Raw genomic sequence first — 129,791 nt, 5'->3', positions numbered from 1 at the left:
TTGAGATCAGACAGAATGGATGGTGCACTGGCATACCAGTAGGGAGTATCTCACAGCCTAGTGGGTTAGGTAAATGTCTATCTCCAGTCCTTCCCTGGGAAAGAGTCCTATGCCTCCTGTAAAATGGCAAATTAATCATAAGACTTCCCATAAAAGATGGGAGTGGCTGAAATAATCTTTTGGTGAAAAGCAAAGTTTTTTATGGTATAGGTTGTTCCGCATTTTGCTTTTATTAAAATTTATATTAATATTGTATTGTATCCTGTTGTATTTAATGTACCCCCCCCCCCTCCCGAACACCATCCCATATAAAAGGTTAATCTCCTTCCAGTCAGGCTAATCAGGTTTGGTCCACCTCTGTGCACTCATGATATATTTGGTCAGTGCCACATATCCTGATACCATTTAGTAAAGAGGTAAGATGACTTCTTTTCTTCGCTTCCCCTGCAAAACCATTAGTTTTACAGCAGCACCACTGAGAACACTTCCCCCTTTCCCCTTAATCTTGCCATCTCCTGCCATTCTCCTTTTCTTAGTCTCTGCCAGGTTCTCCAAGAAGCAGCTGAAAAAGACAGGCTGCCATGTCAGAAGGGGACCTCAGAGCTCCCCTACTGCAGACAATAGTTACACTCAGTCCCTTCCACTGCTCTTTCTCTCCAAGCAATTGCAGGACCTGCACTCACACCACCTTCCCTCTATTTTCTGCACTGTCTCATTTGCCCTTATTTTTTCCTGTTTTCACTGCAGTTTTCCTTGCAGGCTCTCCCAGGAACCCTGTTCATTGGTAAACCATCAGAAGGTATTTCAGGATTTATTCACATCCTCTTGATTTTCACGAACTGGCAGTTATATTTTTTAATCTTCATTTTCTGGAGTTCACACATCACAAGTTTTCAGTATCTGTAGCCATAAACATTCTTCTCTTTTTGTGGCTGAGCATTCCTCTTCCTGCAGAAACACTCTTGCTCAGTCTCCTTACAAAGACAGACCTTCCCCTTTGGTGATTTAGTATGAAGTGCACTGGTATTATGGCAGGTGCATTTGCTACTTGAAAGCCTTCCAAAGAAGGACTGGGCAAGAGGCACTGTGCCAGGTAGGTGCTTTCTTCAGGCCAGTGCCATAAGGATCATACTAAACTGGAATTCATATGGCTGCAGACTTTTTCCCTGCTAACAGTATGACTGAAAGATCAGAAGCATATGTGAAGTGTGGCCTGTGTGCTAAGGACAGGTTTCGAAATGTTGCTGATAGTGGTCAACACATCTCGCAAAATGTTGCTGCTGATAGGAAATCATTCCTTAGCCGAACAGAGTTCTTACAGGGTCTGAGAGATATAATATCTGGATTCAGTTCTATTCACCTCTTCATCTGGAAATCAAGAAAAATCGCCACTGATGAAATTCAAAGAAGATACCGGGTTTGATAGAGCTGAAAATAATGAGTGGGACAAGATAAGCATGCAGATGCATGGTGGTTTATTGGGGAGAAAAAAATTACAGCCAGAACTAAGAAACATCAATGCCTAAGAGAGCATTGTCAAGAGCAAGAGGTGTTTTTTCCTGAAAAGCATCTACTTAAAGAAATGTCATTGTTATTGTGGGTAAAAAGCTGAACTTGTGGGCCTAGTGCAACAAGATGTCAAAGAAGAGATTAATGGGGCCCTTACACAGACAAAAGAACATCAGGAGGAACAGCTTGAGTTTCTGTGAGCAGAGCTGATGAAACAGGTACAACACTGTTGTCTGCTTATCTGATGTCCACATCCTTTAAGGACTGCTAGTAAGCTGAAGAGAAAATGTAGATGATCTGCAGAGCAATAACTTGCACTGGAGGAACATCTCCCACAGACTGATTTAAAAATTTCCACAGATGCATCTTGTGAAAGATGACTGACAGGGTCCTTCCCATACAATTGTTTTACTCTGGCAAAACCTGAAACCAGTAGATCCCACATGTCCCGCTGTCTTCACATCAAGCTTTTCAGCCAAACATAAGTTATTGGGCAGTGTAACAGTGCCTCTGACATGATGAGACATGAGATAGCAGCAAATAGCATAACTGAACAAAAGCTATACCTGTGTATGGAAAAACACCAGAGAGTAAACAAGAAAACATACAATTTCTTGCGGACAGAGATGTCTGAATCTTCCTGTTCTCACTACCATCTTCTGTAGATTTCTTGTTTCTGCTTCTTGTCCTGTCTCGTCAGTTTCTCCTGATCACAAGAAAGCAGGCTTCTCTGTTGAGAAATGGCTTGTACTTCTGCTTGGCTGGCCTTTTTTGGGAAACAGAGGAGACCAGCACCTGCCAGCTGCCAGCACAGCTGTTGTGCTGGCAGGACTCACAACCATCCCACTTGACTAGCACATGTTCTTTGTGCTCTCTTCTCCCTTCTCAGGATCCCGCAAAAGACAAATAAGGCCCACCTCACTCTCAAGAGAAATTCATAGAAGCTGTTGAGCTTCCTGATGTGACAGCCACGGTAAACCTCAGCACGTTGCATGCTCTGCCCTTAGACCACACGCGTGTGCGCACATCCTACTTCTTATTCGATGTTCTGACCACTGTTACATTCTGTGCTGGTCAGTGGTAGGAGGTGGATTTTCTGCATATAAAACCTGCCATGGAAAACATCAAGCAAAAAGGTAGTGTGAATGAACATGCCTTCATTTCTTTTTTTAGTAAGGGAAGTAGGAGTTAGGATGATCAAACAACAGTGAGCCTTCCCTACACTAAATCTATAGTTTTTTCTTCTACAATTACATAGTGCAACTTGCAAAATCAGTTATCTGTCAGAGAAGGACTAGAAACACACTTCCCACACACCTACCAAGTGCTTGCCTCCTCTCTGCTCACTACAGATGATTCTTTGAATATTTTTTTCTGAGATTAAGAAAAGTACGAGGTTTCAGTTGAATGAGAGATGAGTGACATCTATGCTTAGTGACATCAGTTTTAATGATTGTTGGATGAGATGAAGCTGCTTTAACTCAGTAATCAGTCTCCCAGTGGAAACTGTGTTTTTTTTAAACATTATAAGACGTGTTTAATTCTATTTCTGACTTAAAGGGACTGTCTCTGATGAGCACTGAGGAGAGAAGTACTTGTGATATAATCTAAGGAAGTCGAAGCTTCCGCTAAGAGACACAGCTACCTAGTGGCATCTGCTTTTTGCAGCTGGTGGATATTGCTGTGTGGATAGCACATCTCTGGCAGAGCTACCTGATGAGAAGCAAGTGATTCTGCACCTTTAGAGCAAAGAAGCTTCTTCACATCATCTGGGAAGAAAGGAGGAGAAAAGGTAAAATTCTTAAAATGCAATTCCTCAGACATTTGTGTATCATGTACACTCATGATATGTGTGAATGTAACGCTTTTTCATTTACCTTTTATAGCTGCTCAGGTAATTTTTTAGGCAGTTTTTAAGAATTCTTGCATCATCAGAAGTGGGTATATTCTGTGAGCATATGCTTTTAAGAATTCAAAGATATGCTGAACCTAGATTAGATTCAGGTATGTCTGGGTGCAGTTGCCTCAAAGCTGTCATTTCTACACCATTGGTGTCAAATGGTTTTGTCCTTGTAGCTTGTAAATAATATTAAATTCCTCTCTCTGTAGAATGGAACAGAACTGTGGGCTGGAAAGGTGTCATGCTTGGGACTACATACAGTAGGTCTCAGATTAATGATAGTCTATTTTTGCTGTTATGTAGCAGCAACACACATGGCAAAGACAAGTAAAGCAATGAAACTCACTTCTCTTCTGCTTTCCATTCACAAAATAAAGACAAAGGGGAAGAACATAGCTCAGGCTTAGAGTTCTGGTATGCTAGGCTAAAAAAATGCCACTTGTTATGTGAGCAACACACACAAGTAAGAACAGAACTCAGAATTTCTGGTATGTTAGGCTAAAAGAATGATGTTGTGATGTGAATAACACACAGATTCATAAGTCAGCAATATATTTTCCCTGTGTCCAGCTTACATCACTTAAAACTCTGTATCTGCCTGTTAGAAAAGAACATACATATGAAGATGAAAAATTCCTGTTATTCATTTAGCCACCGAAAATAGCACTTACTGAAACCTCATGGCAGCTTTCAGTAAATGCAATTTCATAAGAAAAGTCTGATGCATGTTTATCACTGTCTTCTTATGGTGCGTGGCATATGCCTGATGGGAAAGGTGGATGAGTGAAAGTCTGAACTGCTATGAACAGTGGCTTTGCTTTTTACTTTGCTCTATACAGGGCTTAACCCTCTCTGATTTGACACCTGTGGCCCACATCTTTCATTCCTGTTTGCTTTCCTCTCATCCACTTGAACATCCATTTGTGCTTGACGTGCAAGTTGCACCATAGTGCAAGGACTAAGTACATGCATGCTAAGGACAGTACTTTGTTCAAGTGTGCACATGCACCCATCCCATAATGCTTACATAATGTCTGAGAACCTGCAGTGAGTAGTGTGCTGAGCTGCCAGTCAGTCACTCGTGATTCAGGTCTGTGGAGTAACCACATGGTCTTCACGCACTGAAAGTCACTGACATTTTTATACTCTTCTCTTCTCAGAACTGGGGAAAAAAACATGAGTTCTTCAAGTACAGAGTCCCTTGAACTCTCAACCTTTTACGACTATTATGATAATTACAACGATGCTCCAAAACCATGCAGTAAGGAAAGTGTCAGGAAGTTTGCAGCCTCCTTCCTACCTGTTCTGTATTCCCTGGTATTCCTGGTCGGGCTCGTTGGAAACATTCTGGTCATCGTGGTCCTCTTCAAATACAAGAGGCTGAAGAGCATGACTGATGTGTACCTGCTAAACCTCGCCATCTCAGATTTGCTCTTCGTTTTATCCTTGCCGTTCTGGTCTTATTTCACACTAGACCAATGGGTTTTTGGAACTCCCTGGTGTAAAATCATTTCATGGATCTACCTGGTTGGGTTTTACAGCGGGATATTTTTCATTATGCTTATGAGCATAGACAGATACCTGGCAATTGTTCGTGCAGTGTTTTCCCTGAAAGCAAGGACTGCCTTCCATGGCTTGATTACTAGCCTTGTTGTATGGCTAGTAGCTCTTTCAGCCTCAGTTCCCGAGCTTGTATTTAGAGAGTCTTTTAATGAACATAATTATACAACCTGCAAGCCAAGATTTCCAGGCAATTTCACAACATGGAAGCTTTTTTCCACTTTGGAAATCAACATTTTAGGGCTCCTAATCCCTTTTATAATTATGACATTTTGCTACTCCATGATCATTAAAACATTAGTTCACTGTAGAAATGACAAAAAGAATAAGGCTGTGAAGATGATCTTTGCTGTCATGATTGTGTTTTTCTTTTTTTGGACCCCCTACAACATTGTTATTTTCCTACAACTGCTGGAGTTTATGGGAGTCATTAGAGACTGTCAAGTGAGCAGGAGTCTGGACTATGCTTTCCAGGTAACAGAAATCCTCGGCCTTTTTCACTGTTGCCTCAATCCAGTCATCTACTTCTTCATGGGGGAAAAATTTAAGAAGTACCTGAAGATGCTCTTTAAGAACTGGCAGTTACCTGGGTATTTTTGCAAGTGGTGTGGAGTTCACATCACCTACCACACTGAATCTACCAGTTCATTCCACACACAGTCGACAGGAGACCAAGACGCTCTGTAAAGTGTTTCAGACCTGCCACTGAACTCAGCAGCAAGCAAAATGACAACAGCAGGAACTTTGAAAAGCTAAGCAAATGCAGATACATTTAACAATAAGCTAGTGCCAGATAATTACCCACTTCAGCTTTATTTGTGCCCCTAGACTTTCTGAGTGTTATGACAGAAGGTGTCCCAAATGTGGAACATGGGAGATGGACACGCAAGGTTTCTCTGCTGTGATTACAAATCACTGCTCAGCTCTGTGTAAAGCACTGCACTGCGTGGCTTCTTTTTCACCAGCATCAAGACATTGGCCTGCATGGAGGGGCAGAGCTGAGACAGCAGCTTGTCATCAGCACATGCACTTGGAAAACATACTCATGTATTCAAGAAGGATGGTTATTACTGTATTTTTTTTACTCTGCAGTTGATCTGTGTAGGACTTGTTCACTCGTAACTGAGGTAGCTATCAGCAGTACTTGCTACTGTTAAATGTTTCCTTTCAAGGGGGATGACATACCCTCTGTCATTAAGAAAAAGGAGAAAATATATTCTCTCTGTGCACAAAGACACAAGGAAAAGCCATTACTTTGAGTTGTAGGTGCGTTTTCTCTCAGGTTGACATATATACCTATATGTAGGTGTATATATAGGCATTTTGAATTACTTTATCACTGTAATTCAGGATAGCAATTCTGTATTTTAATTAACATAGAAAATGTTTTAAATATTTTTGAATAAAAGTGTTTAAAAAAACCCTTATTTTCCAGCATGTGTGAATAAATTTGAAGCATCTTGGTTAAAAGCATGTATTTTAAAGTGAATGTTCTTTGTTCCAAAAGTACTTAACTCCAAGACTCAATTTTCATTCATTGAAGATGTATCTGGCAAAACAAAAGAAAGTAAAAACAGAGATTGTGTAGAAAGGGTCTGTCATAACTTAGAAACCACACAAAGAATCCCTGCATTTGATAACAGCAAAATGCAAGCAGTGCAACCCCAGTAGTTGCTCACAGGATATTAATTACTCAGAGATCTGTAACAGGAAGGAAACTCACATAGCAGTGTTTAGATTTTGGCTCAAGAATAATTTTAAAAGAGGAAAAAATCAGTAACGTGGCAGCAGACAAATTAGGAGTTGAAAAATATGTATTAGAAGATATTTCTGGTGTGTCTTTTTGCTGGACAACAACCATTCGGTTTACTTATTATAAGCCAGATGACTTATTTTCTTACACTGTGAGTAATAAAGTGCCTGCTCAACATTCAGCCAAGGCTCCAAAGAGCAAACAAGGTGTTAAAACACATCAGGAAAAGGCTGAAGAAGAAAAGTAAAAATATTGTAGTGCCATTGTATTCACCACTAAATAAGAGACTTAAGTGGAAGCTCATCTCCATGTGACCTCTCTCATGATACAAGGCTGAAAATGAAATGCAGTACACTTAAATCTCACACACACATGTATCAATCATAATTAAATTTGTGAATGCACTACCATTAGCATTTTGCTGAGGATGACAAGCAAGGATCTGCATTAATGCAGATAATAGGAATAGCTGTGGAAGACATTACTTGAAGTAAGAAAGAGCCTTCATTTCCAAGAAAAAGACTGTAAATTCTTGGTACTCAAAACCTTAGAAGCCACTGCATAAATCACTTGGGAAAAACTGATGGAAAGAGTGGGTTAAGCTATCCATCACCTATTTTGAAGAGGAAAAGGAAGACAAATTTCAAATGTGAGGTGCTTCAAATTCTCACTGAAGCTATCATAATGTCCCAAGGTGGCACAGCATATCATCCTCACAGATGGTGATGCTGATAGCAGAGGCGCTGTGAACTGCTGAGCTATGACTTGTCTGGGGCACAGACTAGCCTGGAAGCCAGACAGCTTCCACTGCAGCTACTTTTTTCTTGGTCCTGCTCTGTGATCCCTCTAGTCATCAAGAATAAATTGGTCCTTGATTTCCAGACTAAGGGAAAGGCTACCTGTGCTGGCCTGGCAAAAATGATGCTCAGCAAGGAACAAGCAAGCTGTAGGCTCTTGACAGCCATGATGTTAAGAGAGGTCCAGGGCTAAGAGTGGTGTCAGGGAATGGCTTCCAGGCCGGTCCAGGTCTGGGCACACTCTGTGGTGAGGGAGGATGCTGAATCTGTCCACGTGTGGAATTAATGGGGTGCACGCAGCGGCTGTGCAGCAATGACACAAACAGAGCCAGTGTAAAGCTGCTCTCCCACACAAAACTCAAATGTGCCTCATGTCACTGCTCAGCTTTGTGCCCCACAGCCTGTACATGGTTGCCCTTGGTGCAGAGGGTGCCTGGTGCTGCCAAAGCTCCTCCCTGATGAATGTCATCTTGTTCCTCTGCGCGAAATAACCTCTTCCAGCTCTCCCAGTAATATTCACACCTACTCAATGCAAGTGCTGGATGAGCAACTGAGCTGAAAGTTGTGCCCTAAGCAGCTTTGCTGAGTTGGGTGCAAAGAGGAGCTCATATTAAATTGATGGGCTCAGGAGCTCAGGTCCTGGAGCTGGAGCTCATCGAACCTGGGTTGCTTCCCTCTCTGTCACCAGAACGAAACCCCCTCCCCCATGCACCAAGCTGCAGTGGACAATGCCAGTCTTCTTTTGAGAGAGGGTTTTGAAATCTGCTGATGAGAAAGGATGAGATAATAGTATTAATACAGACAAAAATAAAGTAGGGATTTTCAAAATGTCAGCTGACAAAGGTGTTATTTTAGCTGAACAAGAGTTTCCAGTGATGAAGAATATTCATACAAACCCACTGAACCATGAAAGAGAATGGATAGACATTTGAGTGAAGCAAAGTTGACTCATTCTTAAACCCACATTTTTGCATCAAGGTTCCACAGAAGGCCAGCCTGCATCCTCTCTTCAGTTATGCTAAGTAGCCATAGAAAGGTAGACGAAGGGGGAAATCAGCTAATTAGATCAAAACCAAATAATGATAAAAAGATAACAAGTTGATTGGTCAGTTTTCATAGTGTGCTTAGGCCACACTACAGTCACTCCCTAAACAACACTTGAGTTACACATTTACTCTGGAGGACAGCTTCCCCCCTTTTAATTGTGCAGAAGCAGCATCATGGTCAGCAGCCTGCCCCAGTCAACCTGCTCCTTTCAGTCTGAGAGCCAGTGAGGAATTGCAATTCTCCTTCCTAGACTGCAACTGCTTGTCACTGTCCCAGCAGCAGCTCTGCACACCCACTCTGAAGGGGAGTACAATTCCACAGGCACCACAGTGCTCCTCTGTTACCAGGATGCTTCTAAACTGCCAGCAGGGATCTACATCACACATTTTCCTCCAGGAGCTCTTAAATCTTTGCAGTTTTAGCCAACATCTCTTTCTTAACACAGCCAGAAACCAACTTCATCACATCCTGCCTCTTATGCCAATATCTCCATCTGACTTGCTTTACAGCTAGAAATCAAGGACCATTTAGTAATGTCAAACAAAACGATCATTAAAATAGTGCCTAAGGCAATGCCTCCTGAAAGTTCAACTTTGCTACTCCAGTCATGAAAGGAGGAGACTGGAAATGATCTAATAGTGGTGAGATTTGTAGCATTTGTATAACTGATAAGACCAAACAAAGGAGAAGTAGTGGTGGTTATATCTGCAACCATCTTGCTGTGACACAGCAGTGACTTATGTAGGTGCCAAAGGCAACCATGGAGAAGTCGCTCTTACAGCAGCAAGCACTACCACTGAGGAGACACCAAGTTAGAAGCTCCCAGGATGATTTTTTTTTCACAGTCACCCAGCAGCAACATCCATCACACAAACTAACAAAATGCCATCTAATGGGACAATCATTGAGTCAAAGCCACTTCTCACAGAAATGAAGCTCAAAAATGAAGAAGCTCTTTATCTGTTCCAGGCCAACAAAATCAAGTCCTCTGTGTAAATGCAGCCCAAATACATGATTGATCAATGGATCACACTCCTTTCGTTTTTGTGCTGGTTTTTGGTTTTTTTTTTTTCTTTTAATTTTCAAGTCATCTTTGAAGGATTGAAGTTTTTTTCTGGCTTTTAATTTCTTGTTTCAAAACAAGTAACAGAACACATCCAGTATGACTGCACATTGCAAGCTTTTTGTGAATTCAAGTGTTGCAAAATAAAACTACTAAGGCACTAAGAATTTTTTTAATTTCCCAGAAGATGTTTGTTTGCTTGCATTTAACAAAAATGGGAAGTAATCAAGAATCTGATCTGCAAGAATCTGATCTTTTTCCACAGATATGAGACACTCATAAAAAATACTCTTAGTGATGCTAGGAACATGTAAGAAAACAGAAACTGAATGAAGATTGACGTTACTAGATGCCCTCTTCTTCTCAAGAGAGACCAGTGGCATTTAATCTGCATTTTCCAAGAAGGTCCAAGCAGCCAAGTTCAGGAAGAGACTTTTGTACCTGGGACAGTGATTGGAACAACGGGTGGACATCCCTGCATGAAAAGTGTATTTGTCTCTTTTGCACAGGAACTTTGCACTCCTTAAAGTACCTCCATAGAAGTACTGTGGTTTGGGCAGGACAATGGAAGAGAGGGGCCTTCCCTAGCATTTAACCTCTCACAATTACTCACAAAGAGAGCAGTACTGGCTTGTAGTAACCTTAACCGAGTGAGGGAAGACCACAACACTCTTGCTCATAATTGTTAAACTGAAATTTGACCACAAGCAAGACCATGACTGCAGACTGAGTGACTTCCTTTTCTGCTATCAAAGTATGTGGAAAGCTGCAAAAAGCTCATAGAAGGAAGATAAGGATGGATTTTGCTGTTGCTTATGCCCTTTTTGCTCATTTACAAGCACTGGGAATGGAAAGAAAATCTGTCCAGTTGATTGCAGGGAGCAATGACATGTTCTGCAGGTCCTGCAGACAAACAGCACTGAGAAGCTGCAGAGAACCTGTCTCCCCTTGCTATCAAGAATCTTGTTTACGCTTTCTACAACAGTGAAACCCATAGTATGAGGTGTCACACAAAACTCTGCAGTCCTACAGAGAAGAGGCTGAAGAGTTTACAAAAGGAAAGAAAAGGCAACTTTGGATTCTGGCTGTTTTCTCCTCAGTTCTGCTTTATCAGCCCATCCTTGCATAATGCAGATCACTACTTGCTTCCTTTCCTCAGAAGTACTAGGGAACTTCCAAAATCTCCCATGGGGAGGTTGGTGCCTGTCTGCTCCTGCTCTGGCTTTTTGCATGAATGTGTATGCAACCACCCTCTCTCCACAGTCACACAGAGTCAATCCATTCACTTCCTCACTTGCTTAAGCTCACGTTCTCCACATGCAGAGGTCACGCAGTGGGATGCCTGTCTTGTCACAGCACTGCAGAATGTTTTGCTTTTGACAAGGCAGTTTCAAGAAGTTGTCCCTGCTCATTGCAGGGGAGTTTGACTGGATGACCTTTAAAGGTCCCTTCCAACGCAAACACTTCTATGATTCTATGAAAATCTGGAAAGAGCAGATTTTTGGCAGCAGGTTTGTTGGCTAACGATCAACACCTTTTAACCCAATGCTTTCATCTGCATTTTCATTTCATCTTCAGATTAAAACTATTTTAGAGTAAGCCAAGCCTATTTGTCAACATTACTCAAATAAAGTATTTCATTAATACTGCTCTGAATTCTTACTATAATTTTATTCTGATGGGGGAAATAATTTCAGAAGTCATCATGTAACCAAAAACTGTAGAAAAAATTAGAGGATTTGTCTTATTTAGAACACTTAAATAGCTTTAATAATCTACCACATTGCTCAATAAATAGCTTATTACACATATCCATAGGAATTTAGCAGAATTTAGGAAAAAAGCTAGCATTAGAAGCAAAATTTCAGTGAAGTGGTGAGTGCTAAAGACTACTAGACAAAGATAGGATTTTTTTTCCGGCTTTTTTTTATACATCTACTGCCTCTAGTGAATAGACTACGGCATTTTATAGACTCTATCAACATGAAACTGTGAATAAAATTTAAACAATCAAACATCATATCAGTATTTATGAAAGGTCAATTCTTAAGTGATAATTATTTAACAATTTGCATCAGAGACTGAAAAAGCAAGGTTAGTACTTGATACACAAGATTCTGCCAAATTATAGTTTGCCTTTTTTTTTTAATTCCAGGAATGGGTTTGCACAGAGGCTGAACAACTACTAATAGTGTCATAAACGGGGGGGAAAAAAAATAAGCCCACCTTTTCTCTAAGGTAATTCACAAAGAAGACCCCAGTCATAATATGACACAACTGAATGTGGCCTGAATTTTCAGGAGGGCGCATGCCAAATTCTTGAATTGTCATACCAACGTAATTCAGTGGGTATATATAGGCTTCCAGGTTCCTGGAAAAATGTAAAAAAAGCTCTAGAATTGTCAACTAATTGTACAGAAATAGCTGCAGAAGAGCTGATACTGCCCAACAGTGGAGCAAACAGGTAGCTAGTATCAATGTTAATTTTAGAGACCCCTAAAAAAGTCTGCCATGTTTCTAGACCTGAGGCCATACGATTCCACAAAGTTACTGCTCTGGCAAAAGCAAAATGAAACACAGTAAAAAAAAAAATTTAAAAAAAATCAGTGATATCCTTCATAGCAAAACCCACAGCTGCCTGGTCAGGGAATGGCACGAGCTGTGAGTGCACTCCAACAAGAACAGCAGCTGAGGAGCTGGTAGGCGAGACCTCGAGACCTTGTCTGGACTCACCAGCCAGATGTGATATTTGAATGAAAGTGTGTTGTTTCTCCTTTGTGACTGCAAATGCAGAGAGTCCCTCACAGACAGACTGTGGTGCATGGGGGCAGAATGTAACCGGACCCAGTTGCGTTTGTACAGATAATGGTCGTGTTTAGAAAAAACTTCATGTTTTACTAACACTGCCTTACTAAATGGCCTCCACTGTCTGCACTGGCTTCCTTATTGTAGTGGTGCAGACTTAAACCAGGCAGAAGTATCCCAACCACGCCCATCAGTACCTATCAATCTGAGTCAATAAACCCAAACCAGACTGTAATACGCTTGTCCTCTACTTCTCCCTGTAAACAAACAAACAAAAGCTGTTTTTAAACAGCTTCGACCTTTAGCTTTGACAGGGATGTCGGTCAATTTGACTCCTGCATTTGCCACATAGAAATCAAAACTCTGCCCTCCTTTGTAAAACAAGGCATTTTGCAGATGAAAAGTACTACAATTAAATAGTAGTATAGAAACAAAAATCTGTGTATTAATGGCTAGATTCCTTGCTTTGTCTCAAGACATCAAGAACCATGCACTCTCATTTACTCATAGCTGAGGAAGTTTTATCTCCGTCCACAGAAGATGAAAACAACTTCATAATGCATTATTCTAAACACAAGTCTTTGGTTTTCATCCCAAAAAGGGGTCTTCATCCCCTTCTCAGTCAATGGGTGATTTTCCTGAATCGTGAAGGTTTGAAGACCGAACCCCTACCCCTTTTAAACTTGTTTGCCCGATTTACTTGAGGTTTTGGCATTTGTAATCTGCAGGGGGTTTCACAAATTTGCATGAACACACTAAAACAGGTAACAGGAAAAAACAAAGTACTTCACAAGAAAGAACAGGAACATTCTTTCCAAGCCAGCATCACAATTTCACATCAAAAGGTCTACAGCCTGAAAATAAATGAGCAGTCTCCCAAATCAGAATACACTATGGAGTACCAACCAAGGCTGTTGAACAGAGCTTATACTTTTAAATTATTTCAATTGCTGTATTCCAGTTTGTCTTGCAGAGTGTGACCTTCAGAGTTTTGGGGTATTATTTTTGCAAACTGAGTCATGGCAAGCGAGCAGCTGAATCAGCAGTCAAAGCTGAGTCTCTTCTACTGAAAAGAGCTTAAAAGCACTGAAATTTGTACCAAAAAAAAGGGTTCACCTTAAAGTTTCAGGTGCTGAAACTCAAAAAGAGATGATCAGATATGCTCTACTTCAAAAGAAGACACAGGGCTAGATGGACCTTAGGCAAGCTCACTGCTGTTATTCTTACATGAAAAAGTAAAGTTCCATTAAATGAGAAAAAAAGAACAAAAATTATGAGCTGAGCCCTCAAGCTGGGCCCTTTCAAAGCCCTCAGCCTCTGAGACAAGAGTACTCATGTGCTGTGCCAAATCTTTAACAAACTCAGAGAGGAGAAACCTTGGGAATCTCTGAATGATCTTTCCTTGTTCTGTCCTTGCAGGACAAGTACAACAGCATGGTACCTACAGTAACAGGAGAAATAACTTTCATGCAAGTCAAATATGCTACTACTGTGATCTCTTTTCAGCATGTTTGAAGAGACTGAGTTTTTCAGAATTTTGAAAAAAAAACCAAAACCACAACAAAAAGCCTTCTGGCTGATTTCAGCATAGGTAGCTTCTACTCTTGCATCTAAATTAGTGGCATCTGTCCAAGTCCTCCTTATTTCCTAGGACTGGTGAACAAGCTTAATTTTGGGTTGGTAAGGGTATGTGGTCCCTCCTATCACAATAAAAGACATTAAGAGGAGCACAAAATTTGGCTAATCCATACCTTTTTATTTTGTTTCCATCACCTCTGAAGCCTTTGAATCAAAGCAAACAGATCTGAGAGGTTAGGCTAGAAAAAGTTAAAAAGGGGCAGCTTGCTGCTAGTTGTTTCTGCTAAATTTTCTTCTATTTCAGCACGAGCTAGATGGACTCAGTGCTTCAAAAAAAGTCATGTCTGAAAGTGTCTCTGTTTGGCTGCAGTCAAAAGACTCACATTGTCTTAACTTCAGCTTTTGAAGTAGATACTGCTCTGGGTCAAAGGACCAGCAAAGCAACACAGATGGGGACACAGGGTAGCAGAAGGCACCGCTTAGACAATATTTTGCAGGAAATCATGCTAACACTTCATGAGTTCAGTATCAGGTTCTTGGGTTCTTCAGCACACCGGATCTACCTATTCATTATTAGTACAGACCACATCCTAAAACTGAGGGGAAAAAAGCAAAACAGCTTAAAAGAACATATGTAAAGTGTATGCAGGATCCAAACTCATCTCATAGAGTTTAAAGTTGCATTGGTTTGTCACTGCCTGGTTTTTTGTAGCGAGGGGGCCACAGAGGTGGCTCCTGTGAGAAGCTGCTGAAAGCTTCCATCATGTCCAATCCCTGAAAGATGGACATGCTGCTGGCCAAGGCTGGGCCAATTAGAGATGTTGGTAACAGCTCTGTGATGACATATTTAAGAAGAAAATCAAAACAAAGTGAGGTGCACTGTTACTTCCAGCTAGAGAAGAGGAGGAGGTGAGAACATGTGAGGGAAAACAACATGGAGACACCAAGGTCAGTGGAGAAGGAGGGGCAAGGAGGTGCTCCAGGTGCCAGAGCTGAGGTTCCTCTGCAGGCCGTGGTGCAGCCCATGGTGAAGCTGCTGTGCCCCTGCAGCGCGTGGGGATCCACGGGGGATGCAGAGATCCACCCACAGCCCGTGGGGATCCACGGGGGATGCAGAGATCCACCCACAGCCCGTGGGGATCCACGGGGGATGCAGAGATCCACCCACAGCCCGTGGGGATCCACGGGGGATGCAGAGATCCACCCACAGCCCGTGGGGATCCACGGGGGATGCAGAGATCCACCCGCAGCCCGTGGGGATCCACGGGGGATGCAGAGATCCACCCGCAGCCCGTGGGGATCCACGGGGGATGCAGAGATTCACCCGCAGCCCATGGGGATCCATGGGGGATGCAGAGATCCACCCACAGCCCGTGGGGGAGGTGCCCGTGCCAGAGCAGGTGGATGCCTGGAGGAAGCTGTGATCCAGTGGGAGACCCAGTGGAGAGAGAGGGCCCCGCTTCCAGGCTGGAGCAGCCTGTCCTTGGAGGGCTGCACCCTGTGGAAAGAGAGAGCCCCAGTGCAGCAGTTTTGGGAGGACTGTGTGCCTGTGGGAGGGGCTCAGGCTGCAGCAGTTTTTGCAGGACTGCTGCTCATGAGATTTGGAGCCACACTGGAGAAGCTCATGGAGAACTGTCTTGCGTGGGAGGGACCCCATGGCCTCACAGGGGAAGGACTCCTCTCCCTGAGCAGTGGAAGAAGAACTCAGGTGATGAACTGACCAAAACCCCCATGCCCTGTCTCCCTGTGCTGTTGGTGGGAAGGAAGGAGAGGTTGGGGGGAAAAAGGTGTTTTTAAGGGCTTATTTCACTTCTCATTATCCTCCTCTGATTTTGTTAGTAATAAACTCACTTTGTACCTCTAAGCTAGCCTGTTTTGCCCTTGGAGTGTTTTCTTCTGGTCCTTACCTCAACTCATGAAGCCTTCGCTAAATTTTTCTCTCCACTGTCCAGCTGTGGCAGGGGGGGGGGTGAACGAGTGACTTTTGTGCCTGGCATTTGGCCAGTGTCAAACCACGACAAAAGTCTTCCAGGAAGCCTTGATGGTACAGCAGAGTGTTTCAACATCCAGAAATAGAACTTAACATGGAGGAGACAAGAAAAGAGGGCAAATTTTTCTTCTGCACAGTTTCTATCTTATTCCATTTCTGTTTGCTGTGAAAAGAGCAACCAACATTTTCAGCAAACAGGAGAAAGGTCTAAAGCTCAGCAACAGGCACAGCATGAGGAAGGTTAGGAGCCAGCTATCGGTTTCTTTTTCCTCCTTTTCCCCAACAGTTCTACCTGTGCTTTGGACAGCCCCTTCACCCATAGCACAGGAACAAGACCAGATCCTGCAGCCACAAGACACATGAGCAGTTCACCTTCTCTCAAGGCAAATGCTTTGGACAGTGCTACTGGACAAGTCTGCAGCCAGGGCAGACTTCTGGCCAAATTTAGACTAGAGATCCATAAAGAGTGTTCACTCTGTACACCTGACCAAGGCTGGTGGAACTTGAGAAAAGGAATCTCTGAATGAAATTGGAAAGGCAGGAGACACGCAAAAGCAAGCTGGAAGTGCAGGCATCTTCATCTTGCAAACTAGCAACAGATAGGTGGAAGAGTTGGAAATCCACTCCATTTTAGACAAACAAAGACATATTTTGGAAGGAAATTTTTTTAGTTTCTCTACACATAAGACTTCCGTACTGTGAGAGGAAGAACCAGCAAGAGTTCAGGAAGAATGAAACAGGAAATAGGTAAGAATTTCTTAGCTACAGCATCAGAGGGATGAGTTGCTAGGCATCTGCCCACACTGTGCCCAGATGCATCCTCTGACCCACAACTACAAACTCTGAAAATGCTCAGTCACTATTAGTATAGAAGCATGAGCCCTACAGAAGCACCAAGTTTAATAAAAATAGTGCATATACTTACAGTGAATAAGAAAACTTAAAACAGGAAAAGCCTTTCAGACTGTAATTGTGGCTGCAATTTCCTACTGAATTTGCACTGGTATTCAACAGATCCACTCTACTTAACAAAGGTACCTCCAGACGGAGTTTCAAACTCAATTCTCAATTTCATTAGAGAGCTGTTTTTTTCCCCTCTCTTGTCTACCAAAAGATTTTAAAAGGCTAAATTAGGGTCATGCAGCTGTAAGCACACCACCAAAGCGCAAGACAGTGATCTTATTGTTATGCTGGCACAGGGTCAGCTACCAACGTGTGCTGGGGAGTCTCAGGAACAAGACTGTGCTTCCCATTCCAACTCTAGGGAGTTAAATGTGGCACCTTCCTAAGACCCTGGCTTTGGAGTTCTGTATATAGTTGCCTCCTGAGAGACAGGTGTATGTGCTAAAGCCCAAAACAGGAGCTCTTAAATACATCCCCAGTTCCTTGGCTACACTATATATCCTAGTCAAAGGGGATTGCATTACCTGAAATAAGCCCTGGTTCTGTGAAACTTTTTGAGGTGACACAGAGATTCAAGATTTCCCCCAAAGCAGGGGAATTCCAGTCGCTACTTCCATATTTGATAACCTAACAAGCAACAGGGAATATCTTCTGAAAAGGGATTTTTAAACATACACACTTTATTCAGCAAAAGCATAACAAAGATCTCTGTGATGGACTTTTCCAACATTTTTCCATTCAGCCCATAGCACCAAGGTCCAGGATAATCTATTTGCCCAGTTTTGTGTTCTCGTTGAAGGAGAACCATTAAAACAGACCCCATTCTTCTGAGGTTTCCAGTTTCTTCTGTCACACGATCTCGCAGCCAGGACTTTGAAGTTCACTGCTATGCCTTTAAGTCCCAGCCTGCAACACAGCTGCCTTGCAACTCAGTAATTTCTAGCAAAAAAAGATGCTGTAGCACCTGGACCAAGTCATTCAGGAAGCTGATTGACCTTTCACATCCTTGCCAAGTCTTGTCTGTGTTACCCTGCACCTCTTAAAATTTCTCTAAATCCAGTTCACAGAGATAAGAAAGTAACAGGGCACAAAACAGCCCCGGAGCACAAATACACACTTTGTGTTGGCTGTGGACAGTGAAAGTGATAACTGGCTGACATAGAGCAATGAAGACTTCAGTTCCTGTTGACAAGTCTCCCAATAGTAAACACTGGAATAACTTGCCTAGGAAAGACTGGAGTCTTCATCACAAGAAAACTTGAAGGCTAGCTTAAAGAAACACACTGAGAATATTTAAGATACAAATGATGTTGCCTTAGGGTAGAGAGACATAGGGCTAGATCATCTCTCACAAAACTTTCATCCTGCATTATCTGTTAACGTGCTATTTGCAGTCTGGAAAAGATACACCCCAGAACAGGTTAAAGAGAAAGTATGGGGACTGCACATCAACCACCAGCACCTTTGGAAAGTCATGTTAGAGCATCTGCAAGCAAAAAAAGGAAAACAATGAGCGACTGCAAAGTCATGTAACAGAAAAACATTCTGAAGTAGCTTCCTGCTGGTGCAGACAAAAATGGTCAGTAAATAACCAAGCTGCTGCTCAGGTTAGGATCTGTCAGCACTGTGAGCTATTGGCTCAAATATGGGGAGATTTCCAGGAAAAGTGTCTTAGGAAAAGTGTCAGCATATCCGTTTTGCACATACAGAGATACTGTTGCTCCAGTGGTTTCAGTGTATCTGAAATGTGAACACAAGGGGACTATAACAGGTTGTCATCCATTTGATCATAGCAAAGGGACCAAGTTCCAAAGAAAATAGATTCCTTCTCCTTGTCCTCCTCTTAGAGTTTGGTTAACATGTCACCTTCTCAAGCTTGTACAGTAACACCATCACCTCCTTCAGAGCACACTGCAAACCACAGGATTACCCCTCTTCTGTAATTACCATTTCTGAACAACTCACACATATCTCTCAGGTGGATAGTGCTTGCTGTCCAGTCAGAAGGATTATTTCTAGTCACTCCTGCAAGTATCCAAACCGCAAACAAATGAGTATTTAATCAAAAATACTGCAAAAGAAAACAACAGGCACTGTGGAGCTCCCAAGGAGATTGGAAAGCAGGAGACTGGAGACTGCACCAGAGAACTACAAAAGGCATGGAGAGTCCAAAGGAGGACAAAGTCAAGTCTCAATTCCTGTCATTCAGGGACTAGAAAATGTTGATCAACACTTAGTAAGATAGTTATATTATGAATATAAGGGAAAGAGTAGTCTCATACATAGGTTAGGAGATAGAATTCAGCTGTATAATGCGTGCTACCAGTTCTTGCTTTTCTGTTTGCTCATTCATTCCAAATAATCACATTTAAAATTCTTCATTCATGCATAGGCAGGATTAAAGACTAATCTTACAAACCCTACTCCAGAGCTGAAAAAAACCCGTATCCGCGCTAATATGAGCCCCTACAACTACTTTATGTGTGGCTTTCAAAGGGCATCCCCTTATGGAATTGCAAGGATCCATCTACCTTCCATATGGAACCAGTGTAATACCTCTGTTTTTCATAGACTGATTCTGACCAAATACCATGCTTGCACTGTCTCCCAAAATCAGAGAACTTTGTGCTCATTTCTCAGCTCCTGTGTAAGTAAAGCACTTGCAAATTCCCAAGGAGACACACCAGGAAAGATTTGAGGACCCACAGTTTTAGCATTAGGAATATTCTTTCTTGCCAGGCCTTCAGGAGGCAGCAGACTCCTCCAGAGAGACCACCCTGCTGAACTCCAGCAGCTGGTTCATTCACACCACAGATACTAGCCAGGGGTCTGACAATGCTTTCACACCTTGGCTTTCAAAAAAAAATTGACACTAGACCCACCAGTGCCTTGCCCACTGGGTCAAGGTGAGCCAGGTAACTCCCCATGGCCCCTCTTCTCTCACTCGTTTGCCCACAGTCAGAAAGTTTCATTCTGATTACATTTCCACCTCAGACATGGCTGAACTACATTTGAGGATAGGTTAAAATAACTGACCCACCTGAGGCTGCAAAGGAGCAAATGCCATGCTGTCCTGTTTTGTATCACACTCAGTCCCAGCAGGACTACATGCCAGGGTTAGGAAACCTAGGATGAGACCCAGGCATGTAGTAGCAGCAGTGGTGTGGGCACAGTGCCCCAGTGTGGGCACAGGCAGGGCAGAACACTCGGCACCTGCAGACACATCCTTGGGTAAAGCGGCAGCAACTGGCAACTGGTGCCTCTTGCTAGTGCTGTACTCTGAAGGTCCCTTGTCACAGGGACCTTCCTTCTGCATACTCAAATACCATCTCCAGCAGTGTTTCCATATAGGTAGAACAGGATTAGGAATCAGGGCCACAACTTTCAGCTCTTTTCTGTAGACAGGAGACTTCACTGAAAGCACTAAATAGGCAGGTGTGTTAAAGAAGCTATCTAGAGCCCTACTTGAAAAACTTTAAACCCATTCTTTCCATGTTATTATTATTCTTAGAACTAATCAGATGCATGTTTATAATTCTTGATGCAAAGCCTTTCTACTGGCAATATTACAGTTATGGTGGAAAGTGATGTCTCATGGATTATACTATGTTTTCACTATTACAATGTAAACTGAAATTAGAGTGAGAGCCAAGAGTTCCACTCCCCTCACAGCACTGACATAAAAATAAAAATACTCCCAGCTGTTAAAGCACTGAGCTTAAATAATACGTGAATAGTTCTGTCATTCTGCACACTCCAAGACACAAATCCCATAATTAGTTAAAAACTAATTCTGTTTCATCCCTTATTTTCAAGGCCTGGCTCTGAGGTAATTAATACTTCATAATTAACTGCATGCAGAGCACATTCCAGGTTCTCCATAGGGATGGTGCCAAGAAAGAAAAAAATCTGGGGTCAGAGCAGACCACTTCATTCCAAGAATCAAGCATGTCTGGGTACTGAACACACAGCTCTCTGTCCCTGGAATTGGCATTTGTGGTGAGAACTTAAGAGTAGAACCTCTTGGTCTCAGATGAGCCACATTTGTCTCCTTTGAAAGCCCATCAAACATGTCAAATATGTAGTAGGCATGAAGTGAGTGGTGCTCTTTTTCACTCTCTTCTCCAGTGACAGTACTGGTCCTCACTAGCTGAGAAGAAATAGTCAGGTGTTTGCACTGGCCATTTCAGAATAGGGTGGCACCTGCAGTGTCTGCTCAGCCCATCACAGCTATTTCATTTTGCTTTACTTTGTATACTTCTTCATATATCTTCACAGAAAATAAACCACACATCAACAAGAAAAACTCCTCATCCACAGAGACTTTATAATCTCATATCTCCCTTAATACTGCTCACAATTCTTTCTCATCCCTTTTTCCTTCTCAAACACACAGAGGAGGAATTTAATCTTTAAGGAACCATTTTAATAATGTCAGACAAAAATCAAAGGAAGCAGTCACAGATTATAAAAATACTTGATTCCATCATCTTCTGTTGTTTAAATATCACCATGGAATTTGTGTGACTGACATCAAAATCACAAGAATCAAAAAGAAGAGTCTGTCCGTTGTAGAAACTCAGATGTACTGATGGAGTTTGTGCATCTTTGCAAATATCAGGCACTTACAAAGACCATCAGTTTACTGGAACAAAACAGGTGATGAGAATTAATGACTAAAAGAGAAATAAAATTTTTTAACTTAAAGGATTCCACTTTCAAGGTGCTGGCCTAGGAAAAGCAGATACTCCATGCCCACTAGGGAAAAAAAAAGAAATAAAACAAAACAAATAAACAAAACAAAAACCCCCAAACCAAACAAAAAAAAATCAAAGGAAAAATTGATCATTTAAAAACCACATTCTGCAGGCAGGTTAGTCAGAGGCTATGGTTCCACCAAAGCAGCCTAAATTTTGCATATATCATTGTACTAATCAATTTACTTTAAGTCTTTAGAGATAGCAGTAGGGAAGCAGAAAACTGGCTTTCTAAGAGGGGACAGATGCAGACCACAAGGTCCCTCTCCATGTTACTGCTGTTTGGACCAGCTGGCATTTGAGTGCTCTCTTCCACAGTCTTTCTCACTGCTCCTCTAAGAAATCAACTGAAATTTCCCCAAAGTCACTTGCATTAAAAAAGTGAGGTCCACTCAATGCTGGTAGTAAACCCAGTAAGACTAAAAAGATGTGGATACTCTAACCAGGTGATTAAGGAAGCTGAAAGCTGCTTGTCTATTGGCAGCTCTGACTTACTAGTCCACTTAAGTGAAACCAGCAAGGTAGTGGGGGGCTGTACACCCCCTTTGTAGGCCCCTCTCCAGTTGCAAAACATGGTAAAAAATAAAAGCATAAGAAGGTTACTGTAGTGTAAGCAGTGTACAAAGACTACACTTTTACAAGACTGATGGAAACATTAACTTCCAGTTGAGTTCAATTTCACAGTCCAAGGCAAATTTCAAAGCTCCAGCTTTTATTTTTAAAAAGAAATTCAATATTTAACTGAGAGATTTAAAAAAAAAAAGTCTTTGAATAATTTAAGAAGTTGCCTCACCGAAACAACTTCCCTTTTTCGAAGACTCAGTGTTAATCAGTATAGTCTGAGGGAAAGGGAAGCAAAGGGGGGTGGGAAGATAAAGAAATACTCAAATCATTATAGATGGTGTATCCATAGTTCTCTAACAAAGAGTGGGGGTTTCTCAGTTTCATGCTTAAGGGTTGCATTGATATTAGGTTCATCTACAAATTCTATTTCACACTCCTGGCTGCTGCAAGGAGAATGCTCCAGCTCCAACACTGTTATGTTGTTTGGCACTGATGCAACAAGTATGTTACTTGGAACATAAAGGGTCAGCTGAGGACCACGGGCTGGCCAGTAGCGACCAAGATTAAAGCCATTGATCCAAATTTGCCCCTGTTAAGAGAGAAAGAAAAAATAACAACATTTTAATCATCTGTTAGAGCTGAAATGACAAAATAGATTTAAGCATAACACTCAATACAGTAACAACTCCCTTCATTTTTCAGTTTGATTGAACACACAGATAGAAAATCCGTACAAGAAAATGCTAATGACAGTCAAAAGAACCTAAATTCCCTGAGCAGTTAAGCCATCGCTAATATTTAAAAAGAAAGTGGTAGAATACTGCAATAATTCCAAATATGACAATAATTAGAGAAACAACTGCAGGCTCCTTGCACTGATTTTTTGCCCCAAGTTTAAGACCAAAACAAATCTGAAAACTGTATTTGCTTGAAGCTAATTGTTAAAATGAGAATGAATGCACAGAAGAAAAAAGCAGATTCTAATGCTGTTATGGTTCTCTGTACAAGACTACACTACCTTGGTAGCCGCTGTTCTGAGATTTCAAGGGCAAGATACAGATTGTCTAGACACATGAAATTCAGATTTCTCTTTTACTTGTAATAGTTTAGTCGACAAAAGTAGTTGTGAAGCCACACTGAAAGAAAGTACTGCTGCACTTACATAAAACCATTAAAAGCCTTGGGGACCTGCTAGTATTATTTTAAGTTCAATGAAATTGTGGCATACAAACTCTTAAAATTGCTTTTTATAGTTAAGGTGGTCAGAACCCCTTGTTCAAAATACTGTCCTAACATCATAAATACCTTAAGTTCAAGAGATTAAAAAAAAAAAAAGGGGCAAGGAGAAAAAGGAAAAAAGTCAAAACACTAATTTATCTACCACAAAATAGACACACTGAAGTGACATAAATGAAGATTTTTCCAGAAGTCTATAAATTGGCAAGCTGCAGAAGGTTTAGTAAATTGTAAACTGACTCCTCCTGAGTCACGCTGAGTCTTGGTTCTTAATACAGAAGGGAGGATATACAACTGATTTGGATGAATAATTTGCTTTTATTCCTCCAAAGTGCCCTTTCACTGTATATCAAACAAGAGTTCAGTGTCAAGAAAAGGGATGGGAACAGATAACTGCATCTGTGTTTTTCTCTCTTGCTTTAGTCTCTGGTGATCAGAATACAGAAGACAATCAGACTCATGGCATGGATGTACACTGATAAACATAATAAAATTGACTGAATCAGTGGAAAGAAAGAATTTTACTACATTCAGTGATTCCTGAAGTTGTCTAGGATAGCTGAAATTAGAATATTTTAACACAATTTACAGAAGCACAATTGTAATATAGTAAGTATTGCCATTCAAACTGCTTTAGTGGTATTTTTCTAGTGTTTCCTTTTTCACGTATTTATGAAAAAAATTTTATGAAACTCACAAGAGAAACTTTTTGAGGAGTTAGTAATGTACAGACACAGCTGAGTTATTTCGCCTCTGTATCCACTTCCGTGGTACAAGATCCTATCTTGCACTGCTCTGCCAAGGTGTTAATAAACCTTGACCTCAAACATTTTTTTTCTTAAATCAGGTTTATCTTTATCCAAGCTCACTACTTCCTGTAGTAGGTTTAGAAGAAAACATGGTATGAATGCGAACTCGCTTCAAGCAAGACGGATGAGTGAATGTACCAACTAGACAGTAGCCCTCCTCTCACAGAGAATGACAATAACCTGTGGAAAGTAGGTGTTTACTGTAGGAATCAACTGCATTAGAGTTCTGATGCAGGAGATATCATCTGACAGGTCTCTGTTCCTGATCTGAATCAGTCAGTGGTTTTAAGTCCTTTTTCCAGTAAAGCTAAGAACTCAAGTTTCTCAACTCCAAACTGTCTCTGTTAACACTGCAGTTTCTAAAGACTGCACACTCAAGAATTTGTTTGCCCTAAACCAACAAATTATGACACTATATGCACTACTAATAAATATGCCCTAGACAAAATAAAAGGGGGAGAACTTCATCTTCACTAGCAAGACTTCCTTTAGCAGGGACAGCAACTACAGAAAACAAGAACAATCCTGACTCCAAATCCTCTTTTCTGTTGAAGAAAAAAAAGGTCCAATAAATCTAAGAATTCACTCAGTGCCACGTATGCTTAAGGGCATCGTGATTCTTCATGTGAGGGTGAAGTAGGTTTTATTACTAGCAAAGGGTTTAAAAAGCACTGAAGGGAAGCAAGTTACAACATTGGTCATGACTGTTAATGCTGCACCTTTCCTTCCTGGCTGTCCATCACGCTATATTCCTTGCCTTCACAAAGGCAGAACCATCATTAGGACTTTTAAATTTTCTTGCTAAGTGCTGCTTCTGTGGTTTTTCAACTACTCAAATAGGCGAGTTTTAACCCTTGTTAACAATCCCACTCCACACTTAGGCAATTTACACAGTGCCACTCAAGGAACTAAGGACCACACACAGCAAGAGCCAAGTGGAATTTACACCCTTTAAGGCCCTCTGCCTTAAAGGCATTTGCTGATTTGTGAAGTTATCTGAAAGTCTCAGTTTCTAGGCATCTTATTTAAAACTCCTGTCCAATCCATACAAAGCTTGGAGGATCAATTGAACAGTCATACTTAAGTTCACCTGGAATCTCTTACCAGGACTCTTACCAGGACAGGGTATACAAACGATGTAAAACAGAGGTTTCCATAGATCAGAGGAAAAGATTTCCACCTATACTTAAGAATTCTTGGACTACCTTGCCATTTTAAATATGAGTTTGCCAAATGGCAGGTATGGCCACCTTGCTTCCTGAAGAAGATTTATGACTGATGGGATCACAGAATTTACTAAAAATGACTCAGATTACAGTTGCCACGAAAAAAAAGCTATTTATGAATTTTATTCAGTGATTGTGTGACATGCACATATATGGGAACAGGGACTGTGTCAGACTTCCTCATCCAAGCTCAGTGTCTGCAACACCAAGTGCATGCAATGTATCACAGCCTCCTATATATTGTGAAATGCTTTAACTACAATACTAGCAGTGGAGACAGATCAACAGCAACTCCTTTTCCCACTTTATTTTAACAGCAGCAAATTAATTGTTTCAGAAAAGAACGATTTTGCTACCTAACACTGTCACAGGCACTTCCCTAAAGCCTGGACTTAAATGCTCAGGCTTCCAAGAGGAAGTGCACCCACTCTGTTCCCTGTGCCTCCCACCAGAGAGTTCAGTTGCTCCTCACCCATCCTGCACTGCTGGCGGTTTCAAACATGGCACTGTGAAAACACACTCCTTCCTTCTCTAGCTATGCTCCAGCCCTGTGAGAAGTTCCCATTGGCACAGATCTGCCCACAGGCTTCCCACAGCAGTGCCCTCTGATCCATTCAGTCCAGGCGCAGGTAACCTTCTCCATGCACTGTATCTGTATCTGGGGGCACACCACCAGCCATTGAGTCCAACACTCTTTATGCTTTGCAACAGGATCCGTAACTCCCTACTCAGCAACTCAAATATTTTCCAAAAAAACCCCTCACAACTAAATGCAACATTTCTAAACAGCCTGACAGTTACTCTTTCTCACTCTTGAAAAACTAGGGTGGGTTGGTTGGGTTGCTTTGGTTTGGGGCTTTTTTGTGATGCTCCACTTTCTAGATCAATACCATGTATCTTTTGAATGTGTTTCCCTTCTCTTAATGTTTCATCTCTAGATTTACTTAAAGCAAAGCATCAATTTCTTACCCACCACTATGACCAACTTCTACCCACGTAAGAGAGGTGGACTTTGACTGTCCATAGAAGTTTCAGTACCTTTCTAAGTGGACTTAGAGGTTTTTACAGCAAAAACTTGTACCTTTGTCCAGCCAGGAAAATTGACATAGGTGTCTTGCGGCAAGTCTGGGATCCCTCCAGGAATTGAAAGAGTACCAGTGTAAAATGTAGGTACTTCGTAACTCAGTGATTTGATAGCAGATGTCTTCGGATGATCATAGAGATAAATAATGCCAGAGTTCACTGCTCCATCTATGTCCAGAGGATAGATTTCCCATCCAACAAGTATATCTTGAGCAAGAGTTACATTTGAAACTAGACCCTAGGAGGAAGGAAAAAAACCAACACAAAAATATAATTACCTCATGTTATTGAAGTTATTTGGGTGCAACTATAAATCAGTCACGAATAAACACTGAATCAAAATAACAGCTGGCTGCCAATCTGTGTATGAAAAAACAAGCATCTGGTGTTCACCAAGTTGTAAGCTTTGCTTAAGAATGAAGGGCTTCACTTATTCTCTGTGAAAGATCTGTTCCTCTTCAAAGTTTTAGGTTTTTGTTGATACACAAGGGGGTTTTTTTTCAAATTCTTTTCCTGTAACTGGGAGAACTTCTGTTTTGCTTTAACATGAACATGATTCCAAAACCTGATGCTTAATAAAAGGAGGAGCAACATTAAATATCATTAAGCCTGAGGTACCATCACTTGGTAACACTGAGTCACTAATCCAAGACATTAACTTGTGCAATCAGAGAAAGTGGTATTTACTTCCTACAAATCTTTTCCAGATAAGATACAGTATCATGAAATCAATGCATATGCCCAATTTAGTGAAATACTTTCAGCTTACAGTCAGCTTCAAGCCCATGGAATCCCATCTCATTTCTATGGGACCGTGTACACAGTGGCTCACAGCACACCAGGGTACTTGCACACCAAATGCCAAAGCAAGGCAAGGTCATAATTTAAGAAGAATGAAAAGAACATCAAGTTACCCCTGCACACACCCTAATTTTGTTACGGCAAGAGTCCCTAAAGTGGTGTTTCAGTGCAGTGCAAAGGCTTGAATAGACCCTGCATAGAAGCTGCTTTTCAGTGCAACACAAGTTATGCTGCAAACACCACACATCAAACAGGAACAAGCAAAACCACAGCTGCTGTGGCTTTGGAGAGCTGATACTATGTTGTGTGTATGCCATGATATCTCATAAGCATTGCACTGTCTCCACAAGGCTGACCATCTGTACGAGCACTAAGTGGTTTTCTCTTCCTGTACCTAATGTCCACTTTACAGAACAGGAGCTTATTTCTCTTATGTCAAAATAAAATATCTGCAAGTGTCAAAAGTTAAGAGACAAAACTTTTCTATACAACCTAGACTCTACTCTGTCTAGCAATCAAATGAAGTAACGCAATGTAACTTTTAGGCTGAACCTTCTAACCTGCCTCCCTAAGCTCATCTGTAGGCACTATGAAGTGTGATTTTTTCAAATTATATGAAGTGCCTACTAAACATTCTTACTTAGGTCTGCATAAGAATACACATTCAACAATCCATAACTGGAGAAGATTTGTTGGAAGTAAATACCACTTTCTCTGCTACAGTGCAAGATAATGTCTTGGGTTAGTGACTCAGTGTTACCAAGATGCAGATATAAATTTTCCAAGTAAAACTGAGATATAGGTGGCAGGGTGCATGTGAGAAGACACATAAAAAACCAGAAACCACACTCTTCCTTCGTATCCTTTAACAACATGACTTAGATCAATAGGATGTTTTAAAAATTCCTTCCCAAAAGCTAGATGCCTAGTTCCATTTCAAGCTCAAAAAAGTGGTAAAACTCCAGTCAAGCAAAACCCTGAAAACCTATCCTCTTTGCTTAAAAATTCAAGGCTTCACAAGGCAGGAACCTCTTCCCCTAACTTGATTTTCAAAAGCACATGAATTTTTAAAACCCAAGGTATCATTACACCCAGTTTTCAAAACCAACACAATGGAGAGTATGAGGGATGGATTCTATGGGAAGAAGCAATGCACACAGTGCAAAGCTATTCAAGGAAGGTTGCCTTTTCTACACAGAAACATCCTGCTTTTAGAGGATTACTGTCACCATGGACATGTCTCTTAAACCTGATTTCGCTCTTAAATTATTATAAGGTTACATGTGAATTTCAGCTCAACCACAGCAACTGAGCACCTCCCTAATCCAACCTCTAAACCTTTATTCTGTTACCTTAATTTGGCACTAAGTATATAGGTTTCCTATCATCTGGCCTGTTAATAAATAAATAAATAAATAAATAAAAGCAGCTGTTTCTGCTGCCTCAACATAAAGGCAAAACTCTGGGGTACTAGCTTCCTTCCCCTGCCACTCAGATAAAGGCAAAGTACCTTGAAGAGATAGTATAATAGTTGGCACTACTGCTACCTACTGTGTCCCACTAATACAAAAAAACAAAAAAAAAGGCATGCTGTGAACTGTACACAGCCCAAACACAATACAAGACTGACCTTTACAGCAATCCTGTCTTTTATTGACTATCACGCAGCAGTCTAAAATCAGAAAAGTTTACTTTTTACCCCTGCCCTTCCTAGTGCTACACTAGTGGCACCTCCATGGTATAGAGTTTACATGGCAAGGGTTTCTTAGCAAGGGGAGCTGCAGTGGGGGCTCTTCCAAGAAGATACCAAAAGCTGCCCCATGCTAGACAAAGACAGCTCCAGCTGACTCCAAAACAGACCCACTGCTGAGCCCAACAGTGATTCTGGGAGCATCTCTATGATGACATATTTAAGAATAAATTGAGTTCCCCAAGTTGAATCTGTTTTGTCCATGACGGTAATTTCTGAGTGATCCCCTTCTCCTCATGTTGAGCCACAAACCCCTCATTGTATCTTCTACCCTTCCCCTGTTGGCGGAGCAGGAGTAACACAATGGGCACGTGGCTTTGTAGGTACATGGCTGCCAGCCAGTGTCAACCCACCACAGCCACTCACCCATGGAGGTGACAGTCCCAAAGTGCAGCACACACCCAGAAGCACAGGGAAGTTCTGATAATTCTAACACCTGGTCAGTCCAGGTGAACTGGCACTTTTGCATGCTGAAGTGCTCGTGGACAGCCTTCCCAGCCACACTGAAAATACTGCAAGGGTACACTGCTGACAAATTAAATGGGACAAGGAGGATACAAAGGTGTATTCATGTACATATACATACATACATCCCCCCAGCCCCCCAAAAGCAATCCCAGGATTCACAAGCCTCAAAGTGCAATCAAGTTCTGGACCAATATCCAACCGATTTTTGGAGTTTATAGAAACAATTTTAAAATTGTTATCTACAAACTCAACTAAACCAGAAAATCCTGTGTGTGACACTTTGGCTGACAGTCTAAGTGAACAAAGTTTAAAAGGTGTCTAGCACCTTTTAATTTCACATTGATTTTGGTGACTGGAAAAACTCAGATGGAAACTAGTGAGTAGTTATATTTAAGGTAAAAGTCACATCCTGACCTTTTTGCTCTTTCTAATTTACTACTTTCTTTTTAACCTGCAGAAAAGAGAAAAAGCCATTAGAATCCAATAACTCATTACATTTTACTTACCTTAAAGTCATTATTGTATCTACCAAAGTTGACTCGGCCCATATTCTCTACCAAGATGTCCAGATTTGCTCCAGCCTGCCCAGTTATATTTATCTTCAGAGATTTGTCCCTTTCAAGGACACCCTGAGGTACCTATATGAATTACAACAAGAGGAAGAAAACAATAACCACTGAAAACAAAAAATACCCTGTTATTTGTTTTTTCAACTTGCACAAAGAAACTAAAAGTGACAAGGGAAAAAAAAAGAGTAAAAAAAGCCCTTTCCTTTCCCCCTCTTGCATGTGAGCACACGCACACACAAAGAGCTTCTACAACAACATTCACATTTCAGTACACCAACTGGATGTGCTAGTGGGTTTTGATGCACCTGATTTACAAAAACCAAATTCCCAAATTTGGTCCAGTGACTGAAAAGATTTCAGCAATATCAGTGATTTAAACGGGCTTATCTTCCAATTAAGTGCGCATCAATATTTAGTTTTATTAATTCCTATTCCCACAACACATGGAAAGAAGAGATTGACCCAGACACAAATGTGATGAGAGTTAATACAAGTCAAATATTCATTAAAAACGTGACTGTAAAATCTATAAATTTATATTAATTGTCATTAAGCAGGGCCAAAACCCTGCTTATAGCAAGAAAGACTAAGTTCACTTCCTGTAAAATAAACTTCTTTTTTTTTTTTTGAAAATGTGGTTTGGAGCCAGTTTCATAAGGTAAGACGCAGGCTCAGGCTTCCTCCTCCTTCCATGCTCAAAGAAAGAAAAAAGGGAATAATAACAAAAAATCTTTGCAAATACTGCAGAAAGCCACCAAGCATATATATCAGTAACATATTCCATAAAACTGCAAGTAAATCTATTCTCCAGGTCTTTTATTCACCTAAGTAATGAATCTGTATCAACATTCAAATATGTCAAAAATGGCAAGACAATATATAGTCATGTTTTCTGAAACACAAAATTGAACATCTGGTATGAATTAGCTAGATACTTTCTTATTTTCTTTACATGATTAAATAAGATCAGGATTGCTTTGGTAATCTGAAGAAAGGAGTTTATAAAAACCCCAGACTGCATCCATGACTTTCATGAAGGCCAGTGATGGCAGACATTAATACCAGCAAACAGTATTTTTACCCCATCCACAGAGACATAGGCACGATCATGGACTCCATTTAAAGGTGAAGACAGCGGTGTTGGCTCCATGCAGTTCTTTGGAAGTGTAGTTCTGTACAGTACAAACCCAAAATACTAGGAAAAGAAAAGGAAAGAGAAAAACCCCAACAAGTTAATGAACCAAGTCATTCTGTCATTTCAATTCAGGTCATGAATTAAAAACATCCCACATTTCTGCCTACACGCTTGGACTGAAATGTTAACTTTCATTCACTTCAGATAGCAATGATCACAGACACCATTTCAGATCAGAGTTTACTTTGACCTTTAAGTAATGGGTGACCTTTAGGTAAACTGGTGAAAATCCCTTTATAACTGAGTTTATATAAAAAACTTGCAAGTTCACTTCTCACCTAGTGCCCATAAATTGCTATATTCATCAAGTCAACATCATCTAATTATCTTTAAATACTACATGGTTTATATCAGGAACATTTTGAAATATTTTTCACTAAGTTGCCCATCAGGAATGGAAAAAAAAAGTCATAGCCATTGCTGAGACCTTAACAGGATGGAGAGTTGGGTGGAGAGGTAACTAATGAACTTCAAAAAAAGGCAAGTGCGGGGTCTACGCACCAGCACAGGCTGGGGGCTGATCTGATGGAAAGCAGCTCTGTGGAGAAGGACCTGGGCGTCCTGGTGGACAACAAGACATCCCTGAGCCAGCAGGGCCCTTGTAGCCAAGAATGCCAATGGCATCCTGGGGGAATCAGGAAGAGCACTGCCAGCAAGTCAAGGGAGGTGACCCTGCCGCTCTACTCAGCCCTGGTGAGGCCACATCTGGAGTGCTGTGTCCAGTTCTGGACTCCTCAGGAAAAGAGGACATAGAACTACTGGAGCAGATCCAGCAGAGTGCTATGAAGATGATTTTTTAAAAAAGTGTCTTAAAAACCTGAAAATTAATACTTCAGAGAGGAGAGAAATCAAGGTGAAAGCATAGACAGCACAGACACCTACATCCAGGGGAAGAAGAAAATCCCAGGTGCAAACAGGAGCACTGTAGAATATGGAAAGGCCTCCAATGCAAAAATCCCGGATACCTTTATAATACTACTACTTCTGTGCTAGGTAAAGTGTAAGACATGACATAAGAAGAGTAATACCATAGAGGGTTGTTCAAATAAACTTTACAAAATTACTGCAAAGTGCCTACTGAAGGAACCCTCACCTGCTTTAGCTCAACGAAGGTCAATGGGTAAGTGCTTCTCACCGGTCCAGAAGGTGACAGTCCATCAAGAACCTCCAACACAGTGCCTGCCTGCAGCACAGAAAAGGCAGATACATAAAGGTCAGTAAGTTTCAGTCCATAACAGCTTGCACATCCAGCCACCAAGCCAGCTAGCTGCATGTGTCCAGAAAGTTAACAAATCTTTACACCATCTTTGCAGACACATTTAAAATACAATACAGCAGAGACAACCGACAAACTCTGAAAGAAATATGCTACATGTAGAGCAGTGTTTTAAAAAAGCCAGATGTTCTAATTTTGCTATGCATTCATAAATATAAAAGCGACCCTTTATTATTTAACTAGAACTCACCCAGGAGCTTCTCACAAAAGTTCTATTAACAAACGCAACTGTTCTGGAAAATTAATACAAAGCAATATATTATCTAAATTTTGCTCAATTATACTCAGAATCAAGCTAGGGAAAATGTCACTGATTCCCACTGGAATGATTCTGAGCTAAGTAGGGATACAGTTTAATTCCATCAAGAGCCATCCAAGATGAATTTACCCTATTTAGTCTTAAATTATTTTAGAAACTCTAAGGCTGTAATTCAGTTGTCACATCTAAGTAGCTGGACTAATTTTAATGAGACTGGGAGCAAGGTTTAGGCTAGTCACACACGTGAATACCTTGCTGAATAAGGACTTAGATGTGTACAATTAAATTGCCTTTTTTTGCCATCTGTAATTTCCTTTTGTGATTATGGAATTTTCTACCCATCTACAATTCTCTCTCAAAGACCACCATCACTTTTAGGTTGGTCAAAATACACATAATATGCCTAGTGTCTTACAAGCTTAAAAAATCAATAGCATGCAATTTTTCATGGAAGATGTCAGTCTGTTTCACCAGAATTATTATCACTGTTCAGCGGTAACTACACATTAGACATTCACATACCTCTCACATATCAGATTTACATTCAAATGCTTACTAAAAAAACGGTGTTTAAAATAATGTAAAACTGTATAATGTAAGAGCACTCACAGCAATACAAACTTCTGAAGGTACTTCAATAACAGAAATTTTGAATTTTTTCAGAACTTACATGAAAGTTGTACTGAAATATTAAAATGCACATACAGTATTTCACAGTGATGCAACAGAAGCCAGCATGAATTTTCTATGTACCCACAATTAAGTCTGCAGCTTTGGCTGGGATACAGTTAATTCTCTTCATGGTAGTTATTATGGGGCTGTATTTTGGATTCTTGCTAAGACTGTTAATAACACAGGGATATTTTGGGCATTGCTGAGCATGGCTTACACAGAGTCAAGAACTTTTCTGCTTCTCTCACCAGAGAGTAGGCTGGGGATGCACAAGAAGATGGGAGGGAACACAGGTCAGCCAGGACAGCTGACCCCCACTGACCAAAGGGATATCCTGTACCATATGGTGCCATGCTCAGCAATAAAAACTGGGGGAAAAAGGAGGAAGGGGAGATGCCTGGAGTGACAAGTGTTTATCTTGCCAAGTAACCAAAACACATGAATTGTTCAAAAGGTCTGTGATGTGGCACTCTGGAACATGGTTTATTGAAGAAGACAGTAGTGGCTGGGTTAATGCTTGGACTCAACCTTAGAAGTCTTTTCCAACATTAATGATTCTGTGATGGAGCCCTGCTTCCCTGGGGAAGGCCAAATGCCTCCCTCCACGAAGGTAGTAGCAAATGAGCTCCTTATGTTGCTGTACTTATGCATGCAGTTTTTGCATTACCTACTAAGCTGTCTTTATTGCGGCCCACAAGCTTTCACACCTCTACCTTTCCGATTCTCTCCACCCTACTGGGGCAGAGAATGAGTGGCTGCCTGGTGCTTAGCTGCCTACCAGGATTAAACCACAACAACCACGTAGACAGACAACCAACAGACCTAAACAGACTTGAAATGAGCTTATCTTAACTCTTGCCAGGAACAACCAAGCAAAAGGAAGCCAAGTATATAAAAGATAACACCAACACTGCTTGGAGGTTGGGTCACCCTCACTAGCCCACAGCTAAGCATGTTCGCTTGGGCTAAAAGACTGCTGGTCAAACATGATTTGCAAAATTTTGATGAAAGTAGTTTGCTCGTATGTTTTCAGTTTAAACGTTGTACCTGAAATAGCAATCATCTTTCCTAGAGTAAAATTTCCCAAACATTCCAGACTGCATACATGGTCCATTCCTTATCTTGTGCTCCTCCAAGGGAGCCAGTAATGTTACAGCAATATGCAGGATTTGCCAGGCCACAGGAAACACTGAACTACCAGGTCTTCATCAAGAGCTGTGAAGCAAGAGATGCACAGACACTGACAGAGGTAATCTATAGAATTTAACAATCCTATGGGGATTAATAGTCTAAGCCTCAACTGGACAGTGAAACCAGAAATGAATACAAGCACCATTAAGACATAGTCACTTGAATGAGCTACTAAGCAGCAATGAATGCTGCTTTGTGCCTTGCTGACCTGAGTATTAGCAGCTTGTACATTTGTCTGTTTGACTTTTTTTTTTAAGTCCCTGCTACCAAAGGGGCTTCTATTCTGAATATGGGTCAACCATATATGATTCACTTAAGAGATTGGTAGAAGCTTGTTTCTTTGAAACTTCAGTAGGTTTTTTTTGTTCAGCTTTTCAGTCTTCCATGGTACATACAAGAAAACCTTCAATACAAGATTTGGTCTTGCTGCAAATTCCTGTTGACTGCTACTTAGTGGACAATCAGTATCACAAGAGAAATTTAACAGTAAACTTAAAAATTACAAATATTGTCAGGAATTTTTAAAAGCAGCCTGTAAAACAACAAATGACTACTAATAGAAATAGCAATGCTTTTCTAAACCTCCAAAGCAAAGTCCTCAAAACCCAAGTGTAAGGTCAACCATCAAAGAAAAAGGAAACAAAATACCTCCAACAGGAATACCAACTACTGGCAGCATCCTGTTTCCTTAATCCCTTTCTAGCCCCAACACACACCAGCACTGCCTGCTACTTGCTATTGCTTGAGCTCTCCACATCCTAAGAACTGAGTACACCTCCAGAATCTGTGAGTCTGCAGGCTGCTGTGCTAGGGCAAGCACTCCCTTGTGACCAAGCATTTCTCAGGGCTCTCCAAGCGGTGACCAGAAACTACCACCTGCTCACAAGCCCGCACAGCCATGTGGACACATTGCAGGCACTAAGAGTCATTTATTTTCCTCCGGAAAGAATGCTTCCCAAGTTCTGGGTCTTAAATCTTTAAAACCTATCATCTTGTTCACACTTCTGGAGCCCATCTACTGCAGTTCTGCCTTTGCTTGCCCTCATTCCCCATCTTCAACACTTCTCTTTTGCATCTATGCAACAGGATTTTTTCCTTATCACCTGCTTTCCTGCCTTCTCTCTTATACAACAATGTCAGTGTTTCCAGCATCTTTTAATAAACTGTATTTTTCCCACCCAGAAGGATTTTTAAAAAGAAATCAATAACTCAAAATGAACAGTTGCCTGATCAGGGGAGTTGGTACTTAAAGACTGAACTGCCAAAGAATATCTTGTGAATAAAAAAGACAGAGAACAGTCTGCTCTGGTTACATGTACCTCTGGTAAAGTACAACATATGATGCCCGAAAATACTCCAGAATCTCCTTTCTCTCTTCCTTTCTGCAAAAGTGTCAAGGGAGTTGGTTCACTGGAGTAGATCCAATAGTCTCTATGGCAGACTGACTGATGGACCTCAGCTGCAGAGTGAAGATCCACACAGTACCTGTGTTAGCACTGACTGTCATGCAAATGATGTAGCTAGGAAGTTTACTGTTACCAAAGCTAAATGCTATTATTTAGAATATTCCCTCTCCGATATACACCAAAACACATTCAGGCTTCTCCACACAAGAAGATGCTTGGACCTGGTTCCAGCTGGGGCTAGAATGGAGTTGGGAAGGCAGCTTTGGGCTGACACAATACAAGCACTCTGTGATTGGAGACTTGTCTTGTGTTGCAGGGAAACCCAGAAGAATAAACTGCTGGTGAAGTTAAGCAGTGGGTCCCACAGCAAAAGGTCGCCTTCTTCACAGCAAACAGTTCCACAGGGTCTCAGTGCAGATGGCAGTATATATACAGGCATGACAGGAACTTTACATCTGGCAGTTTAGACATGCCATCTGGATTCCTAAAACTGCTGCCTGGAGAGTGAAAAAATCAGAAAGTGTAGAAGGTGCAGGTCAGGTCAAAGATGTGATACTTGAGCAAGTTCGGTCATCTGACTCCTTTGTGAGAGTCCAGCAGCATTCATTTCTTGAAGGCATGAAAGAGAAAGTTCCTCATTCTAGTAAAACCGGACAGCCTTATCTGAGAGCCATGAACCATGACAAGATGGGAGAGTCAAAATCTGATAACTGGGCTGCCAAGTGCTTGCAACCTAAGACAGCAGCCAGAGTGGTGGGTGTAGCAATAAGAGCCTATAATTAGTCACCACTGCCAGTTCAGTGAAACCTCACACGGTAAGAACTCAAAGGTTGTTGAAAGTGATATGATCTATTTCAACTTCACAGGTGAACCACTTTCATGCAAAAAGTACCCCTGCCTACCACTTGAGCAGAATGACTTGAAAGTGCCTGCAAAGCCTTATCACTACTAAATTTTGCAATGCTTCAGCTGCAGAAGGTAACATATCACATACATCACTAATTGGAAAATAACTGTCAAACTGAAATTACAAAGTATAAAGTCAAAGCATTAGGAGCTACAGTATCCAGCACATCAACCACAGTAATACTCCATCTCAAAACTTGAGTGAGCCCAGCAGAGAGAGTATTGCCAAATTCATACCTGCTGTCTCTTCTGTTGCCCACTAAACCATCCACTTCACTCACTGCAGGAACCTAGCTCTCAACCATATCTCAGAGAAAATTGTCCTTGGTCCTAAAATGATGGTGCTATGGTCAAACCCCAGATACTTGTGAGCTGACCAGCTATACCACTGCTGTCAGACACTACATAGCAAGTCTGGGTTCTGAATGCTTAGTTCTGTGTGCTTTTCCCTCAGCAGGGAACTGATTTAATTTCTCTCATCAGCTACAGATTTGCACAAATCTTGTCGTAAAATTTATCAATAAAACTTTCAGATTGATCCAAAATGTTCCACATTAAAAAATTTAAACACCCAGAAGTATTTAAAATATGTATATCCTACTTTTCCTTCCACTTTAGAGGCATCATCAGCTACAAAACCACTCTTTCCTTTTAAGTCTCATGGTAACATTCCTCCCAGCTACATTACTGATACATGAGTTATCTTTAACAACTATGCTTCTGTTGTGTTAATAATACATTAGTTTCAGTTTAGTAAAGCTTCAGGCACATACTGCATATTGTAAACACTATCTTTTTACATCCATGTAAGATGCATTTGATCATTTTCTAATATGGGCATGATTCCTAACTCCCAAGCTCTGCTCCCTCATTTCTCAAAGTTTGCTTTCAAGGTTTTTGTCTTTATTTTGTAGGATATCTAGACCCTGTTGTGACACCCTTACAAATATTTTTTGTAAAAAGCAAACAGAGAGCATTATGAAAAGATACATGGTGTATTACAGATGTTAATTTACCTTCTGCAAGAGAACTTTCCCGTATGCAAATTTGGGTGTTGTTGGAGGGATAAGACCTTCTGGTAACTGCTTATACTAGAAAGAGAAGGAGAAAAAAAAAAGACACACACACACAAAAGTTAAATACAAACACACTTTAACTGAATTCTCACTTTATACTTCACAACTTGTAAAATTAGAACTTTGGCTTAAAATAAATAACCTCCCTAAAGGTTACAGCTGCATCTAGTCTTAAGACGAAGATTTTTTTTTTTTTAAAGAAAAAATCTGACTTGATCACACATGGCAAAAAATTTTTAATAACTATTCAACTCTAGGTAAAGGTAAAAAGCATAACGAGCAAAGTGAGCTGCCAAAAAATCCCAGCGCCCTTGGAGCCCTCCTGTGGCTACAGCCTGAGTTACTGTCCTCCACAGCTTTTCTGCAGTCCTCTCCCCAGTTCATGGGAGCTTGAATAAACCTTTCCAAATCTGTAGGACAGCATTTCCACCAGACTCTTGGTCAGCAATACTTCCTTATAGAAAGTATTAGCCTCTTGTGCCTTTCCTTTCAGAGTTAAAATATCCCACCACCACCACCTGTTAATCCATTACTGTCAGGACTGGGGTCTTTGAGAAGCAGGCCTTGAGACCACAGCTCCATGAACCCCTTAGGTCCCATCTTTGGGTTCCCTCTGGTCTTGTTCCAGACAACTGTCCAATCAGTCATAGGGAAACATGACAAGGAAACACTCTTACCACCCATCTACTTCTGGTTACGTCTTGTCCTATACTTTTAAGAAGAATCACCTGAAATCAGCAGAGGGAAGAGATGAAGGGCCTCCACTCACTACTTTCCTGGACACCTTTGAGGCATGGCAGACCAGACAGTGGCTTTCTGCCCAATAACTGGGCCTTCTCCTTTCTGAGCCTATAACCTTCTTTTCTCCTTGTCATCATCCCCTTCTCCCTCTCCTGCCATTAGTTTATATCCACTCTTCCCATCTCTTCTTCCATTAACTAGACATGGCCTGTCTGCATAGTAGAGAAAAAACTGCTGCAGATGAGATACCCACGTGAAAAAGCAATCCAAGCCTACATTTTAACAAACATGCACAAAAGCCCACCCTTGTGAAGTGTCTCCATCTGCAAATTTCGTGACGTCAGAGTGCTTACCTTGTCAGGTTTTTCTAAAATACATATGGCTAGGGGCTGAAAGGGAATTTTTCTGAAGATATTTGATTTACTTTGATTTCCACTTGAAATGCAAGAGGAAATCATGCACAAGGCATGGTTTTCTAAGGCTTACACATGGTATAAGCAGCGTAAAACTCATGCTGCTCAAAAGCTGCCTCCGCGCCAAGACAAAGGTTGTTTGTTTAGTTGGGGTGGTGTTTTTTTTGTTCTTTCAGTTTGGCTTTTGTTTTGACTTTAACAGACCACAGCATATATAATCCCCAATGCCATCCTGTCAAGTGTCAATTACAGATGGATGAAAGCCTAATTTACATTTCCAGCTAAAAGTTCATTTCTTCTCCTCTGCATTTGAAAATAATCTAGATATCTAGACTTAAAGTAAACAAAAACTGTATTCACCCAAGAAAAGAAGTCAAGAGTAAAAAATGTCACCCCAAATAGTAAAAATTAAGAGAATGCTGTCAGCAGTTGGAAGAAGCTGTAGACTGAAATTATTCTTCTTTATTACATTTTTAACTAATGGCAAATGTAAAGGAAGACTTTAAAGTTATCCTGGTAGCACAGCTAACGTACTGAACACAGACATTTGTTACAGGCAACTTTCTTTTCTTTCATCATCTTTACCTCAAACCGCAACAGAGTAGATAAATTGTTACATGTTTAGAATCCACAGCAGTGACAGGAAAGCTTTACTGAAAATCTATGGATATGCAAAGTAAGAAAGAAACCAACCACACCAAAAAATGACCCAAAACACCTGAGGTTATAGTGAACATTTCACATCTTATTAAGGCTCTCTCAGTGCACTAGAATACTACTTACATCTCAGAGAGGGATCTTGCACTTTGAAGAAAACAACTCAAAACCAGGAAGTTGATGGATTTCTCTGGTGGGAAAAGCTGTATCAAGACAGGAAACTCCCCTTGGGAAGGCCGTCAAAATTATCCCATCAATTTATCCATCAGGATTAGGGATAATGACAAAATTGAAGAAAAAAATCCACAGCAGGCCTTCCACAGTTACAGGGATAAGGGCATGCTCAACACTAGAGAAAGTGTAGTACAGTTTTGGGAGATCTACTCCCAGAATAAAAATGTCCTCTAGTGAACAGGAGTGTTGCTGGTATGCAACAGGATAGCGACTACAAGCCTGAGCCTTGGCATTCACATGGAACCTGTTTTTAAGCCTCATCTGAACGGCCTCCAGTGCAAGGCTACTCAAAACCCAGACACAGGTTCCACGTTTCCCTTCAGCCTCCAGTTTGTGGAGATACTGTGCATTTTCACAGCAAGGCAAACCTGGTCCCACCCACTAGGTGCAGTTTGTGAAAACACAAAACGAAGACGTGTCCTTTTGAGTAAGCCTGGCCTTTCTCACAGAGGCCCAAAACCTCAACATGAAGCTTGGGTTAGACAGCCAAAGCACTAAGCTGCAGCATACATTGGGCTGACGTCAGGTCACAAGCCTAAGCTGACTGGATGGCTGATTGATGCTGCAAGGAAAAGGCTCTGTACACTTCTCCTCCACCTCTACTGCCAGCCAAACCCTTCCCACCTCCCTCTGCTCCCCTTGTGGCAGCACTGGCTCTCATCCAACTGAGTGAGCTGATTCACCTTACTGACCTTCAGTTGAGAGAAAACAAATACAGCAAAAGAGGAGAGGTGAATCATGTCAGTGTCAGGCCTACAGCAGTATTCTCTCCTCTAAAAGGAAGGAGGAAGCCATTGGGACAGAAAGAACAGCTAGAGAGGTGCAAGATTTTTTCCCTTTTGTAACAAGAAGCAGTTAGGTTGGCCTAATTGTCTTGGTCCATTTCACTTTCCCCAGCTGTAGAAAATAGTAAATTGAGGAGTAATTTACACCAACACAAGAACAAGAGAGTCTAGCATACACTGGGGATGTTTCAAAGAACCATTCCAAAAATGCCCTGGGGACACTCACCATACCAATGATTTTTCTCAAGGCAAAATACTTTTCTGTCAGATCTCCCGCTTCGCTCAGTGGAGCATCATAGTCATAACTAGTGGGCTGAGGCATATAAGGCATATTAGCACCTAGGGGAAGAGGAAAAAAGAAAAAGCAATACAAACAGTAGAAGAAATGCTTTTTCCAAAGGTATCTACTTTCAGAATTCTTTCTGATTACAGCCAGACTGCTACATTTTTAGATTCAGTGTAGGCCTTGATGTTTGGGATTTGGCATAAAAAAACTATTCCTGATGGAGGACAACATCATTGTGAGCTTACACTGCTCTGTGAAATATTCTGAAGAGAAAAACATTTATCTGTGTCTCAATTGTTTCCCAGGACTGAGTGAAGCAGAAGTAGCCTTGGCAAAGATAAACATCATGTGGGTTGAGTACAGCGTGCTGGCAATAAACAAAGAACAGCTAGTGCAGTCATCTTTAGCCATGTGGAAGTAGGCACACCTTTTTCGTTCACAGAATACATTACTACCTAATTCATAAACAGCTCCCCTCCACCACTACTATCATTTAAATAATTTCTTACCATTCCAATAGGCAAAGTTAGTCCCACCTATAAACATGTACCTAAAAAGAAAAAAAATCAGGTTTTGCTGAACTGGGAAAATAAATCCCCCCAAAATTAAGCTCTGCTGAACACACACTTACAGGTTAACATTAGCACCACGTGCCAGGATTTCATCAAGTGTTTTAGTTATAGTTTGTGCGGGCACAACAGAATGACGGTGCCCCCAGTGATCCAACCATCCAGTATAAAACTCAGAATTAACCTGAAAGGAGGAAGGGCAAAAGAGGAAGGGAAAACATCAAGAGGGAACAAGAACAGAATGCAATGTGATTTAAAGTTCCTAACTGTAAGAGGGAAGGAGAAAAAGGCACCTTGACTAATTTGAGCCATTTTTCAACTACAATAAATACAGCAAGGTCTATACTAAATCAGTCCTTTGCAGCAGACTACAGGTCAAAGAAATTAAGGGATTGTTTTAGTCATTTTATAGGGACACTTTGAAAACAATTGCTTAGGCACCAAGGACCATGGATTTCCTGGGAACCTGTCAACAAGGGCATGTTTCAGATGCTTGGAATTCAAATAAATGATGCTATTCTCTGCAAAATAACATACACAGACTGGATGTAATGAAAAATAAATATTTCGAATTGCTTTCTAAACAACTCCATAGCACAGAGATAATCTTGTACCCTCAATGGGCCCTCTCCCTTTGTCAAAATGGCTTCCAGTGTTCTCACACCCCATTATAGCTTTATAGTTTTACACACATATATATATGTGTAAAACCTCCAGGGTAGCTGAAAACAGGAAGCAACTTCTAACCTGCCCTTTTAATTTTGCTTTTAACTTCCACCTACACACATATCTCACTAACTCATCTAACCATCCTTAGTGTTTCCACTGCTTTGTAAACATTTGTCTTAGCAAGGAAAACTACTGAAACAAAATCAATACTTTTTGAGATTAAAACAGCATTTGCAGAGCAGCAGTTAACATGGGTTTGACAAACACACACAGAAGCTCCTCTGTTCTGACTTGGAAATTATGACTTCGTCAACAGGTCCCTAAAATTGTTCAGTGCATTGCTGTCAACCCCTCTCTGATTAACAACCTCAAGATTAGAAATTACACAAAAAATTTAAGTGATAAGACATACCAAAGGGCCCTTAGGTTCACTGCTCCTTTGAGCTAAGAATGCTGCTGTGACATTGCCACCTACAAACAGAAAGAAATAAAATTGAGTTGCTATAACCATGACTTTCTGGGTCCTTCACTTTACTGAAATTGGTGTCTTATCTCCCTTCCAGCCTAGGAAAATACATGAAAAGAAAGTTACTCCAGCAAACACACAAATCGATACTCTTGATTCCAATGTTTAATTTGCAAAACTTACTTAAAATATATACGTGCACGTATGCATGCTCGTGTACATGTCTTTGATTTTGAGATACATTTTTTGAAAACCCAGCTTTTCTCAGAAATGACATCCTGGCACAAAGTAGTCTGAGATGTGTCAGAATTGCTACTTGATCACTGGAAAGTCTAAGTCTGGAGTTATGTCACCAAGGCTACGGGGAAGAACAGAAGCCAGGCAATCTTTAAAGAGGTGTTTCACTTTTGATCACTCCTAGTGGCTCAAGCCACAGTGGCTGGAAATAATCACTCTAGTGAGTAGCTCACCATTGCATAAAGGATACACATGAAGGAGTTCACAGTATCATTCAACTTGCAAGAAAACAGATCCCTGCTAAGCACATGTGTTTGGCTGTAGAGAGAATAATGTGCAGAAGCCGCCTCACATTAAAAAAAATTAAAACATCTGTCTTGGAGTTTGTTTCTTGTGCTTTAAGCCTGTTTTGTCAAGTCCATGCAGTATATGAACATTTAAATCCTTAACTCTACTATCAAAAGGGTACTCTCTGATCACACTACTGATGTTTAGCCATTCTTCAGGCCTATATCACAGCAAATTGTAGCAGTGTGCACACTCCTAATGATGATCTTCAACAGTAATTTTTTTTCTAATAACCTCTGGCTTAAAAAGAAATGTATTTGGATGGCTGGATTCTAAGACAGACAGAGGACATTAAAAAACCCCAACACCAAAAAAGAAAATTAAAAAAATACATGGAATCAATGCCAACTATTATTGCTAATTTTTAGGAGATGAGCCATGTAAATTGGTTATTTATGATTTCAAGAATCAAGGAAGTGATTATGACTTTCTAACTGGGAGCTCATGGGTGATTCTTGTATGTTTAAGCATACATCAGATATACATAAACACCTATTACCCCATTTAAACAAAGCAGGTAGGTTTGGCAAGCAGTCAAGTCAGTTTGTTCTGCCACAAACACACACAACTCAGAATTTCTGGAATCAAACAGCACTTCCAACCTGGAGCAAAGTCCACTGTTGCATAAAGACCCTGGAGAGCCCCACACTTCAAGTGAAACTGGCTTGCACCATCAGTTGTGAAGAGCACCACCTCATCCCCAAGATGCAGGCGAAAGAGTTTCAGAAGGAAACGCAGATAGTTGTAGTCGCAAGCGAAGTAGCTTCCATACTCGTTCTCTACCTGCAGAGTAAAAGCAAGTCAGTAAAGCCATAACCAATTCAGTCTGCATCTGATAACAAAACCAGAAAGCACAAGTCCAACCCTCTGCGTCCTTTGAGAGCAATGTTGAAAATGTCATTTTAACTCCAGATGGGAGGAGTAAGAGAAGACAAGACTCATTCCTCTCACCTGTATCTTACAGTGGAGTAATCATTGTGCAGAGCTAAGACATTTTCCTGCAAAATTCCTCCCCCTCCCCAAAGTATCTAATTAGCTACAGTGATCATAATACAGTCTCTATTAAAAATTGAGATCTATAACTCACCTCCCAAGCAGAACAACAAAACCACGTTGTGAAATGATCAAAACTGCAACTAAACTGGGCATCCAGAACAGAGACATCTACAAAGGGCTCACATGAACCACAAAGCCCTGCAATGGACTCAAAATTACTTAAGGGAGGACATCTCTGCTATTACTGAGAGGTACGCATCTTGCCCCTTTTCCAAGGAGATGAACTTTTCAGCTCCAGAACCAATAGGTTCCAGTCCTGAAGGTTATTTCTGAAAATCCTGTTATAATCATCCTATTTCTGCCAAAGAACAATTTTTCCCAGTGCTTTTGCTCAACAGACAAAACACACTGTTCAACAAAATTATCTTGGGCATATTACAAGAAGTTTCTCTTATCCCACACTGTGCCAGTCAGGGAATTTAAAAAAATTGAAAAAAAGCTTTGTTATGATCAAATACTACAAATATAGAACAATCACTCCTGCACATCTAGAAGGAGTTTAGGACAGAAGCTACTCACCATGAACATAAAATATTGTGTCCTGAAACATTTACATCTTAAGTTAGGCTTACTCCATACTGCTTTTCCTTCTATCTAAGGGTATTCTTATTCCCCTTTTTCCTGTCAGATTGTTCCAGGCAATTGTAATGTATTTTGGCTTTATGTGAGAATTGCCATGAACCTCAGATCTAAAAAGCCATACAAGTTCCCTCTATTGCTTTATATGACTGTGGGAAACAACTTTGACAGAGCAGATGAATGCTCTCTGACTTCTAGAAACAGTGGATTCAGTTCTTTAGGACAAGGTATTTCATCAGAATCTTTCAGCTACCTGAAACTTAAGAAACACCTGTGACACCACCACCCAAGACCCATGGAGTGTCTGCAAGGGCAGTATAAGCATTCGTGCTGCTTGGGTTCATCTGATTTTCAGAAAGTTACCTGCACCATGATGACTGGACCCCCATTTTGATAGAGGTAAGGCCTCATCTTTGGCAAAAGGACACTCATCCATCTCTCTACTGCTTCCAGGTAATCTGTGACACACAAAGTATAAACATTTCTCAACTTTTCTGCTTTTTTCTATTTTTGTTTTAAATTACATATGGGTCACTTTTACATAGTGTTCTAATTATGTAAATTATGAACAGCATTTAATGAACAGATTGGTCTTATACTTGAACAAATGTGCTCTTACACTTGTTCATAAATGCTTCCAGTACAGTTTACTAAAAAATAAAACATTTAAATACCGATGAACTTGGAAAATTATCAAAGGGACTTCACTATGTCTCACAGGTTGCCCTAATACATTTCAACAAGAAGACAAATTCAAATGTTGATCTATGTACTATTTTTTAAAATAGATAATTTAACCCACAATCAGCAGAACTGAAGTTGGATATGACATATTCATCCCCTACATTCACCTCAATAAACACATTAATCTCCTGTCTCATCTCATTCTTTCATGTCTGGTCCATTAACAGGAGCACATGAGAATCCTGTAACTACTTCTGGATTGCACACTGACCAGCCAAGAAGGATCCCCATTATGAATGGCTGTGGCAAAACCAAAAACCTCAAAGACTGTCTTTTCCTCAACAGTGACAATGATTCCCCTCTTGGCACCAACTTGACAGTACCTTGGAAACTTTCTCCCCTACTTTGTTTGTTCTATATACTTTTTGAATGCACATTTCTAACTAAAAGTATTGAAGATTTTACTCCTAAGAAAACTTGAGCTGAAATATGAATTATCTAGTAATGGTCTCACACAGCAAGTTGCCTTGCTGCTACAGTGTATTTTTTATAGCCTTTTTCTATGCCTCTACCTGAATCAGAAGACCTGAGAACAATAGATTTCTTTTCCAACAGCCATGCAGGAAGACCTCCCTGGGAAAAGAAAGTGAAACACTTCAGTGACATTTTTAGGAAAACTAAGAAGAATTTAGCATTTTATCAAGACATATACTGAGACAGGAAAACTGATTTTCTTAAGACGTATACTGAGACAGGAAAACTGATTTTCTACAAGAAAGTAGTAATTCCTAATTAAAAAAAAAAATACAGAGTAAGTTTGTACTGTAAGAAGTCACTTAGGATGCATGGATTTTAATACACTAAACCAAGACTCTTGTCCAAGGACACACCAAGTAAGTCTGTCTACTTTAAGAAATACTTGCACTAGATTTACCCTAGAAATGAGCTGTTACAAAAGGTTGTATACCATGTCCCATTCTGCACAGATGTAAGGTCCAGCTCTCAGGATAACAAGCAATCCAGTGTCATTGGCAAGCTGCAGGAAAGACTCTAGATCTTTGCCACCAGAAAAGTCATACGTGCCCATCTGGGGCTCGTGGTAGTTCCATGGGACATACCTATTAAGAGAGAAAATCACCTTCCATTAGGAAACTGAGACTAAACCAGAATTCCGAATAGCAACTATCTGCACTACATACCCCAGAGATCAGTAATGTTGCTCATCCTTCAGATCAGTAAAAGACAAGAGTAACTCTACAGCCTTTCTTTTGTGAGGTATTTCATATGGCAGAAGGCATTGAAATTAATACTGAAACTAGGGTTATGTCTGCAGGAGTCCCTATCAGGGTAAGAACAGGTTCTGGGAGTGCCATTTTGAAACCACGATGTCTGCTCCTAAATTTAAGTAAACAGTTACAGCTGCATAGTGGTGGGAGGCTGATGAGGAGATGAATGTGGTAAACCACTCGTGAAGGAGGAGGCCAAAAACGAGCTTGCCCAAAACAGCACATGACCCTTCATGAATGGATCACCCAGCTTGCACAGGGAACACCAACCTGGCTGACAGGTCTAGGCCGCTGCCACTGCAAGGAACTTGAAAAACACCTAAGCCTCAAATGATATTGCATCTAGGTCCTGAAAGTTTTCATGGACCAGGAACAATGCAAGTTCTGGAAAACCACCATAGGAAGAATGGTCAAGTTAAGAGATGCTAAGGTGTCCAAGAGCTTGGACAAAGTAAAGCTTAATTTCAGCTAAGTAATAAAGGTGCCAAACGTGCAGATCACCATTTGAAAGAACACCTCTCTCCTACCTCCAGGACTTAGGAGACCACAACCTCAGCCCAGAACATCTCACAGAAATAAAAAAAAACACACTTTGGTTGCAAGACAATAAAGAAACTAATCTACCAACTACCACGAGTAGTGTTGTAGCTGATGGCCCCTGCTTGACAATCACGAATGTTTTGTTTGCCATACTACTAAGTGGCAGTCTAGCTCAGACAGAGTAAAATTAGGGATGAGTACAACCTGAGCAAGGATTCAAGGGAATGGGAAAATTTATTCTTCATACATTTACTGTTTTGCACATGGGTTTGTAATCCTTTTAGGAACACTGCTGCCACTGTTCCAGAGAGAACTAATTTGAGAAAAATTTCTAAAATTCACAAAACTGTTCCTAGTCAAGAAAACATCCTCTCAGGCAACACTTCTCTTACTGCCTGGGTTTGTTAGTATGTTCCACATTTAATTTTGTAAAAACTACCCAAGAGGGAAAGAAAAATCCTAAAACAATGTTTTCTATAAGGAAGAAAAACAAGCTTCACATGAGTACAGTAATGAAATGGCCATACACAGACAAATATGCACATGAACATCAAATACAAAAATTATAATCTTTCAACCTTAATATTATATCTCAAATGCCAAAATTTTAAGCCTCTGTTTGAAAAGATAAAGCTTAAAATTTGAGTGCCAGGATGGAGTCAAAGCAATACACTCAGGCATCAAAGAGCAAATTTTTTCCTCTATGTGGTATATTTTATTTCTGAGTCAAGCTGCTCTACTTGTTTCTGAAACATGATTAACTCACTTGTAAAAAAAACTACAAGTGCATTTAAAGAATATATGAACCATGTGAAAATATACTCATTGAAGAGTTTTATGAACTTGTTTAAATACGCTTAATATGGTCTGAGGTGAGGACAAAAGGGTTTCTCCAGCTCCCTTATGCTCAAGATGGAAGAACATAGAAAAATTCTTCCAAAACCAGTTTTCATTTATGTCACATGCTTGACCACAACACTGGAAAAAAAACAGATTCTGGTGGAGAAAAAGGGAAGAAGACTAAGAAAAAAACTTATTTGAAACCGTTTTTTTACATAATGAATCATGATAAAAATTTATTTTTAACACTGGTCTAAAAATTGTTATTAAGACACTTTAATCCTCCAATGTATTTTCTACAGCTAGTGATGGTCTAAAATGAAATAATTTTGCTTTGAAATTGTTATCTTTAATGAGCATAATTGTTACATACCAGTGTAGAAATTTATAGTCAGTTGTTAATCTTGTACTGCTTTAGTTACAGAACAATGAATTTATAAAGGAAACTCACATCCTTTTTCAAACTTGAAACATGGTACTTCTTCTGTATTTGAGTTTACTTTCCATTTACACACAATTTCTAAGCTTCATGCTATAACCCTCCTTTCTTTAGAAGTCACAGCTTTCCCCTCCTATTTCAGAGATCATCAATAGACAAAAAACCACACTTCAAATTCCTTAATGTACAAGATAATTCTCTCTGTAATACCAGGGTGGGATTTTTTGTAATAGTGTAAAGTTAAATAAATTGTACTACTTTCATAAATGAGCATGCTAGTTAAATTACTCATATATGAGTCTTTAGAAACAGTAATTTGTATTTAAATTTTAAATATTAGATATGCTAAACAGTAGCTCTTTCTTAGAAGGAGTTTGTACAGGTTTACAGCTTTCTGTTCATTAGTCAACAAACAGAGTGAAACAAAGAAAATGCTCAACATTCTTTAACTTTCTATGAGCCTGTAAAGGTAACTGTGGATTCTTGCAGGAAGCATCTCCACCGATCAGCAAATCCTGTTTATCTTCAGCCCCATCTAGTGGCTGTTTATCTGCTCCGTGCAAAAGAAACTCCAAACTTCGGCGCTTTCCAGATGCCTTTATCAGCCAGCACCCATTTCCAGCTGGCAGACACAGTCCAGGAACTAAAAACAAGGACAGTTACCTGTGTGACCAGACAGCTCTGTGTGCTGCCTGCTGAGGTGGGGAGTGAGCTCCTCAGCATCCTCCTCCACCATCTTCTGGGACATCACACTGACCACAACATTAAATTTCAATCTGCTCTTTAGAAGGAGTAGGCCTTGATCTCTTAAGCTTTAATGCAAGATGAAGCTTTCTGTCACCTGTTTTCTCCTGTTCTGTTATTGTTTAAGATGCTACCAGGTGCGGACAGTTATATTCGTGTACTGACTTCACCCATTCCAGAGTCTGGCATGAGCTGCTGACTCGGTCATGAGCAGAATGATGCATCAAGGCATAGTGAGCCTTTTGGAAAAGAAGCTGCAGAGAACAGGAAGAAGAACATGTCTGGTTGGCTTTGACCACAAGGTATTTACAAGGACAATCCCATAATAAAAGGATCCTGTTTCCCTTGAAGTGGTAAACCTCACTAGGAACGCCTTGATAAGAACAAGGAATGCTCCCATACTTCAAGTTATAGCAGGACCGCTCCCTATCTTACGGGAAAAATTCCAAGCAGCAAAATCACAGTCTTCAGAGGTTGCCTCAAGATTGGGAGTCCAACTACCACATTCTGCCAGAAAGTCTGGCAGTGTTGCTGCCCATTCTTTCCAGAACAACTTCACACAATTTGTATCTCAGTCCCTTACTAGCAGTATTACTGATCCAGAAAAAAGTGCGCAGAAGAGAAAACAAAAACCCAACCACATAGACCAATTTCTTTTTTTACCAAAATCACAGAAGATTTCTTTGGGGTAATATGAATATTTATAGCTTTATCTCAAATTATCAAGAGCAGTAAGACTTGATTATTGGCAAACTTCAAAGAAAAACAAAAGGGGATTTTGATTAGTGAGGAGCTTTTTCAGCATCAGGAGAGAGAAAGAGATTAGTGTCAAATGAAAAGACACATGGATTTGATTCCTGTAGAAAATGCAAGGCACAGGAGTATTTTCTGCTTCTAAGGTACACTTTTAGATTTATCTTTCACCATAGTAGAAAAGATCCAAAGGTGAGCAATAATGGGAGAGAAAGTTAAAGAAACTCAGTCTGCTCTTAGAAAAACAAAACAGGCTGTAACAAAGCTGTTGTGATGTGATCCAGCAACAACACCTAAAGCCACAGGTGCCATAACCACTTGCCAGCTGCACAGCACCTTTTGTGCCAAAACAGACACAGCTCAGCTCTCCTAAGACCAACAGAGATCAGTTGGCACCAGCAAAACAACACAAATCTTCACTCCTTCCTGCACAGCGGAAAGACGCTAATGCAAAACAGTAAAGCAGAGCACAAGATATCAACAAGGGAAAAAAGCAGAAAAGAAAGAAGGAAAAAACACACCTTGTTGCTGGGAGATTACAAATGAAGAGGAGTAAGCAACAGGAAAAAAATCCCAAACCAGCCCCACAGCAATTTTGCCATTGAACAATAGTGATGGGGGAAATGGAAAAAGAAATTCCTGTCTCAAAAGGCCAGTGATGCAGCAGAGGCACGAAAAGGCAATTTGAAAAAAAAAAATAAATAAAAAAAGGAAGGGATTGTTTGAAAAAGCTGGAAATTAAGAGAAGGCACTGAAAACCCATGGGTGTTGGGAGGAGGAGGAAAATCACTCAGACACATAAGGGAAGTATGAGGCACTATGGATCATGGGAGCCACAGAGCCACTGTCTGGACCCAGGCTGACCTTCAAGCCAGACACCAAAAGGTATAATTTTCAGGTCCACTTTAAATTACTTTTATTTCAGCAAGAAGTAATTACTTGGGCAAATCAGGCAACACTATCCTGAGCATGTGTGTTACTTAATCCCATTGCTCTTATTAATGTGAGCAAAGGCAGAACTCAATTCTTTAATAGAAAACAACAAAAACAACGACAAAATACACTCACCAGAGAGTGACTGCATCATCCCAACACAGGGAAGAGTCTTAAGATGCACAAAAAAATAGAGAATCCTAAATCTGGAAAAATTCAACTTTTTTTCTTTCCCTGCTGTCTCTTCTTCACATACTAATTCTGACTAATCTCATCCCCAAGGATACAAGTGTACAAGGCAACCCTGCAACTTGCAGGTCTAACAACAACAGAAATTTCAAGAGTGAGGAAGAAGAGGTGGTACAACACTCTCACTGAGCAAAATGCCCTTAGCCTACAGGCTCTGCACTGCCAGAACATGCACTGTCCATAGCACAAAAGCAGATGGTTTCAAAGAGAAGCTCTAAGCCTTTCAATGATTTAAGAAAGGAAAACAAACCTGTTTGGGAATCACAACCATTTCCTGAAAAGACTGTGCCTTATACTTTTCCACCACTTCCCTTGTCAAGGAAGCTATGGCAAAAATAAGAGTAAGCTGAGGTTTTTTTTATCTGTGCCTCATCTCTTGAATTAAGTACACAACCAGGTAGAAAAGACAAGAAAAATGGACTAAGGGGTTTGTACACACACACAAAACTGAAAGCTGTTTAAACTTCTTTTTTTTTTAAGAAGTACATCTAATTCCCCATTCATTTATCTAAATTTAAATGCTCCTGGTGAAATAGCTTTAAATATTACTGCAGTCTTTACCAATATTTTCAAGGTTTCTGGGTGATACAACCCAGGTAGTATTAACTGTTAGACAGGTTTTTGTCTCCTCTCACCTAGTCTGCCTTTTGACCAGAGTACATTGTCTCTGGCAGAGGCGGAGCATGTACAGCTGTTACGTAGTTGCTGAAGTTCACAGTCGAACAATTTATTACAGGTCACATTTGCACCCTGAGCTGTGAAGCAAGAGGTGTTGCCTATCATTAGGGGAACAGGCTGCTAGCTACAACCTGCCCCACTGTCCCCATTTATGTGGTTAGAGGTCATCCTGTACCACCCTTCAACCTCTCCAGAGCTTTCTCACCTATTACAGACAAAATAATAAACCAAGTAACAATGGCACCATTCCTCTTAATGACTTCTCATACAGCTGCCAGGACCACAAATCACTTGGAAAGTCAACAGCTACTCACGTCTGAATGGCATCAAGCCCTGCCATCTTCATCTTCAACAGGCGGTCTTTCCAGTAATACGGGGGCACCCGCGAGTAGTGAATGCTACCAGAGATGTAACGGAAAGGTTTCCCATCCTTGACAAAAGAGTTGGAATCATAATCAATCCCAAAACTCCTCTCAGGTACCTTCTGTAAACAAAAAAAAGAGACACAATGTAATTTTTTTCTGCTTTGAAAGACACAGAGAACAGGCTATCCAACTTCTGCGGGTTGCCTACAATAGATGATACAATGGTCCTAAAATAAGAGATGGTGAATGACTTTCCTCCAGCTGTCTGCAGCCGACCTCAGTCTCAGCACAATAAATAGCAAAAGGGAGCCAGTGCAATGTGTCACAGGATAAAAGAACCAGAGCAGATATAGTTTAAAGAAAACACACTCCCTCCTGAAACATGGAGGACAAAATTACTAAGCCAATATGCCTATCCCTAGACCGCCATTAAACAGAGCTACTGCAATAACACTCTGTCATCATTTGAAGACTACAAACTCCAAGGAGGAAGACAACAGCATGTTGCATCTGCAACAAAGGCATTATTTCACAGAAAACCTGAAAAACATTGTGGAAAATGTCCTAGACACACATAGCAATTTACAGCATTCTGTCAACAGTGAACAAGTGAGATTGTGCGGCAGACGTGTAACAACAGATATGAAAGGATCCAGCAAGGGACTGCCAAGTACTGCACAGCAGAGGCTTTTTATGCTGTTTCCACAAACATGGACCCATTCTTAAGACTGCCTAACAAAGATAAATAAATCTTGACTCAACAAAGGTATGGGCATGTCAGGCCTCTCCAAAATTGGGACCTCACAGAACTCAGAAGCACAAACCAACTGCTCTCAAAAGCCGGGATTCTCCGTAGGAAATTATGATGCTGTTAGACCTCAAGTAAACTGTTGCTGCACAGGATGCACAGGTAGCTACAGCTGCTTACTTTCTGTTCAATTTAAATGTGTGTGACCTTTTCCTGATATTTCATTTATAACCTGCATCTTGATGGCTGAGCATGCTGCTGCACTAGGATGGAATTGCTCTGTGTGTACCCCTGAAGGAAACTATTCACCTTTACAAACACCAAGCAGATGTTTCACATTCTTGAAACGTTTTTTACTCTAGGGCACTGTGACAAGTCACAGCACTAATGCAGAGCTGAGTGCTTCAAAATGATCATGACTAAGTGGAACTCAGAATCCAAGTGCAACAACACAGAAAAGAAACCAGAAAAAAGCATCATTATGGATAGAAGCACCTTACACATTAAAAGGCCACTATCCCTGGAAATAAGGAGAGGCAAAATAAATTGCTATGGTGTCCCTCTGTAAGAGGATTCTAGCACCCTCATTTAGACTAACCACATCAAGAGCCCTATGGAAAAGACACTTGTTCTATTCGTGGCAGAGAACTATTAAGATTATGAATGCTGAAAAAACTGTTTACACGCCCTCAAGGACAGACACTTCTGACAGAGAGCTAAGGCTATCTTAAAACAATTAAAAGACAGTATTAATTACGAAAGTGGTCATCACTGAACCAGTTACCATTTAGAAGTGAGGTTTTTAAAGCTGTGACCATAGCTGTAAAGCACCATCCCAACACATACACTTCCTGACAGTGTTATTATGTGGGTGAGGAGAAGGAGGAAGCTACCAGGGTACTTCCGCTTCACCTCACTCATCATTCATTGTAAACGGACTTCCCATCATGATCAATTCCTCAGCATTACTTTATTGCCAGTGGATGACCTACTGCATGCAGACCAGGGCTTGCAACAAAAACAGGAGAGTTGTCCTCATGAATTTATGTCTGGCTCTGCCAATACTGCGTACTCACTGCTGTGAATATGCAGGGAATTCGTTCCTACTTTGTCTCCCTAGAAGATGGGGCAGTGGGTCTGCTCATTTGGTAAGCAACACACACTAACAGCACTGTTTGGGGTGCCAGCTCGTTCATACCAAATCATACCAGTGCCCAGGTGAAAATTCAGACCCTTACAGGCAATGGTATAATGCTGCACCTTGCATCCTCAGAGCATACTCGCATGGAAAAGAGAAGAACTAAAGAATTTGTCCTTGCTTAAATCAAGTGTTTATTTTTGCAACCTTAATGCTATTTCAACATTCTATAATGTGCACATCTCTCAACATAGGATTTTTCCCATTTTCAACACACAGGACTGTTTATTAGTGGCAAGAATCTCTCATTCTCCAAACTTACAAAACAGCTTTTTTTCTTATTTAGAAAGCAAACAAATGTGGGTACAAATCCTCCACCTCTGAAGATTTTTAGCCTCTCTTACACAGACCAATCACAAAACACCTCTTTCTCTACCTCACAGCATAAGTATCAAAATTGAGAATCACAAATCACTAATTTTCTTCTGGTCCTTCCAAAAAATTCTCTTAGGAACCCTTCTCTGCCCTCACAGTGGTCCTTTTCTCTGTGTCACATCCTCACCCCCTCAGTCTGCACCTTTTTCTCCTAGGAGGCTTTAGGCAAATGTAATAGGGGCCTTACCTTTCCCACTTTCCACCATGCCTTGCTTGGCAGTGGGGGTGTAAGAGTTTCCAAAACTAGTCAGGTTTATTGTTTGTAGTTTTTGTTGGTAAATAGAATGAGTGTGTTAAAACTATTCAGCATAAACTGCTACAGTGCATACTAGTACAAAATAAAAGGTCATTAGAGGCCTCATGCTTGATATAAGAATAAAGTTTTATTGAATCCCAACATTTAAAGCATTTGTTATACCACAATTTTACATATTTTCCAATCAATTTTATAGTAATTATATAATAAATATAATTTTCACAGAGTGATGGTACTATTATATTCTGCTATTAATTCTGCAGTAATTAACTCCTCCTCACCCTCCAATGAACTGGCCTTTTATAGGATGAAATATATATTCATTTAGTTAAGTTCTCCAGATTAAATACATTACACACACACATAAAAGTTACCAAAAAAATTTTTTTTAAATTACAAAATAAGCAGCACAGCAATTTTTCTTCATCTGAAATACTGAACACAGGTCTGCATTGTGCACATTCAAATCAAACTGGAAAAAGTACAGAAAGAACCTTGAAGGACAGTTAGAGATTGCTGATTAGAGAGATTATAGAAATGGTTCATTCCTTCTATCAAACAGAAGGAAAAGGTTCATTGCTTTTATCAAACAGAATGTTGATCTAGGATACCTTCCATTCATACTTAAAAAGCAAAATAAGAAAAGGCTTTGAAGTGCTTTGGCACAGAAAGAAAACATTCTAAGTAATAAGTAATCACCAAACAGACAACCCTTCAGAGGGAGAGAAACAAAAAAAATGGGCAAGAACTAAATTACATTGGGAGAACTCAATAAATTTATGAAATGACAATATGACCACTCGTAAAAGGATGCATATCTGCTTCTGAAAGGATACATAACTATCTTCCAAGAGAGGCGCATACAAAGTAATGAAGAAATTCTGGGATGGAAGGATCCCTTCAGCTAGGTTTTTGCACACACTTCCTCAGAATGAAGAGAAATAAAATGGGCAGGGAAAAAAAGAAAAAGTAAATAATACTAGCAACTCACTGAGAAACTGACACCATCTAAAATCAGTCCCACAAATGCCTCCTGCTGAGGAAACTGGCTTAACAATTAGTGTTCTTAACACAGTAAGAATATTCAGTGCAACAAGTGAAAAACAATCCTCCTGGACTACTGGCCAGGTGAGAATACTCTGCACCACTAAACCCAGAACACAGCTTTTAACTGAAGGCGTACTGACAAGTAAACAGAGGGCTACAGGCTATCAAAATTCTCTCCTCATAAGACCATTTGACACTATGCCACTAACTGCAAAAAATCTCAGAAGGATCCCACATGGACAGTGGGCAGTGTTGAAGGAAACTTTAAGATACTTAAACAGGTATTATCACACAATCATAAAAAAAAAGTTTACAAAAATTTTAAGTGATGGGAAACAGAAATTATCTAATCTGACAAGTAGAGAGCCTGGCTGGTAAGGTATTTAGTTTTCAGGCTGAAAGAGGACTGACTTCTCCAACAAGTCCAATAACCTTCATGACACACTTACAGTATTTCTCATTATTCCTGAGTGAAAATGTAAGATGTTTGCACAGAGGAGCAGTCTACAAAACCAGCATAGGAATCAGAAACTCTGCCTGGGAGATGTCTGGAGTGGATGAAGACAAACTTCAGAATTTAACTTACAAAACCCCTCAACTGTACAAAGACTATGGTACTCTTCAAACACACCCCCATCTATCTCCTTCAATATGAGAACAGAAGCTGAAGAATGAAACAAAGCGTTTATGGTTGTCTGGTTCAGGATCACACAGGAAGACAGGAAAAGACTGAACACCTCAGCTCTGGTCTTCCACCCTCAGTCTCCTGTAGAAGAACTGCTCTCTTTTGCCTCATGCTACATGGGTTTGCCTGAGAGGAACCCAGGTACTGCTGGGCTGAAAGGCAGAGCAAGGAAAACCCTGTGGCTACAGCTGCAGATTGCAGAGGCAGGATTCCCAGGCTCCAATTGCCTGTGACGTTTCATGCAGCAACACTGAGGCGGGACAGGAGGAGAGAGAAGATGTACGGAAGTAAAGTGCTTCATCAGCCTGGACAAAATTCACACATTATTTTACACCCCAGCTTTCTTATGTGAACACAAAGATACAGAAACAAGAATGTTTGTATCAGTATTTTCTAATACCTCAAATTTCCCAATATTATGTTAATTTATGTTAAGACCTTCCATGAAAGATGGGAAGAAATCCTCCGTCCCTCATTATCCTGTAGCAGTTACTCTGCTATGTGCCCATCAGATAACCAGGACACTGACATGCAAATGCTCTTAGGGAAAGTCACCTGCTGCAGAGTTTACTCTCATTAAAAGAGGACATAATTTACTAAAATATTAAAGCCTTTAACAAATGTCAAGCATTAACCTATTTGCACTGTTTTCAAATAGCATCTACTTACTCTTGCAAGAGAAAAATGATGGAGGAGAAATTAGGCAGAGAGAAAAAATATAGAATGAAGATAAAAGACACTGAGTATTTCAGCTTTGGAATTAGTGCTTTATATAAGGAGGTACTGTATGCTCAGACAGCAACAGAAGTTAACTATGAAATATTTTTCAATTGCTTTTATTAGAGCTATTTTCAGTAAGTAATTACTGGATGCCCAGCTATTCTGGGGAAAATGCCTGAGAAAGACAGCTACTTTCACCCTTTGGCATCAGTCTCACCAACTTCTTAACTGGACAAAACTGAATTTCAGAACTGATGCCTGGCAACTTACAGTACTAGTAAGAAGCACAGACCAGAAGCCCTGGTACATGCTGCAGACAGCTAGCAGAATAAAGACATCCAGCCTCAATTAAAAGAAAAAAAACCTTATACTGTTCCTTTCCCACAACAAATCTAGCATAAGCCTCCTAGAGTTTACATACTCAGTGGGCACACTTGCAGGCCTTTCTGCAAAACATGCACAAGTGACTTCACAGCACAAGCTCAGAACTTCACCTGCCTGAGATTTGTTAAGGCAGCTGCCTGATGGATACCGAACAGTGGAACGTGAAGTAGCTGCAGGACACAGGTAATACTAAACATGCACAGGACACATATTATCTCCATGACATCAGTGTTATCTTTAAATGCAGAACCTCAACAACAATGAGCTCAAAGACCTAATTTCTTCAGTAATTTAATATGTCCCAAATTTGTTTCATAGCCCCAAGAGACAGTTAGCGTTTTCTGCTCAAATTTAACAGAACCTGCTGAAGCTCAGCCCAACATATCTTCTCTGGCTTCCCTGAAAAAGGATTTGCTTTCATAGTAGAAGAGCCAATATACTGGCCAAAAAAAAACAAAACAAAAAAAATTTAGAAGTCTGTCAAATGGAAAACTCCTCAAGGGGAACGCAGAATTATCTCTGTTATTTCAGCTCTGCTGCCCAGCCTCATGGGTATTCCATAGTACATCGTCCCTGGGCTGACGTAGACAAAGGTGTTCTGCCCAACTTTGTACAAGCCAACAAAGAACGGATTCAAAAGATAAGCTCCAGCATTTAGAGGGAAAATCTGCCCCCCATGAGTATGGCCAGAGAGAATTAAATTTATGTCTGGCCTCTCCTGAAGGGCCCACTTTGCAGCAACTGGCTGATGAGCTAAGAGTACTATTGCGTGCTCATTGCTACAACCTCTGAGAGCTTTTTTCAAATCCATGCCATGTCCTGAGTAGTGCAACACATCTGCTTCAATATCATCCACGCCAGCCAGGCAGAACCAGTCCGAAGCGCTCTTTGGTGAAACAATCTTCACATTCTCGTTATGCAATGGCTGAATCTTAAATGATTTTAACAGCTCGAACCAGTTGCTAACATCTGAGGTGTAGTACTCATGGTTTCCTGTGACAAAGTAAGTTCCCAAAGGGGAATCAAGTTCTCCAAGAGGCTCAACAGCAGGTCGTATGATCTTTGCCTCAGCATCAGTCAGGTCCCCAACAATCACGGTGATATCTGGTTTTAAAGCCTTAACCATCCTCACTATCATGGCAAGCTTGGTCTTCCCAACTGTAGGCCCCAGATGGATATCTGAAAGCAACACCACTTTCAGGTTATTCATTGTTGAGGGCAGCTTGTGAACTGGAATCTCCACTGAATTCACAGTAGGAGGCTGGGAAGCATTTAACAGCCCAACAACAGTCAGCACAACAGTCAGCAAGACTGCCAGAACTGGTTTCAGTGCTGTTCTGTTCTTGTTGCCAGTGCCTGCCTTAGCGCCTCTCCCAGCCAAGAACTTGTAAGCCTGCTCTACAGAGCCTAGAGTGAAGAGGAAAAAGATGAGAATAATATAGGCCCCCAAGCAAGTGTAGGCAGCTAAAGAAAAGAAATAAGGCTCTTCTGCAACAAGAAATAGCAATGTAAAGAAGCTAGAATGAGCCAAAGCTAGAAACATGAACACAGCTATTTTCCACAGCATGAAACAGAAGGAGCTGGCAGCTGAAGATCTGGTGAACGTGGTGACTGTGCTTCTCCAAACATGAAGAGATCCCATCAACATGAGTGTATTAACAAATAGCGCCATTTGCAGCCTTAGAAGCCAGCGCCGTGTCCTGAAATCAAGTTTTTCCGCCAGGTAACTCCGCGATAGTATCATGGAGACGAAAACCACTCCTGCAGCCACTGCAGCCTTTGCTTCAATGGGCAATTGCTTGAAGGAGATCATCTTTGCTTCCTGACTGTTCCCTTCTGTTCTGCAGAAGTCTCCAGTAGTCAATAATGCGGTTATGAAGGGATGCCTTGGGTCAACAAAGCCTGCAACCAGGAACCAGTATGAGCCGCTTTAGAATATTACACACATTCCCTTTTTCCCAGACTGCAATAAAGGACTGCTACTCTACATACTATGCAAGATGCTGGGTCATGCAGAATCACTGTCATAAAGACACAAAGGAGATGTCCTGAAGTGGAGTAAATCAGGCAACAGAAGAGACTGGATCCTGGAAGGCCCCTTCCAAGCTCCCTGTCTGCCTCCCCTAATCATTTCTCCCCCACACCCCTTCTTCTTTTAAATTCTTTTTTCTCATTAAGACTTCCTAATAGTAGATGGCAATACATCACAACAGGGATGCAATGAGTCCTGGGAACAACCATTATAACATTTGTAAATCGCATACATGTTCTGGGACTAAGTTGCTTCTGCTATTAACTTAATACATGATCTCTGTTCTTCTTGCCAAGCAGTTGGCTCCATCTGAAAAGCAGGCATCACCCTAAAACATTCTTACCAAATGCAAGAGGTTCTACTAATACATGCTACAGCAGCAGTGAAATCCCCACTGGAACAGATGCAACTGTGGTCCCAGAAACTGCAGATGATCAGCAGATATCCTTGCCTGTAGTTGTGAATCAGACTTCTCCAAAGCCCTGAAAATCAGTAGGATCAGTGAAATTCATATTGTGTTTTGCTACTCACTTCCAGCTCACTTCCACTACGCGTACAGTTTTCCAAGATTCAACACCTGTTCCAGCATATCCAGGTCTAACAGGATGCAACTAAATTGAAAAGGGATTAAAACACCACACCCTGCTCCTTTAGAAGGGAGCACAGAATCTAATGCATGTTTGCTCACAGACTGAAAATAAACAAGCATCAGTTTTGTTTGAATGGTACCAGAATTCCCTGGTTTGCTCTGTATTTTGCTCAGTCACAGTGTTTCTATTAATGCTCAGGTTGCACATTTCTATTTAAAAGGAACCTATTGTTTTATTTTAATCATAGATGAAAAAGAGTTTGGATAGTCTTTTATGACATACAGTAGAGACCATATCTGACAAAACAGTCCCATAACAGCATACTGATTTTCAAAACACTTCCTGTCTCTCAATCCACGCTTAGAGAAAGCAAGCAATCATTAAAGCCAAAAATATCTCAGAACTAGGGCACAAAAGCAGCCTTGCAGGGCTCAGCAGTGAGCCTAAGCCCAGAAGTCTGCAAACTCCAGTTTGTCAGGTTGCTTACACCTGCTGCATATACCCTCCCAAGCTAATTTAAAAGAACATTAGCACATCTGTGATGACAGGACCCTGATCTACTTTGAGGACTAGACCAAGTTTTAAAAAGACCCCTTCCCTCATTGCTTGTGTCAGGGAACTGCAGGCTGATAAGGGAATTTGTGCTTGCCAGCCTCAGTTCCTCAAGCCCTCTCAGCGGTTACTGAACTATTAAGACATAGTGCTATTTTACACATATGCCTCTACAGAAAACACACAGAGCTAGGAAGATAAGAGCACAAGAAACGCCCTACTGATTCAAGTCCAGAGGTCCTCCAGGCACCATGCAATATTCTGTCTGCACAACAGCAGTAAGAAATGCTGTTTTTAAAGAAATGACAGGACCCTGGCCCCTGTTTGTGGTCTGCTCCCTCATACTCCCCCTCAGCTGACAAAGCTGCTACACTAAGGACGTTAGAGGGCAAATCCTTGCATAGTCACTTCTGGATGTTGTTTATGAACTTGATGTATTTAAATTTGGCAAATCCTGGTTTTTTTTTTTTCCATGTGTTAAGTACTGTCTGCTTCTCCAACCTCCCATGGCAGCAAGTTCTCAAAACTATGTATTTTTACAGTATTTTATTTGTTTGAAACGAACCTATTAAATCCCCCCAAAATGCTAATACTACCAAATTTGAAGAGTATTTGTCCTCCATTCCTCTTGCCTGCCGCCTTCAAAATTCTGGAAGGCTCAGTCACAACCTCACCCCTCAGAGACCACACTGACTGTGACTCAATCTTCCCTTCCATAAAGGTCTCACATGATGTTGTTCTACATTTCCTACGCCTTTAACCACCTGTACCCCATTCAACTGCAACATCTACCAATGATGCAGTGACACTGCCTCAAACTCAAGGCATAAACCACGAGAACTGTGGAGCCTGAGGATTTGTCCTTAGACTGTGGTATTGTGTCCCCCGGGACAAGGCGGCTATAACAGAATCTACGCAGAACAGGAAAAACACCTTTCCCTCCTCTCATACACCGCAGGATCAGCAAGTTTTCCCACGGGATCTCCCAACAGTGTCGGTACCGGTTCTCCCACTGCCCCGGGTTGCTCAGCGAGGCCTTCACGGTTCCTGGGCGCGCAGGGAGTCCCGGCTCCGGCAGCATCGCTCCGGCCCCCGGCCATCACGCCCGGACGGAGGCACCGCCAGCCCTTCCTCAGCACCAGCGGGCTGGGAGCGGGCCGGCCTGCTCGGGAGAAGGGAACGGACCTCCCCCTGCCCCGGCTCCGGGATCTCCCCCTCGGCGCTGCCACAAGCCCGGCACCCGCGCCCTGCGCGCCGCCCATGAGCCCCAAATCGCTCATGGTTCAAAAAAGGACCGAGGCGAAGCGCCTTCCTCCAGCCGGGAGGAGGCCCCTGCCAGCCCTCCCTCGCCCACGCCGGGCCCCCGCGTCCCTCACAGCCACCCCCGGCGTGTCCCTGGCGGAGGGGGAGGCGAGGCGGGCACTCACCGCCGCCCGGAGGAGCGCGGCCAGGGCGGCCAGCGGGAGCAGGAGTCGCAGCATGGCGGGCGGCAGCCAGGAAACGGCGGCGTCAGCTGACGGCTCCGCCGGGAAACGGCCGGCGCAGGACGGGCATCCCTCCTCTTCCTCCGCCTCCCTCCGCACCGGCACCGCGGCAGCGGCGCTCCACCCCTCAGAGCCCGGCCTCCTCCTGCCCTCGCCCCCCGGGACAGACCCTGGGCAGCCCTGAGGGAGTGCGAGTGGGTGCGCTAGTTCCCGTGTTAAAGCACTGCCGGGCAGTTTCAGCAGCTCACAGGAGACTTTGGGATACAATCCAAGGATTCCTCTCACACAGAAGTTTCCAAGATGGAAAGGTCTTGCTGCCCTTTACCTCCCCTGGGCAGCCCATCGTCCTGAGCAGAAGCACTTCTCCTTCCCGTGCTAAAGCACTGTCATCCTCTTTCGGTTGCCCAGCAGTGAAATTAAGATACAACCTCCAATGCTGAGTACATCTCAAAGATTGCTCCCATGCAAAAGGTGCCAGGACTGAAAGCTGGTTCTGGCCTTTACTTCCAGTGACCAGCACCACATGCGCTCCAGCCGGTCCAAGGCCAAGGACTTGTCCCAGCTCCCCAGAGGAATGACAGAACAGCCGCCTCTGCCACCTTGGCTGGGCAGAAAGGCCTCACACAGCTCCACCCACGCCAAGGAGGTGGAAGAAGGGTCTCCCAGTCTCCAGGCCAGCACCAGAGGTGCGGATGCCTGGGGGACAAAAGGAAAGCAGGGAGATGGCCCTACTCTCACTTCCATCCATGCAGCTAATTTCTACTTCATGGGTGAGGGTGCTTTGGAAAGAGAATGACAAAATGCAGGGCCAGGGAGGGGAAAGAGGGAAAAGAGTAAAAAAAAAAGTAAAACCCAAACCAGAAAGAGGCATTTTGCCTGGGGACCTCACTAACTGGTTCCCAGAGCAGCCTGAATTTTGCTCGCTTCATATGCAGAGTTGAAATTTTGCTGGCACTTTTCCTCCTGTCAGCAGAGATTTTAAACCTGATTGCTTCATGGTTGCTGTGGCCAAGAAAGTCACAAATCATCCCTCGACCCATAAGTGCCTCTCTGTTAACAAGCAACAAATTAAGGAGGGCACCTTTCCCAGTCAGTTCTCTTAGTACCTGTACCAAGAAGTACAGGTGTTTTAGGAATCTTTTGGACCTGTTTTATCAGCTGTGTTGATTTACATGTACTTCTTAGTTGCTTAAAGACTAATTTGTTGGTGTTGTCATCCTGGCTGGGTGGCCTGTAGTAGACTCCCACAATCACATCCGCTTTATTTGTTTGTCCTTTAATCCTTACCTGGAGGCTCGCTTACGCCAGTGATGGTGCATCTCTGGGGCAGAGCCAAGGCTTCTAAGCTCCTCTTGCTTGTTCCTCATGCTGTGTGTAGAAACACTTCAAATGCAGTTCTTTGTACCCAGTGCCTCATGTAGCCAACTAAGGATCTCACTGGTGCACAGTCTCTCAAACTTTGGTGTGCCATTCCTTTGCTCATCCCTGGCGAGCCTCGTTTTATTCCTTTCCCCTGCACACTTCTGCAGACAAACACTTAGGAGTTAAAAGTCACAGTATGAACCAGGCTACAGTGTGAGTAACAAAGCCAGCGATTCTCCTAAAATAGTAGTTGGACCTGAGATCTGTAAAGTTTTTACATCCCTTGAGAACAGATGCAGCCAAAAGAATGTGTACTCTAAAATGAGTACTCCAATCCAGGCAAGCAGGCACAGGCAGCTCCCAATTTAATTAAGAATACACAGCACAGGAATATGAATACCTGACAGGAATGAGAACGTTTAACACCAGCCTTTGGGGTCTGGTTTGTCTGTCCTCACCTGCCAAGTGCTCTGTAAAAAGAGCTGCTGGTGACATGGCTCTATACAGGAATTGCTACAACATTCCTTGCCAGCAAACAGGAATTGGGTTCACAGAAATACTTTTTTTTTTTTTTTTTTTTTTTTGGTGGTAGAAACCGGATAACTGTGTGTCTTCAGTATCTAGACTTTAAACCTGTCCTATTTTTGTGGAGGAAAAGTGTTGCTACACTTAGGGTAATGTAAATAATTTTTTTTTTTCCTTCAAGCTCTGTGTTTGCAACCCATCCTCACAGCCAAAACTGTTATTTCAGCTGTTGTTAGGAGTTTATCTGGGCAGGCTTGGGCCAACACATTTTTGTGATGGATGTGCTAATTGACAGGGCCATTCAGAGAGTTTTCAAGATGGTTTTTCACTTTAACTCTCCACCTTTCTGAAGAGAAGGAAAAATTTAAGGACTGTGTACCCATGCTGGAAATGGGAATAAGAAGAGCCTTTTGTTTGCTGGGTATGGAAATCACCAGGAAGCTCTCTGTGTAATCTACATAAGTAAGTAACCTGGCTGGAGTTGCAATCAGAGGCACTGATCTCACTGACTGCAAATATCCTCCAGTGAATTGCAGACACAGCCTCTCCTAAACAGACCATCTGAGGAATTACTGAACTTCTAAAATAGCCTGCTTGGAATTAAGCAGCATAATGTCCTACTTTTACCCAAGGGAAGGAAAACAGGTATGTTAAAAGACAGATTTAGTGCAAACACAATGCAGTTTTCACTGTGAAAAAAGGAAACTTTTTGGTCAGGGTCAGCAGAGGATATAACCACAAGTTTTGTTCTGTTTCTGCAAAATCTTTCCAGCCCCTGATCAGTATGTCAAGCTAAGTACTTCTCTGTCTGTATTACCTGCAATAAATTAGGGCTTTAAAAATCATCCCCAAATTCTGCTTAATATTAAGCACCCTGAAGTTAAAAAGAACACATAGAAGGAATGCTGGTGGTTTTAATTTTCTTACTTTAAACAAAACAAAAAATATAGTGTTTCACTTGCAAGTTCTCTTGATGAACATGAAAGCAATCTGTAAGGAAAACAGAGATGCTTAGGTTTGCATCAATATGAGCTGAGGGGAAGTCAAAAGTTACCTCACAATGCGTGCTGGTATTGCAAGAACTGACTGCATTGTCTCTGGTTTTGCTTGAAAGGAATTAACTGTGGATGGCATTGAGTGAGGATACAAATCAGGAACCAGTTTGGCAGAAATTTGGCAAGAGGACTCACATTCACACTGTTCTGCTTCTGTTCCCAATCTGAGGGGCAAAAAAGCTGCTGTTGTCAGCAATACTCACTTAACAAATGGCATGTGGCAGGAAAGTAAAGAACAGGATGAGCAGCTGCCCATGTTCTGGTCTGGAGGTTTATGTGCCCCGGGGGCTTTTAGTACAGTGGGACTGGCTGTATAAAGTGGTGGGTTAAATGACACATTTTAATTTGCTTCCAGGGAGAATTAAACTAAGTCTGATTAAAGTCACTTAAATCCTGAACATGAGAGCTCAGATTCACGAAGGAGAGACCAAAGGATGTGAAGATCCTTGCATCAAAGGCTTTGCCCATGGGCATGCCTTTACCCTACTGCAGTTAATGTAACCCTCCCAGTGCTGAATCAGCTTGCATTATACCAAGGGCCAAACTAGCCTGAAGTAAGGATAATTACCATGGATCCACTGTCAGGCAGCCATTTGCAAGCCCAGAGTAACTCATCCCTAGTCCCAGACACTGCACCTGTGCTTTCACACCTGGGCTTTCCTTAGCAGGTGCCCTGGGGTTTGGCTGAGATCTGCTCCCCCACTCCTCTTTTCCTAGAGGATGGCCCAGGAGGTGAAAGAAGCCAAGTACTGTACAGTGGTATCATCATACAGACCTATGCCCATTTCATGAAGAATTTTAAGATGACAACCAATTACTAGAGATACCCAGATGCCTTAGGGGAGATTTTGCTGAGTGTGGAGCATCCTGGGCTCCTTCCCCTTGGAAGGAGATGCCTTGCTGCTGACATGAGCATGGTGCCAAGTGACAGCAGAGCCCAACCCAAAAACTAGCCAGAATCATTGTTTTTTCCATAACTGGAACTGAGCTTGAACTGCCATTTGGAAATTCCCTTGAAGTGTGAGTTGAATGAGCATTGGTCACAGCTGAACACCATCATTAAAGCAAAACCCCGTGGTGCTCAGACTTCCTGCAGAGAGGGGAACTTAAATCAGCATCATTTGCATGCCAGCCGACCAGAAAGAAGATATAAGATGTGCAAATTCATACTTTTATTAACCTGTTCTCACTGCCTTCCTCTTCAAAGTCTTTCCTACCATACTCTTCTGGATGGCTGTCACATAAAGATGTGCCACCAGTAGGGACTTCATGTGACTGCCTGCCATCCTGCCCTGGATCTCCCCACTTCCTGCAGCAGGGATAGCCTGGCCTTTCCTCTTGAAGGTGGCATGCTTTTGTTTTGCTCTATTTTGCTGTTGCTTGTAAAGTATCTGGTGTTGCAGGGCATGACACAGACCCTGTGATCCTGGCTCCTGCCTGCTGGCAGCCTTGGCAGACAGCAGTGGGAAGCTGTGACTGTGGGTCAATCTGGAGCGGGCAGGACTAGACCTGGTTCCTCATTCCTGTCCCAGCCTTCCCAAGAAGACACTGGCAGATGCCCAGAGGCACCCAGTTCTTGTTCAAGGATATTTTTTTTCCCCAGTGAAAGTGTTTTGCAGCAAGGCACAGCCTAGGAGCAACCTCTGATTTGCCCTGTGCTAGATGATGCATATGAGCAGAAAAATGATGGTATGAGACATTGTCCCTTTGGTATTGAAAGAACTTACCAGGAAAAAAAACCCAAAAAAACCAAACCAAAATAAAAATAAAAGAAAGAGAAGATTGCCACCTGTGTTTGAGCCACCTAAAACATGAAAACCACAGAGTGAACAGTCTGTGACAGGTCTAATCAGGCTGAGACCCCAGGAGCACACACCTCAGCCTAAAAAGAGCTCCAATTGTAGGTGTAAAGAGCAAACATCACATGCAGAGTGTGACTCCTGGGTGCCACATCCAGGCTGGCCCTGCTGCAGCAACTATCCCAATGAGTCCCCCCACTCCTCCACTGTTCATGTCTCTTTTTCCCACGAGCAGCCTCCATGGAAAGGAAACTGAATTACAAATCACCTTTTTTTTTTCCCCACCAAACCGGCCCAGTTACAATGATCTTTTTGTTTGCAATTTAAGGTAGGTCTGACAGCTAGAAGAAAATAACACAAAAAAGCTCCCTGGGGATGCACAGCTCTGCACCTTTCAGCAGATGCTACAATGACATGTTAGAAGTGAGTTCTGGGGAGAAATCAGGAGCTCACTGACTGCCTGCTACCAGGCACAATGACAGGTGCTTTTAGTCAGCCCCCAACGAGGAGCCAGAGGGAAGCCAGAGCATGGACATGGGCCACTTCCCCATGGAGGCAGTTTGGCTCCATCCAGCTTCTGCTGGGCTCTCTTCAAGGTGACTTCTCAGTTATGTGAGCTGCTTTTGAAGGGGTCTGGAGGAAAGGTCTGTGCTAGTTGAAGTTCCCCAGTAGCACTGACCCTTCTTGTGTTGTCACCAGGCATTATTCTGGAGAAGCTGGTGCAGAACATGTTGAATACTTAGGTGCATGTGTCTTGCATCGAGCCCACCAGGCTCAGCTACCTTTTGTGATGATGGACTGACTAGAAAAGGAATCTGCATCAGAAAAAACCAATATTTTCTTGCTTACTGGGGCTTAATGATCAGCTTTGCAGGCCAACAGCAATGAGCACTGTGCCTAAACTCACAGATAAGAAAGAGAAGTTGCAGGTAGAGATTAATTACTTGCGGAAGCAGATGCAAATATTTAAGACTGCAAAGCACTGCTAAAGCCAGGTACTTTTCCTTCATAGTTGCTAGATAATTTAAGAGACACTTCTCAATTTTTCTTATGAATCTTTTGCAAGATACAGAGCTTTTAGATTACTTTTTACATGTGCACACTGGGGAGTCTACAGCTTGTGAAAAATGAGATTGCAGTGACTCATCAAAGGACTTAATCAGCACAGTGCCGTAGAGAAGCTGAAGACCTAATGTAGGCTAAATGTAAATTTGTAAAATGGAAATAGCTAAATATCTCAAATCAGTGACATCAATTTCTGTGTGGTTTGTTCGTCTTCCGGGCAGACTTGTTTCAAAGAGTCGAGGTTTTTCTTAAAAGTAGAAGAAGAAGAAGTACAAGGAAGAGTCACAGTTCTGCTTCAGAGTTGTTTCAAATCAGTTGTTTTCCCCATCTTTCCTCTCCAGGCTACGGAGGTTCCTTCAGGACTGAGGAGTGATCTGGCTGAAGATGGCAGCTGCAAGTGTAGTGAGTATACAGCTATGTCACTGTTCATCTCCTTTTCCTTCCCCTCCCTCTTTGCCTCCATCAGTTTTCTGCCTCTTTTGAGCCACTGGTACTATCCCAACATAGCAGTAACACAACTTCTTCTCCACCTCTTTCCAAGCTGGGCATTTTGCCTTTTGTTTTGTATTTGAAGCCAAGCAAACCATGTTTTGAATTACCTGAGATAATGCTTTCACCACCTGCCGTTTTAATAACTGACGTTGGCGGGACTTCGTGAACTGCTCTTTTGTAGAGTTTCTTATTCAGTGGGTCATTTTGATAAATCTCTGCTGTACTGCACACTTCAAGCAATCTGAAATGCTCTGTTTCACTGGCAGCCTTCGAACTTTCTCATTTAAATGGAATACATCAGGCATCTTCAACTGCATCTGGTAGAGAGGGGTAAATGTGTTCTTTACTGAGCCTCTCAACACAAGTTCACTACATGTCCTGTTGCAGGTCACACATCCTGGCAAGAGTAGCCTGGATTACTATAGGAATGACAGCATGGTGCTGTCCCTGTGTGAAAACCCAGTGAACAGCACAGACTTCATGTGTGACAAGAGGCAAGTCAGGCAGTTTGCTCAAGCCTTCCTGCCAGTGTTTTTCTGGCTCATCTTTGCTGTGGGCACAGTGGGGAACACCTTGGTCGTGCTTGTCTATTGCAAATACCACTCCAGGAGGAGCATGATGGATCGGTACCTGCTGCACCTGGCCATCGCCGACCTCCTGCTCCTTTTCACCCTCCCCTTCTGGGCCAAGGCTGCTTCCGATGGATGGATCTTCAAGGACTTCATGTGCAAAGTCGTCAACAGCATGTATAAGATCAACTACTATGGCTGCAGCTTGCTTCTAACCTGCATCAGCTTTGACAGGTACATCACTATTGTCCAGGCAATGAAAGCTAAAACTTGTAAGCGAAGGTGGCTCCTGCGCAGCAAGCTCATGTGCCTGGCTGTCTGGCTGACATCTGTGAGCCTGTGCATCCCAGAAATCATTTACAGCCAGAGCATGCAGGTGGGTGATGTAACAGTTTGCAAAATTTTGTACCCACCAAATGTCAGCGTGATCTTCAGAATTATGGTCCTGGCCTTGAAAGTCATCATAGGATTCTTCTTTCCTCTCTTTGTCATGGTTATTTGTTATGCCCTTATCATCAACACCCTCCTACAAGCAAAAAGATCCCAAAAGCAGAAGTCACTGAAGATCATCACCATGATCATCACTGCTTTCCTCCTCTCTCAGTTCCCATACAATATTGTTTTGCTGGTCAAAGCCATCAACACCTACACCGGGGTGGTGCACAGTTGTCAGGCTGCCAACCAGCTGGACATTGGGCTGCAGGTCACCCAGAGCATTGCCTTCCTCCACAGCTGCCTCAACCCCTTCCTCTATGTCTTCGCTGGTGAGCGGTTCAGGACGGCCCTGGGCAGGATGATACAAAGCTGTGGCTGCTGCTGGAGCAGGGGCCAGGAGCACTCCTCTGCCTGTGACAGCCAGGAGCACAGCTCAAACTTGTCCTTTGCCATGCTGGGGAGGCGGCAGGTGAGGAACTCTCTCATCCTCAGCACTCACTGGACCTCCTCTGGTATGTCCCCTCCTTGCAAAGTCATGTTGTAAGTTAGTCCTCACCCTCTCCTCTCCAGAGAAGCACCAAGCTCTTTGGAAATCACCTGTACACCCCAAAGATTATCCCAGAGGAGCAGGAAGGGTTGGGGGCCTGTCCTTGACGTGTGGGACCCAACCAAGGGTTGCTGGCTGAGAGGACAGGAAACCTTTGGCAGATGGGAGCAAAATGGAACCATACTTGCTATAAACAGAACTGGTAGAGGTCAAAAGCTGTCTTTGTGACAGCTGCAAATAGCTGGCCCATCTGCAGCTCAGACCACAACCTGAAATAACAAGTCTTGCAGGGAGGTGGTAAACCCAGCTATGGCAGCAACAGAGGCAGATGAAGCGTTCTGTGCATAGGTATGGAGCAGCAGGAGGGGGCTCAGCCTTCGTTCCCCTGTGAGGGTGGCCTGACTCGGGAGCCCTGCCAGATTCCTACACAGATCCCCTCCCCTGTAAAGGAGAACAGCATTTAGCTCTGACACTGGTTTGTTGCAGTGAGCAAATGCTGCTCTCTTTGGCTCCATAGGTGGCTTTTCTTGCAAAGAAAGGCCAATAGTTCACGTATATAAAGTGGTCATTGCAGAATGTGATCTGTCTTTCTCCTGTATTTTAGCTGGGTGATGTCAGGTGTGATGGCTCCCATTTTGATACTGGAAACAAATCACCCCTCACAATAAAAATGTAAGGGCTTCGGAGACATTGAGTTGTCTGTCCCAAGGATATTTGCTGTATGGTGCAAAGCTGTCATAAATCAGAACACAAAAACCAAATCCATGGTTCAACTGACCGCCAGTTATGCGCCAATATATTTGGAAAATATATTTAACCTAGGGCCCACAAGACAGGGAGTAATTAAGTATCAAACCTGATGAAATTTGGAATGAGACATCAGTTTGTGGAGGCTGCCATTCCCAAAAGTGGTGTGCTGTAATGCACCCCCCAAAACCCGAGCCCACAAGGGCATCATTTATCTGTTCCCCCTCACTCATCCCCTCACAGGGACGTGGCATCGCCTGTCCTGCCTGACCACAGCCTGCACCTCTCACTCTTCAGTTGCAGGTTGTAGTGCTCTGGAGGCTTTGTTTTAAATAATTTCACTTAACCTGGTTTGCCTTCTGGTAATTAGCTCTTCCAGGGAAAAAGGGTTGTCATTGTGCATTTTTCATTAAAGCATGTCGATAAATAAGAGCTTTCTGCAAAGTTTGGTGCCACTTTTCTAGCTAATAGGGTACCACTGGGCAGATGGGGTTCAAGTGTAGGAACCCAGAGTGCCGAGAATATTTCTCTGCCTGTTTTTAAGGGTTCTTACTCCCCTGAACGACACTGTTTTAACCTCCAACCTTGGAAAAAATTACCAATGGTCAGACAGAACTAGAACATACAGTGGTGTGACTTAGGTGATAGACTATTATGTAAGATTGTCACAGGGTGAAAATTTAGAGATTTTGGGGCTTCTCTTTGTAGTAAATAGATAAGAGTAGAAAATAACAAAATGGAGGATTGTTGTTGTTCTCTAAACCTTCTTCTCCTTCTTCTACTACTCCATATTCTGCAGTAAAAGTAGTTTGGGATGATTGGATAGAGAATTCCGCAGTTCCTGGCCGTGTTACTGAATAATTGGCAGGAAAGTGAAAATAAGATATGTTTTTAGTAACTATTGGTTAAATTATCTTTAAAAGGCTGTGTAAATGTTGATAATTAGAGACTTCACTCCTGCTTTCTGTGCTCTATGCTGTACCTGTGTCACGTTAGTGGCTCTGTTCCTCTGATAAGACTTCATAAACAACTACCCGGCAGCTAGAAACTCAAGGAAAAGTCTTGGTTTATCTTTGAAAATCCTTGCAAGGACTTTTAGAAAATTCTCTCCCATCAGGAGGGATTTGATTTATGGCACGGTTCAGTGTCATTCAAGTTTCATATACATTTATTAGGTTTTTTTACCTTTTCCTTAGGAAGAAAAATGGTCAAAGATATACGTAATTTTCACTGTATGTGTAAGAAAGGTTTGGGGCGGGGTTGCGGTTTGTGCTCAGCAAACAGAAGCTGAAATTCTGTTAAATAAAGGCACTGCCATGTACACCAAGGGGATGAACTGGTTGTTTCTTGCCCACACATCCTTCCCAGTTCGGATCCATACACATAACCTGCTTGCAATCACAGCATTTACCCTGCTCAAAAGAGTCCGAAGGAAAGCTTTGCTAAGTGGGTTTATTTCACAGATCTAACCCTTGTGATGTGGAAGCTGCAGCTGAGAACCCCACAGGCACCCTGAGGTGAGGGGTGAGGTGCAGTCTGGGGAGGCAGGGCAGGTTTCTGAGGGAGCACACTGGGGGCAGATGCTTCTCCACAGCAGCTCAGTCCCACTACCCCTTCCTGAGGCTGGGGCTGATGGTGCTCCTACACAGAGGGTTCTCCTGGCCCGAAAAAACCCGTCCAGTTATGCAAACAAATAAGCGTGCAAACCTTAGCTGCTGCAAGCCCCTCCCCCCTGCACAGCATTTCGCCAGCCCCAGGAACTTGAACTGCATGGCCATCTCAGAGAAAGTAAAGCTTCTTCAGTCCCCAAAACACAGTGGGAAATACTCATACTCGATCAGCAGGTGAAACTGCTGAGGGTGGTGAAACAGCAATGAACTTGCAGCAGTTTGGGGTGACAGGGTTGTCCCTGGGTCATGCACATCCTGCTCTGAGTCACACTGCTCTCATCACTTTCTCAGGGAAAGCTAGTGGCCCAGCCTCGCTGGGGGCAGATTTTCCTCTTGGGGTTTGTTCCACCACAGCTGCCTGTGGTCCAGCAGCTGCTGGTGGCTCCCCAGGCTGCTCTCACCACACAAACTCTGGGAGGAAGCTGCATCCCAGTGCCCCTCTGGCTGCAGCCTCGTCACCAACCCTTGTTGGCCAGCAGCCAGCAAGGACTCAGTCATGGAGGTGTTTTCTGCCATTACTCCTTCTTCCATCTCCTTGGGGCCTCCATCTGCCAGCAGCACAGCTGCTTGTGGTCAAGCCCTCCTTGAGCTCCTCTGTCCCTCTGCCCTGATGTTTTACTTGGATTTATCCTACCACAATCCCTCTTGTCCCTCACTAGGGTGTCCCCATCCTTCACCTGATGCTCTCTTCTGGGATGGGAGGTTTCCTTCCAGGCAAAGGATATTGGCGCCCCTGCCCCATGGTCCCTCACACATCCCATGGGACTCTGCTCACGTTTTATGCACAGCTCTAGCAGGATGGTCACTGAGCAGTTGCTGGAAGTCCTGGGAGAGGCCTGAGATCTCCCATAGCTTGGCTCCCCTCCCCTCTCTTTAAGACCGTTTTTTTCTAGAAGTTCCCAGTTTTGGGCTGTAGTCTCCTATGCTGTTGCTCTTCTTTGAAGGGGCAGCTGGAGTCGTATCTGCCCCAAGTGCTGCGTTGTCACTGCAGTGCAGGCAGTCACGTAGCACAGCTTGTGGTACAAGGGGAGGAAGCTGGGAGAGCCCATGAGGAACTTTCACTCTCTGCAGGCAAACCTGCCTGCGTAGTGCCTGCTCTGCCTGAAACAGAGACATCTTCACAGAAGCATTTCTTCCAGAGAGCAGGGAAGTGATGGAAGGGTGTGAGAGTACAGGAATTATATTTGGACTTCAAAGCATCCCTGTAACACTTCAAGGACGAATGCAAAGGATACCACTGTCTTGTGGTAGCTTCACATGGTCCCCACAGAAAAACGTTATCCTGTGTGTGCCAAGGCCTGGTCTTGGGGCACAGACTGAGAAACATAAGGCAGAAGTAGGGCTGGGAGAGCCTTTCCCCTAGCACCAAGGGAGAAGGTATTATCCAGTATGAATAGAAATACATTATTGGAAATGGACACAAAGACTTTCAATGGGTCCCCTGCAGAGCTGAGGTACAGCAAAGTACAGTCACTTACACATGTAAATGGGTATACGTAAAACTCACTCTTTGTGGGTCACTCGTACTCCACATTAGGCTTTGCTGGAGACTCTCCTGGAGGGAAGCTTCTGAATGTGGAGCCAGGACTCCAGATGCCTCCTGAGGTGCTCTGAAACTTCTGTTGGTAACTGTAGCTTTGACATGAGGGGATGGCACAATATGAGGATAACCTTGAATTTCATAAAAACCTCAAGTAGACCATACAATCATCAGATTTATCTTCCACACAAAGTTATCTCTACAAGGCAGAAAAGGGACACACATTCGCAACGATAAAGAATTTTATTTTTAAATTCCTGAGGTTAAAAAAGGGGGAAAAAAAGCATCAAGAAATATTCCAACACACAACCGTTTACATCTCTGTAACTGTACAGACACTGGTATACATGATTTTTCCCAAATCTGAGCAGGAAGTTTTATGTGAACAGGGTTTGCAATTCTTTGGCAGTTAAGACCAAAAATGCTTCTGAACAAGTTACAACCTCAGTGATTGAGCATAATTAAAACTATAGTGCAATTTCAGTTTTAGGAAAGAAGTCAGGCTTTTGTAGCTTTGCTATTTTGTAACATGGTACACTCTTGTGCAATACATCTTTCATAAAGAAACATGGAGTAATGCTGAGTAAAGGAACACTGTCACTTTCTTGAAGAAACTAATTCTTTCCTTCGCATAAACCTCTTCATAACAAAAAATCTTTCCCTCCATAGCTCCTTACCCTTTCCAGCACCCAGGAAAATCATCTAATTGCTTATGCTGACCACAATGTATAATCTCTTTGTCCTATGAATGTGACATCTCCTTCAACTAATTTCATGATCCATTTAAAATATTTATTTTCTCTTTATTGCATTCCTACAGATAATAAAAAGCCCAATCCAACAAATCACCTGAGCATCTATAAATAAACAGATTTTTCAGCATTGCTGGCATAGCTCACATGAACAAGCATTTTGTGAATGGAGGAATGAAGTGCTTGAATTAAATAATCTCTTGCACAATGAAATAATCTCTTGCACAAGCCTGCACTTGTGCAAAGTCCTTTATTGGGTTCCTACTTTTCCAGTAATAAACTGTCTGGGACATTCAAACAAAAGGTCTGTACTAATGTCAGGTTCTTTACTCTCTCTGCACAGCCTCTTCCAGCTGTTATGATGGGATTACGGCTCCTGGGAAGCTTCTTTGAACAGCTGCACTCCTGTCCACTTGCACCTTACCAGCCTGATATTTCATAACTTGAAACTTTTTCTCCTTAACTACTGTCTTTGGTCAGAAGCAAACATTTTCTTTTGATCTTTAAACTACAGGTTCTGACTCCTGTTGTTAGACCTCTTTCAGAGAGGAAAAAAAAAAAAGCCGTAAAATTACTCTCAATGGGCAGGAAAACCTGAAGAGAAGGGACCATAAAGACTCAAATGCTAAATGAACACAAACCAGTGGATTTACTCCCCTTTTCCCAAACACAGGCTTCAGCCAGTCTCAGGACTGTCTACATGAGACCTCCAGGGAAACATTTGGCTTACTACATAGAGACAATTATTTTAAGAGCTACATGAACAAGGGCTTAAAAATATTTGCCACAGGATGAAAAGATGTCAAGAACTGGATGTGGAGAGGAAATCAAGAGGCAAGGCTGTCAAATAATTTTGAATAGAGAGATTTCAAATTCCATTGAACAGAGATGTCGTATTTTAGCTGAAGATACTTGACAGTGTCCCTTTACCTTACATTTGGCATTTTAAGAAAGATATCCCAGTAAGATTAGTATTCTAAGTAAACAACAGCAAAATGCTTTTTAAAACCACACCTAAAAGCTTAAAAGAAAACTGCAGCAGACTTCAGCAACAGCTCAGTGAAATTGCATAGCATATGGTACACAGTACTCCATTTTTAAGCAATAAATAATCTCTTCTTGACTAATTAAATACAAAACATAGCTTCAAGACTGAAATATGCTGTAATTCATGAACCGATCCGTGCCATTTATTGCTGTTTATTGCCCATGTCAGTCTCTCGTCCATCTCATTTTCATGCACTCAACCAGGTCAGGGCTTAGCTGCACTGCAGCCCTCAAGAGCTTGCACCTTCCACTGACCACTCTGCCTGGCAGAGGGTTGGGAGCATGCCACCACCATGGGTAAGAAGGCAGCTGAAGGCAAGAAAAAGCTATTGATAAGCCAGAGACCTAAATCCTAGGTGCTCCATGAAAAGTAGTCATTCTTTCACAATCTTTTTCAAGATCACTGTATTTATATCTTGTTAACAACTGGAACAAATTATGAGCAACCTTTAGCTTTATCTGCAATTCTTTTCTTTCCTATTATCAGAAATCTCCCTCTGCCTCAGCTGCTCCTATGTAAATATTCAACACTTGGTTTGTGATCTCCACCTCTTAATCAACCAGTCTTTTAGTGTGGGAGATCCCGTATGGGTATTGGATTAGACCAGGAATACATAAACACCAGCTGGCCTCTCCTGACCACCTTTCCCAGCTGAGCTCCTTTCTCCAATTCCCTGTCCTTGCTTTTACATTTTTAAGTTTGCCCCTTCCCCAAACCATTTGCTTCAGCTTATGCTTGCCCTTTTTTCTTCTTTCCCCTCATGTTTTATTTTCTGTCTCCCACCATGACCCCTGTATGCCAGCTACAGCTGCCACCAAGTCTCTACAGGGTTCCTCACAGGTTGTGCTGGTCTTCTACCAACTGCTGCACTAAAACCCTCCAGGTCTGAGGTTTCCTTGGGAGATCAGTAACATGAGAAATCAGACACACTTAAATTATGAGGAGGGCTGGTTGGGAGAAAGAGCTTTTCTTCTTTCTCCTGCCAAATGTTTTGCCATTCTATTGGAAGACAGGTTTTTTATACGGAAAAATCCGCTTTCAGGTATTCTGACAAAAAGCTGAAATTCTATACAGAAAGCAGAAGGGTTGCATAGAAATTTTGTATAAGTGAGAACCCAGTCTTCCCTTAAAAGGCAGTGTTAACAGCCCCCAAATCTGATATGGAAAGTCAGCAGTTGGATAGGGCAACTGCAAGGGTTAGGAAAAGGACAGAATACACTAACACCACTGGGTGGAGAGCTCACCAGGCCTGGATATACATTCCGTTTTGGATGGAGTTTTGAGACCAGTTCAAACACTATTGCTGCCTTCCACGTGGTTTAGAGAGAGAGACGCTGCTGATCTCCTCAGAAACTGTGCTTTCCTGTGAATGCTGATGACTAAGGTGCTAAGGCAGGAAAAAGGAATGCTCTTCTTCCCAATATCACGCAGCGAGCAGTGCTTTATTCCACAGGGGATGCTCTGCTTTCTGCCACTGGTGCTCACCATAACAGCTGGGTTCCATGGACCAACATATAGAGTATGGTGAGCCAAAGTGAAAGGAGTTGCTGCTTCGTGTTTATTATTTTGTAACTGGTATTCAGTGCCAAAGCATTTTAAAAAGCCAGTTAAAACTTGCCAAATCTTAGCCCAAAAAGTATAAAACTCCTATGGTTTGCTGCTTATAAAACTTGGAAAAGATAAAAAATTCTAGATGGATTACTGTATTTGCCTGTGAAGATTGAAGTATTACATAATTGCTGCTCTGACTGTAAGAGCAGTACAGAAGAACAGAGATGGTTATGATTACACCTCAGTGAAGAGGTCAAAAATAGGCATTTTTCTTTAAATTTCCTTTTGAAGGATATTTTTGGAAGAAAAATAGCTCAATTTTCAGCAGAGAATTTCAGTTTGCATTTAGACACCCCCACACTTATTTTTCTCCCCACTGAAAAAATATTGGTTATTATTGACCAGTTAAACCAAATAACATGGCTTTTCAGCAATCTGTACACAGTACAGAACCATTAGTGTTCCTGAAAAGGCTTCCATTTTTTAGTGTACACATCTCCTCTTAAGTGCATTAGAACTATTGCATAGTTTCAAAGTCTTCAAACACAGTGGTAATCAGAATGCTTACATGTACACAAATAATAGCATATCTTAAAAATTTAATTAAAAATACATAGTATAGTAAAGGCTATGGAAAATCACTTCCATCATAGATGACAGGTCGCTCTACAGCCAAGTGATAAAACACTCTTTTTGAGATAAACCTGTCAAGGAAAGAAAGAGAGCAAAAAGATCATATTAGCTGAAGCCAACAAGAGAGGAAGCTTCTTAAAAGTGTATTCAGTCTTTCAGTTTATACTTGGGCAAAAAACTGACAGTTTGTTGTAAAAAGGACGACAGTCCTAACTAAACTGTCTTGGAATGAGTCACAAATTACTTGCTAACTTCTGTTAACCCTTCCAAAGATCCAAAAAGAAGAGTGGAATTCTGCTGTGGGGGTAGGAAAAAAAGCCCCAAGAACGAGAACCAAAACTCAGTCTTGAAAATCTCTTGGCAAGTGAGGAAAAATTTCTTATGCTTACTTCTGAATGGCAGAATAACGCACACCTGATCAGCTCCACAGTCTGTAAAACCAAGCATATTTCACCTTTTATACCTGGCTAGGACCTACCTAGAGAATGTGTTGTCAAATATCAGTGTGTAGATTCCAGGGTTTCTGACTTTCACTTGTCCTCTGATAGTTTCCTTATGAGAGTTGCAGCGAGTCATTGGGATAAGAACCTGGAATTCAATACAAATCAAAATGAAGTTTGCTATTTGCCCTATAAATCGACACTTTCTTTCAGAAAACCTTGATTTCAGCCACCTTGAAACTCCCACAGTGCATATATGCCTGCAAAACTAATTAACTGACTAGCATTAAAAACTCACCCAAACTAAAATCTCACAGTGAGACATTTGTTTCCCTTTGATTATATCTTTACAGCATTAACCTATGGCGATTCATCTCTGCTTCAGAGATAAAATCAAATCCTGAACTTTTAAATGTCAAGCTAAGAAACTTTAGTAACTTCAGCAAGTGGTACATTAAATTCATATATCCAAGAGCAAGATTTGGCTAAATATATCTTTTAATATATGCTTTTATGCCCTCTGTGTTATAAAATAAGCTTTCTCAGCAAATCTTAATTGTTTATCTGAGCTTACAGCACAAGTGTGTGTATCTGTGTTTCTGTGTGTGTCTTGCTGTAAAACCCTAGCACAGCTGTCAGAAAAGCAGCTGACATAGATCAAGGATGACCCTATAAAACACAAAGTTTTACCAAATAAATTTATCAAAACAAAAGCAGCATTCACACTCCATTCAGCTTTCAGATTAAGAAAAAGAGATATTTTACATAGAGTTAGTAACTGTGCAGTGAATTAACACAAGCTATATAAATGTCTTATTCCCCTAGGAAATCACAGCCACGGAGTTCACCCTACTATGGTGGATTAAACCAACAGCTGCACTGTCTTCAATAAAACTTTGCAATTAGTTGAGTAAAATAGATTCACTTAACCCATAATCCTCATGAAATATGGACAGCACATATAAAACCGGGTACCCTGGGCACTGGCAAAGAGATTTTGCACACCATCAAAGCAGTTAAGTATATGCTTCATTGTAAGAAATGTAGGTAACCCAAACAATGTTTCTGTTTCCCTGTGGCTTCTGCTCAAGAGCCTGGCAAAATCAGCTTTAAAGAGTTTACAAATTAAGTGAAATTGAGGAAAAAAAAAGAATTTTGCAGACTTGGACTTTTATTTTTGCTTAATAATAGTGGGTGAATTTCAGATGCAACCAAAAGGAGCTAGAGGGTTTTTCAACTCAACTTTTGCAGGCAACATTAAATAACTAAAGATGTAGCTTTGCCTTTAGCAGAACTGCAGCTTAACTGGAGAAACAAATCCTTAATGCAATAGCAACTGGCATTCTGGTGAAGACCTCCTAGCAATACTTGTCAATTGCTGTAGGTTGGGTGAGTGTAGAACACTACAACGTCTAAGGTAGTAAGGAGACAAAGGCCTTACTTTGCACTGATCCAGCGGTGTGTCTTCAGATTCTTGGTAGACAACGCTGAAGGATATGCTTTTGGGGTCTGATGAGAAGATCCAGCTAATTGTTAGGCCCATCTCTGTAACAGTGATGGGAATGATACTGTAGGTGCTGGATTTGATGAACAGCTCTCTGTTGCTTTCTCCAAAATTCATGATCTCTTCTACTGTAAGGGGTAATTTGATCCTGTGAGGGAGAAAAATATGATTACTTGAAGAGTCCAATCCAGTTACTCAGACAGAACCACTAATCATTGTTTTTTATTTTCCATCTATTTCCAGTTGACCCCACAGCATATTTGGGACAGGTCCACAAGATGCATGAAAATTCAGCCTTAGATGAAAGCAAAAACTACAAAAAAGCTGACTGATACTAAGAACCTTCACTACTCTGCCAAATGTGGATTTTGTTCACTTTTATTTCATTTCAACTAAAGAAAACCAGTGCTGGAATAAAGCTTTTTAGACTTACTACAATAAGAAAGGAGTACTGCTCTCTGTTGTTCTTTTTAAACAAACAGTAAGTTTCCTGGTTTATTCACCTTCCTAGGTGAATATAAAAATTCGCACAGGAAACAGGAGGGATCAGGAGTGCAGAGGGGACAGGTGGATGGAATGTGAACAGCAGCTCCGTTCCGAAGCACTTAACGCTACATCTGGGTCTGTTTTACCCAACCAAGCTGCAAAAAAACTGACTCAAAATACTTCCAGTTAAAAAGGAAGTTCTTAGTTCTATGCTGAGTCCTACAGCATTTTATGAGCTGACTTCATTCTGGTATCTATTTAAGACTGCAAACAGTGAGGTCCTAAAGCAGGAGAACACTAGTTACTTTCTTCAGGGGAAACCTGTAATTTCTAAGAGCCGTGAATCTCACCTACACTACCCTAACTAAAAGTAAAATAATCTGTCACTCTTTAGGCCAAATAAATTGTTTGCAAGTCAATGAGATCAGAGTAAACCACAGTCCTGTGGTGTCTCAGGTGACCTTTAATTTTAATAAACTAAATATAATTCTTGGTTTTGCCTTACAGCCCAGCTATGGTTTTAGTTATTACTTCATTTACCTGGATCTCTGAACAGCAGCAACAAGGTTGAAACATGGACTAATTTATCTCCTTGCAGTATAAAGTTTAAAACCTTCCCCATAACTAAGGCAAAATTTCAAAGCTAGGCTTAAGGGGGCAGTGAGCAAAGGTGAATTTCTCTAAGTCACGTGCATTTCCATACATTGGATTCCTTTCTTGGCTGTGCAAGTGACATGCTCTATCACTACTGCATGTACCTCTGACTTTCAGAGCAGGACACATACAGGGAATTGTGCACACACAGTACACACAGAGCTTGAGGTGAGGCTTAGGTGAACATTTTATGCTGTGGCATGTATCAACCAGAGCAGGCAAGACACACTGGGAAACCATCAATAAATAACAGATACATGCTCCAAAAGGCCACCAATTCCCTCCTTTTGGCAAAAGTCCAACTGGAGCTGCATTCCCTGACCCACCCTTGCAGTTTCTTTCAGAGACTGCTAGAACTGCACAGCCCTCGACCTCCTTCCTGTTGACAGCAACTCCTGCAATAAAAATAGGAAATGTTTTCTCGTGTGATGTGGACCTACATCTTTCCTTCTTGTTCCCCAGTTGCACTGAAGTTTCCTAGGACTGAAGAGAGAGGACCTGGCTCATTGCTGCTGCTCTGCATGGTTGAGTTACACCCTCTCATCCTCCTCAGACCAAATTCTACTCTGGGATACAAGTGATCAACTCTTCCAGGAGCCTGCAAGGTTTGTGCTCACATAGCTGATATCTGAGCTCAGCCCTTATGCTTTCACCTATAGCAATGAAACTGTTGTGCTTACATGATTTCTCCTGACTTCAACAAGCATATCTCAGCATCTTGAGCAACTTGCCACTCTTCAGATTCATCAAAGGTTGAAGAATTACATGTGCTGTTTCTAGAACAAAGGAAAGAAGGAAAATAATGATTCTCTGAGTAGTATGTGGTTGAATACCATCTGCATGCTGATGCCTTCCTAAAATAGAAATGTTTTGATAGTCCTGATACCAAATTCTAGGATTCTTATTTGGCACATTCTAGTGACAAAACTGGACAAAACTGCAGCCCTGTTCTGCTCACCACCGTGCACAAATGTAAAACTGTTCCTACCCTGGTTTTATGAGCTAAGAGGAATACATATATACATCCAGAACATCTTTTCTGCAATCATATCATAAATTCCTTATTGAGATGTTGCCATGTTTTAAAGATTCTCTGGCAGGTGGGAACTTGATTGAGGGCAGACACAAGCAAAACAGTCTGCACTTGTCCTTTAAACAAAGCTTGAAAAAGGATAAGACATCTCCCTGGATTTAATCTGTGAGGTGTTTTCCAGACATATTATCCAGTTCCTTACTCTGACAATTGTACACAAACATCTTCTATTGCTGTAGAATTTGCTACTCTGTGTCTTCTTTTCATACACAAAATACTGCATGATTCAAATACAAATACACTAAAGACACTGTTACAAGATGACAAAGCACGATGTTTCCTCCGCACCATGAAGTGTCGCAGCAAGTAGTGAAGCCAAGGGAAGAACCTGCTTTCCACTCCTTCCCTCAAAAAAGGTGTATGCTCTGGGTGAACACTGGAGTAGCACCAGGTATGAATCACAGGGCTGGACACAGAGAGAAGGATGAGTCCGAGAGTCAAGAAACAAACGCTGATAGTTTCCAAGTAAGTTAGAGCTTCTCTAACTGATTCTCGTTTTGCTTCTCTGCATTTCAGCAGTTTGAGACAATTAAGTTGTCATTCCCAGAAAAAATGCCAAGGGCTCTTATTTACAGGAAACCAGCTGGTTGGTTCTTTCCAAAACCAGGGGAATCTAATAAAATGTAATACCATATGTGCTTTTGAATCATCAAGTGCAATAATGACCCAAGAGGGCAAAATTGCCACACTTGCTGTAGACCAGTTCTCAAAACCAATGCCCAGTTTAGCACTTTCTTTTAAATCCAGTGGGACATTGCTCTACAAGCAGCACTGCTGAGCAGAAGAGCAGGGGAAAATATCTCCTTCAGGGGGTCATGAGCAGCATCTGAATGTACTGTGTCAACACATGCAATCACATGTCCGTTTAGTGCAGTGACACCATTGGTTGGAAAGAGGAAGAATTTACTGTTATGACTGCAAATTAAACTGCACCCACTGTCTATACATTTCCTGAACTGTTATCTACAGAATTCGTGTTTCGATATTCCTGTTTTCCTATTCTTGCAGCCTCTTGGATAATTCTTGACTTCTTCAGAGTCACGCCACTACTGTCAATACCCTAAAGAGACAGCTGGGATGTGCATGGGAGACTCAAAACTGTAATTAAGTGCCAAAACCCGAGCTGTAAGCAGACACTAGAAATGTAGGAGTGAAGTACTTACTACATGTTGGTCCATAAAGGTTAGTACAGTATCTATGCAAATACTTACTGATACAAATAATTTCATTGTTAGCTATCTTTATACAACTAGATAAGAAAACTGATTCTGAAAAAAGCCCCAAAACAACAAACTAGGAAATTAAACTATAGCTTGTAAAACTACACATATATTTTTCTTGCACAGTGGGAACAGCAACAGGCTTCATGCTGTGATCCACGTAAGTCTCCCATCCCACCAGGTTAGCTACACAGCTTTAATTTCACAGCCTTGAATTCATGCAGAACACAACTACAGGCTTTCTAGAAGTGCCAAACTCCATTATTTACTACACAATGCCATTAGAGTTCTTGATTTAATCCATTAATTTCACCTTTCATTTGGAACCCTGAAATGTAGATTAAATCCCAGGACCAATATATGTTCCATGTTCTCCTCTAACACATGATTTTCCTTACTCCTGCTGCTGCAACCCAGTACATGGTTAGGTGGTTAGCTTGATACTTGGCTGTTCCAGCCAATACATTCACCACACATCTAAGACTAAGGGAATGCTAGGTCTCCTACTTTGTGTATTAAACCAAAGTGCCTTATAATCACAAAGAAAATCCTCCTTCTCTTTATGATGACTCACTGAGTCTAACAGTCTAAACTAAGGTCTGGTAGCCTATAATATAAGAAAAAGTCTCATGATTTAACTGAAGCATTTTTCCCCGACAGGAGAATTTATTCTTGCATGACCCATTTGCCCTTTGTGTCAGCATTAAGAATGTTCCTGCAGCTTGACAGGTCCCCAGATTATGAATATGAACCCTCTGGTGTATCTGTTTAAACAGCCAGTATTGTTTCCCTTCTTTATCTTTTTAAAAATGAGATAAAGTGGGGCTGAAAGCAGGAGGAACTGAAGCATGGAAAGGACACTACAGCAAGAAGAGAACAGCTTGGATTCAGCAAAGCCTCAAGACAGATTGCTGGAAGCTGATAGAGCATTTTGAAGAATTATTACTTCATGCTTGTCCTGTTCTCATGCACTTCCTCAGGCACCTGCTGTTGGTCACTGTTTCTAAGGTGGATGTTCCAGCATGCTTGTTGTTATACATGGAAAGCATTTCTTAAAAATGGTACTAAATATACTGTGGCCAACATCATAAATGGCTTGTGGAGTTAAAAGTAAGAAGTCACTTTTAGAATTAAAACCTGAAAAAAGCTGGATCAACTCTGGACTCAGCAATTTTCTGTTTTCATAAACACCCGAGCTCTGACAGCTGTAGCTACGTGTCTGAGGTGTTGGCTTCATGCGGCCGAGCAGTGAAATCCCAGAAGCCATCTGCCTGTCAGCACTGCAATGATTTCTGGAGAGAACTTCTGTCATCCAGGTGAGAGTCTTACCGAATTGTGTGAAAGCCAGAAACCTGAAACGGAGACTGGAGGCTGTACAGAGCCCCTAACAGCTGCTTAGCCCAGCAAACACATCTGAAAATGCAAAGAAACAATCAAAGGCATTATGCTGAAGTGCACCAATGATTCCCTGGGCCTGCTGTTATCTAGCAGGTCAGACCCACCCCAGGCACCCTAACTTAGTTATTAGCCTTCTTCTCCAACCCAGCAAAGAGCAGTAAAGAAAGAGGACAGTAAAGGATCAGAAGAAAAGATGCCACAGACAGCCCTTGACATGGGCAAGAAAAGAGGCATGGTTTGGGATGGAGCAAGGGGGATACAGAGCTCACTGATTTTTAACAGGGTGCAAGACAGTGTCTTGCATGAAGGTGTATGGGTGGGAAAGGGATGGAAGTGTTAAGGGCAAACCCTGACATATGTTGGGATGGGAAAGCATTACACAGACAACTGATGAAAAAAAACCCCAGATGGACATGAAAATCCACCATTATGTGCTAGGGGTGGATCTGCATACTGGTACATAGGAAATCCCAGCGGTTTAAAAAAAAAATATGTCTGATGTAGCTAGGCTACATCCTGTATGAAACAAAGAAAAAATGCAACAAACAATACAAAAGGACTCTGTGGCCTTAAAACTGGTCACACTCTTATCTGCAAGACAAGAGGCAATACAGAGAAAGCGAGCTAGGGAAACAATCATGACAAAGGAATATTTCTGTGCTCCAGGGGACAACGTGCAAAATCTTTGTGATTTTTTTTTTTATTGTGATAGGGAAGAGGAATTTTCTCTTCACACAGTTCTTTAGAGGCTGTTAAGGGAAACTGAGGCAGAATTATAGGAGAGGCACAGCACAAGCAGTTTCTGGCCTGAGTGTACACCAGTATCCACCAGGAGCCCCTGGTCCTTCCAGCAGAGCTGCTGCCCAGCCCTCCCTGCCCAGCCTGTACCTCCACAGAGGCTGCACCATCCCAGAGCCTGCAGGTTCCCTGCAGCCAGGGTGGTTTCTGTACCCAAGGTCCTTCACAGCTTTACAACCAAATATTCTTCAGACTGACCCATCCAGGAGTAACAGTACTCTCTCAGCCCACTCCCTATAGGTGATGAATTCACACAACCCATATGTTACCACACAGCTTAGCCACTGCTGTGTCACCCTCATACCTTATTCTGCATCTGAAAATAACTGATAAAAGCAGTGGTTGTCACAACCTATCGCTCCCCTGTTTGACAGGAACAGTTTGTGAATATTTAGCACCTTGCTCCCAGTTTGTTTCTTAAAGGCAGAGAAATTGCTATTACATGCAATGAAGCACAAGGGAGAACTCCATTTTCAAAGAGCATTGCACAGCCTTACATGTCTTATGTCAGTTGTCTTCTTTCAGTAAATGATGTTGCAGAAATAAGTTAGATTTGGTGCTGGTTTTTTTCATACACACTTGCAGGTACCAAACTCAAGTAGTCAGACAGAAAAGCTCACTGCTCTACAAGTCAGAGTCCCAGAAGCACTCCAGCTACAGCACTACAGGCTGCTGCAGAGATTTGCCTGCATGGGCTCGTTCCTCTGAATACTGTTTCCCTCTCTTGCAGAATGCAGGGACACTCGAACTGCTGTACATTAGAACTCACCAGGTGAGGCTTTTCAGCCAATCTTAAAGATTCAGAGGTGAGTTCTGCTAATCTTATGCTGAGTAATATCTTGTAGTAGGATTAATCTCATGGAAACATGGGGTTTGTAGCTTGAGAGAGGGCATTTAGTTTTTGGGCTAAATCTTAAAAAAGCCAATAAACCTATCTCATAAAAGACTTAATTTACCAGGTAAACAGTTTGCAAAGATTATTAGTCTTAGAGCTGTTACTTTCATGTGCTGGCAACAGCCCTGACTGCAGGGCTGTTGAGTTTAGGAGAGGCTTAAGGAGTTAAGCCTCTCCTTAACTTGGAAAGCTGACACTGCAAAACCACATCAACTCTTGAGAGGGAGTGTGAGGGAAGGGGCTGACAGAATCACTCACTCCTCCCTCTGCGAGTAATACAAATGTAGTACATTAATGAAAATCCTCCGTGTTTCCATTAAGTGACTTGAGAGGAGGAGGAAGTCATCTGATGATGTGACTGACATCTACAGAACAAGATGAGGCTTAACTGAACCACAAGTTCTAAGGTACTCATTGAGACTCAAACCCTGCCTTTTGGGACAGGTCCAACCCAAGCCAAACAACTCTGATGCTCAGTCTGCAACGTGAGCCTAAATGCCAAATTTGGCAAAACAAATTCTATTTCTCTCATGGGTTTTCCCAGAAACTCTCAGTCTGAGCACTAAACCACTGATGTATTTGAAAGCTTAATCCTTATACTGTTTTCAGAAGTCTATGAAATTGTCTTTTGAGTATGCTTTTGAGTCCCCATCAGTATAAATCTGGTAACAGATGATGTATTCAAATCCACCAGCTGTTGTGTTTGGGTCTTGACTGTCAAGACAATCCTCTTCAGCAAATAAATAGATTTGCTTTTGTCTGTCATAGATGCTTTACTACAACTCTTATCTGTTAGTACTTAGGATTTTGTCTGTCTCCTGGATGCATTAGGATTTAATTATTTGCTGAGTAAAAAAATCTCAATATACCTCCTTCCAGGCTGCCTTTAAAAAGAAGGCAAGATGGCAACTACAGATACTGCTAACTTTTATTATAATTTCTCCATCACTGATTCCTATGAAAACAGAAACGAGAATTTTCATATTTATAGGAGTCTTCCTTGCCATGTATGTATTTTGTTGTTTTCATCCTTGGCATAGCAGGAAATGCACTGGTCTTTGGCATACTAGTTTTCCACTTTTGCTGAAGGTGGCTATAGCTGACCAGGCTTTTCTTTGGATGCTGCCACTCTGGGCATTTTCAGCTGCTCAGGAGCGGACTTTAGGCATCGTGGCATGTCATATTATATGGGGCTTGTATACACTTCAGTGTTAACTCTGATGTCTACCACCTTTGACCAGCTTATTGCTGTTACTTTTGCCACCAAACCACACATGTCAAACCATACAAATGGCATGGGGCAAATTAATCTCTGTCTTGATTTGGGTGATCCACAAGTATTTGCTGCACCACACTTTTTGGGAGGTGTTAATTTTGATAAGGCAATATGTCAGGAAGAATACCCAAACCCCATAGCAAGAACTGGTTCTTGAAGTGATCCAAGTGACCCTTGCTTATTTTATTCCTACAGTAGCCATGATCATCTGCTACTCACTAATTATTAGAACCTTACTGTGTGCTAGAAGTCTCCAAACGAACAAACTTATAAAAATACTTTCTGTAGTTGTCCTATTTATTCTTACCCAAATACCCTATACTTTCTTCAGACTGATAAAGATCATAGACTGGAGCTTTAAATTGAACAGCAGCTTTGAAAAGGCAATTATCGTAACAAAAGCTCTTGCTTATTTTTATGGCTGTCTTAACCCTCTATTTCTTCATGGAAATGAAAATCAGGAAGTATTAACACAAAATTATTAAAAAATCAAGATGTGCCAAATGGCAAGTTACAGTAGCAAACAACTGAAGAGGAAGACTCAAACTTTTACTGCTCCATATAGTGCAGATGCCACAAGCATGTACCCACTGCCTAGAAAATCTGCAACTATTTTACAGCTTCTTTTTCCCTGTTTGTTTTGTTTGTAAGTACTGATATAGGGAGCCTGAGTGAAAGAGGAAATACAATACCATTAGTAAAAAACACTGATCAGCTTTAGACTAGTCTATTTTCATCATGATACTTCATTGCTTCCTGTTTTTCCAGTCCAAGCTGGTAACTGAGTGCAGAAGTCTTCAAAAAGTATAAAAACAATGAGATAAAACTCCACTTTTCATGACATGAAGGTAATTAGAATTTCCTGACTCCCAAACCTCTGGTCTCCTGGTTTTCTATGAATGGTGTTTGTTAAGGAAAGCTTTCATGAGTTTTGTTTCAAATATATTACATATTTTAGTTCAGCCCATTCATTCAATGAGAATTCCTGGATTAAAAACATATATATTTCAATCTTCATGCTGGCTTTCATGTGTGATTGTGGTGTTTTGGGTGTTTTGGGCTTTTTTTTCATCTGGGCCAAGGTCTCTACAAACAATCCTTTAGCATTCATCTAAAATTTCTGTAATAAAGTAGCATTTTCATCTGCCTTTCATCTAATATCACGTTCACAGTCTGAATATTCCATACACATCTTGATATCTTATATCTGGTAACAGAGCTCATGTTGCCAGATTACCAGGCCCCTTGTAAACACAAGGGATGTCATACCACACGTTAGCTCCAACACTGAGCACTGTTTCTGTAGATGAGAACTCTCACACCACCATTCCCCACACATTCTTTGCATCATGACATCTTTCCAGTCTGTTTTTCCTGGCACCTTGGTTCCCTTGTCATGAAACTGTGGATTCTTTACTTATTTTTCAACCTTGTTCCACCAGTTCTCCCTTTCCACCTCTGGTCTTTTCACTTCCCAGTTGGAAGCAAAAAGGTGTGCAGGACAGAAAAGTATGCAGAAGCTCTTGCAGAAAGTAGTAGAACAGGTGTGGAGACTGGAATAGGGAAAAGAAAGAAGGGATGTTGCAGAGGAGTAAAGGGAGGACTTTATGCAGCTGTGGGCTGCTTGCAATAAAGCCAGGGTTGAGTCTGGCCCAAAGGGTCAGAGTCTTTTGCATTAAACCTTTGAAATACCAGTTTTAACTGCTTCAAACCATTCTTGCAAAAACCACACTCTCTGGGATCTTCCTTTACTCCCCATTTATACTTAGGCCTTCCTATCAGAGCACTGCAGCTCAGAGGACCCTGACCCTTTTTGGCAGCATTGTGCCCATGTTACTGTTTTTCCCCTTAGAAAACAGCTGCTTAGGCAATCCTTTCTTTACTACACAATCTCTTGTTTCTTCCACAGTGAAGTATCCTTAAAAACAAAGCTAGGAAGGAATGTGCTGTGATTTCATGTGTAAAGATCCTATTTCAACACACAACTGCAATGCAGGCTTTGCCAGCATGGGGTGGCAAGAGGTGCTCATGTCCCCACTCCTTCCTGGCTGGTTCTGCACTGGGCAGCGAATGCTTCGGACCATGTTCACTTCCCCCTTCTGGCCACACTGCACCCTGCCCAGCCACGTGAGTTGCAATTAGGTCAGCAAAGAGTGTTATGAGTCATTAAGAAAAAAAAAAATCTAAACCAAAGAACAACTGTGCAGAGAGGCTGAGATGTTTTTTCTACCACTACCAAGGTGTGAATAAACTTTGTTCCTGTACCAGGGCAGTGGCAAGTTTGGGGGCTTTTTTAACTCTTCTGCTGTCTATGATCTTGATTTTGCTGCTGCAACATTTATTGCAGGCATGTTATGCCTACAATACATAAAAATGGAAAGAGTGCACTGCTTTATCCTGGGGCCCTTTGTTTTCGAACACAATCTGTAAATGGGAATGCTTTAGAAATAAAAGTTCAAAAATACAACACTTCAAAAGAAAACCCATGAGCCTTAAAGTAGTAGAACATACCACAACCGCACAATTAATCTCAGCTTCTCACATTTAAGATTTTGATCAGGTTGCTCCAAACACACATAAGAGACCTGAAAGTATGAAGCAACTGCTGCTTAATCCTAACCTTTAGGAAGGAGCTACTTCAAGGTCAGCCAGCGTTGTATTAGTACATCATCTCTCTTACCTTGCCACACACCTGTGCAGTTCATGACCAAGGTGAGTTTTAATTGATTCGCAACTGACCTGTACCAATAAAAACAGTCTCTCAAAACCTGCTGTTCTGAAATAATTTTGTTGTAATTGTTTCATGTCACTTCAAGGAAAGAACAACAGTGGAAGGGCTAAGTGAAGAGACCAAGTGAAAAATAGAGTACAAGTACAGTAGGCACCAAAAGGGGGACAAATGGAAACAGGAATGTCCTTTAAGAAAACTCACTGCTTTGAGAACCAACTTGCATTTTCAGTCCAGCAAGGACTCACACCTAGAATAGGTATGGTCAGTGTGAAAATCTCTGCCATCAGCCAGAGTAAGGTCCTAAGAAACTAGGTCAACAGAGCATGTCAATCGCAGATCTTCTACTTGGACAGCAAGCCTCCTTTCTCTTCCCTCTCTTGGCTGCAAATCTCCCTCATTTTTAGAGTTCCACCAGCCGGTGCAAATCTCTGGCAAAACCAAAATAGCCTGGATTATTTTCAGCAGATCTCAATAAAGAAGTTTAGCCTGAAAACTTACTTATTTGTATGTCTTCCTCAGACATGCATCTAGCAACCACAATCTTGGATCCTTTGTGTGCTCCCCAAACACAGTATCAAAGCAAATTCTACTCCAAATATTCAATTTCATGCAAATAGAGCATTATTGGAATGCCACTAGAGACTATGTGAAGTTTCCACATAGAAATCAGGCCACATTTAGCTGGACACTTTAGAAAGGAAAAGAATAAAGATGATAGGTCTACATGAAGTTCCAGGTACTCAGTCCAGTACAGCCAAGAAATCTGCAGCAATGAAACAGTAGCTCAGAAAGTCACTGAACTGCAGATCTTTGAAATGTGAGAGAAAACAGAGTGGAAAATTTTTAGTATCTCTCATGGGCTGCTGTCAGAGATAGGACAGAGGGTCAGCAGAACCTTTGCTCGTACTCAATACAGTGGCTTTGGCACATTTACTTACAAACAGCCAAAGTATCTCATTTGAGTACACGTGTACTCCTCCCCACAGAAACAAGTGAGAAAACTTGTGTGCTGTCACAATCAGCACTGTGCCCTGATATTTTTCTTCAATATGCACCACAGGCACCACACCATCATCTGGCTCACGTATCAGTTTCTAGATCTTTCCCATAACACAAACCCACAATCAACACCAGATGCTCAAGTCATCTGCAAAGCAAGAAGGCCATTCTCCTCTCCAGTGCTCAGGCTAGTGAGATCTTCCAAGCATCACTGGTGTCATGGGAAAGGGCAGATGTTGTTTGTGTTCTCTACAAAGAATGTCTCAAGTTCAAAGTAAACCACAGTAGGACTCTCCCACCTGCCCACAAAACTGATAACAAAAAGCAACAGAGGATAAAGCACTGTTTCCTGGCTCTCCTGCCTACAATCTGACAACAAGGGAAGATATACCACCTTTAAAAGTTTACATGGTGTAAGTAAGTTGTTCCATGGGTGCTCTTCAAGAATAGTATTCCCTTGTTAGTGGCAATCTTTCCTTCCTGCCTGAATACTTTGTCAGAGAAGATGAATTTACACCAATCACAAATTTAAACAAATGGTGACCCACACTTATTTCTCTTCTCCTGGTTGCTTTCTGCAGAGTTAACTCACCTGTAATATACCTGTTGCAGATAGCATAAATTAAAAGAAGTTGTACACTTCACTTTTTTCTCATTAAAAAACCAAACAAAAATTCCCCACCACAAATTGTCCCTTTGCAAAACAAAGGCAATACTAAATTCACAAGGGCACTGCAAAGCTCATTCATGTCTGCCCAGCACAACATAAGCAGGAATATACTGCCAGTGTTAACAGTATACAAAGTGGGCAGAATACATATGAGGTATTTACCAAGAAACAAATATGTAGAATTTTGACAAGTTTTTTTACAGTCTGTACTGTCTGTCTTCAACCCAAACTGCAAGTCATTGTGGTTTTTACTGGAAATGGGTCTGCTGAGTGCAAAAGAGTCTAGGTCTGCTGTCTCAGCAGCAGACTATTTACTCTGTGACTATTTTCAGTTTAGCATTTAGATTTATCATGTCTATTTTTCTGCTTGGAATCAAAGCAAGTACATAATTTAGGTGAAATTGCTCTTTTTGTTTTTTCTTCTTAAAAAACAATATATTTCACAGAACAGAATTTTTGTAAAATATTTGAAAATATCTGAACAATAGTAAAACAATATTTTGCCTAAAAATGGACACACATTTAACTATAATACTACAATGTAATTTGCAAACCAAGTATTTGGATATTCAGATGGCCTTAAATCCTTTTCATTGGTAATTTATGTAGAAATAGATGTAAAAAAATTACTGAAATTTGCACTCACTCTCATTTTCTTAAGAAAGAAAAGAACAAACTTGTGCCAAATGTAGCTACACAGTTATTCTTTTTCTTTTCTGTAACCTGTCATCTCTAAGGTAGTAAGGAATTCTACAGACACAGAGAGCCTGAATGCTGACTTTAATGGTGACAGCTTGCCTGATAACAGCCCAGAGCTGGGACTACACCCCTGTGCTGTGGTGAAGCAGGTGGAGGGAGAGGATTAGCAGTTTAGATTTACTAGATTGAATGCTGGCTGTGCAAATAGACCAAAATTATCGTGTGTTGGTCTACTGAACATGCGGCCTGGGAACAGAGGTGTCTTCACTTTACACAGAGGTTGACTACTCTCACTGAATGGGGAAAAAAAAGAACATTCTAAAGCAAATCCCAAAGAGTCCCCTCTTTGAGAAGCAGTTTACTCACAGATCTGTCATACTTTGATCCAGAGAGTCTCTTTCTATCTGACTTTCATTGTGAAGAGAGTCTGATTCCTGTACTTGGCACAGCTCCTCATCAGTGATTATATCAAATGCTGCATCATCTGGTGGTTTAGAGGCTTCACTTGCAACTGTGCCAAAAAAACCATGAGAAGAAACATAAACACTATTAGCTGGTTTTCTGGAAAACAAACAAGAAGAACCCTTAAGGGGGAAGCCTGGGCCATTCTTCTACCTTTACAGAAGCATTAGGTAACTATTAGAACTAATGGAAAACCTTGGGCTGACTGACACTCATTTAATATACATGAACATTTCTCTCAATACCAATCAAATTCAAAGACAGGATCAGTCCCACCCTGAAAGCACTCTATGGTCTCCTGCAGGTCCTTGGAGGAGGAGGTGACCATGTGGTTTCTTGGAGACTGTCAAAGAACCCTACTTATTTTTCCACAGCATGCAAACAGTAAACTAACCAAAAGCCCTCTCAGATGGTGACACAGGAGATTCCAATGAAGCTGGTGATCCTTCCTGATTGGCACTGGATCCAGAGTCATCTGTACTGTCGACAATGACTCTAGGCTTATTAAAGCAAGCTCTGCAGCAACGCTCCTTTTTTCCACCAGGTTTTGTCACCATGTAGTTGTTGCAGCAGTAGTAGCAGAAAATGCGGCCACACATTCTAGAAATGATTCAAAACCAAAGGTGTTAGAAAAATACCATACACAGCTGGAACATATCTATGTGACAGAGTTTGGGGCTCTTTCATAATGGTCTTGTTTTCTGCAAAAGCATGAAAGCTACACCCATTGGCAGAACTCATAACAGACTATGCTTCTTTCTGAAGTGAAGCAAGTCTTCTTGACAAGCATAGGACAGAAATTCACATTCACACTTTGCCACCTTAATAAACAGGGAAAAAATAAAAATACAAAAAAACCACATTTAAAGACATAAAACAATCAAGTGCCCACAAATGTGCAAAACAAATAAATAATATTTATATTAAGTACAAAGTAAGGAAATGTACTTAATAATATTACACAGGCCGAATCTCATAGACAGGTAAAACAAAACTTGATTTGATTTTAAGAACACATCTATATGTCTCTGCTTTGTAATGACCCCTCTCCCCTTCAGACAGGAAATAAAAAACAGTATTGGACACATACATTTACTTTCATCCCTCCTGCCCTCTCCACTCTGAAGTCTCTCAATATTAAGCCTGTCAACTACTTTTTAATGAGCATGTTGAGATTTTCACGAGGAAAAGCACCCAGTAGGGATGACTGCTACTCATGAAATTTTAATGGTTTTGTTTTTCATAATAATTTAAATCATTACTGGGTGAAGACATGAGCAGCTTTCGGAGACCTTAGCAGAAATGAGTAATTTGGAAGCTGTTACCCAAAATGACTTCACCATTCACTAATCCTTATAGAATGTTGTTTACATTCACATGAAATGGAAACAGTTTTAGTGCTTCCTTCTTTCCTTACATGACAAATCAAGTCATGAGGATAAGGAACAGTAAAGAGTCAAACCAAACATATCACTAGGACCCTGAAATGTATCAATTTCAATACATTTTTAAGAAATCTAAATCAGATAACTAATACTAAATAAATACTACTAAACTGTAGGGGAAATAATTTAATATCCACTTTTAAAAAGAAGATTATTCTGCAATAGTTAATTATCTCTGAACATACCTAGTGTAAGTAAACAAATTCGTAATTGCACAGCACATTGAAATTTGTTCTGGAATACTTCCATCACAGTAGCAAAGCCATCCTGGTGAATATTGTTTAGAGCATGCACAGACCAGTGCACAGTCCTTCAAAGAAACACACTATACAGGGTGTGTTTATCTTTGTTTCCAGAAATGAGAAACTAACAGACAAGTCAGAGTTGCATCCAGATCTTTGCCATAATACATGTCAAGGGATCCTTCCAATAATGTCTTATCCCCTTGTAAGCTCATGTGTTCTTTCAGCCTCCACAATGTCATGTATTAACGATTTTCATCACTGAACTGTGAACATTAAGAAATATTTCCTCCACGTAGACAACCATACTGAGTTTTACTTTTGAACAGTGCAATACAGTTCAGCAACTGACCTGCAGTGGTGTCGGCGCACCATCCATGAGAACTCTCTCTGGCAGTCCAGACAGTGATTAACTTCTGTGTCCCCCTGCCACCTCTGCTCTGCATTAAGCTTCTGCTGGAACTCCAGAGCATCGGATTTTTGCCACAAAGCATCCTTATCTCTGCAATGACACAGTTAAAAGAAAGAAAAACACATAGAAGTTGTCAATGCTGGTTTTCTGTTAACCAACCTCAACTGGAACGCTGGTGAAAGCTTCCTAATAAAAATTCCTTTGCTCCAAACTTCTGAGGAGCTTTCAGAAATAAAGATAGATCAAAAAAACCTACTGAAGCTTCTGCAAAGACAGGGAGAGAAACACATGTCATGCAGAGAACTACATTTTTTTTAAAACAGACAGCAAAATAAGGAGATACTATTGAGTGTTATATTTTTTGACTATATTATGGAAATGCAAAATTTCAACCACTAATGAACTTGGCCATTACTTGTATCTTCAATTCAGGAATACAAGCCTGGATGACCTAAGCAGTATCCCTGAACATCCTAAGCAAGAATTTCTGCTGCTGTTTATTATGATGCCAACCTGATAAGCTCTATCAAACGTTCTTCAAGGAACTGCTTTGTTCTTGTCAGGTCATCTAGTTCAGCAAATAACTTCTGGTCACTGCTATCTTTGTCTGCTGCCACCTTGCTGAGCTTCTCAGTGTAATCCAGGATCTTCTCTTTTGCTTCATCAGCTTCTTTTTGGATCCTGATCAAATGCAAAGGCAATTATGAATCATTTTTAGCTCATGTGCAAGCTTCAAGTCTTCCCTGTGGGAGGAAGGGCTCCACCATCCTGATAAACAGGTAGTTTCCGTGAAATTTTTCTCAATGTGCATAGTTTTTAGAACTAGGCAGAATCTCCCCAGTTTTCTGCATCACTGAAAATGCACATAGATCCACTATCTAGTGAACATAGCCAGGAACCAGCAATTTCTTGGATGCCCTGCTTATAGTAAAGCTTATGATAACTACCAACTAGGAACAATACAGATCTTATCAGCACAAAAATATAAAAATACATAGGCTTTGGTTAACCCATTAAACTCTGTGTGAACCCATGCCTCATGAAGATCTATTTCTGACTGCCAGATCACCCACACCACACAGGCCCACATTAGAGACTTCGAAAGCATAGCCTGAGTTAGATAATTAAAGCTGGTAAGAAACCTGACAAATACATGCAGGATGTGGTCCCATTCAGATAATTCTTACTGATTCCCTGAAACTTCATGAAGAGGAGTGTCATAGGTTAGCAAGCATAGTCCCAGAAGGGACGTCCTTGCTAAGGGGTGCTTACAGCTTCCTCTGGGAACTGATAGAACCTATCAGTGGCCAGTTTGAATATGGACAATTCTCTAAGCCACTTAAAGTTGTGACCACCTCTGTGATCCACATTTAAGAATAGGCAAACTCCCCCTCCAAGCTCTCTCTCGTTTCCGGCGCTGGCACAGGTGGCTGCGGGCCCCGTGTGGGGGCCAGCGGGCCCGGCCAGGCCCTGCTTGGGCCAGGCTGGGTTGGGCCACGGCCATCCTGGAGCCATGGACCTGTTCCAGCCACGGAACCCCCCCCACTGCCTTGCCGTGGGCAGCCGGAGCGGCTCGGCTCTCCCCCCTCTCCACTTCGATAAGGAAAATTCAACATTCCAGCTGCAAAGCTGCAAGGCCGAGGTGAGATTAACCCTTTTACTGCTGTGAAGAGCTGAAAACCTGAGGGAAGAGAGAGAGGAGATGCTTAAAGCTGAAATTCTGTTGTGAAGCTATGATATATCAGAGTATCCTGTTGTAATTTCATGAAGATATGGCGGGTGGAGTGTTCAACTCGTGAGCAAAAGCACCTGCACTGAGATAGGCAGATGCTGACGCTGCTGTAATTTCATGAGAAGTTTGGACAGGGAGAGATGAACCAGATGAGGACTTTTGCTCCAAACGGGAAAGGAGAAAACCTCAGTACCTAGAGATGCTCCCAGAGATAGTCCTAACGATGAAGATGATGAAGACCCTTTGCTCCCAGGGAAGGAGAAGGGCCTCTGTTTTTGTTTCTGAACAGCTCAACCTTAAAATTGTACCCCAAAAAACTTCAAGAGTGGACCCTCGAAAGCAGTTGCGGGAAAAGCTGCAAGTCAGGGGAAAGGACTCACACGCAGGCAGAGACTCCTCTTCCTAAATGGACTGAACAATACTTGGAAGTGGGTGGCTGTCTCGTTGTGATAATGTTTTCATAGCATGAGCAAGAAGAGACTTCTCTTTCTAAATGGACTGAACAAGGTTATTATGGAAGTGGTAAACAGACTGAACATCTTAAGGGTTGTCTTTTTACATTGTCAGTGGGAGAAGGGAGGAAGGTGGGGGGAGGAGGAGAGTTCTGAAGGTGGTATAATTTTTTTTCTTCCCTCTTTTAGGTCTGCTAATAAACTTTATATTCTTTCAAGTTTGGTGCCTGCTTTGCATTCCTCCTAATTCTTATCTCACAGCAGATAAACAGTAATGAGTATTTTGGACCAAACCACTACACTAAATTGGTGTTTCCGCCCGGTTACAAACTGAACCCGCGACAAGGAGAGAAAAACTAAACTGTCCAAAAGCATAAATTTTCCATTCCTTACAAAAAAACCCCCCAATATTGTTTTAATTTTGTGCTTAAACTATAAGGTAAAAGGAGGTTATAAAAATGTCTTTTATGAATTTATATCAGCTAAATTAACAATACAGTAAAAACTAAACCATGCACTCATGTGTGCTGGATAATTTCCTTGTTTCTCGTCTGAAGTGTCCATCTGATATTCCCTGTCAGTGCCCATGCACTATTTGTTCTGTATAAAACCCCATGGCATATGGTACTTCATAAACCATGGCAATTTTCAATATGTTTTGATTATTGTCCCCCTGCTTGGCCTACAATTAACAGCTTATGGAAAGAACCCAAACTCTCACCTTTCCAAGAGTTCTCTAAGAGACGTCACCTCCTCTTCCTTCTGCAGCCGAGCAGATTCTGATTCTGACAGCTGCTCTCTTGCTTCATCCAGCTTTCTACATAAACTCGTGTTTGCAGCCTAGGAAAATAAATTACTGTATTTCTTTACATATAAAAACAAGACTTTACCACACACAGGACAATTACTAAGACAGCTAACAATGTTTTAAAAGAATCAGTTACAGCCAAATGACCAATTAAGATATTATTGTATAAGCAGGCAGTAATTAGTTGTGTACTAGTGACTGATTACTTCTGTCACACTGAATAAGGGAAACACTCTAAAGTAAGACAGTATTAAGCCTGTAATTCTTGTTAATCCACGTCAGTTGAGCTTTTGCCTCCTTATCAAGAAAAATCTCTCTAAAATAATGGCAAGAGAATATACCCTGAAAGCTTTTTCACCACCTAAAAGCTTCAAAAGAGAAAAACTAAATAGGAGGGAAATATTGCTTATTAAAACCCATATGGAATATGAAGGACACTTGAAAACAACCCAACTTCTTTCACAGCTAGACTCTCCAGAGAAGTGTGCCAAACTTGGAGTCCTCAGGGAACATACCTAACTACCTCTAAAGGTATGGATTTCTCCTAGCAGGCAAGGCCACATCCAGTAATCTTAGCTTTCTTCTTTCCAGATTCCTTACAACTCAGTATGACCCTTCTAACTCAACTGTTTGATAAATTTATTGCAAAAATCCTATTTTTTTTGTGGCTGGGTTATTTCTCAGCCACATTAATTCTCTGATTCAGTGCCCTTTGCAGCCCGCAAACAGATGGATGTACACATGTGGCTGTGTGGGCATGCAGAGCCTAAGAAAGACACATCTTAAACCTACACCCCCATTTAAGAAGAGAACACATAACCAGGTCTTACATAAAACCTGATCAGCTTTCAAGGCAGGGCAAATCCTAAGTGACATTGTGCTTTTCATAATCTCTGTTTCAGTGGCTGTCAGCTGCCCAGTATTTTTTCTGCAGCAACTGTATTTATACAAAGGCATTCTCAGATTCTCAGCCAGTCATTAGAAATGCTGCTTGCCTTCCCAGTGGTAACACTAATGCCTGCTGACACAAACACCTCTGGTTTTAAATCAGATCAAGCACCTACTTGTAACTCTGTAATCTCTTCCTCCGCAGCATGCTGTTGTTGCTTCTGTTCCTCAAGTTGCTCTCTTACTTTCCCACACTCCTCACTGACAGCCTGGCAGAGAGATTGAGCCAGTAGTTAGTAATCCTCCAGCGGCCACCCCCTCACCTACAAAATTCCCAGCTGTGAGTTATGAGTGCTCTTACTGCCATGCATGGGATAAATGCAGCACCACTGGCTCATGAAAGACAGCTAAAAAGACACTCAACTCCTGGAATCAAGCAAACTCCCTTTATGGTGGCACATTAACTGTGTTTCACTGTTACTTTGCATAGGCTATTGCAATTCTCAGGAAAAAGAAGGTCAGACTCATGCAGTGGCATAAGCCTCTGATCAACCAGCAATCTTAGACATTTTATCAGAATGGCAAAGCAAACACAATGAAATCTTCAGGCTTTAGGTGTGCTGTTTTATGTACATAGGGCTGACTCATACTTTTTTGGAAGCAAAACTTTGATCTTCTCAGCTGCTGCCTTGAGCAGCTGAAAGCAAAAATACATGCAGGAGTTAAATGCTTTTGCATTCTGGTCTCAGTTTAAGTTTCCTTTCATCAAAATCAGTTTTTAGGAGAAGCAGTGTTACAGGTGTGACAGACAGGTCTTGCAATGCTCCTACCAAAAAAGCAAACAACCACAGCTGTAACCAGAGGGACAGCAGATGCCACCTTCAGTGCCAACATAAGAAATCATCACCCTCATGAGTACTGACTTGCTTTTCCGTATCACGTGGCCTTTCCATTACACGTGTCCATAGAACTCTGAGGAGTTATTTTACCTCAGAGAGGCCCAGGTTATGAGCATAGAGACATTTTCAGATTCTCAGGCTTAGGCTAGTTGCATGTTAGTCTCAGAGCCTGACCCACACAAACCTTAGGATTTCATGCAGTAATTGCTGCAGCAGATGGTAAAGCAGCTCCCTCAGCTATAATAATTACATTAATTTACCTTGAATTTTGTCTGATAATTTAGAATCTCTGTGCTCATTTGAAATTTTATTGCAGACAGCTCTTCTTGGCTGGTCTCTTGGAAACTCTTAGCCTGTTTCTGTACTGTCTCCAGCTGCAATTGCAGACTTGGAACAGCTGCAGCACACATTTGAGCCTCCTCTAATTTCTCTTGCAGGTGCTTGTTCTCCTCTCTGAGATTAGAGATGTCAAGCTTCAGCTTCTCCTGTTGCTCTGTTGTCTGTTCTTCCAGTTCTTTGAACCTTTCTGTGGCCTGGGCCAACTGCTCTTCTGCATCCACCTTTTGAGAGGTCAAGGCACAAATCTGAATACCAAGTTCAGCCATATCAGTGTTGGTCCTGTGGAGGAGATCTTTATTTTCTTCATTTTCCAGTCTAGCATTTTCCAAGTACCGCTTAACCTTAGACAGCTCTTCCTTTAAGTTCATTAAATTACTTTCCAGCTCAGCTTTTTGATGGGCTGTTTTCTCCTGCTCTTTTTTCAGCTTTTCTTCCCTTTCTTTACATTGCATCAGTTCTTGCACATGGTTTCTGTTGAGAGACTCACTCTGCTCTTTCAGCTGCTGGACAAGCGCCTTCTGCTCACTCAAGAGAGTCTCAGTGACTGCCAGCTCACCTCTCATCCTCTCTCTCTCATCAGTGGCCTGCTGGAGCTTGACTCGTAGGTCGAGGACTTCTGCCTGCAGCCTGGACACTTCCCCTCGGTTGACCTCCAACTGCTCTTCAGTCATGGTCAGTCTGAAGGCCAGCTCTTTTGCCTCCTTCTCCAGGGACGCCGCCTGCTGTAGTTGCTGTTTTTCCACTGATTCCTTTTCTGATGTGAGAGATTCTATAAGTTTTGTTTGATGAAGGCATGTCTTTTCAACACTGAGCTTTTCTATCTCAAGAGTCTCTGCTTTCTTCCTGTATCTTTCAGCTTCTGCTCTTAGCTGCTCACATTGGCTCTCCATGCCCTGCAGTTCTACTTCCTTCTCTGTGAGCTGTGATTGGAGACACTCTTTGCTTTCCTTCAAGGTGTCCAAGCTTTTTTCCATTTGTAAACTATGCTGTTTGGCACTCTTCAGCTGTGCTTCAAATGAGGCACAAGACTCCTTGGAGGTCTCTTCTCTTTGCTTTAGTTCTTCATATTCTGAGCGCAGAGCCTCCAGTCTCTCCTCTAAAATTTGGCTTTGCCTCCTGGCATTCTGCAAGTCTTCATCCAGCTGTTTGTTCTCACCCCGGAGCTTCTTCTCTTTTTCATCAACTGACACCAGGGCATCATCTATTTCACTCTGAAGTTGTTTCTCAGAGGCTCTCAACCTGGCTACATCGGCTTCTAGGGAAGCTTTAGAAGCTTCCAGATTTTTCAGTTTCTCTTCCATCTTCTTCTTAGACTGCTGCAAATTCTCATTCTCTGTTTTCAGTTTCCTGTTCTCCTCATCCAATTCACTCACTGCAGAGTTTTGCTGCTCCATGTGCTCCTCCAGCTCCTTGACTTTCTGCCCGAGATGCTCCTTCTCAGACATGAGTTTCCGGTTTTGCTCCTGAAGACTACACACAGTCTGACTCACCTTTGTTAAGCGACCCTCCTGTAGTTCAAGTTGCTCTGCTTGCAACTGGGCTTCCTGCTTCAGTGCTCCTTCCCTCCTACCATACTCCTCCTCAAGTTTCTCTTTTTCCTTCCTGGCTTCCTCAAGATTTTTTTCCAGTGAACCCACCTGAGCCAGGGACCCCATTACCTGGGTCTGGAGCTCAGCCATCTCCTTTCCTTTCAGAGTCAGGGCCTTCTGAAGTGCATCCTTTTCCTTTGCCATGGTCTCCAGGCTCCCAATCAGCTTTTCACTCTCTTCTTTGGAGTTAGCAGTGAGGCTACTGTATCTTGATTCCAGTTCCTTCTGTGCCTGTTCTTTCAGCAGCAGCTCCTCCCTTGCTGCTTTCAGCTGAGATGTATGTTCATCATTGAGTCTTTGCATATCTGCCTTTTCCTTTTCTATCTCCTGAAGCTTCTCTAACAGTGCCCGTATTTGTAGGGCAGAGTCATACTGGGCTATGGCTTGCTGTCCCTTTTCGTCCAAGGCAGCATCAACTTTTGCAAGGAGGTTGAGGTTCTTCTGTTCTGTGGAACTCAGCTTGGCTTTGAGCTCATCAATGCAAAGATCCTTCACAGCAATCAAAGCCCTAGAGGTCTCCAGCTCCTGATTAGAAACCTGCAATTCTGAAGCACAACCTTCCTTGCTGGTCAACAGCTGCTCCACCTTTGTTGAGTGCTCCTTCTGCTGCTCCACTGCATTCAGTTCCAGTGACTGTAAGCACTTCTGCAGGTCATGGACAGTGCTCTGAGTGGAGTGTGAGACCTCACACTGCTTCTGTAACTCTGTGATTATCTTTGTCAGCCGGGAGTTCTCCTCACTGTAGTTATTGCTCTTCTCCTTTTCTACCTGTACTTGTTGTTTTTGAAGGCTGACAGCTGCCTGGAGCTCCTGGTTTTCAACTTCTAGCTGGTGAATACGATCTTGAAGTTCCCTCTGCCTCAGCTCAGCCTGGTCAAGTTCTAAACGCATCTCTTCATAGCCCTCAAGGTGTTCAACATTTAGTGAGTTATTTACGTCAGGGCTGGAAGGAAACTCTTGTGCCTAAATGAACAGAAGGGGAAAAGAAGAAAGTTTAAGTAGTATTAAACATGCACTTAAATGGTGTGCCGACATGAGAGCAATTCAGGGTCTTAATGTACAGTGACACTGTGTGCTGCCTTCATAGCACTACAAGATATCAACTTCTAGTAAATGGGGCTTGTTTTCCCAAAAGATAAATGAAAACATACCTATCTGCTGGTAGTACATACCTATCTTCTGAACACATTTTTTTTCTTTTACAAGATTTCCATGTCAAGTTGAAGCAGCTGAGAGACAATTCCCTTTACTTTTAATTAAGTATGCTTTTAGCAGTTTAGCATTTCAAGACTTATAACCATCATAAAACTACAAAGTTCTCTGGAGCTATGCCAACCAGAGACCTACCATGACATATAAACATTTATTTGCAATTTGCTTACCTGCAAATAATTGCTCACTAAACTGCTCATGCTGGAACTGCGACTGGGAGGCTTCCATAAATATGCTGAAGATCCAAGCGAGGACAGAGTCCTCCTGTGGATCACACAGAGAAACAATATATAAGGTAAGTCTAAGCACACATATCTGTGTCTTTCTACTTGTATATGTAAGATTTATCTAGTGGTAATTACCACATAAAAAAGGACATAACTGCACCTGCTGTCTTGCCCAATAACCACTGAAATTGATGAAATTGATGAAAAATAATATAGGGCTATCCAAGGCATCTATAAAAGGTGATGGGGCTGGTAGCTGTCAGTTCCCACATCCTCAAGAACCAATGCAGCCTTGCTCTAAGGAATTGTATTGCTGTGTGGTGGCTGCTCAACCAGATGGTGGCAGGAAAGGGCCCTAGAAAACTCCCATCGATACAAATGGACCTGGACCAGATCTGGTAGATTTTGTTATACCCCACTTTTAGGTGGGATCACCATTGCTGCAAGTGAAGCACACTGCTTGGCTGTGCAGCCTCAGCTCTTGAAACAGAGGAAGAAGATTTCTTCTTGTGCCTCTATAGATGAGAATAGCTTGGGATTTGGGCCTAAACTGCAATTACTGTAAGTGCTGTATTACAGAGCACCATCTCTGATCACTGGTCCTCAGTAAACTGAAGGAGAAACAGGCCAATTTGGTCATGGACTAATTACATGGAAAAAGTTTATACCTGCTCAAACACAAGTATTCCTACCTTCAAAAGGAGAAGCTTTTACAGATTCTTCAGCAAGCAGGTGTTTTATGTCCTTGTTAACACAAAATCACAACGTGGCTCCATCTTACCTGGCAAATGCTGGCCAAGCAGCATCTAAATCATAGCCTCTTGATGCCAAGTCAAACTGAACATCAGTGAGCTCATACAGTTGACCCACAATGTCAGAACTCATTTTGGAATTCAGAAATGGACTTCTTGCATAGTACCAGTCACTTAAAAACAAACAAATGAAAAAGAAGTACTCATTCATAAGCAAAAGAGAAGCAGCAGTTTCTCGTACAAAAAACCCTACATCATTATTCACTCCACCTCAGAAAAATGATGATACAGTATTCTAAACACAAATTACAATGAACAGACCCACCAAACAATATCCTATCCCTTCAATGTAAATGAAATTAAACACCTTTATTTAATTCCACATAAATATCTTTATAGGAGTACCTGCACAAAATATTTTTTCCTGTAGTGCTTGGGCAAATCCCTGACAATACAAAATATGTGCCATGCACTGGGTAATCACACAGTAAATACCTAAATCACACATTTAAAACATCAAAAATGAGGAACAGAAAGCAGCATCCAGAGTTAAATATATTGTGAAAATAGCTGGCTTTTTCTTAAAGCCCTAGCAGCGTCCCTCCAACCAAATACAAACTATACTTGGAGTTTCTTGACCAAGGGCAAGTTGTTCCTCTGTGTGACCATCCAGAGATATATGCAAATGCTTTCTGGGGCTTTGTGCAACACATCCAAATTAATCCTCTCTCATGATGAATAGCCCATCAAACCCAGGGTCTTCAATACTTATAAACACAACATCTTTGAAACCGACGTACAGAAGCACCAGTGCAACCCACTCCACACATATTTAGCTGTAATAACTTTCAATCTTTACCAGCCCAAGATAGGTATGAACCAGTGACCCAGGACAAAAGGTCTATGATCCTTCATATCCTATTACCAGCTCTCTAAGCCAAACATTTGGAAGTGTTTCAATTTCTTTCAATAGCTACTAGGTGATGTTGCTTGATCACACTGAGAAAACACTTATTAGTTAAAAAAGCACTTTGCTATTCACCTGGTCACTTTGGTGTTCATAAAACATTGCTGCAAGGTATCTGCTAGCCTTTGGTGAACCAGGGAGTAACGAAGAAATGCTCTTCCTTTTCCAAGAGAGGTTCGTAGCTGGAGGGGAGAAACCACAAGAAAAGTCTAAATATCATTTGTAATAATGTAGAGACATGGCCAGAAAAGCCCACATAGCAACACAAAAATATAATATGCCACTGTGAAGGAAAAAGTTTTAATGGAAACCAGTAAGAACCTTTTCCTAAGTCTGTCATTGGGTGGAATCTTTTTAGAACAATGGAATTGTTTCTACAGCTGACTGTTGTCCACTTTATAATTATATAAAAGGCATCACAGGACCAATGAATCATCTAATATATTGAGTCCAGACTATGCTAAGGACACTTGACAACATAAGGCAAATCTCAATGTGCCCAGTAAAGGCAGAATTGACTGCTTAAGTTACTTAAGATGCATATGGCCACAGCTGGACAGATTTAGTCATAGAACAAAGATGTACACATATAAAAATATACATCCCCATGGACACAGTAACCCCAGACAACGCAAAAAGCCTTTCTTAATACTTAGCCGTTAAGTTGATTAAAATCTAATTCTTTCTTCAGACCAAGAGCAGCTGCATGACCAAAATTTAATGGATCTTTTTATGAAGACAGCTGTTAAATCAACATAAGGGGGATCACAAAGCTCAGCACTGAATTTTGTTATAGCTATTGACTTGGGGAACTGATGTTTTATTTTTACATCTGAACCATTTTCTGTCCTGCAAAATAGTGAAGCACTGAATAGTTGTGTTTTATTTCTTCTTTCTATCAAAGTCAGTAATCAATTTAGGAATGGGAAAGGAGCATGATGAAAGAATTTCTCACCAAACTCCTCATCCAACTAACAAAACAAATACATTTATGATGTAAAATAGATGCCAAGACAAAAATAGAGAGGCTGAGGCACAGGTTAGTAGGTTACTGTAACTTTACTTGGAAAGTTAGTGTGAAACAAGGCTTGAAGGCCACACAAGCTTTCTCTCTGGCTGATCAGTATTCCACTGTGGTGAAATGAGAGCAATACCCTCAGCTTCCTTGTTTTTGCTGTTACTGGGCTTCTACTCTGAAGTAACACAGGTTCTTCATTTAGCTCAGTAACCCACTACATACAAAAATGTTCCTTATAAATATAACCTGAATGAAACGTGAAGCAAAGAAAGCAACACTTTTTACTGATTTTTGGTTTGAATTCTACAGCATACAAAGTGCAAAATACCATGGTCCCTAAACACTAAGTATACCACAAACAGCAAATTTAATTTACCAACTGGTTTTCGCCCTCATTCACCCTGCAGACATCTGAATATTTCTTCAGGGAGATGCTATTCCTACTCTATGCACAGAAGCTTACAAGTGTTTTTTCCTAAGTAGGCATATTTAGTGAATATCTTAAGAACTGTCAAAAAAATCCCAAACCCTGGAAGCCACAGAATTAATCCTATCCTTACTCCCATTGTTTTTTCAATTTAAATTGCAATGCCTTCTTTAAGCAATATGAAGAGACCAGAACAAATGTACATAATGAGAAGTAGAGGAAAATATTTACATATATGCAGTTACAAGTAGCTGAAGACTATTTGACTAGGAAGCAAAAGCATGCCATGTCCTGGAGCCCTGCTAGAAATCAGGGAGGCAGAGTGTCTGGTATTGACAGTGTTTCCATGTTGACAGCAAACACTGTAGCTAAGGTGCAGTGTATGGCTGTAAAGATTTGGAAAGATGTGTATTTAGTGTAATCACCTTTTGAAAGGAAAAGAAGAATGACCAGAACTCACTGCTCACCTACTGCCCTCAAGAATAAGGCCCTCTGCTTAATTAACAGATAAGAGCTTCCAGGGCGTTCTTATTTGCTTCCTTGCTCCACCTCTCTAGCACACCGTGCACCCTAACATTAGAAGCACTGCAGGCAGAACAGAAGAGGCATTATGCTGTCTAATGTTTGACCATCCTGAAAATTAACTATTACTCTTTCCTTTTTGTTCACCTCCACCTTTGAAGGTCAACTAGTATTGTTCAGTGAGCAAATAGAGGACATTTGGAAACCTTTATGTCCTATCCAGCCAGGTTCAAAAATTTGCTGCTGATTCCTGCCTGTAATGAAGAGGAATAACAAACATATATTTGTGTCATGTGTCATTTAATTTCTGGGCCTGAGTCTGCCAGCTCAGTTACCTGAAACCAAGCACTGATTCCTCTTTTAAGAGTTTATATTCCTAAACCACAAGTTAATAAAGATTAAAGAAACCTTCCACAAGCTAATTTCTATGACTGCACAGAAATTGAACTAGAACATATCCTGCTTCCAAACTATAATTTTTTATATTGTGCTAACAATTTAACAGCCAGATGTACTGTAGAAGGAAAAAGTAGAGCAGTCTTTACATGTGGCAATATGCAGGTGATACCACAGGCAACAGACTGTTGAAGACTACAGCACAGCCACCTTTGCAGAGAAATCAGAGTGGCTCCTGCTACTGAGAATTTAGGGGCCACTATCTATAGTCAGAGGATTTTTCCTGCAGCAGTGGCTACTGTCCTTACTTCTCTGGTTGTCCTGCAGTGCGAAATCCAACCCAAATTTCTGTGCCTCTCCCCTCTCTTCCTGCCCACTGGTAAAGCAAACTGAAGCCCTTCCTGGGATTGCTCACCTTGGAACAGCAAAATTCAACACTGTGAAAGTTGTAAAGAGAAGAAAGAAAGGTAGGGAGACCAGAACCTGCCTCTGCTGCAGTATCATGGCTCTCTTTCAGATGAATCAAAACAACATTATCTAGAGCTGCTGTGGAAGAACTCCCAAGAGAATAGAAAAATCTGCTGTAAATAGCAACTTGCCAATCCAAGTTAGCACTGCTCACAGATAATAGAAGTGAGCACCAGGACAACACTGGCCAGCACCACCACACCACCGCCTCTTCCACCCACAAGGAAAATCTTCAAACGATTCTAAAGACTCAGACAGGATCAACACAGAAAGCTTCTCACAGCTTTTATTTCACCCCACATTGACCTGAAGATATAACATGGTTTTTATTACTATCTAAATCTAACAGGAACAAGGCTTTTTGTGCTGTTCCTGACAGCTTACCCAAGGGAATAATGACAACCATCCCATGTCATTCTATCATGCTATTTCACACAACGGAACAGAGTTGAGACAGAAGATGAAATTGCTGCTCTCAGTCAGTCAACTTTATGGACCAGTTAAAATAGTCTTAAGAGAAGTCAAATATGGTGAATGTTTCATCTTAAGAGTCAAATCCTGCTGTAAGCTGTGCTGAAGATGGTATGCTCTACCCTTGACTCAATTTCTCATTTCTTTTCAAGAGAAAATGGCACTAAGTTTATGAAAAAGCAGGGCACAATCAGAGACAAACAGGTCCATTCACTTATGTAAGTGGTCTTTGAAACAGGAGTCAGGTCTTCTAATCCTACATAATTTGGTGCCCTAGTAGAAAAGGAAATCTTGTATTTTTATACCTTATGTGAGAAAAAAAAAACCCCAAGGTTTTTTTGCTATGTGTTAAAAGCAGTGTATTTTTTTTTGTTTGTTGCTACTGCTCTCTGAAAAGACATGGCAAAACAAAACCCACATATTCTGATGCTTAACTGATATACTTACTTCTGTAATAGACTTGACAAAGCGGATTCCATCATTAGCTCCTTTGATTTTTGCCAGGCAGTCGCAGAAATAATCCCAGTAGTCTTTTCTGTTCCCCAGCAATGTGCTTTTTTCTTTCTGGTCAAACTTAAACCAGGAAAACAAAATACAATGAGCAAAATTTAAATAGAAATATACTTATATATAGCTACTTGAAATTCTGTTCCTCTCCCAGCAGCATGTGCTTTTATGAGTCCTCTTAGCTTTAGCCAGTGTATTCACAAAGGAAAGAGACACTGCACTATACTGATGCAATCCAGCAGTTACAAAAGCTACTTTACTGACAGTAAGAGATAATAATGTTCTGGTGCTCTTCAAAATACAGACATCCATTCAAAACTGCTGAAACAAAGATTTGCAGCAGAATTCTGCAGCTGTTCAAGAGCAAAGCACTAACAGCCAGTTGCTGAGAGACCTGCAATTAAGTGTGCCAGTAGCACACATGTATGTACCAGAAAAACCTGCTCTAGATAAATCATGTTTAGAGCAGCAATGCAGCAAGGGTATGGACTGCACCTTGGACCATTCAAATCCCAAAAGAATTTTCAGTTTCTGTTGGAGCCTCTGCAATCCCATTAAAACTCCTTTGCCTAGATTAAGGCTACATTAGCATGTCTTTGTTGCAATCACTAACATGATTACAGTATATGTGGACACCACACTATGCAAACTGAATTTCAGTTTGCCCAGCAGTGTCCTCTTTTACTTAAAATTTAAGGGTGGACAAAACACAACATTCCAGATCAAAAATCAGCCTTTTGTATTAAGCCTTTCATACAACAACAAAAAAAAATTTCAAAGTGAAATTGCTGAAATTCTAAAAATTACTCACACCACTACATTTTGCACCATGAACAGCTTACTAGTATTTATTTTGCACTAAAATGTCAAGATCTCATTACCACAGTTTTTTCAGGATAATTTAGCATGACAGATCTTTAAAATCAAGCTCAGATCTTTCAGATCAGTACAGAAATGCCTTACATTCCTCAATCAAACTACCAGCACTGCCTTGTGATTATTTATTTTCACTTGAAATAAGTATAATAGGCAGCACACATTTCAGTCCACTTATCACACACAACAAAAAAATAAATACAAAGAGAGACTCAACTGGATATTTATGATTATTTGAGTTAAACCCCACATACTGAAGAGGAAGTAAGAGAAAACAAGGCCGAGCTTTGCTGGTGGATTACAAATACACAAATCACTTCTTACCTGTAAAAGGTACTCAAGCTTGTAGGAGAATTTTTGCAAGTTGACACTGTCATCTGTGATCGGTTCACCTCCTTCTTTAAATTCTTTACTTAATTCAGTCACTGCATCTTTAAAACAAGACACCAAAATAGTTAACTAATGCAAAGGATCTCTAGCACTGAATCCATAAACAACTAAATGAATACTTTCTTCATGGACATTATGCATGTGGACTCATTTCCTTTTAGCTGCAATGTCTTAATGACAGTACAAAAAAATGACTGTTATGCTTCCAATTTAAGACCACCTATAAGAAAACAGGAGTTCAAGCTATGTCAATTTGTTGTACGGATTATTTCTTCTTAAAAAGACACTTAGTACTTCTGACACTTAACAAAACCTGCTAACAGACAATTGCTAATTGCTACCACAGCAGAGGGAAGAGAAATGACTTTTTGCTGTCTCATGTGCACATTAAGGTATTGCCACAGGACAAACAGAATTCTGATTAGAAAGGACAAAGCATGTAATCTGCTAAAGGGGATCAGTAACACGAGAACAGTCGTTCAGTCAGCACATTTATCTTCTCCATGCTTTATTCAGGAAGGTTCAGCTTGTGCTGGTTACGAACACAAATGAAAAAAATAATTTACACAAAAAATAAGCATACAGCAACTCTTCCCTAAAATATACACCCATAGTGGGTGAGGAAGTCTCAAGTCAAAATACACTCTACTGTCCCCCTGGGCACTCTATCCCCAAAAGGATGTACTTCTCAACATCAGAAATTACTGATTTTGAGCTTGCTTTCAACCTTGGTTTTATACTTATTTCAGGTGACTGAGTGAGCTTTAGCTCCCAGTCCCACTTGATAACCCGTTGCAAATTAAAATTTCTTCTTGTCAGCAGGCACATAGACCTCCTTTTTTATATCACAGGAAGATCTAGATTCTCAGCTTTGGTGCATATACCTTATAGTTAATAAAAATTAAAAGGAAAAATATCTGAATCTTGGTATAAGCAGCTGAGTAGGACAGAAAGAGAGCAGGAAAACTGTTATGAATCTGATGCCAATTCTGCCTGCAGCAGAACTGTTGAAAATGAGATTGGCTACTTCTAGTGGAAGACAAGTTAGGCTCCACTGCAGCAAGAACAGCAGATGCAATTCTCCTGCACTCTTCCTCTGGGTCTCCTTTCCCAGCTAGGTTTGGCCTCCTGGTTTTTCCCCTTCCCACATTAGCAACAACTCCTCACCAGCTTCCCATGCAGGAAGCCTGAGTTTTAGGCGTTTTCTCCTAACTTCACATAAAGTCTTGTAACTCTCTGCATGCTGATGAAGTACTAGCTCACAATGCACACCCCCCACACACCTTTCTTTAAATTGTAAAACCTATTTCTTCTCTTGTATGTTTAAATTTGCAGGATTTAAGAATTCAGGGTCCTGCAGAAGGTACAGCACTTGTCTCACAAAAAAAATCCATCACATTGCACACCTTGAATTATGTTGCTACAATTGCTGCTGGAAGGAGTTACACAATTGAAAACACAGCTCCTACTCTCTGTTATCTAAAACCCAGAGGATGCAGTCCAGCCTCCAGAATGTATCTGTCAGCATGTACCTTGCAAGTCTCTGATAATCCGCTGCAGCTGACTTTCGCCACTAGTTGCTGCCATCTTGGAAACAAAAGGAACTCCCCTTCTGGGCTGTTAACCTTTTCATCCATCTAGATAAAAAGAGCAGAGCTCATAGCCTTGGTGACCATGGGGTTGATGCTGATTATTCTTCTCTGTGACACCTGCAATTGTAAAAGTCAAAAATAAAATGAAAGTCTTTATCAGCTCAAATGAGTAGCAGAGAGGTGCTTTGGCATTTTAGATCCTGTTGAGTAATGAATTCCAAGGCCAACACTTTTCCAGGAATCTCCTTAATATTTTCTTCTAGTTTTCACTTTCCATTTCAGTTATTTCTTCAGTTATATCTTACAAAACTACCAAGCAAACCTCAGAGAGCAATTTTCTCTGGCTGGAGTTACAACACAGTTGGTGGTACAGTCCAGCTCTGGCTGGCATCTCATCCAATCTATCTTGTGACCCTGAGGGAGGTTCCAATGACACATGATTTTCCCTCCCCAAAGCCTCTGCCAGATCTTCCCTACAGGTTGCAGAGTAAAAAGATAAGACCATTTCAGAAAGACTTTCAAGACACACACTAGGCATGGGCCAAGGAGTCAAAAATGACGCATGCTTGACTCTCTGGCACCGGAGCATACTTTTAATGCGCAAGAGTTACTAAAAGCTTTAGTACTGGCGCGTGATTTTAGCACAAGGAACACCTCTCAACCCCTTCTCAGAACTCACTGTTCCCTACACATGTAAGATGACACCACTTTATTTTAAGCTCTGTTACAGCATCCTTGGCTGGATAAACATACCTTGCACCACCTTCTTTGCTTAGGATAAGTGAGTTATACTTGGCACTCACAGAAAATCTTTCTCAAAGTAAAATTAATTGAAAGCCTCAAACACTTTACTAAAACAACCATGCCTGGGGATGCAATCTTTCCAGCGCTAATCTGGGAACAATCATTCAAAGAAAAAAGCCACATAGAAAGTACATAGGGAATTTACTAAGCATCCTGTTCAAAGTTTGTTCAGAATTCTGCCTGCAGAGGTACGGCCAAAGTTTCAAGCAAACACAACACCCAAAGTACCGAATCTTTAGAAAAACTGCTGTTACGCATTAGTGCTTTTGTTATAATTCAAGCTGAACTACAATGAAATTAAGTTGTAATTAAAATCTTACAAACTTTTGAATCTAATGTGATTAGGTCACATTATTATATCTCCTTTCTCTTTCCTTTCTTTCACTCCCAAAAGAGCTAAATTGGCATGGCTGAAGTAGGCGTCTGAATTAATCAAATGGATCATCCTTCCTACCCTATGTATTAAGGTATTGTTAGGAAGTGATCCTGATGTGACTCCATATTCTTTTCTGTTTGAAACAAAGCAAACATTAACAAAGCCATAGAGACAGAAATACATTAAGCATAAAGAGAAGGCTGAAACTAGGCTTACTCGTGTGTTTCTCTGCATACCTGTGCTTTGTTACCTGCTAGTTTCCATTTCCATATCTTGATGGCAGTTGTTATGTTATGACACAAGTGTCATGTGGACCATGTCCTGTCTGGGGAAGGGCCTTGGCCTGCAAAATCCCTACCACAACTGATTGCTTCAGGAACAGAAGGCCAGAACAGCATAGACCACCTGACCTGTGCTGCCAAACACGATTTTTTACCTTAAATCAACAATGTGACATATCCAAGATTCCTATCTTGATTCTAGGGCGTGACCATACAAAGTGCCACACTTCCTGGCTACTTGGTGAGTTTGGGTACTACTGAAATAAAGCAAGAGTAACAAACTCAGTGAGTCAATGTTTCCTTTTTTAAGCACACACAGTAATATCAGCCGTATCTGTTCGGTTTGGCAACTGTTACATAAAGGAGCTTAAGCCAGAAGATTGTGCCACGTGGGCAATGGAAGCCAGAAAGTGTGACCAAATCAAATGCTTTTCCTCACACAAAGAGGGAAAAGAGCAAGGACCAACAAGAGGCTCCTGCCTGTGCTTCCCAAAGGCCAGAACAAGATCCCATGCAAGGCTCCAGAAACGCAAAGGCAATGCAAGAGGCGTGCCAGGAAAACAGCGGCCAGGCCAGCTGCAGGCATGTACAGAGAGCCTGGAAGAGTAGGCAATTGGGAATTGAGCCTTTATTTTGCAATAACCAGCAGGGAGTGGGACACTGGGCATCCTACGGCAGCCAGGCACAGCATGGGACCTTGTCAAGTGCTAATTCCCAGCAGGGTGCACAAGTAGACATTCACTGGAAGAGGACTAAGGCAGTTCAGAGTTTCCCCAGCCCCATTAGCATTGCTTAAGTCAGTGTGTTTGCCCAGAAGTCACAAATAAATGACTACTGGGTGCACAACAGCACAGCAGCACAGTGCAAGAGAGGGCTATGTGCTCCCAGTGGGTTGATAACTGCTGTGCCAAAGCAGCCCAAGATACACATCTTTATTTCTGTTTGGATGTCCTAGGCAGAATGTGAGAATCCTGAAAAGAAACCACAACTCAGCAGGAGGCATGAAGCTGCACAGCCCACTCCTCTGCCTGCTCCCTGCCATGTCTTTTCTCAATACCTGGAGCAAGGTCTCACAGTTTCCCCTTCCTTGCATCAGTTCCCATGGATGAGACATGCATTTAGCCCCTTCTCTTCCCAGAGATGAAGGGGATCTTTTGACCTGGGCTATGGCATAGGGCAAACGTGGTGAAACTTCTACTTGCCTTCCCCTCTACAAAATCGGGAGAAAGATACTTCTCCCCTCTGTGGTCCTTCCAGAGGTGTTCTTAGAAAACACAGGTGCAGAGCTCTCATTTCCTATGGCAAAGAAAGCTGATAATGTATCTTAACTGGTTTCCCAAGATTACAAAATAGGAAGAGCTTCTGTAAACACCTGATCTAGTCCTTCCTGATCACAGAACATTTTGCCCAGAATTCCTTAGAGCACATCACTGTTCCTCCAGCATTTCCTATCCTACTAAAACCTGTAAATATTTGCTTTGTGAAAACAGCATGATACATTCCTCAGGCACGAGTGACCCACTGTGGGTCAAAAGCTTTCTGGATGATGCATTGTTACCTCTTATATAACAACACTGGACTAAGGCTGATGGCATTAACTTGCCCAGAACTGCTGAGCTGCAATGACATCAGTGCAGCTACACTAAGGACCTGGCACAAAGGAAGCAAGACAGGGCATGCCACCAGTCCCTCCTCGCACTCCTGGGCCATGCCTGCTGATCTCTGAAGGTGGTTCCTGCCTTCCCTGATGGCATAAGTGCTAGTGTGGGGGTGGCAATCTTCTTTACAGAGGAGGATATCCTGGAGATTAAAGAAAGAAGCAGAAAGGAAATAGCCCACATACAGGAAAAGATTTACCTGAAGGGGAGTGAGACACATATAAAACAGGCAACAAAATGTAATGACTGTAATTAAACTGGTTAGTGAAGTAGCTACAATGACCTACTTTTAATCTGATTCTATAAAATTTATCTTCATTTTCTACACCATGTCTGCATCTCCAGCAGCTACCCTTTTAGGTCAATTTTGGCCAACCTTGAGAGAAGGCAATCATCTTCAAAACAGTACACTTCTCCATGTGCAATCAAAACAGGAAGCAGGGAGGATGCCCATGAGCAGAGTGTCTCTGCATTGTTAAAGACTACAGTGAGACCTCCATTATAACCTGATATCAGAGAATCCACTCCCCACCCAAGTGCATTTTCAGTGTGCACTAAGAGCAGAGCTCACACTGCAGACTTGGTGTAATTCAGCTAAACAGTAAATCAGATTTGCAAAAACTATTCTTTGGAAACCAAGACCCACTACTTTCTACTGCTTATGGAAATACTTCCTGTTAATATGACTACTCTGGACTAGTCATTCCAAACAAGGGCACTTCATCACATGGCCCCAAATGGTATCACAAGACCTTTAATTATTTGGTACCTGCAATCCTATGCCTTTTCTAACATTCTATATGAAACAAAACAGGCAAGTGAGGATACTGAGACAAATCCTATGTTTGTGAGTCACAGCTTTAACTGTATTATTCCCTTGTGTAATGTGAACATGGTATGCTCTATAAAAGCAGATACTGATTGATAACTGCAAGGTACACTGGAAAAAAAATCCCAAACAACCTACCTGGTCATACAGTTGGCTACAAGACACACTGACAAAAGACACTGAATGCAAACCTCAGGCAGAGATGAAGGAAGAACTGGGAAAAGAAAGTCCCTAACTCTCAGGATTGTAACAGCACTGATTCAGTTAACTAATTTCATTCCAGTAACTGTCTGAAAAAACTACTTCGTACTTTGTTGTTGCAGCAAACATAGAGCCCCAGTGAAATTCACGGCAGCTGTGCTGCAGCTTTTCTCATTTTGTACCATGCAGGCACAGAGAGCTGCACATCCATAAAGCTGAAGAACTGTTTGCTGGAAGTAAGGGTCTGAGGTATAAAAAAGACAGCGTGGTTCTTCTGTCATGCACACACGTGTGCTTCTTACTGGGCAACTCAACTGTTTGTGCTTTAACACTCCACACAAAGATACATGACTGAACTATATTAAATAGAAGGATTAAAAGCAAAAGGCAGGCACAGTCTGAATGACAGCTAGGGTTTCCACTCCGAGAAGTGAAATCTTCTTTTTAAATTAATCTTTTCCCTTAATTTTCTACATCAGCAAATCTTCACATTTCAGTGACAAAAATATGGTTTGGGAATATAAACAATTAACAATAAAAGACATCTCGCAGAAAATATGTGTCCAGAGAAACAAATTCTCTAAGTATCATAACATAGAGGAAGAGAATAACTAGATGAAGTGCATAAAAACATTCACATATTTTGCAAATGCTTGGCAGAGAAAAAGCATTTTTATAGTTAAGAACTCCTTACAGTAAAGCCTTTTTGTGGGAAGGCTCTTGTGCTCTAGGAATATTTGCATTTTACAACATAAAAACACAAACTAATGACATTCGTAAAATACTGTTTGTACCCCTAACCTGACAGAAAAGACCGACACAAAAGAATCAGTAAAGTTTTATAAACTTTTTGTGCAGTCTTCCCTATTCTACGGACAACTGACCTGCATTCCACCCCTATTCCTTGAATTTACAACCTGTTTTTAGAAAAAGATCAAAGCTAGGCAACAGACAAGAGTATACAGTGGCACAGTAAGAACTCCATGAGACAGAGTTAAGTTTTAACCTTGAGTGGACAAAGCTGGCAACCCTAACAAATTTTTTTAATGCTGCACCTACCGAACTGGATCTCCTCTCTAACACCTGGCTTAAAACCCTTTAATACCTTACACTGTACTTTGCCAAACAGGACAGATGCAACAGACCAGGGACACAGATTCCTGACTTGGAGAATAGTGTTGTCTCCGATATTCCTTCACATCAGTAACTGCTGACAAACATGAACTCAATGACCACTTTCTGCAAACAACACCGCAGGGATGAGCTAGTACATATCTCACAAAGACAACCTTGTCTCAGCCCTATCTCATGATGACAGAACTTCCCTGTTTGAGGAAGCAGTCAGTTTACAAAGAGAAGAGCTCTCTTCTGATAACAGGAATTGAACAAGTATCGCTTTTAACAAACTTGTCTGCCCTTTTCCCTTAGGACACGCCAGACCTCACGCCATGTCAGGAATGCTATACCTTGTTTACTAACATCTATCAATTAACCCAACCATAACTCTTCCGGAGACTTGTTTCTCCACAGCTGCTCCCATCCTCTTTCACTCTCCCTGGGAGAAGGTACCCCTGCTGTCTCAATGCCTGTATGTGAGCTGAAAAGACAGAATTAATTCAAAAGTGAAAAGGTTTGTTTCCCCTCTTCATGCTCTTATTCTCCTAAACAATTCTCCCTGTGTCCCTCCCTGCCACAAAATCTGCTCTTTCTCTCTACAACTCACACAACTATTTAAATGTCTTACATGTTCTTCAAGCCACACACATGACACTCAGGTGCTACTCTGAAGAGCACCACATAGACACCTACAGAAATAGAAACACCAGAGGACTTCCAGCTGCAGAGGAGCATTTGGCGATTCATGACACTCAACTCATTCATCGCACAAGCTTGGAGACTTCAAAGAATCTCATATTTTTCAGGTCTCCAAAATTGGTCTCTGGGCCTTGTTAATTTCCTCAGCAAGGTTGGCCTGACTATAGTAGCTCAGCTACCTCTGAGACTTCGGGATAGTTAAAAGCAACAACCATTACATCCTGGCTCTGAGTGGGACCTTTCCTTAGCAGCAATTTTACCTCTGTATATACCGGTGCACACTGTCCCTCCAAGCTGAGGTTTCAGAAGTACTTGAAAAGGCTTCCTCCAGCTAATGGTTTTGGGAAGTCTGGCAGATGGGTGTTGAGTCTTGCCCACTTGTAGCACCTCATGCGTCCTCCCTCCAGCCAGCAGCTCCTTAGATAACTCTTGGCCTACATGCAGTTCCCAGTAAAATACCAACATGCAACACTGAAAATTACAGGTCTTGACCACACACATGTAGACCAAATAGAGGGCGAGGCAAGCAAAAACCACGCTGAGACAACCCAAACTGACAGGCCACTGAGTCATGCTGCTCCAGAGTCAACAGAAAGAATTCTTGTTTTCCTTCCTCTGTAGCAGGAAGTATGGAGTATTTCTTCTCTGCCTCTGTTCTTGTGAGTTTTCCACTGAAGGTCACCATTTTGGGGGGAAGGGGAAATTTCAGAGTTACAAATCCCAAAGATTAGGAAGCATTTGGAGGAGAGGCCTGTATGAGACTGTCATACTGGGTGAATAGGAAGAGACAGGCCCACAGATGACGCAGGCTTGGCATGAGCCCAGTTATTCGGGATACCCTGATCCAACCGGTTCACTTTCGAAACCTAAACTGGCTTGTAGCAGTAGCAAGACCTTTCCTATCTTCGTCCTTCTTCCCAGCAGGCCTCATTCAGGCATTAATTGCTTGCAAATATCTGCTGAGGTCACTAAACCACCAACCAACACAGAATACTGTGATCGGCAAAAATACTAAACCGAAGGAAGGGCATACAAGTCAAGGTCCTGTGCTTGCACTGAGATCCAGGCACTTTGCATAAGAAGTTCTGCTCCTCCTACCAGTGTCAAAAACTGTAAAACCACTGTCAGAATGCATCCAGGCAAAGGATTTTAAATTATTACTATTACAGAATTTTTGGACACAAACAGCCACTACTCCGTGGACAAACTGAAATTACTACATCAAAATACGAACTGGATTAGATACAAGCTGCTAAAGTTTGCTTGCATTGGCAAAACCAACCAAACACACAGTAATACAAACAAATAAAAACAATAACGTGTAACAATAAAAACACTTGGGGCTCTTAGAGTTCCCTTAAGTTTAATAATCTCAAGAACATGTGAAGAACACTAGAACGTTTCGGTGTTTACTTGACAAATAGACAACTGTTTATTTTTAAATGTGATCAACTAAGAAAAACAAATAACAATCTGGATTAAAAAAAAATTCAGCACTACTTTTCCTTGGGTCCACTGCATAATTTCTGCAATTTTACAGACTTTACATCTTGACTAGTTTTCTCTCCCTAGTTGTTTCTTTATGTCTTGATCACTCACCAAACAAGTCTTAGAGGAACCTAGCCTCCAGGATGTTACGAAAAATTCCTATTCCTTTTATGTAACCCTCTAGCAGTGGAGAGAGGGACTGCAAATATAACACACTCTTTCGCTGTTATCAAATGGTGTACATAAGAGACTCCTTCATACATGAAAATCAGGCTCCATAACTAACAGGCTCCTGAGAAGTAGTAGTGAAACCATGTTTACAATAAATGCTGTCAAATATATACACTACAGATATATATATACACACTACAAGAAGCAGAGCAGACTATCACTTGTTTTGCACCGCACTCTCTTAAGAAACAACTTTTTAACTGCAGTGCAGTCTTCTAAATGTGGGTGTTGGAAAACACTATTTGGAACGTCTAGAACATTTTTTAAATTCAATCACTCCCATGAGGATCTTTGGAAGACTCCAACAAACTGCCTTGCACACCACAAAATCTGGAAAACATAAAACACACTACTGCATGGCAGTAAGAGAGAACAGGTTGCAATGCTACTAATAAGACAGAGAACATGTTTTACCCTGTAAGTTTCATCCTAACTTGCCTTTATGAGCGTACAAAGTCAGAGCTGGGTAAAATCACCCACTTTTACTCTTCAGCATTAAGCAGACAAAGGCCTGTTACTTCTCCCTCTGTTTCAACTTGAAACTTAAAACTTGAAGTTTGGTTTCAAGTGAGAGGCAGAACCAGGAGCGTGAAGTCTACAGCTGACCAACTCTGTGTGCCAAACCAACCTTGCAAAAATCAGCAGGAGGCTGGATGCAGTGACCTGGACAGAAAACAGGGCCCTGTGCTCGGGCAGCTGCAGCAGCAAGGGATACACCAGTTTCCAGAACACGGCACAGACCCTCCACAGCCCGACTCACCACCGCAGGACCTCTGCCCGAGTGGAATCCAGTGTCCAAAGGCGGCAGACAATCATTTCACTAAAACCTTGTGGTTTTTCCTTCTCCTTGCTCACTCTGGATTACCAGGATCAACATAAGCCGGAGGAGGAGGGCCGGCTGCAAACCCGGCATCTGCTCTGGAGACAGACCCAGCCGCCCCGTGTGCCAGCAAAACTCTCTCCCTATCCATCCGCCGGAGATTTGCCGACACAAGGGCAAAGTGGGATTAGGGCCGCGTCAAATATTTGCCTGTCAGCACTTTATAGCGGGGTGAGGGCACGGACACGGGCGGGTGTTTGGTTTCCAGCAGGGTGACTCCGCTCCCCCTGCAGCTGCAGGAGAGGAGAAAACAGAGGGCAGTGCTGATGTGGGCCTAAAGTCAGCGCTCACCAGGGGGACATGATGACACTTCAGGAGACTGGGACTGGGTCTGGATGGTGGCCGACGTCCGCCCAGGCGCCGGCCCTGAGAGACGGCGACCCCCATTCGAGGGGCTCCCAGGCGATGACAGCCAGCATCCAGCCCACCCCGGGCTGATGTGCCCCTGCTATGTCCGCGCTCACCCCACCACTGAGCCCACCCGGGCACCCCCTAAGGCGGCCGGCAACTCTCTCCCCGCTGGGGCTCCTCCCCTCGAAGCCGAGCTCGGCGCCGCAACAAGTGGAAGCCGCCGAAGTTACTTCCCCCTCTCCCCGTCAGCTCCCTCCGCCCGCTGCCGCCTCCCCGCCCCCGGCCCCGCCGCGCTCCCTCGGGGGTGCGCGGGAGGGGTCGCTCGGTACCTGCGCGGCTGCCGCCGCCATGTCGCGCACAGCCGGCCCGGGGTGAGGCTCCGGCCCTCCCCGCCCGACTACAACTCCCGTGAGGCCGCGGAGGGGCCGCCCCACGCCCGGGGCGGTGTCTGGGTGCAGCGCCAGGGGCGCCCGCAGGCGGCCGGGACAGAGTGCTGCGGGGAAAGCTGAGGGGTTTGAAATGGCTTTGGGAGAGACGTCGCCGCTTTCGGCTCCAGCGGCAGCGTCGGGGTGGTTTCCTCTCGGGGAAGCTGGTGTTTCTGGTGCCCTCACACCAGAGGGTCGCTCTTTACAGAATCACAGAGTCGTTAGGGTTGGACTGGACTCTGGAGATGCCTGATCCAACCCCCCTGCCAAGGCAGGGTCACCTCAAGGAGGTGATACAGGAACACGTCCAGGTGGGTTTGGAATGTCTCCAGAGAGGGAGACTCCATGACCGCCCTGGGCAGCCTGTTCAGTGCTCTGCCACCCTCAATGTGAAGTTCTCACGGTGAGGTGAAACTTCCCTGTGTTTTAGCTTATGGCCATTGCTCCTTGGCCTGTTGCGGGCTCCACTGAAAAAAAAAATTTAATAAATTTTTTTCTTAATACTTTTTAATATAGTACTGACTGTTGCTTTTAGGACTATTCTATATGGGTTTTTTTCTTTTTTCTTTTTTTTCTTCATTTGCACATCAGTTCATCAAGCGCTTTGCACAGACAACTGAAGCAAATGTGAAAGTCAGGCATGACAAAACTGGTATGCAGCAGATTCCCCCCCTCTGCTCTCACCAGCTGATGAAAGGAAAATCTTCACCCCTAAACTGAAGGGGTGAGAGGACATAGTCTCAAGCTATGCCAGGGGAGGTTTAGGTTGGACATAAGGAGGAATTTCTTAACAGAAAGGGTGATTAGACACTGGAATGGGCTGCCCAAGGAGGTGGTGGGGTCACCATTCTTGGAGGTGTTTAAGGAAAGACAGGACATGGCACTCAGTGCCATGGTCTGATAGACACGGTGGTGCTCAGTCATGGGTTGGACTCAGTCTCAGAGGTCTTTTCCAACCTAATTGATTCTGTGATTCTGTGAAAGACATAGGTACTCTCTACTATATAAAGTAAGAGACTGGGAGAAAACAGGTGTGAAACTGGAACAAGAGGTTGCTTCCTGAGACAGGGTATGGGGCACAGGGTTCCTAACGCTTCCAGCACCAGGCTCCTTCTACAAGCAGGCTGTTTCCTCCCATATGATATGCATATGATTCTCTGAAAGGACATTTCTTTCCCAGCGCCTGAAAGAGGCTACGCTTGTTTTGCACTTGAAGTGCAAACTTGAAAGACTTCCTTTGCTTTTTTTTCCCACATTACTTTGGTAAATAAACCATTTTAAATTAAACTTGTGAGCAAGCAGTTGTCATCAGTTCTTGCCACAATGCTTGTGACTTTGTTAGCGTCATAAACATCAGCTTAGGCTGAAGATCAAAGCATCAAATTTTCAAGACTGTTGAGGAAATATATGTAGTATATAGTCACTGACATGTCTCCATCATCCTCCACACATAAGAATGACTAAGTGACCTTAAGTTTTGGTGATTAATCTTCATCTAATGTATGTTTTTGAGTAGCTCAAAAGCATTTTAGTGCCCTCAGAAATGCAGGTTATAGGGCTACACATGTTGCAGGCACATGACCTGTGAAATGCTCTGGGATGACTTACATCGTTTGGAAGCAACCTTCAGGCTTACTTTTCTTGGCACACTTTGCTGAATCATGCAGCAGTGCCAGGAGCATCTGCTGAAAACGAATGTTTGTTTTCCATTGATCTCTAGGCAACTGGGTGTCTTCCAAAAGTAATCTTGGGGTCATCAGACACAAGTAATGGTAAGTCAAATCCCATATAATTTCACTGCAATGGATTTTATTTTAAAAATTTTCAAGAAGTCTGTGCTATTCTACTTTTCACTCAGAAATAATCAGTTGGAATGGATTGTTCCTCCTTTTAATTATGTAGTAACAAGCTACTTTCAGAAATATTTAATTATTGATACTAATTATTGAATTATTGCCTGTTTATGTACACATCAATTTCTTCAGAGAAAAACATGCTGTTTCCAACTAGGTCCATAGCTGACCAACACTTCTTTAGAATTTTCTGTATTTCCACATTTCTTAGCAATAAAAGATGTTAGAGATATTTCCTTTTTGGAAGCTGCACTTGGAAAAAAAACCCACGTTGTCTGCTCCATGCATGTTGCTTTCCTGTATTTTTACTCTGATAAAATTTATTGATTAACTTCTTCATAAGATATGATGAGCTAGATGGGAATTATTTTCAATTTTTCTTTAAATTTTTTTGCAAGAGTTAATTCATGTTATATAATGAGTGGAAGGGCTTTGCTTCCCCTAGGCACTTGAGGTATTTTATGAGAGCAGCTAACCCCCAGCTTCCCTGGTGGATTAACATACCATTGTAGCTAGACTGAACAACAGGCTGCTGTTCATCATCAGAAACCTCCTGTGACTGTGGGGAGAAAGCTTTGGAAGCGCTTTTTGCATTTGTTTGCATTCTGTTCTGAATAGGTGGACAAATAATAGTCAGTAGGTGTAAAGCTGGGAGTAGGCAACATAAAAAGAATCGGCAAAGCTCTGGAAAATATCTAGAAGCAAATATGGCGTTTTAGACAAAGTGGTTGAGGAGCTTGGAAGAATATTCTGCTAAATATCAGGTCAGCTTCTGAGACTGACTTCCACCTGAGTACATCAGGTTTAGGAGCTATCACTGCCCAGAACTGGCTGCATTTCACTCCTGTGAGGACAAAGTGGGTACCAAGATTTTGATCTGGTTTGATGCTGGTTCAACTGCATCAAATAGTGTGGGAAAGCCAAGACCTAGACTCTGGACTGTGCAGTTTAAATGAAACAGAGTCCTTTATATACATCTATAGAGGTGTACGTGGATGTATGTATAGGCATATGGATAAAGAGCATAATCTTTTTTCCTCTCTTTGCTGGAAGAAAGCAGCATTGTTTGGAGGAATTAAACAAACTCAAATATGTTTTGGTTTTGTTACGTGAACAGTTTCTGAGTATGGAGAGAGTACTTCACTCCTCACACATTCTTTGTCCTTTCTGTCTCCTTGGTTTTTTGTTTCACTGGATGAGCAAGGGCATTTTCAACTGCAGAGTAACGATAAGGAGAAGATAAAATAGAATTTTTTTTACTATTTCAATGAACTCAGTATTTCAAAATATTGAGAATATGAAGGTATCCTGACTCAATGAAAACACTTCTGGCAATAAAGAAGTACATGTTCTGCTTTGCCAAAATTGCCCACATTTATGAGTCTGATTCTTGCTCTGATTTTGATGGCCACCAGTGTAAGGAAGAGACATTGACTGACTGAAATCAGCCCAATGGAGGATCACAGATGGACAGGGAGTTGGAGCACATGATATATGAAGACACTAAATTGGCTGGGATATGTTTATCCCCAGGAAAAAAAACAAGGCTTAGGGGAGATATGATGGCTCTGTTCCATTATCTGATGTGAAGACACAGAGAAGGTAAGGAAAAAACTACATCACCAGGTTGCAGCAAAAGAAATTTTGTTCATGTAGAAGCAAAAACATCCACCGTAAGAGTTCTTAAGCACTGCAACAAGGACTTGGAGGAGTTATGGAGTCCCTGATCTTGCAGGTTATCACTTTGACCAGATAAAGGCCTGAGTGACCTTGTCTCACCAGGGAGATGGAACTTCTGTGAGCAGCACAGAGGAGTGGATCACCTCCAGAAGTCTCTTCCAGGCTAAATTAACCTATGAAAATTCACAATTACTTCTTCAATTAAAAATACCTTAACTTTAATAGGTGGTTATCAGAGGCTGAGAACAATAGTCACAGTGTAGTATTCCGTTGAATTTCTGAATGTTTATTAGTACTACTTCATTATATCAGGAGGCAAAATATCTACATTCTGAGTTACTTTGGTTATGGCAGCAATACAGTTGGGTAATATTAAGAGTTCTTTTTACGTGCTCAGATACACTGTAACAAAATACGCTCAAGCTACAAACAGATTTAAATAACTTGCTAAAAACTGGGCAGAGCAGGATCATTTCAGTCTTCATGCTTCTCTTATAATTCTCAACTTTTTTTCAGACAGATGTAAAATATATGAACAGTAAAGATTTCACAGTTCTGTGGCTCTAGGTCAATCAGTTGAATGACAGCTTGTTGAAATTATGTACAAGACCTTCTTGTACTCATGGTCACAGTACTTTCCTTTTGTGGAGCTTTGCTGGTGCCCATGAAGTGGTCCTGGCTTACCAGAATAGAAGAATAAATTGGACTCATTTGTCCTTTAAAAGGTTGTCTCTTCAATAATTGATGGTATTCAGTCCCCAGTCCAAAGCTGTTTGAAGCCACATTAATTTCAAATATTTCTTATCCGGAGCCAATAGCCAAAGGCTGGTCTCCACCAAAACCAGAAAAAGTGACAACTTCTCCCTTTCCATGGCTTGTCTGAACACAAGTGAGTTCCCCAGTGGGATTAATGAGTCTATGTCATATATTTTCACCCCATTCTTTTGCTTTTTCCTTAGGTATTCTTGCTTCTGGGTATAATCACAAATAGGATATTGTACTATGGGCCCATCTGAGTTTCTACTTTTTGTAAACTATACAGCAGCTGTGAAGAATCTGTTGTCTGCTCCAGATAATCTTTAGAGATCAAATGAAATAGTGTGGAAGCAGCATAGACATTTTAAGACAGATGCCCAAAAAGCCAGATTGTTGCTTAGAACTGTTGCTAAACCATTGCTTTTTTTGCAGGTGCCACTGCAAAACTACCTTGGCTTTCTATACAAATGCTGGGAAATTAAATATTCTGCTTTCCAGGGACTTTGTCATTCAGCTACACCACAATAACATGCACTATGTGTGCACACACTGCCTGGGGAAAAAAATACCCCATTGAGCTAGAATGAAGAAGGATATCAGTTTCTCTTTTTTTTTTTTTTTTTTTTTTTTTAAAAAAAAAAAAAAAAGCCCAAACGTTAATTTTACAAATAAAGCAAGCCATTTTTAAAGCCATTTGTTCCTGCACTATAACCTATATAGAAGTTTAAGTCTTCTCAGCACCATGGCAAAGGGAGAAAAGGAGGGAAAGAGCATTTAGAGGCAAATATGCTCCTGCTCTGCTCAGGAGATGGGCTGTTGATCTGCTGCAATTGTCTGAAGTGATATTCAAAGACTGGAAGAATCCTGCGGCAAAGAACAGTAACAGGAGAAAAACTTATGTCCTAGTGAAGTATCTGTTCAACAGCTTGTGTTCCTTCCAGGGCTCTCCCAAAGTTTCCATTTCAGACCCAAAAGACAACTTTTACACAAAGCTTGTTTAATGTATACTTATCTGCCGAAAGATAAAAGAACATTTGCCCTGAGAACTTCAGAAACTCTGAGGTCTTGTAGCTATTGTCAGGACAGTTAATCCCAAGACACCCCCCACCCCACAAAAAGACGAATGAGTAAACTGATAAACACTGATAAACTCTGAAAAGCATTAAAATTTGCAAAAATACTTATGTGTCCATTGCTATATACAATCCAAGTATTTTTAGTCAGGTAAGAAAGAGATATGCAACAACTTTTATGTTAAAACCTGATGTTTTAATGCCCAAAGGAAAAAGGGATCCTTTTCTTTTCAAAAGAGAATATAAATGAGAGAAAATCCATCTCACTGTGCAAAAAATTGGGAACTTAACACTTTCAGGCCAATGAAGTAATTTCTTGGCATTCTCATCTCTTCATCCCACTGCAAGTACATTTTGTTATTTTCCATACACAGCATGTTTGCAAAGAGTAAATTTATGTCTCTTTCTCAGGGAAGTGCCTCTCAGAATTAGAGGCTATCCATGGCATGCTAAATCTGAGAGTTTGTTCAGGATTAGTCCTAATAGTTAGGTCTTGCTTCAGTACAAGGATGCCCCTTCATTCTGGAATTTGCCTTCATAGCAGGTCCTGGGGCTGGAGGCTTGACCATTGCTGCAGTGTAAACACAGACTGCATAACTGTGCCAAGTGCCTCTTGAACTTGACTCCCACAAACACATAGAGCACAGGGTTGAGGCAGCAGTGGGAGAAAGCAATTTTACGGCTGATGTGAAAGGCAAGGTTGGAGTCTTTTGCATACCTACAGGTGGGTGATGGAAAAGTAGTCAGAAAGCTGAGGATGTTGTAGGGTGCCCAGCACAGGAAAAAAGCCACCACAATAATAAGGATGAGCTTCACAGTTTTGTGCTTTCTGCGAGATCTTGCTCTGAGCAGGATTATGAGTATCTTGAAGTAACAGAATACGATGACTCCAAAGGATAGCAGGAAGAGTATATTTCTCACATAAATGTCCACCTTTTTCCAATTCCCATCAGCATAATCACAGAACATGTGCTCTTCCAAGTCTTCTTGCACTGTGGTGTGAATCACCTCAGGAACCACAATTAGTATGCTAACAGTCCAAACAGCCAAGGACACCAGAACACCACAGCACTGCGTCTGGGATCTCAAAGTTGAAAGGGGGTTCACTACAAACAAGTACCTCAGAATAGTCATGAGAGTCAAAAAGAAAACACCGCTGTAGTAGCCAATGGAGAAAACAGCATTCGATGCTTTGCAAAGGAACTCACCAAAAATCCATCCAAAGGACTGGTCCACTACCCAAAAAGGCAGCATGCAGGAGAAAACTAAATCAGAGATACAGAGATTCATGATGAAGATGTTTGTTAAAGATGTAAGGTTTTCATATTTGAATAGGATCCCTAACACCAAAGCATTTCCTAGCAGGCTGAGCAAAAACACCAGAGTGTAGAGGACAGCAGTGAGATAGATGTTGAATGTGAAATAGTCACCCATTTCACAGACGTTGGTTTCATGAAGGTCTTCATAGGAGTAATTATAATCTAAATTATATTCTTCATCCATTTGTCTGTGCAAATCTTGTGCTGTTCTCCAGCAGCTACTTCAAAGGACTGCAACAATCAAACTAAAACTTTTGTGAAAATCAACGCAATAACTAAACTCCCACTGTGGAGGCTTCTATTTTAAGAGAGAAAAAGCAGCAGTGAAACTAGTCATTTTTCCTGGCTTGGGGAGAGAAAGGACTAATTTCTTCTGATGCCTAGAGCATGAACAGGTAGATACCAAAGACTTACTGCAAAACACTCAAATCTTAAATACTTAAGAAGTCAGAAACTAAGATGTTTCTGAACCAAAATGGTTGGTGACAATGGCCAATTACTAACTTTCTACTGTATGAAGGTGCATTGTTTTTTGATGTAAATATCTCAGTTGCCCAAACTTTTAAATATGCTACTGTTTTTTCAGTTTTCTGGAATGGTATCCAACTCCTAAGCACTTCACTGTATAGATGATTCTTTGTCACCAAAATTCAGCATTGCATAAACCTAAAAAGCTGAGCAGTACCAGTAGCAACAACTGTAAGCACTAAGAACTAGAAAAGCCAGGTTTCTTACAGATTTTTGTCTTGAAGTTTGCTGATATCTAAACATCTCAAAGCCGTGACAGAAGCGTCATCACACTGTGTGCTCTGGGCACCTCTGTGGTCTGACAATTCTCAGGGATGCAACAGGAGCAGTGACCACATCACAGTCCTTTTCTGAGAGTGCTGCCTGTATGCAGGCAAGAATTTAATCCCAGATGGATGGTGAGTTGAAATTGGCCAACAGGATCAACAGTTAGTGGGACTGGGAAAATGGCATACAATCAGCCTAGTTTCTTTATGAAATTAAGCTAAAAAATAGGTACAGAAAAATCAGTGATGTCTCTGAGCAGTGGTTTAAAGTCTAAATTCACTTTATCCTAGAAGAAGGCTTATCTGCAACACCATGTTTGGATCCTGTTTTGACTGAAGCCCATGAGAGACCTGCCACTGAGTTCCTTCAAAGTACAGTTGCAAGAAAGAAACTCCACAGCTTGGGCCAAAATTGTGCTAGTGCTATTTTCCTTTTTGAATTAGTGAGGGGAGAATCTGC

At 41.6% G+C, this 129,791-nt stretch overlaps 7 protein-coding genes across 10 annotated transcripts; 3 read left to right on the top strand and 4 right to left on the bottom strand.

The window, feature by feature from the left end:
- Positions 1-4,585: 4,585 nt before the first annotated feature.
- On the top strand, positions 4,586-6,023 carry LOC309574805 (C-C chemokine receptor type 4-like; the record flags this gene model as incomplete). The annotated part of the gene is made up of 1 exon (XM_082284691.1): positions 4,586-6,023. The coding sequence occupies one exon, from the start codon at positions 4,586-4,588 to the stop codon at positions 5,654-5,656; it is 1,071 nt and encodes a 356-aa protein (XP_082140817.1). The 3' UTR covers positions 5,657-6,023.
- A 16,334-nt stretch (positions 6,024-22,357) lies between these two features.
- GLB1 (galactosidase beta 1) lies at positions 22,358-62,768 on the bottom strand (the record flags this gene model as incomplete). Its single annotated transcript, XM_082284664.1, has 16 exons — positions 22,358-22,815; positions 26,579-26,818; positions 30,106-30,237; positions 31,250-31,363; positions 32,457-32,546; positions 38,090-38,164; positions 41,206-41,318; positions 41,775-41,815; positions 41,897-42,018; positions 42,916-42,974; positions 44,157-44,337; positions 45,553-45,647; positions 46,446-46,506; positions 46,841-46,991; positions 52,650-52,819; positions 62,715-62,768. The coding sequence occupies 16 exons, from the start codon at positions 62,766-62,768 to the stop codon at positions 22,555-22,557; spliced, it is 1,959 nt and encodes a 652-aa protein (XP_082140790.1). The 3' UTR covers positions 22,358-22,554.
- On the bottom strand, positions 58,479-59,988 carry TMPPE (transmembrane protein with metallophosphoesterase domain). Its single transcript, XM_082284683.1, has one exon. It carries the CDS (start codon positions 59,924-59,926, stop codon positions 58,610-58,612), a length of 1,317 nt encoding a protein of 438 aa, XP_082140809.1. The 5' UTR covers positions 59,927-59,988; the 3' UTR covers positions 58,479-58,609.
- Positions 62,769-68,396: 5,628 nt separating the features above from the next.
- Positions 68,397-70,617, top strand: CCR9 (C-C motif chemokine receptor 9; the record flags this gene model as incomplete). Its single annotated transcript, XM_082303404.1, has 2 exons — positions 68,397-68,441; positions 69,457-70,617. The coding sequence occupies 2 exons, from the start codon at positions 68,397-68,399 to the stop codon at positions 70,615-70,617; spliced, it is 1,206 nt and encodes a 401-aa protein (XP_082159530.1).
- Positions 70,618-74,801: 4,184 nt separating this feature from the next.
- Positions 74,802-121,878, bottom strand: FYCO1 (FYVE and coiled-coil domain autophagy adaptor 1). Of its 4 annotated transcripts, none has more exons than XM_082284627.1 (19): positions 121,761-121,878; positions 112,458-112,634; positions 110,860-110,966; positions 109,600-109,725; positions 105,926-106,032; positions 104,913-105,056; positions 104,075-104,168; positions 101,025-103,655; positions 100,042-100,134; positions 98,891-99,009; positions 96,499-96,666; positions 95,926-96,075; positions 94,281-94,486; positions 93,791-93,935; positions 85,288-85,371; positions 82,326-82,421; positions 80,443-80,653; positions 79,040-79,149; positions 74,802-78,632 (listed from the first exon to the last, which is right to left on the bottom strand). In XM_082284627.1, the coding sequence occupies exons 2-19, from the start codon at positions 112,510-112,512 to the stop codon at positions 78,557-78,559; spliced, it is 4,722 nt and encodes a 1,573-aa protein (XP_082140753.1). In that variant the 5' UTR covers positions 112,513-112,634; positions 121,761-121,878; the 3' UTR covers positions 74,802-78,556. The 4 variants fall into 4 exon arrangements, with proteins under 4 accessions (XP_082140753.1, XP_082140752.1, XP_082140754.1 ...); XM_082284626.1 differs by lacking the exon at positions 121,761-121,878 and adding an exon at positions 120,961-121,156; XM_082284628.1 differs by lacking the exon at positions 121,761-121,878 and adding an exon at positions 120,829-120,957.
- Positions 85,391-88,796, top strand: LOC309578596 (C-X-C chemokine receptor type 6-like; the record flags this gene model as incomplete). Its single annotated transcript, XM_082291338.1, is given in 8 exon segments — positions 85,391-88,045; positions 88,048-88,128; positions 88,131-88,235; positions 88,238-88,316; positions 88,318-88,382; positions 88,385-88,467; positions 88,469-88,758; positions 88,760-88,796. Coding segments are annotated over 8 exon segments (834 nt in total). The 5' UTR covers positions 85,391-87,951.
- A 5,838-nt stretch (positions 121,879-127,716) lies between the features above and the next one.
- XCR1 (X-C motif chemokine receptor 1) lies at positions 127,717-128,721 on the bottom strand (the record flags this gene model as incomplete). The annotated part of the gene is made up of 1 exon (XM_082284735.1): positions 127,717-128,721. The coding sequence occupies one exon, from the start codon at positions 128,719-128,721 to the stop codon at positions 127,717-127,719; it is 1,005 nt and encodes a 334-aa protein (XP_082140861.1).
- Positions 128,722-129,791: the final 1,070 nt, after the last annotated feature.

This window comes from Coloeus monedula (genome assembly GCF_965178545.1).
Source record: "Coloeus monedula genome assembly, chromosome: 1".
Taxonomy (NCBI): domain Eukaryota; kingdom Metazoa; phylum Chordata; class Aves; order Passeriformes; family Corvidae; genus Coloeus; species Coloeus monedula.
Note: the sequence above shows the minus strand (reverse complement) of the source record. Positions and strands in the feature narration are given on the sequence as shown.

Bases quoted from the DNA above. Each gene is read 5' to 3' on its own strand.
- TMPPE (XM_082284683.1), bottom strand. From the start codon at position 59,926: ATGATCTCCTTCAAGCAATTGCCCATTGAAGCAAAGGCTGCAGTGGCT.
- FYCO1 (XM_082284627.1), bottom strand. From the start codon at position 112,512: ATGGCAGCAACTAGTGGCGAAAGTCAGCTGCAGCGGATTATCAGAGAC. The intron at 80,654-82,325 runs GTAAGCACAACA...TCTCCCTCACAG, and splicing joins TTGAAGTCAGGAGAAATCAT to GATCAAATTACCCCTTACAG. The intron at 78,633-79,039 runs GTAGGTCCTAGC...TTTCCTTGACAG, and splicing joins TTTGACAACACATTCTCTAG to GTTTATCTCAAAAAGAGTGT.